We start from the raw sequence: 103,766 nt of genomic DNA on the forward strand, positions 1-103,766 counted from the left end.
GGTAATGCCTGAGTTTCATTTTAATTCTCAGAAAGAAATACTCAAATGCAAATTGGTAGCGATAGTATATTATTCCGAAGATTACAACTAAAAAAATGACAGAAGTAAAACTACTTGCAAATATTAACCATATTTTCGATTCGCAACTGATTTCAAACGTTTTAAGATTTCGCAAGAAATGAGACAAAATTGCTAAGGTTCCATTTTGGAGGACGCATTCTACTTCATCGACATCACCTATAACACCTGAACGGTGCACCCATTTCAGAAAATTTAACGTCTTACAAGAGCATTCAATCGGATTACCACGAAGAAAAACACTTGCAGGTTTTATTATGTTAAGTTTAGCGATATTGTCATCGCTAAGACACGACAATTTATTGTATTTAAGACTGATTTGTTGAAAAGTATTTGATTTTGACGGAAAGTTTGGTAGCGATTGTAAGTTGTTTTTATCCAATATGATAGAAATCTTATGTCTAAAAGGATGATTGAATAAGCCATCTGGTAATGAATGAAGGCTATTCTGCATCAGATCAATATGCTGGAGATCCAAATTCTTCTTAAAAAATTCTGAGGCAGTTTCTAGGGATTTCAACCCGATTCCAAGTTTTGTATCTTGTGCAATGAAAGTAATCAGTTTAGGAAAATTCGAGAGAAGATGTTCACTCAATAATTTGCAATTAAATCCTGACATATCCAAATATTCTAAGTTTTCCATGCCATTAACCGTACCATTGCAATCTTGGACTGTCATATTAGCCATATTTAAAACTTTTAAGTTTGATCCGTTGATAATAGTTAGATTAGCAACTCTCCTCCGAAAATATGATTTAACGTGCGAGTGGAGGTCCAATTGTTCTAATGTTTTTGGAAGGCAAAACGAGTAAGATACATCATCTTTGCCTTTGGTAGATCTTTTTACTCTATTGTCTTTTACTACCTCACGTGGAATTCTGATTATTTTCAAATGCTTAAACGCACAAAATGCAAATACATAGCTATCTTTGCTATCAAACAATAAATTATTGGATAAATTCAATTCTTCTAAACAATTCTCCTTAAGTACATATCTTAAAAAAGGATTAAACTTTACGCCAAGTATACTATCATCGACCAAATTTAACTTCTGTAGACATATTTTTTCAAGTACTGCAAAGTGAGGATGGCCCAATACAAATCCGTTTCTATGTGGATTACCAGTAATGCTTATTTCCGTCATATTTCTACCCTTGAAAATCTTCAAAGAATTGAATATGCTGCTTATTACGTCGTACCTAGCACGAGCGGTGTGTATCGCTATCCCTAGCGTCTTTAAATTTGGAAAAGAAATAAACGTATTTGGATCTAGTGAAAGCACAGAATCAAGCATTAATGTTTCTATTTTAAGACACTTTAGGTTTTGAAATAAATCATCTGAATATGATTGTCCAGGCAATCCTAAAATTTCAAGGTCCTGTAGGTTTGTTAAATTACAAAGACATTTATCTATTTTGTATGGTCTACTCAGATCAATGTGTAACTTGACCAATGATTTTACTTGAGATATTACGGTTTGAAAAAATGTATAATTATCGTAAAATTGATTATTTTGTAATACTAGTTCCTGAAGAGAAATCAGACCTTGAAAAATATTCACATTAAGTAATTTTGAAGTTAAGAAATTACTTCGAAGGTTGAGAATGGAAAGTTTAACTAGTCCATCGAACGCTCCCCTTTCAATCACCTTCATCCGATTATAAGACAGATCTATGCTTTTTAATATTCTTGATTTTTTAAAAGACCATGCAGGAACTACGTATAAAAGATTTCCTTGAAGATTTAGATCTGTTGTAGAATTTCGCAGAACATCAGGCATTGTTGTTAAATTTTTCCTGGAACAATCTATAAGGTTGTGGATCTGGCTGTCCATTTTAACGTAAGTGGTCTTTAACAACTCTGTATAAAAATAGATAAAGTAAACATTCAAATATTATTCAAATGAAAAAAACTTATAGGGTCGTTGGATTCCTTTTATTTTAGTCCGATATTCTTTTTCACTTTACCTAAAGCTATTGCTTATCGAAAATTCTACCATTTACTATTGTTAAAAAACCCGTAATAAAACATTTCTTGTACTTGTTTATCTTTAGTGTTTGAAAATGACATTTCTAGATTTTAAACAGCTACATGGTTTCGATTATTTCTGTGTTCACTGTGATGCAGATCTACCTGTCGTAATTTGTTGCCCCTATATCTTATATTGAATACATGTAATTTTAGATATGTTAACATCAAAATAGACTTTTATTAATGTAGTAGCGTTTTTATATTAAGGACATTGTACAAATTAGCATTTAATTTATGAATATTTGTCAATAATATTACATAAGATGAGAGCATTCTATGCATTGACTGAACACATACCTATGAATAAATGTTTTATACATGTATAGCAAGGCAACATTTACAAAACGATAGTCATTGATAAAAAAAATCCGTCTTATGTATGGCAAATTGACACGGCTTATTTTATTCATGTTATTGAAATCTATATTTATAAAGTTGTTTTTAAATTGTCATATTCAATTGATATTATTTGACAGAACAACACAAGCCTATTTTCAAATGACGCGAATTGAATTTTAAAATTTTACCTTGCACTTATAGTCAATGTCAACATAACAGTTTAACGAGTTCAACATAACAAAGAGGTAGGGCCAATATCCCGAGGATTTTTTTCACAGAAGGGCCAATTTCAAAAAGTGCCAACAGAGTAAAATTTCCTATAAAAACCAAAAATAAAAATGCTTTTTGATCAATATCTCGATTTACATATAGTATGATATTTGTGATCAATAGTTAATTTAACCCTAAAAAAGGATGAAAGTCCAATATCCGGATTTTCGGGTGTTTTTATGTGGAAAAAACAGGGAATCCCCCAAGAAGGACATTTCAAACCAAAGAAAAGTTAGGCTTTTTATGACTGTTGTTATTCATACTACTTTTTACTTCAAAAATGAAATTGGTTTAGTGTGTCCTTATTACATAAAAAACAACTTTTTAAAGAAAAAATTGTAACATCGATAAATTGTACCAATATAGCTTCTAAATAAGAGTCATAATGATAAGAATCGCCGTAGCTCCACCAGTAGAGCACATAACTACTAATAAATGACGGTTTTGAAGAAAGGGTTCGAACCTCGCTCAGAACTTTTGCATTTTTTTGTGTTGTTATATTAAATTTTAAAGCTTCTATCATATGTTTTCGGTTGTTTGCTTGATTCATAGAGTCATTTTGGTTCATTTTGACTATTCAGTTAGTGTAGTAGTAAATAATTTTACGTGTATCAAAGAAAAAACGATGTATCGCTTATTGTGTGCAATCCTATGACTGCCCATACTCTTGAATTACTTTCTATTCATGTGTTTACGTTATTACATATATCCAAGGGACAACTGCCGTCAAACTGATGTAGGTGCCTGTACATAACCAATAACACGAGAATTAATTCTATAGAAATTAAGCCTACATGTTGCGGGTGTAATATACACATAACTTAAAATAAGGCCATTGTATACAATTTTCATAACAACAAAACACATTTAGTCGAAACCTTTTTTGAACATGGTATTATATGTAACAAATGCAGTCAACAACAATTTTGTCGCCAAATCACAAACTGTAAAGATACTAGTACTGAAATTTTTACCAACGTCTATACACGGGTACATAACTCATCAGAAAAATAAAACAACATAACAGAACAAATCAATTACACTACAAATCGTGATTGTAGGTAAAACATCAAGAAGCTGTTGCATCTGTATCACAACGAAGGGCCGATTTGTTAAAATTACAGAAAAGGCAATACAACATGAAGTAGTAACACAGGGTGATCTATGACCAACTGATGTAAGATGTTCTCCGGTTAAAATATATACATGTACATGTATTTTCTTGTCTAATCTTATAGACGATAAAACCTTAAAAGACCAGGACGAATACTGTGTAACAGATATACATATTCAGAATGAGAAAATCACGATTTGAATTAGTTCGATATTATTTGGCTCCTTGAGAAGTTACATGGTATGGCACCTTGCATAAAGGATGTTAATAATAAAATAAAATCAATATTAAAAAATCAATAGGCATGGCCTTGTTTTTGTAGGAATACCTGTTCAAGGTATGAAAATAAATGATGTGACGTATTTTTATGTACTATAAATAGCATCTATCGGGCTATTTAAAACATGATTTACCTATCTTATCGAATGAAACAAATTGCCGACAAATTGTCCCTACCTCTTTGAAATTATTTATTATTTACTTTAAACACCCCAGTTTTCTCTTTCTGTATTTTGTTTGCTTCTTTTTCTGTAAGATTTCTTTAACTTCTGTTACTTCGGACCCTTTTATAAGTATATGCCCACTAGGCTGTATCTCGTTAACCACATTCAGAGTTTTATCATAGTATTTTGTTACATATTGACAGGAAAACGTTATACATTAACATGGATATCGCATTTTTTATGTATAATTTCTAATAAAACAAAACTACTTACCTAATTGCAGGATAATACACCAGATTACTAGGAAAACTTTAGCCATCGCCTCTTTCATATAAGACAAGGTTTAGAAAACCTTTTCGAACGTTGCAATAAAATGAACCGGTATGCACTAATACTAAGAACATTTCAATTGTAAAAGCTCGGAATAACTTCCGGAATGATAATTATTTAAATAACGGAGGTGCGGGATATACTTAAATGATGCCTATCATATGGCTCACTGATTTATGGCGAAACTGTCAAAAAATCAAATGTGTATGTATAGATCTTAATATCATCTGTATACAGAATGTTCAACAGTGACAAGCTATGTTACAAAATAAAATCTTCAAAATAAATACAACACATTTAAATACTGTACTATATAACAACTTGATTACTAATATTTTTGTTAAAAAAATACCCTATATATATATATGACGTGCGTTTGATTTGTTACTATTTAGTCATCGATAACCAAAAATCGTGCAATTAGCTTAAAGACTGACCACCAAACCGGTTAACGGCAATAGTTATACAACCTCGGGGGGGCCACTTCAAACTTTTTTTGGTAGGGGTGAGCAGCTGAGACCTCAAGTACCCCACCCTTTTCATATATTTTGTTAATCAAAAATATATACCTTGTCATATATTAATTAACAAAAAAACAGACCTATAAATATATTCCAATATTTTCCCCGCTCATCATCACGTTCTTGTTAAGAAGCAAAATTGTCGCAAAAATATTACCTTCTTTTCCAATAAATTCCTCACATATTAAACACTGTTTTCTTATTGCCCATTTTACATCTTTCATTATGAAGATATTTCAATTCCAAAATACAATACATATAAAAGACGTTTGGTCAGATCATAGACGATATTACATCTATGGTCAGATAAATGTAATATCACCCCAGAGTGTAACACCTTCACTGATTTTAACATGTTTAAATATTAATTAAAAACTGATAAAAAGTATCATTGCCGTTCCCTCGGAAAGGACAATGTCACAATTGAATTTCTTTAAATAATTGTTATCATGTTTTATGTATACAAACCCTTGAATGTTAATTAGGTGCAAATGTCAAAATAGTTGGATTTATTGCATCTATCACTGGCATCAGTGGAAATACCACATCAGAATAAATAGAGTTTTTAAATTGGTTTGACAAATAACTGACTGTGGTTTAACCGCATCAAGAATAAATGCGGACATCTGATTAGTTTCAGATACTTATGATATAATCAAGCAAGTGATAATATCAACCTATTGATATATTTAATCTGAATTTCTCACCCTTTTCATATATCATAGAGCATGAAAAAGTGACCTATTCTAGCGGCTCATCCCTACCACTAATTATATAGCAAGTGCCCCCCCCCCCCCCCCCCCCCCCCCGAGTATACAACTTATGCAAAATCCCAATAATATAAAATTTTAATCATATAATCAGAGACAAAAATGTGAATAATTTAGAAGGGTGTGAAGCATTATAGATGTACCAAGCCAAAATATTTACTAACAAGGTGTCAATTTAAGATTTTGTTTTGCCAGCAGTCAAATCAAAGTTGGGGTTTAGGGTTTAAACTAATTAATAAACCATATTATACTAGGATAGAGCCATGGGGAAAATGGAGAATATAGGAAAATAGTATAAACAGAAAAGATATCAAATAAGCAAAAAATTAAAAGGAGAAAATTAAAAATAATTGTTAATTGTAATTGAGAATAACGGTAAAAGTGAAAAACAAAAACATGAAAAAGGAACGTATAAAAGTGGTTTCAATGACAAAAATTTAACCAACCCTCCGCTCAACAAGGAAGTTCTAATTTTAGAAACAGAATAACATATAAATACTTCCTGTATCATGATGTCCTATCGTATTACAATTACTTTCAATATCGAAACAAATTAATTTGGTCATACATGCATACACAAACCTCGAAGGGTTTAAATACAATTTAAAAGTGTAAACAACCTAGTCTGCTATTAATATCTGACTGACTTCTTCATCCGTGATGGTATATTGAAGTTACAGATGATTGGTAGATAACGGTAAGAAAATTTGAATATTCTCATTCATAAAGCATTAAATATTTAAACGTAAATCAGTAATATATTGTATAGAAGGTCAATCTCCTTTAATCATATTTTACTGCTTTCTTATGGGGAAACTCAATCATTTATGGTCTTTAGGGTTTTTCTGTATGTGCATAATGCACATTCGAACAAAACATAAATTTAACCATTTAAGGAACATGTCCTCGTCACTTTTGATATATGTCGACCCTAAAAAAATGCCAATCATCTTTTGTTTTCATATCAAAATGCTGTTTCTCACCCGAGTATTATCTTGGAAATTACTTCAATCCACCGTTTGAATAAATTACACCTTAATCACGGAAACACCCTTCGTATCTGAACACTAATTTATTCCTGTCATAAAATTTAGGCAAACTTTATTTTCCTTATTTTACATTAACTTCTATAAACTTAGACTTCTCCTTATGTACTTCAAAACTTTTAAAACACATTTCCTCCTGAATAAAAAAATCTTGATTAGAATCATCTAGTACTAGCAAAAATCTTCCTCTGTTACAAATTTTTATTTACCTGTTTGATTGTGATAAATTTATCTGGTAGATAATTTTGATATCATAGATCATACGAAAAGGGAAGAGGAAATGGTATACGCTAATTGTGTGTTTTCTGTAGGCTCCTGTTACAAGGTACTCCCTCTTTGTCCTGAATTATTTGTATACATATATATTGAATGCGGCATGCAGTAGTTTACGGATGTTTGAATCTCACGCATTAATGAAGAATATACAAATCAAGGTGAAAAAAACCCTGAGGGAATGGAATAAATTCCAAAAAGGAGCAAGACAACTGCGTTAACTTGTTCAGGGTCTCCTGTACACATGTACCACTCGCCATCAAACTGTCACGATTAGTAAACGTTTTAATCGAACGACTTTTCTGGTATCGTAAAACAAGCAACTTTAGACACAGACACATTGCATATCGGGATATTTATTTTAAACATGTATATGCCAACGCATATTATCATAAACACGTGTTAAATTTCTGCAGATAACAACAGACATATGCACTGGATATTAGCATCAGTAAATCTGTATGCGTTTAAGTATCTACCATGGTTGTCTATAGTTCCCTGGCAAAATTTACCCGTGTTTTCATAGCTAAATAGACACGAGGGGAAAGGGGTAGCCTTCGGGTATCCATTCCTTTATTCTAAAATTAAAAATGAGATAAACATGCACATTGAAATGAAGTAAGACAGGAATTTATGAATACTGCCTTTCGCGAAACCTTTGTATTTTGTCATTCTCTGTAGCTAGTAGGATTTGAAAACTCTGGAATAATATACAAAAACTGTAGTGTGCTGTTATTGGTTTAACAAAATTGCAAATACAGATTTTTATTCATCTGTATCACATGTATTTAATTTTATGATATCTCAGGTCAATGTATTGTTCTCATGAGAGGTATTTGTTTAATCAGTGATTACTGTATGTATATATAGCAAATGACTATCGTGGGCCTTAATACATACATGGTGATTCAAATATATCTAAAAATAAACCTTTTAACATTATTGACCTTGTGCTTCCGATGTTAATGTTTCACATTAATATTAGTACTTAGTTTTATTCTATACAGAACTTCCTTAATTATCTTCCGAAAGCAGAATAACTGTGAATTACTGCCGACAGTGATATTAAATTATTTTCTTTGCTTAATAATGCCGAAATGAACAGACGTATACCTAAGTGGTGAGTAGATTTATAGCTTATTCTTAAATGAAGTAATAACTTGAGTAATGATGAAACGGGTGTGATATTGAAAAAATCATATACAATTGTTTATTCATCTTATCTATAGTCCGTTTAAGACTGACGATTTCATAACAAAACGCATTTTTCTTACAAATTCCTTTTATATAGAAAAATATAAAAAAACAAAAAACTCCAACCCGAATTGAAAACGGAGATTCCCTTATGGAATGGCAAATCACAATCTCAAATAATTGATAGCAGCTGTCATTTTCAGGACTTGGTACAGGCATTTTCTTACGTTAAAAATAGTGGATTAAAAATGATTCTGTAGCTAGCTAAACTTAATTGTATGACAATCACATCAAATTCCATTATATTGACAACAATGTGTGAACAAAACACAAAGACGTAAGTTAAAATGTCAAAATAGGGTACCGCAGTCAACACTGTCTTATAATTTAAATCACTACAAAAACAAGCAAATATGTCAAGAAAGAAAAAACAAAAAAGCATGTAGACAAAGGACATAAGCAAAAACGAAAGGCAAGAAAACAAAAATTTAACATAGCACAATAACACAATGACGGGATGTACAGGTTGCATTTCTGTAAATATTGACAATGCATTTTCCCATAGAAACTCCCTTTACGGTTGAAACTGTACCACTTTTACTATGAAGTTTTGAAAAAAATCATATCATAGTATGGAAAGTTCATATGCACTACTATTTTTTTCAAACGTCAAAAATAGGGCTGTGCGGCATATTTTCAACGTTTGCCCCGAACTTCTAAGAGTTTGAACTAACACTAAATTTCTTAACTATCCCTACCTCGACTGTAGGGTTACAACAGATTTCAATATAAACAATATTCACATGTATATTTTCTGGTAACATTCCCAAGTTATGTATCTATGAGATGCAACCTACAGATCAGAACTGGGAACCAGTATGTAAATAAAATTAATTATCTATAAATATTCTAAATCTCCACAAAAGAGGCGTGGTTTGAGAAACAGCTTTATTTACAAAGTGCAACATACAGTACTGAGCCAGGCCAACTGGATTTCATAAAAACATAAACTAAACAGTTAAAGTATAAAAACAACGTCAGTACCTAGAATCTTAACACGACCATAGTGTTTTATCTTTAAAGTTGTTGATACGAAATATTTATCAACAAGCCTTGGTCTTGGTATCTTCCAATGATATGTTTTTAGAAAAAAGACGAGACTTTCTTGGACATAGTACTCTTTCATCAATTTTCTGCTCAGACACTGGCTACGTTTTACAAAGTATAAGTAGTAACTACAAGCTCTAGAGTACCGGATGAGTTGGAAAATGTATATCTGATATTTAGGTGAAGCTGGTAAATTGCTTTTAAGGTGGGGGAAATGAATAATTTCAAAATAAAACTAGTCACGTCTATCGTAGATTCTGGTACTGAGATGACCGCTTATGTCAATTCAAGGTATAAGTCTAAAACTGAGTTCTAGGAGGCACTGTCTGTTGTTTCTTTAATTTCACGAAACCCCGGAAAGATTAGTGTCGTTGACAAATTGTTTAAGGTCATCAAATATGTTATTTGTATGACTTAAATTGACCCTTCTAGTGTACCAAATTTGCCTCCTCCGCGAGCATATAATGGTTGTCTTTGCAGTATTTACTAGCCTTCTCGAATATTCATGACAGTCACTGTACTGTACATGAACAGTGAATATGATAATATGGAATTATAAAAGACAACCCCCCTTTTCCTATAAAAAGGACATATTTGAACTAAGCAAACAACTATTTAAAGGAACCCTAACAGAAAATGTAATGGAAAGAACATCAACAATATATCTGAATGTGCAATTGCATGATCTAACCTCCTTCTTCTTCTTGTTCTTGAAAAGTTTCTGAATTCGCTCCGACTCATAAAAAAAAGAGGTCGACAAGGAGAGGCGCACAGTTTGGTCCCATATGAATGCCGAGAAATTGTTTAAAAAAGAGACGATTTGTGACCAAATTGTTTTAATCAAACGAATACCCAAACCTCCCGAATGTTATTGTTTTGATTTCTTTTTGAATATATGTATCAATAGCTGAAACAGTAATAATGTAGATAAATTAATAAATTTAGTTTATTCTTCGTATTGAAAAAAAAGGAAAATGGTTTGGTTCTGTAGTTTACAATGTCTTATTAAATACATATGATCTTGAATTTTCTTTAGAAATATTAAAATCTATTTCAATTAACGTTTTTATTTATTAATTTCCTGATATATATAAAACTTTGCAAATAACACATTATTGAAGTGACATTGAATTCGTGTCAACGGATATGTTTATTTTATAAGGAAAAAGAAATAATTGAAACCAAAAAAAAAAAAAAAAACATTTAAAAAAAGTTTGAAAGAATTAATCTCATATGAGGATCTACTCAACCTTTGTCATTTTGATTTTTGAAGGTTTATTTGCTTACGAAATTGAAATATTGTGGTAACATTTTTTTGTTGAAGATCATTAGGCTCAACTATATATAGATGCCTTATGATTTTTTTTAGTTAGAGGCATGTAACTGTAAACATATTTATTTATAGTGGCTTGGGAAACAAGTTATTGCAACTCATATTAACCCCTTTCCACTTTGCTGGTGCAAGTGCTATTGTGCCAATGAACCTAAACTTCCATATGTCTGTTAAGTATATATTTTAGTTATGAATTCATTCAGTTGTAACCTAACTGATTATTCAAAAAAAAAAGAAACTGTTTTAAATATATTTTCATTTGCTTTTACGCTTTATAATCAAAGAATACACGGATACATACGTACAGGAGATAAGAATATAAAAAACAAATCCCCGATAAGATACAAACTCTTTTGGGAAAAAATATAACTTATCTGTCAGCTCTGTGTTTATTTAACAACTACATCTTTTTCAAAAAGAGAGGCAAAAGATACCAAAAAGACAATCAAAATCATCAGTCGGAAATAGCTAGTTCAAGCATTTATATAAATCGCTTCAATGATAATATCCATGTGTAAGTGAGGATAGAAAAAGAGTTACTCAATTGATTCGGATCTGATTTTTCCCCCTAGTTATTTACTATAAGCATAGAGAATGAAGTGTTGTCAATATGATTATGACTTCCTTCAATTGCAAGTTTGAAACAGTCTTAACTTGTATGATCATTATCAGATAATAATTTATTTACTTTTGGCTATATCTATTACATTGCTGAGTATGTTACATTAAATTTTTGTTTTGTTTCAAGGTGTGTATATTCTTTCAACATCAACATTTAACCGTATATTTTTTTTCTCTAAAAAATGACAATAGAGATTCGAATTTCAATAGAAATACAGTCATTGGACAAAAGTGAGTTTCCAGTCAAAAACGGTCTTATCATTTCGCATAAAATCGTTATTTTTCAAAACATTATTACGAAGTAACTGTATGAGCAATGTTCCTAATATAGATACCAAAAGATGTAGAAATGTCTGAAGTTTTATTGTTTATTTGGTTATAATATTATTCATGCTCATTTTAATTTTCTGACGAGATGAACACAAAGAAAAATGTTTCTTGAAAAGTTTGCTATTATTCTAACCAAATTAAAATTGTAAACATTTGCATTTGTGTTTAACTCATCAGACGATTAAAACGAAACTTCAGAAAATGATGACTAAAAAAACAATAAAACTTCAGACATTTTTACATCTTTTGGTATCTAGTTTATAAAAATCGCTCGTACACTTACTTGGTAATATTTTTTTTGAAAAATATCCATTTTAGTTGAAATGATAGGACATTTTTTGAGTGAGATCTCACTTTTGTCCTATGACTGTATATAAGGAATATATTTAGGAGTATTACAAAGATTACATTGAAAAAATTGTTCACAATACGTTGTAATATCTGAAATCATATTATGTCCTTCCATCCATCCTTCAATATATTAACCCTAAGTTTTACACTTCAGTTATCATACCAACACACCTACTATTAATTTATTGGTTTATAAAATCGTCTTTTAAAGAGTTATTCATGATGAGAATAAAACAAATCAAACGAAATATGTGAACAGTTTAGTGTGGTCAAAACTACGACATAGACATACAACAGTTACTGAGAAAGACAATTGATTTTGACATTGTTTGGAATAACACACGTTGGCCTAAATTCTTTTTTAGAATGACATTTTGTAGAAGATGGATGAAGCAAGGTGTTTGGAGAGGCTGGTTGAACAGAGGTCTCACAGAATATCATATACAAGACTTTTGTCATGGGAAGAAGGCCCAGCAAAACCAACACGTCTTAGAAGGAAATGGCAAAATAGGAAACCGGAGACTTTAGAGGTACAACAGGACTCATCAGCTTGCATTGTTCAAAAAATAAGCCAAAAATCAGACAAGAGTCTTCAGCAAAGTATTGAAACTGAAAGTATGGAATATAATACAAGAGCAGAAAGTGAATCAGACGATTGGAGTGATGAAAGTGGGAAAAATGATACTGATATTGACGCAGATAGTGAAGAAAACATCAATAAATTTGATGAGATGAGTAATGAAAATGAAGAATTTCGTGCGAAGGACACTGATAGTAATTGCAGTAATTCTGATAAATTCAATTTAAAATGCAAAAGTACGCACTCATCACAGCAAACGAGAGCACCAAATAAAAAGCAAAAGAGAAAAAGACGTTTTAAGAGTAAAACGTACTGGAGTGATTGTTATCCGTTACCTTATATAGATGATAACTTAGAGCTAATTGGATTAAAGGAGGATATACACAAGAGCGATCTTAGTGTTAGAAAAAAGGTTCCAAGTCTTGCCGAACTTTGTCTTATGAGCTCTAAAGGATTGGTTTCAGAAAGTAATACACAAGTTGTTTCCTTTTTCCTTTTTCCTTTTTAGATATTCAAATTTTAAAAATTTTGGTGGAAAAAAAATTTTGAGGAAAAAAAAATTTGTGAAAATTTTTTTTTTTTTGAGAAAATAAAATTTTGAGGAAAAAAAAATTTTTGGAGAAAAAAAAAATTATGTGTTTCAGTTTGGATTTAGAATATTTTTCAAAATTTGATTATCGAAAAAGGAAAAAGGAAAAAGGAAACAACTTGTGTCTGGTAAGTAATACATTGTGTAAGGCATTCAGAAAATTGTATCGTGACATTTTTACAGAAACAACTGTTCACAAAAACCAGTTAAAATGGTTATTTTATGTTTTGTCTTGTTTAGATCAAGAGGAAGAAAATCAAGTCAATGGCATCAAGTATAAACCGATCACCAGATGGGTTCATCATATTGATAAAGATGGTATGAGTGATAAAAAAGTGTTTCTTCAATGTTGTAGAAACATTTGGAACACCGAATTATATATGAAAAGATATGCTAATCCTTTAATACATCCGTTTTATTGCTGGGGTGACAACTATAACAGTTATTCACATGTAACATCGACTGTATGCCTTCCAAATTATTGTCTGTCTTCAGTTCTCACAAATCGTGATAAGGATGCAAGCTACGTGAGCAGTTTACTTGGACTGTCAGGTAAAACTATTACTTTATGGATATCAAAATATGTTTTATATAATTGAAATCTAATTTGGATGCTTTACCTGCTTAAAGTTCAGTGTTTAAAAGAGATAAATATTGGTTTGTCAAAATTCAGAAATGAAGCACATATACAGAACTAAAAACAATAATTCACATTGTATCAACAGCGTTCAATGCTATATTCTCTTTAGTTGATGACCATATTTGCTTCATTGTAAGATCGTACGTTGTGTACAACAATATGACGAAAATCCCATCGAAAGAATTGTCACTCCCTGTAGATTTATACGATATAAAGGATAATTTATATAAAAAAAAACCAAAAGATATGTGTGACTGTATATCTATTAAAACTTAGAAACAAGGAAATAGGTTAATAATATTGTTGGTATCAAGACTAGGATATATGGTTATGTGTTTGAAAATTTTGTTAGGATTTCGTAGCATAACTTATTTGAAATTCTTAATCTATGTTAAGTATATAAATTACTGCATTAAATTGAGAACAAAAATGATTCTATTCATCCTTGAATGATGTAAAAACTGTTACATTTTCATGATACTTTAATGTTTTCTGTTTAGTTTATGAGAATGACAAACATTGAATTGTTCCGAATGACTCCAATAACTTCATGTTATCTTCATTAATCATACTTTTTTCTTACAGTAAATTATGTTTTATTCTTATGCTGTTTTGTGTATCAATGTTTCTGATGGTATGACAGTCAGCGTATAATTGTCTATCTCTCTGTCAGAGAGTTAGGGAGGAAGACATTTTGAATTCCGGAATATATTGACACATAGTAATCTTCTTATTATCAAATTTATTACATGTTGTGGCCGATAAGAAGCCCGAAAAAGCCATGTACTTACATTTCACACCGAAACCAAACATATGACGTCACGTGGTTTAGGTGCCAAAGAAGGCCATCATTCGCGGAATGTTTACACCGAAATAATGACTAAAATTGAATGTTTTTATTTCTCTCAATATAATAGAGATAACGCGTCGCCCGGAAAACTAAATTTGTTACAGTAAACTATATCTACCGAAGCATGTCCGCATAGTTTCAATTTCATTACAGTTATTTCTTAATTTTAGTATTTGCCACATCCATTGATGCTATGATACCTGCATCGTATATTGAACCAAACAGATACAGTACCTTAAAAGGCAGAGTGAAGCATATCCTTCAGAAAAGGTATGTAGTAATAAAAATAATGACCTTGCTAATTTTTGCATAAGCAAACATAAATTATATCTTAACCTTTGAACAATAATCCCGCTTCATATGCTCATTATATCTTTTGATTTGGGGCTTAGTTTCTAAAATGCTCAATTAATAAATAATACCTTGCAGATTTCCAGTTGGAACCAAAGTCTGTTTCGATATAGCCATGCCGTATGTTTATTGGGCCAGAGGAGAATTAAAGCTTGCTACAGATCATTTCTTGGCTCTAGTGCATAGAGAAAGGAGAGGTAAACTAGAGGCTGCTGATTACAAAGGGAGAAACAATATTCGAATAGAGACCTATAAAAACAAGACAAAACACAGCAAAAAGACAGACAAAAATTATAATAACAAAAATACTAAACTTCGAGGAAAATTCAAAACGGAAAGTCCCTTATCAAATGGCAATACCAAAAGCTCAAACACATCAAACGAATGGACACTAACTGTCATATTCCTGACTTGGTACAGACAATGTAGAAAATGGTGAATTAAACATGGTTTTAAAGCTATTTAAACCTCTCATTTGTATGACAGTCGCATCAAATTCCAAAAAAGAAACAAGAACCCCACTAAAACGGGTGGGATGTCAGGTGTTCCGGAAGGGTAAGAAGATCCTGCTCCACATGTCGTGTTGATTATGTTTTTACAAAGCCAGCCGGTAAATACATCTCGTGAAAAGGAAACGGGATTGTAGTTACGACATAAGGAACATATTCGATATATTCAGTGCAACGGATATTCCATAACGGTCAACCAACTTGTGATATCGTCAGTAAAATTTACGAAGTGATGGTTTCAACTTCACCATTTGGAACTTTAAATGGAAAGCTCACAATTGGAAGCTAAAATATTCTCTTTTGTCGTAAAGTTTTGTTTTCAACTCACCCTCAATTTCTAGATGTAAGTCAAGATTGAGGAAGACTTAACTGTAAAACGGAAAGTTCCTAATCAAATGACAAAATCAAAAACTCAAACACATCAAACGAATTGATAACAAAAGAGGGACGAAAGATACCAGAGGGACAGTCACACTCATATATCGAAAATAAACTGACAACGCCATGGTTAAAAACGAAAAGGACAAACAGACAAACAATAGTACACATGACACAACATAGAAAACTAAAGAATAAACAACACGAACCCCATCACAAACTAGGGGTGATCTCAGGTCTTCAGAAAGGGTAAGCAGATCCTGCTCCACATGTGGCACCCGTCATGTTGCTTATGAGATAACGGATCCGGTAAATAGTCTAATTATAACTGTTTTTCCTTCAGAAAACCCAGATAATAAAATATCTTATTCAATTGATATTAAGAAAAAAATCATTAATATTCTTCATGTCACAAAATAATTGACCCCTTAGTTCAGTATTTTTGTGATTTTACTTTTCCCATAATTTCATAGGCGTACTTTAATGAAAATGGATCAATTTAATCTGAGAAAAGCAAATAGTTGTTTTTTTTAAATTCGGAACTACAAAATGATTTAAAATAGATTATAGTTGAATTGTATATCTCAGATGAATTTTATCAGATATAATTGAGCCACACAAGAGCGTAACATTATTGCCCCTAAAATAAATATATTTTTTACTCTTAACATGGTATTACCTACTTAATTTAATATGATATCTTATAAGGAAGTAATAGCCATTGCACTAGCTTTATTGACGGTAAATTATTCAAAATTATCAAACTTTTTCATTTACATTTGTTGCTGGAGTCACAAAAATGAATGTTATAGTTACAGTAAATTTAGTTTCAAACCGGAGGAAAGTACTAATCCGATAAACATGTATCCTTTCCCAGGACAACGACATTTTATAAGAATGAAAGAAACACTTTCCTATTACAGAACCAGAACAATCTTAGCCGTATATGGTGTTTCAAAGTTGAGGAAGGTTCTCATCTGCATACATGACTCTAATCTAATGACACACATCAGTTAATGAGATTAATATAAATTCCCTTAATTACAGAATCATTGACCAACTATTGTTCAAAGGGACATACATTCAGAAAATGCTCAATATGAAAATTTCCAGTTTTTCAATTGTTTCTACAGAAGAGGACTTCTAACCCTACAGTTAAATAGCTACGTACATTCTGGATGGACTATTGCACTGTATCAGACTTATCTGAGGGGAAGATTTTATAAATAAAGAAATATATATAATATAAACCTATTTTAGATCCAAGTAAGTTCAAAAATTAGCGACCGTCATGTAGATGTAACGGGTTAATGTTCCTAAATATTTCTAGAAACAGTGGTATTCTTGTATCAGTGGGTAACACGTAAAATATTTTAAATCATGTAGCGACCAAATCTTTTCGAGTTCAATTTTTTTGTGGATGTCCCAACTGTTACAAAATACCAGTGTTTCTAGAGATATTACGCAACATTTCATATATTCTTTCAATAACTTATTTGTCTGTTTAAAGAAAAACAAAACGGCTGTGTCCTTTAAATGTTATCTTTGTAGTCAATTGTTTTATGTGTTAATGGTATCTCTCTTATATCAGTTTTGATATTTGTAGGGAGAATTAAAGCATTGTATATAAATGAATTAGCCCTAATGCATGCTCAAGTGGGTGAGGGAGATCTAGCTGCTAGATTTTACAGAATGGCTAGTGATGCGGCGCAGGAAAATTTCAGGGATTGTACAGCAGCAGACCAGATAAGTGGTCAGACACAGATGTTGTTGGCCAACCTGAATGACCAGGGGTAGGTAGTGACATGTCAGACATGTCAGTTGTTAATCTGATTGATAACGGGTGAATTTTCGGACTCAGTCACAGATATAGTTTCCAACCTTAGTGATTAGGTGTAGTCATCAGCCAAAGATGTAAACCAGTAATGAACATAGTGCAAAGTAGAAAATGGTCAGTCATCCACTGGCAAATCTGAATGATCATAAGCAGCAATAGGTATTGGTCAGGAACAAATGTTATTCGCCAATTGTAAATAAACCTCATTAGGTAGGTCAAACATTTCATGGCTAATATTATTGATCAGCGGTGAATAGACAGTCACCCAATGTGAGAGTTAAATTTTCAATGAAATAGGTAATGATGTGGTTTATAAACATTAGTGGTTGGTCGTTTAATAAAATTGTTTTAAAAAAAAAAATGAAAATAAAAATCATTTACAATGTTATTCTGACAAGTTTTCATATTTCATTAGAATATTCCTAATGTCAATCAACTTTATTATGATATAAACAAACCATTACATAAATTAAATTTTATTTTCAAAATAAGGGATTTTATATATAGGCAAAAGTTCAATAATTTTAATCTCCGTTATTTTCCAAGAAATATGGTTCATGTTTATTCTTGATAGCATACGATTTCATGGTTATTCTTTGGGTAATATGTTTTTTAAGGAAATTTATCTGTTCCAAATAAGTGTGGCATGCTCGTTATTTTTGAATGATAACAAACCAAGTTAAAATCAAGAATATATGATACATACGAAAAACAATCATGATGCCTCTGTATTCTATAGGAACCATGCATAGTCGCATTTGTTATTCTTGCTTATGATTATTCAGTTTGGGTTATTTTAAGAGAAAAACGAAAATAAAGGCGGCCGGGTATTGTTTCCGTCACTGGACAGACTTTTAGACAAGTCTTCCGTTTAGGACCATTTTGAATTGCACATAAAAGTATTTGGGAACAGGACAATTATTTCGCGTTTTTCGGTATACTATGTATACATGTATATGTATACTATACTTATATGACCATGCATATGTATACTATAAATAAAGTGTATATAATATATCTGTGACCGCCGTGGATAGTAAAGTTTGAATTGTATTAACTGAAAACCAAAAAACCAAAAAAACAGACTTTGGAAAGAGGTGGTGGAGGCTATAAAAATTGTATTGTCCGAAAGTACATTTAAAACATAAAAAAAACCCGCAAACATAATTGAAATCAACAGAATACCAAAAATAACGGAATTTGGATAAAGGGGAGGGCTAAATAAATATGTCCAGTCCCAAAGTACCTATAACTTTTGATAACTTTCATGAAATTCTTCAGTCATTAAACATTTTACAAAACATCATCCTATAACAGTTAACATATTTCAACCACGCACTAAATGCCCGCGATATCACGTGTGTTCTAATTTATTTTAATTACTGAATTTTGTTTGGTAACTGTGTAGTTTCTTTGTGTTTAATGTTTTTTTTTTTATTTCGAATTTTGTTTTAAGGGATTTTGAACGAAGAGAAAGCAAGAAAGTCCAAAAGTCACTGGAATAGTATCATATCCTCCCTCTATTTCCACAAAGAGGGAAGTGAACGTGCCTTTATCGAAGCGATGTTGTGTTTCCATGGTTACTGGTGGACAGGTAACATTAATCTTTTTAAATCTTTAAACTGCTAGGAAAGAATCCCGCTCGATCCAGTGTTAGAGGCCGAATTGGGGTTATAGTAAGGTGCTTGTATTTCCTCTGCGCTTGAAATATCACTGTGAACCTGATTTGAACAATTGTAATAACAGTTTTCAACATTCTCATGTTAGAACATGAAGTGATTTTAATGTTCTGAATCTATATATCATATCAATGTATTGCTATGCCAATATATTTTAAATTATATAACATAAGAACTAGATTCATTTATCTATTTGCATTGTACCAACTACATGTATACAAATAATGAGTCTTTAGAGAATCTTGGTAAGAAATATGTATGTATCTTAAATCAAATCAAACACCTTTATACATTGAAATTGATGGTTGAAGGATTAAAAAAAACTTTGATACAATACAAGTTCAAAAGTCTTACAGACAAAAAAAGAAAAATTCTGTTACGATATATTGGTGAGGTTAGTCTACTTTCGATTAATCAATTTGACTGTCCCTCTGGTATCTGTCGCCCCTATTACCCTTCCGGAACACCTGAGATCACCCCTAGTTTTTTGGTGGAGTTCGTGTTGTTTATTCTTTAGTTTTCTATGTTGTGTCGTGTGTGCTGTTGTTTGTTTGTCTTTTTAATTTTTAGCCATGGCGTTGTCAGTTTGTTTTAGATTTATGAGTTTGACTGTCCCTTTGGTATTTTTCGTCCCTCTTTTATACACAATCACATAGTAACTGACATTGCGGTGTGGGTTTTGATGATTTTACGGCCGTACGGTGTTATATTGTTGTAAACTTCTATGTCATTTGGTCTTCATTGGACAGTTGTCATATTGGGAATCATACCAAATTTTTTTATTTTATTATTGTGAACCTATTTTCCGAAAAACGTTTTTCACTTTAAAAAAATCTCATTTTACTCATGATTTAGGATTTAATTATTTTAATAACCGACAATTTACAAATTTGGTTATGTCTGATTGCTAAATATGAGTTTATTTTTAAACCAATATTCCGGGATGCCAAATCACTGAATTTTCGTATCAACATACATAATAGGAGTAACACGATGAATCAACTCCAGTTGTTGTTGGGGTTAGTGTTGCACAGTATTAAGTTTTCTATGTTGTTTTTTGGGTACTATTGTTTGTCCATTGGTCTTTTTTTCTTTTTTAGCCATGGCGTTGTCTGTTTATTATCGGCATATGAATTTGAATGTCCCTGTGGTATCTTTCGCCCCTCCTTTATGTCACAAGTGTTGCAGACTCTAGTAACCCTTCCAAAGGACCTTCAAGTGTTTGTCATGACGTCATCAATATCTCTTTGACTGAAGTGTATTGTTATCTTAGTAAATTACATCTCTTATGTAGCAATTGCCGTTATGGAAAATGATAAAGCAAATTATTAATGGTATAATATTCAGAAAAAGCTGGACTTTAATAATTTGATGTAGGTTTCCTAGTAGAATTTTTGGTGGCTATGTTATAGTTTAATTTTTTTTTCTTTACAGGTGAACATTTGTCATGGCTTCAAGTTGCTGCTGATTGTTTGAAAGAACTGGTAGAGTCTTATCCTGACCTACACTACCATTTGGCTTGTGTTTATAGCTTTATGGGAAGTTTTATTGAAGCAGAAGCTTGCATTAAGAAGTTAGTCATAACTTGTTATAAAATAATGTATAAATCGTTGGTAATAATACAGAATGAAAAGAAAATATTTTATACATAGCTTAAGATTTATTTTTTAACAACAAATATATATTCTTCTTCTTCAGATTGCTTGTTTTTTCAAGCTTCAATAAAGTATCCCTGTGAAACTCTTTCAGAGTATCCAGGAAAATACACATAATATAATAAAATATAAACATTTGTTTCCGTTAATTATATCAATCTTTTTAACTTTATGAAAAATACATTTTGAGATACTGTTTTGTTCTCATTCATAAAAACTACGGATTGATTTATGTTAAAATCAATACCATAATAAAGATATGTCTGATAACAACCACTATTTACCACTAAATTATAGGCTTCTGTCATGAAATATGAACAAATAGAATGTTATGAGTATTCCAAATGAATGATTTGAATGTTTAAACTGCGGTTTGTTATTTCATCTTTTACTAATTTGCAGGAGTGACTATCAATTGCCATCTTGTAATACGATTTCAAATGATATAACAATTTCCGCTGCAATGAGAAACTGGGGATGTTTAACCTCATTCAACACACGAGCAATTCCTCACTTGAATATCATGTGGAGGACACAGTTATGCCATCCGTCATATGTCAGTGAAAGGTAACGCATGCTTGTAACTAGTCGAAATAATTATGACGTCTTGGAAGGCTATTTTAAGTTTTATGTCTTTCTGCGACGTCATAATGCTGAAGCCACCATTTTTGGTTTGACTTTGAGAACATATTTTGCTCTAAACTTTGAGACCCAATTTAGCCATAAAATGTTCATTGAAGGCTCATTTGTTTTGCATATATAAAAATTCTTACCTTTCATGAGTTTGTGTGTGCAAAATATTTCCAATTCAACCCTACAGTAATAATAAAATAAGTTACAAACCTGCTCGTGCATTTTTCATTGTTATGCAACGCAAATTTATTTTCTAAGATACCTTGGACGATCTTATTTCACAAAGGATTTCTATTGTTTACTTATTGTACCTCAGACTTATTTACCCTAAGTAGGTCTTTAAGTTGAACTTCAATTCAATAAAAGTTAATCGGGCATGACTAATTAGATACGCCCTCTTAAAATCAGGGGGCCCGAAATAGGATTGGGAAAAACACCCAGCAAAATACCTTAATTTACCATTTCAAAAATTTGTTTGATTCAAAGTGCTTTTGGTTGCTTAAATATCTTCGATCAATAATCAGGCGGTATTTTGTGGAAATAAATAACCTATCCCAAACCGGGAGATGTTGGCTGCAATAGGAATTAATTTAAAAAAAAGTCCATATCTCATTTGCTTATAGTGGCCGTTATTGTTTGTAAATTCATGACGTTTTGTATATGACATTCGTCTATCGTGGAGAAAAAAATGGAAGGGGGGCTTTATAACTTACGAGTTCGATCATTAGTGTTCAAATCTATTCTATTACGGCATACGTTTTACCTCTAGCGAACGCTCTGCCTTATTGTAAAAAGTGCCACTCTAAATTTGTGAACATTTGCTTCAAATTGATCCACTTTGAATCTAGTCGTGAATATGCATGACATATTTGCCACTGGACACAAAGGAGCAATAAATTAATCAGCTTCATGAAGTGATTTATAATAATTTGTCCTCAGTTGATTATAGTCTCAAACAGTTTTCCAATTTTTATATATTTCATTTTTATTTACATTTGAATTTTTATGCGTAAATCTTAGCATTTCTTCCATCATTTTTCTATTTGCATTTAATCTTTTTTTTTTATATTAAAAAAAACGTTGTCGTAGTACACATCAGGGGTTACATTGTATAATTTCCAGCAAAACTAACAGGGGAGGGACTACATCAGAAAAACAATCTTCATTGAGTGGCAATAACTCATATATTGAAGCATACAATGACGGCTCCCTCGTCTAGGTGACAACATTTGCTGTTTGAAGTTTATTTATATCTCAGACTGGTATAATAGTTGTCATAAAAGGGGAAAAAATTATAAAAAAGGTTGACAATAATTTATAAAAAAGATTCAACTTATTTTGAGCGTTTCATTTTTTTTAATATTGTCTTGCTAATCGGTTTTGATATATTTTTTTTTCATCTACTATTGTTCTAGCAAAAGTCACAAAAATGTTGTTAAAATCAGCCATGCGACTTATAATTATTTAAAAAGATTAAGCTGACTTTTCTTGTTGTTTACACATTCCAATCATTCAACTCGTGTGTAAATCATATTTTCCTCTAATGGTTTTTTAAGGTTAAGATAGCTTGGAATTCTCACTGCACCAGGCATCTGATATGTAAACTACACGGAAACATGGATGATCGACTTCAGGGTAGATTTTATGAATCAAATTAAAAACTCTTGCACCTATTTTACGACCTACCTATTGTATTTAAAATTTATGTGTTATATTCAGTAACAGGCATGAAAAATTTGCTACTGGACTTAAAGCAAGCAACAATCAATCAATTTGATTAATATTTCTGTTACAGTACTAGTACTTGGCACACAAAGACAAGATCTTGCAAAATGCTATAATTTACAATTTTCATTTAAATTTTCATGTTGTTTTCTTTTCTTTTCTTTTCTTTTTTTTTGGGGGTGGGAGGGGGTCTCTTCAGTTTATCACATAACTGACTGCTTATTCAAAAGTTTTAGATATTTTTTTACTATTAATCTTATCTAATGTTTAAATACGATTTATAACATATGATTTTTTTTAAGGATAAAACTAAGAAAGATAAAAGTTTTTTTCAGGTGTTTTTGCTTCATTTAGACACGAAAAGGGAATAACGGACGACTAAATTAAAGTGTTTGTTTTCATATAATATATTGAACTTGCGAATATATCTCACCCAACACGTTTTGATTGGGACAGTGAAACCTAGTTCAATACGGTTTTATTCATTGAAGTTTGCATGCATAGTTCTTATTTAAAAAAAAAACACAAAAAAAGCAAGATTTATTAATTGATTGGACTGAATAGACAACACTAATTATTTTGCATTCGCATGTATTTTAATGTAGAAAAATTATCAATTCAGAAACAAAAGGAACATTTGCCGGATGAATATTGTGAAGGACCTTATGCATCTAGGACTGTCCGATTAAAAGTTCTTAAACAAGCTGTTTAAAAAGCTAATTGTTGGAAGAGTTTACTTACTGATTTCTAAGGTCTGATCTTTACGATTCTATTTCATGATTATTGACAGATCAAAAACATCAAGTATATATAGCATGAAGTTGTTGGGCATAATATTCATTGGTCAGTTATAAATGAGGTCTGTACGGGGGTTTTGATTGCTAATTTATTAAATAAGAAATCGTTATTTTGAAAAGTTGGCTAAAAAATATAAATTTACCCCCTAATTTTGTAAAACTATCATTTGGTGTTATTTAGATGCTAATTTTTTTTTTATCATAAATAAATAATGCCATTAAATTGGTCCGTTTTCATTTCAATTTGGTAACCGTTAATTGTATATACCAGTCTGAGTACTGTTTGACTATCATTTAATTTAAACATATTTAGACTCGTCCAGTTCAGGGGAATTAGGTTTCTGCAAGTGCTTTTTATGTACTTTTCATATATTTTTGACGGTTTGTAAGTCAGTAAAAGTTCAATGATTAAGTTAATATTTACATTAAAAGACCTCCTCACAAAAAGGGCTGTTCAAATCCCCTCGCCCTTCGGGCTCTGGGATCTGAACACCCCTTTTTGTTCGGAGGCCTTTTAAAATCAATATTAACTTATCATTGAACTTTTACTATTACTTACAATTCCATCCGAGGCAGGAACTTGTCGACTGCTTTTTTCAAAACGTTTATCCGATGTCTTTTTAGGAGATTACAAAACGATTTTTGCACCAAACTCGGTAAAGTTTTTGAGACCCTAATTTCCGGAACCTTTGTTTTATAATATCAGGAAATTCAGGTCAGTCAAATTTTACCGAGTTTGGTTCAAAAATATATTTTATACTCCCAAAATGAAGCATCTTTGGGATAAATCAGCTAAACGATTCAATAAACATGATAAAGCAGTAAATTCTCTCTGAAAGTCCAACTGAAAATATGAGTTCGGCGTTATGACGTCGATGAATGGCGTCAAAGAAAATTGATATAATAGCCTTTCAAGATGTCATAATTATTTGGAGTAGCTTGTAACATATTTTTGACACAAACATACTATATATGTGCTGAATTTCATTGATTAAAAACTCTATATTATCAAGGAGTATGCATGGTTTGAACAAATTTTCGATGCAAGCCTATAAAAAGGATCTATTGTACAACACATTAAATGACGATTCACCTATGTCCTCGAAATTTACAAAAGTAGTATCTTACAGATAATACGGAATCAACATAGGTATATTTCTCTGAAATTATACAGAAACTTGTATTACTTAGATAGCGTAGTTTGTTCTTAATGCATAGTCTGTGTGTGCTAAATCATACACGTGTAACAACATTAGTTCCAGTTTTAATTATTAATCTGAAAATACAAAACTGTGTAAAATGATTGAATTTATCATCTGTTAACGCATAGTGTCTCGTTTTGGAGGGATAAATCATTCGTTGAAAATAGATATAGAAAATCAACGCCATTGAATTGTTGGCTCGTTCCCTTACTCGTATAAAGTGGATTACGTCATGTTCATTATGAAGCTTCTTTTGAAGAATTTAAACAAAACTAGCATAATCTTCTAAAATCACGTACATGTATCGTAATGTAGATAATTTTATTTCAATACAAATTCGAAGTTTTGTGACTATGTTGAACGGGTTTATCATATCGGACTTTTAATATGGAAACGATAGATATACATCATATTCCGCCCCATCTTGACTTACGTCTAAACAGTGATGATGAGGGTCGGTTTAGAATAAAACTTTATTACAGAAGATATGATTTCAGCTTCCTTATCATTTTACACCCTTTTTACCAGGTTAGAGCAGTCTGTTTGGCATTGTTCTGCACTGTTTTCACCAGGGATGTCAACTCAGTGAAAATTTACTAATCGATAACTCGGTGAATTTACCGAGCGATACTCGAGTACTCTCTCGGTAAAACATTTACAAAATGGAAACCCAAATTTTACCGATTTTATTTATTGTGGGTATTGTCTTATAATTGTAAAACCCTCAAAATAATTGTATAAGCTAGATAATATTCATATAATTTTTTTAACAAAATAAATAGCTCATTTACTGTATGTACTAATTATGTAAACTGATAGTAATTTAATCAAATAATTAATAATTATCTATAGAAAACAGTTAAACAATACACATTTAATCAACAAAGGAGCGGTGATTATATTTAACTAATGCTATTAATCATTTTCTGAGGGCCGAAAAAGAGTGCAACGAATTTATTCTTTTTAAAAAATATTGGTTTGTAAAGATTTTCTGGGACGTAGCAATTTCTCAAATTTGTTAGGTAATTAACAGTCCTGCTGATGAAAATATATGCTTTGACGGAACAGAAGTGGGGAAAGTGACTAAGATTAGCCAAAAGTGTAAGCCTTGGAAAATGCTCTTGTTCTTCCTTTGGAAAAAATTTAAATGACAGTTAACCACAAACATTCGCATAGTTTATTATTTTTTTTTAATCATTTTGATTAACACATGTATATAATTTCCCAGTAGGCGCTCTCAATAAAAACATTTCTTGTTGAAAAACGAGAAAACAAGAAAACAACAACATTCTAAATCGAAACCGATTAGTCGACTATCATTGAAGCTTTTTTGTAATCGATACTCGGTACTTCTGACGATACTCGAGTACTCGTTGACATCTGTAATTTTTACTAATATTGTATATAATTGTGTCAAACATCAAACTTTTTCGTCCAGTGTATGTTTACTTGCTTTTGTTAACTATATTTGGTGTGTAGAATGCTTGAAAGGCGTACAATTAAAAAAAATACGCAAAATTGTTATTATAAGGACGTGAACATGATGAACATTCGTTCGGTATAACGTAACATAAAAACTGCTTTTTACATGACTTATATCCTACGTAAAACTTTTTTTCATGTCGTGCACTTCCGTTTACCTGGCTCCGCTACGCGTCGCTTAATAAACATAAATCTCATCTGTACAATCTTTGGTATAACGTAAAATAAAAACTGAAGTTCAGGTTTTGAATTTTGATTATCTAGATATTTACGATAGGAACATCTGTATCCATACTTTTCTACATAAGAAAATACCGATACCAGTTAAGGAATATGACAGTTGTTTACATTCGTTTAATGTGTTTGACCTTTTGATTTTGTCATTTTACTACAGACTTTCCGTTTTTTTTTTGGTTATCTAACCTTTTGTATAATAAAAAAGAAGTTTTTGGTCAAATTAACCAAATTGGATTTCATCTACATGTATAATATATACTTTTGTTCAGAACTGACCCAAATGAAAATTGTAAAATCAGCAAAAGAATGAATGATTTGCAGTATTAATAAAACATTATAGTCATTCTCTTCAAACTGAATTTTCAACATACACGTTTTCTGTAACCTAATGTTAGCAATAAAGATAATGTGATATGCCTAATTAATGAATAAAATGTAATAATTTGCCTATTTTACTTTTGAATGGAATGAACTGCTTTTTACATAACTTATGTCCTACGTAAAACTTTTTTTTTCATGTCGTGCACTTCCGTTCACCTGGCTCCGCTACGCGTCGCTTAAAAAACCTAAATCTCATCTGTACAATCTTTGTTCTACGTAGGAAAAGTGTAGATTAGATACAATTGTACTTTAAAATTTCCACTCTAACAATTAACTTAATCAAATATGCGGTAAAAAAACAGGCAACAATAAGTTTTAAAGTCACACATGAAATACCTGACTAATCAAATCTTCAAAACATTTCTAGAGTAAGGGTGATCAATTGCCACTGCTGCTTGACGTTTCATTTACACGAATAGCATACACCATTAGTCAGCACTTTTGTACTTACATCAAATATTATTGAAATGGTCAATTTATCAAAAATGTACTTCTTAAAGATGTTGAATTATTCAAAACACAATGGGATTTCTAACCAAAAAATGAAGATCACCTAGGAGGTATTTGAATAATATTTGGTTGTTAATTCTCTTCAAATTTTTATTTGATTTGACTTTCAAACTTTTGAGTGAGTGACACTAATTAGACTTATGTGACAAAACGTATGTCTTACGAGGCAAATATTAACATAATATCTTTGAAGAGGTTATACTTCTTTCAGGAAACTTTTATATTCCTACTCTGTGCGAACTATACAGAGATGAAGATGGAATTACTGTACATGTGAAACAACAAAGTTTTTCATGTTTTGAGAGTTACTACCGCAAGAATACCAACAAATTTATAACTGGACATTCTATGGTTTTTAATTGGAAGAATGGGGAAGGGCTTACAGAGAAATTCAACTTGTTTTCGAAGATTCAAGATGTTATGTACAAGGTTTGCTACATATATACATTGTAAAATTAATTACTTTAAGAAATATTGCGATATGTTTTATCTGACGACTTCTCACATGACTAATATAGATTTACTTTTGTTTGAATAAACAAAAAAATGGATTACCAATTGACCGTTATCCAACAACTACAGAAAACAGAAATAAAGACACAGCAAGAAGTTTTGAACAAATGTCAAATATATGTAGAAATTGCATTGTCCTTTAAGCTATAACTGAAGACAAACATCACAAGAGTCGAGATTTAGTTTTTGTAAAATGTTCCTGTCAGTAATACATAGATCTGCAATATGAATAGAGTTTCTATTAATGATTATTTCCAATTAATAAGAAGTTCAAGATAAGTTTATAGTAGTTTATTGACAAATACATGTAAACCTGCATGCATTTTCACCAAACAGTGCATTTTGTCTTCCATCTTTTGACATAAACCTATATCTGTGCATCAATTTTGAACTATAAAGATCCATAAATAAAATCCATTCAGCATAGCGTTTGTGGAACGACTTACATTTTGATTTTTCACCCTTTCTATGAATTTAAAGCAATCTGAATTTAAAGTTGAATGTATTAGAATGATCTTTTAAATTAAAAATTCAAGTCTTATTTGTTTACAGAACAGCTTTGTATTTTACAGTATAAATACTCATTCAATGGTTACCACATATCATCTAAAGCAATTTGTTATGTTGTGTCTTGTGTGCACTATTATTGGTCTGTTTGTCTTTTTCTTTTAAGCCATGGCGTTGTCAGGCTATTTTCAATCTATGAGTTTGACTGTCCCTAAACTTTCGCCTCTTTTACACTAAATTACCATTGTTAATCACTCAAACTGACCTAGGAGAAGTTAAAAAGCAATACATTACAATGATTATAGTCTAATTTGCATTTCGACAAAGACTTGAATCTGATTGGTCTATTAGGTGTTTTTCTCCTCGGTCAACACTGTAATCGACCTTGTTGTCGAAACTCCATTTGAAGCCTACCGATTTCAATGCGACGTATCACTTTATGATACATATGCAAGATCTTGAATTAAGAAATTTGAAGTTGAACTAAAAATTACAAGTATTTGGTTTGAAATCAAAAGGATTGAACGCATCTTTTCTAGAAATAACTGCTATGATAACTTTTTTTTTTTTAATTTATCATATTTTATTGAAATCTGTACATTTGTTACTTTAAAACATCAAGTACCGGTACCTTATCCCGGCCTCGTTAACATTAGTAAATATCATATTTATACAGTTGTTAGTATTTGTTAGTATTATACATTCAATTTTCAATATTTGGAAAAAAATAAAAAAATATACCATGTCAGTAATTTCAAAAAGAAAGAAGTTTACTATTAAGATTTCCAAACATAATTATCTGTAACTGAGAGCAGAATAAAAAAGGAAAAAACCAATTTTCCTCTTTTTTCACTCTTAATTCTGACAAGTGCAATTAGAGGCCAAATTCGGACCAGAACGTAATAAATTTATTCTATAACCCATGTATTTGAGAAAAAATCATGAAAAACAAAGATAATTCTGTTATATTTGTATTTATTTGTTACATTTCAAAATAAATTTATACTGAATTCTACACTTAGCTGTCCATTTTTAGTCAACTCTCTGTAAAGGATGCAACATAGAATAAATTTATTCTAAATGCATGGTGCTTACTGTATATGATCATGTTTAAAATAAATTTATTATATAGAGCCATAATATCTATTATTAGTTGGAGAAAATCATAGAATAAATTTATTCTTCATTCAATGTCATTTCGGATTATAATAATATATAAAATAAATTTATTTTGAAGTAAAGTTATCTGTATGGTGAGGCTGAGACACAGAATAAATTTATTCTACATTCAATACGATTTCGGATTATAATAATATATAAAATAAATTTATTTTGAAGTAAAGTTATCTGTATGGCTGAGACACAGAATTAATTTATTCTACATTCAATATGAATTTTGTTCTATATAAAAATAATCTTCAAAATATCTCATGATAAAAAATAAAAATAATTTAAAAGAAAATTCCATCGGTCTTATTTATTACAGACAAACTGATACAATAAATTGCTTCGCCAAGCGCAGCTGGATACGACCGCAGAGGTCAAATCCTAAACATTTGGGACAAAAATGGACACAATGTTCGTGCATGATACAGGTCTGAATTTGGATTGTAATTAAATATTTGATGCAATATAGGTTTCTGACACAGAATAACGGTAGCCAAAAAACTTAGAATTGGTTATATCCTTTAAATTTATATTTAATTTTTGGCTTTTGTGCAATACACTATGCTGTTTGCGAATTGCCCCCCCCCCCAAAAAAAAATAAAAATAAATAAATAAATTTACCTCTATTTTATGCTTTTGTGCAATACACTATGCCGTTGCTATTTGAACCCTCACCCCCAAAAAATATACCCCCTCTTTTTTTTGGCAACATGATATTTGAAATTTTCTTTTTTAATTTCTGAAATCTGTAATGAGTGAAAATTATCCCCCCCACCCCAAAAAAAAAATTTCTGTCCAGTTTATCTTATCACAAATATTCTAGCGGAACAGTTCAGAATGCATGTAAAACAATAGAATTGCTATATGGCCAAAAATCAATTTCCTTATCGTTTCGATTTTTCATGTGATGGCATACAAACAGTTCAAAAATACAAGTCTTTTTTGTTTGCTTATATAATCCTGATTTTGTTCAATGTTTTGTCACTGGTCATCTGTTAGAATAATTTTGTTTTTTTTTCACACAAGAGACAAGCTTCGTTATAATGCAACTGGTACTAATCGTTAAGTAATCTGATCTTTTAGTGACATACAGATCTGTAGTTGGAATTATTCATCTTCAAACTCTTCTTAACTTTTCGAACAATTATCTTTGTAAATGTCAACATTTTATCTTCTAATATTCCCAAATACATGTTTCCATTATTCCGTTCAACCAAAGCTATCTGAAAGATCAAATAAAAAATACAGTGCATATAAAAAAAAATTGGAAAATGTGTCTATGGGCTACAAATGCCCCCGCTCGTAAATATACACGTGTCAACTTCCACATTCAGATACATGTACACGATGAAAGTAGTTAAGACTGATTTGTGATTTTAAAATTCGGTTGAGGCAAACTAAAGTTAGTGAACGGAAACGAAAAATTCAGCATTTTTTATGTTTATAAATGGCCTTAACTCAAGAACGGTAGAATTGATGCCACTCAATTTAAACCTTGATCTGTGTTTTATGGTAATATGCATTGTGTATACGATTTATTACATTTGCTTGAGGCAAACTAAAGTTAGAGAACAGAAGCGAAAAATCCAGCAATTTTTATGTTTATAAATGGGCATAACTCAAGTTGGTAAAAGTTATGCCACCCATGCAACATCTTACACTAACCTTGTCAAAAACGAACTGTAACTTGTAAAGTAAGCAAATGTTTCAGAGGGATGTACAAGGACTAAAGGAGCAGCCGGATCTGATCGCCGTATAAATAAGATATGCAAATGATTGTACAACTGCACATCACATACCAGTCCCTCGCTCTAAAATTCATAATATATTCCTTTTCATAGAGTAACCGATACATTGCACGCATTCTTAAAATAATGACTTTTAATTCACTAATAACAATTCCGGCCGAACTATAATTGTCAAAATATGAATTATATTAGCACTTTCAAAACCTTTTGCGATGAGATAAGAAAGAACACTTTTTATAAAACAACAATTATGATTCTTAATTTCAGCATTCTAAGATATTTCTTGCAAGCAAGTTAAAAGTTTAATCTTTTAAATTACCTCTGTAGATTTTTCTAAAAATGTATCCTTCACTAATGTTCTCTGTGGTTGTAGTAACTTCTGTCATTTTGTCTGCCTTCTAAACTTTTGTGTTTCTTTATGAATTCCTTTTGATAGAAGTGTCTGGTGACCTACAAAGAACAGCGTATTATATTTTGACTGAAATGGTCATATTATCCATGAAGATGGAGACTTTTTGTCAATTGTTCTGTATGCCAAACAGATTGCATAAGAGTGTGAGTACAGTTCTTTAGGTACTTATGAAAATGTTCAAAACTAGTTTTTTTTTACATAAAATAGTCTATTGGTCGTTTATTTCTTTTTCGCAACGGTGTTTTATTGTTTCATAGACTTATGTAGACATGAGTATAAATATCCTTTGGATTCAGTGGCGGAGCCAGTTAGGGTTCCGTGCTTTGAACGCCCCCTTTTTTTGACGATCAATGGTTTTAAATTGGAACAAATGTTTAGAACCCTCTTTTAAAAATGGCTGGTCCCGCCCCTGGGTATATTTCACTTTTTGCTCAAAAAATAGGTACATGTTCCATCTTTCTATGCAACAATTTCATAGCTAGTGTGTCCTAACAGCTGTTCTAAGACTAAGCGTGAAGAAAGCGAACATTTAATTATGCCCCACCTACGATAGTAGAGGGGCATTATGTTTTCTGGTCTGTGCGTCCGTTCGTCCGTCCGTTCGTCCGTCCATTCGTTCGTCCGTCCGTCCGTTCGTCCTTCTTCTTCTTCTTCTTATGGTATCCAGTTATCCATCAGATTTTTGATGATTACTAACTGCTGCGCATGCGTAGGATAATAATAAATAAATATTTACAAAATAAGAGTGCCAAAAAATAAACAAATACTAACATGACTTGTGGTTAAAACTATTTACATAACTACTAAGTTTACTGTTCTATATTGTAGAGAACAGTAGGTGTCAACTGTTCTCTAAAAATATTTAGAGTAGGAGAAAGTACTACCTTTGGAGGTAGTACATTCCATTGTGTAATAGTATACGGGAAAAATGAATATTTGTAACAATCTTTAAATGTAAGTATATGTCTGTAAGTTTGTGGATGAAATTGTCGGGTTCTATTGTCTGTTGGTATGAGTAATGTTGATGGTACAGCGACAATTTGGTGAACAATTTTATAAAACATTATCAGACTTGTTTTAAGTCTGCGTTGTTGTAGAGTAGGCCAATTTAAAGTATTGAGCATGTCTGTAACGCTACTGGTGTTATGATAACGATTACAGGCATATCTAGCAGCCCGACGTTGAACCATCTCAAGTTTATTGCATTGTTCAGCAGTGTGAGGGTTCCAAACCGAACAAGCATATTCTAGTTTAGGTCGGACAAGTGCTAGATATGCTTGAGACTTAATGTTTGTAATGGATGTTTTCAGATTTCTTTTTAGAAAGCCTAGGCTTTTATTAGCATTACCAATGATGTTATTTGTATGCTGTGTCCATTTTAAGTCTGATTGCAGTGTTACTCCAAGGTATTTTGCAGAGGAGACAGATTCTAGTGTGTGGCCGTGAAGAATGTAGTCGTGTTTGATGGTATTTTTCTTGTTTGAGGCAGTGAGAACTGTACATTTGTCTGGATGGAAAGCCATCAGCCAGTCTTCTTCCCACTTTGCGGCAGCATCAAGATCTTCCTGAAGGCTATCACAATCTTCTTGAGATTTGATGCTTTTGTATATGATGCTGTCGTCAGCGAACAGTCTGAGTTTACTGGATTTCAAATATTCTGGTAGGTCGTTAATATACACCAGGAATAGAACTGGACCCAGAACTGTTCCCTGTGGGACACCAGAAGTAACTGGAGCAATGTCTGATGACTCTCCATCCAGGACAACTGTTTGTGTGCGGTTTGATAAGAAGGCTGAGATCCAGTTAAGTGTTTCATTTTGAATACCGTAGAAATGTAGTTTATATAAGAGTCTTTGATGTGGGACTTTGTCAAAGGCTTTGGCAAAGTCCATAATCACAAGGTCTGTTTGGGTGTTATTGTCTGAATTTGAAGCTAGTTCTTGTATGAAAGATAGAAGTTGTGTTTCACATGATCTAGAGTGTCTGAAGCCGTGCTGAAGGTCGTATAATAGATTGTTTTTTTCTAGGTGGTTAATTAGGTGTCTAGTAATGACATGTTCCATTAGTTTGCAACTGATACAAGTGAGAGAGATTGGTCTGTAGTTGACTGCATTGTATTTTTCCCCTTTTTTGTATGCTGGTGCGACATTTGCATGTTTCCAGTCGGATGGTATACAGCCAGTTGTAAGTGATTTTTGGAAAATAATGGTGAGGATTGGTGCCGTAATGTTTTGAAGTTGTTTTAGTACTCTGCCGCTGATGTTATCTGGGCCAGTGGCTTTGTGCGGATTGATGTTGTGTAAGAGTTTTTGTATGCCAGGTGTGGTAATTGTGAGTGATGGTATGACTGGATGGGGACTTGGCCCTTTATCAGGCATATTATCTGTTGTTTCAGTGGTAAAGACTGATTGAAACTGCTCATTTAAAATGTTGGCTTTTTGTTTTGTATCTGTTGTTAATTGGCCCTCTTTTTTTAGGGGAGAAACTCCACTATTGTCAGTTCTGATTGATTTAATATAGGAAAAGAGTTTCTTTGGTTTTGATTGGTTGCTGTAACTTAGGTCTGGGTCATTTGTTGGAAGGTCAAGGATCATTTTTTCTATATATGTACAATATGCACGTCTCTGTTCTTGTTGAACTTGTTGTTTTAGTTTTTTATATTTTACTATATGCTTTTTGTCCTTTTTCATTTTAGAGTACAATTTATTCTTTTTATTTATCATTTTTCTGAGTTTGTTGTGCACCCAGGGAAGTCGATGTTTATACGTTAACATTTTATGTGGGATGTTTGTATCTATTGATTTTGTGATATTGTTTTTAAATAAATCCCACATTTCATTAATAGTACTATTGTTGTTATTGTTCATAATAGTAAGCTCTTCTAGTGTTTTTTGTAGGTCTGCTTCTATATTTTCCCAGTTTGCTTTGTCATATTTTAGTATTTTTCTGGGATGTTGTCTAACTTTTCGAAGCCAAGTGTCTGTTTCTATGTAGACGATGTCGTGGTCACTTAGTCCTAGTGGTGGTAGTGTGTTTACTTTGTTGACAGTTGTTGGATTGTTAACTAAGATTAAGTCTAGTATTCTTTCTTTTCTAGTTGGTGTGTTAACTATTTGTTGAAGGTTAAAATTTTCTAGTAGTTCTAAAAGTTTATTGTGATGTTCAGCATCCGGTTTACCGGGTATGACCTGAGGTATAGACCAGTCAATATGACCTAAGTTAAAGTCACCACCAACCATGATATTAGTATTTGATGATTGGTTAATTCTACTAAGTGATAGTTCTAGTTGTTGTAAAGATGTTTCTTTATCTGATGGTGGTCTGTAATATGCACCTACTAATAAGTTCTTACTACCAGTCATGTTTATTTGAGACCAAACTATTTCACAGTCAGTTTTAAGTTCACTTACTTCTGTGCTTATAAGTTCTTTATTAATGGCAATAAGTACACCTCCATGACTTTGGTTATTTTTATTTGGTGGTCTGTCCGATCTATAGACATTAAATAGTTCTGATGAAAAGAATTCATATGATGATATATTTTTGTCTAGCCATGTTTCAGTGCCTATGATTATGTCAGGTTTAGATGAATCAATTAACTGATTTAGATCTTCTTTTTTATTTCGTATTGATTGAAAGTTAATGTTAAGTATCCTGATAGGTTTATGATTTTTAGTAGTGGCTTTTTGTGATGTTTTGACTTTTGGTTTTGATTTAGTCTTAGTCATAGGCGATGAAGATGCCTGAGGAGCACCTAAGCTGTTATTGAGAGATGTATCACTCATACTCCAGTTACTACTAGAATTTAATGATATGCTTGATTGGTTATTGAATAAGCTAGTGGAGAAATTTGGCATTCCACAATTTGTACATTCCCAGCTAATATTGCTAGCATTCATACACTCGTAGATGTGAGATGGAATACTCTGACAATTAATGTGAAACCAAGTATCGCAGCTGTCGCAGCATAGTGCCTTTTGATTCCAGGTTACTGCTTTTAGGCATGTACCACATGGCCATCTTGGTTTTTTATTTTGACACTTTTGTTTGGTAACAGGTTTTCTTTTGGGTTTAATATTTTTCTTTGGTGGTAATGAATTTGTATTTGGTACCTGTGTGTTAGTGTCAATACTTGTACATGTATTAGATGTAGCTAAGTTGTCAAATGGATTTGGTGAAATGATTGACTTGTTATTGAAAATGGAAGTGGATATGTTGGGCATTCCACATTGAATGCACTCCCAGCTAATGTTGCTGGAGTTCAGGCATTCGTACATTTGTGAATGTATATTTTGGCAGTCTATATGGTACCAAATATCACAACTATCGCAGCACACAGCTTTGTGTTTAGATGTAACTGCTTTTTTGCATGTACCACATGGCCACTTTGGAGATCTTGGGCCAGGATTGGTCTCGGTATCCGACGAGTTCGTAATAAGGAGGAGGCATAGATATAGTTTTACTTTATTTTCGGGTTTTCCCTTCAGTGTTCGAGTTATTCTTAATCTATTGTACTGGTGGCAGTTGATAAGCATATTTTGGGATGCCTTAGAGAGATTAACAAAGTTGTCATTGTTAACTATGCAGTTAGATTGTGCATCAAAAATACTAAATAAGGAGCCTGTAATTGACAAGATAATGAATATATATATAAACATACCTGAATTATTTATGATTTCTTTGGTCTGTGCTCGAAAATTGATTCGTGAAAAGGTTGGTATTTAAATAGAATTAGTAGAGAAGGCAAGTTAGATCTTCGTCTCCTGGGCAACTCAGGAGTACAGGATTGATGAAAAGCCTTGTTAGTAACAAATATAGTTCAGCAAGTTGAAAGTAGTATGTGGTTTGTTTACTTCCGGTGTACAAAGTCATGTGATTTACTTTAGCGGTAAATCTTGTTCATTCATAAAAATTTTCAGGTGTTGATTTTGTTATGATTAGGTTTAAATCTGATTTTTTCGTATGATTGTATACTTTTACCACAATAGTTATGATTTCTAATATAATTTTGACAAAAATATGTATATTATTTAGGAAAATTCAACTTCTTTCAGAACCCAAAAGTGAACGTCTTTCTCTATCCACGCATGCGCATTATTACCAAAGTCCGTCCCGCTTCAGGTTAAAGTTATTGGTCAAGGTAGTTTTTTATGAAGTTGAAGTCCAATCAACTTCAAACTTAGTACACATGTTCCCTATGATATGATCATTCTAATTTTAATGCCAAATTAGAGTTTTTATCCCAATGTCACGGTCCACTGAACATAGAAAATGAAAGTGCGAGTGGGGCATTCGTGTACTGAGGACACATTCTTGTTTTTTAAATGTTTAAAGATTACTTCAACTTTCACCCGTAGTAAATAATAATGAGATTACCAATTAGAAACATTATTACTATCATAATAATTAAAAGATAATAAATAATATTTATCTAATAAATTTACGTTCAAACTTATGAATTAAAAAAAGAAAACATGTACCCAATCTTTTATATATATTCTTCACTTTAAGCATGGAATCATTATATTTAAATATACAATTCCTTGTTTTAAGGCATAGTCTTCAGAGTCGGAACAAGGGATGTTTAAAATGGGGGGGGGGGGGGGGGGGTAATTAACAATAAAACTGAGTCTCATCTAGCCCCAAGTATCATGTCAGGCATTGTCATTACTAATGTCTTCTAATCTGAGTAAATTAATTACTAAAAACTATTAAATGTCTTCTTATCTGAGAAACAATTTCGACATTTAAACGAAATCTTTTACTTATGATAATGTTGATTCTCCACAAAGTAATATAAATAGAACCTGAGACTACTATATAGTAGTCTCAGATAGAACCATACAAATAGTAAGCAAATATACATGTTTTCAGATACCATCTTCAATATAAAAAAAAACCTGGACACTTCATTGATGATCTTATCCCAAAACTCCTGTCTATAGATGGACTGGTCTTAAATAAGCGAACTTCTTAAACTCCGCCCAGTCAAGTGAAATAAATCTAGTAATAGTAGTATCGTAGAAAAATATGCAAATTGATATTCGCAGATGCAGATCGATCGAGGATTTGAAAAGGGGCATACACAGAGACTTGTAAAACGTCTAGTATGCATTGATCATATATGTCGGGGATATATGAGGGGATCCCAATATCCTTGACCCCACCCCTAATCCCACCTCTAGTATACTGAGCAAAACTAACCTCCAATTTCTTGAACTGTGATGAATGTTTCATAAACGAAACTGGAAAACTATCCCGTCTATGTTCAACTTGTCTTCCCTCCTTTTAATTTCCACTTGTCTGTCATCTTCATTGCACGTACATAGAGAGAAATACCAAGTGATCATATCATACAAAATTACAGATCAGTGTCCTACGTCTTGTCATTAATAATCTTGTGTTTCCATTTGAAGTCTTCTCGGCATGTGGTAACACTAGGGGCCTACAATCAACGTACGCGTGCATTACATAAAATGATAAGGCTGTTAAGCCGCGTTTGTTATAATTAGCAATAATTATTTTAACAACTTCAGATAGATATGCGGCACTTGTTTGCTAACATGAATTAAACAAATCGAAGATTGTAAATTATTTGAATCTGTGTCATTTCATAGAGGTTATTAATGTGTGGTCATTTTATATCATTCTAATAAAATAATATGTTGATCAAAAATGGACAACTACAAAAGTATAATGGTCTGGATGGATGGTCCATCGATTTTGTATTCTTTTAATTTTTAAAACATCATTTCTATTCTTTATAATTTTGCTCATTATTCTCTATTTGATCATCCTTTTATTTTCTATTCTTTATAATTTTTTTTGTATATGCTATATGTTTTGTCCTTTATTTTGCGTTTTCCAGTCCCGTGATTCGATACTCTATCAACTCCAACAAGACCCTCAAGTATTATTACCGATAAATAGGCGTTTGAGAATGTGTACCATTTTGTCTTATCCTTTCTTTTATTTGTTTTTAAAGATTTATAAAAAGCTCACCGCACTTCATCCCGGTCTACCCTTATTATGTACAGGTATTCCCCATGGTATGTATTGTTTTAAAATAGCTTCTTGTTCCGTGCATGCATGCATGAACTATTTGACACTACACGTTAAGCATTCAACAATCTGTCAATCAATCGATTTTATAGAAAAGATGTATCATATCTTGCATCAAAACAATGTATAAACACCACCCGTTCATCTTTTTCTACAAAATGATAAATGTGCAGATCACACTGCTGACATTACTAGACCACATATATGACACTTCGTCTATACCTGAGGCTGTGGATGGGGGTTTACAGAATAGAGAATAATGAACACAAAAATAGAAAGAATAGTAAGAGAAAAATGGTTTAAATTTGACCCCATCCTGACCCTCGTACTTGTGAGAACGTATATATAGGTTGAGGCCTTGCCCTCCATGTATTCAAAGTAAAAGCATTATTTTGATTATGAAACATTGTGATTAGAAACGGTTGCCTTTTTCCAATCGATCTTCAAACCCTATGCCTTTAGTCTGGGTGCTAAAACCGAAATATCGATTTATTAGTGTTCAACGTAACTTTCAGCACAATATTGTTCATTTCGTGGTTATCAAACTGTAATGGTGGAGAAATCCGGAATGCCAAGAGAGAATCTAAGATTTTTGTCGTGAAAACTGATAATTATATTCAATCAATATACTAAACCCCTAACGGGAAGAATTTCACGTGAGGCACCCGTCGTATTGGTCATGTTATTACAAACTCGGTAATAATTCGGCGGGTCACATTCCTGGAATGACAACATGCTTTATGTTATTTACACGTTTTGTACTAGACAAACTGCGTCAGATTTTTCGACGCGTTTTTTCAGAAGATACAAATAACTTTGTAAGAAGACATGCCACTCTGCCAAGACACATTATTCTAACTTCAATCGTACCAGTCTTCAAATGCTTTCATTAATACATATAAACGAATGTTTTCTTAACCTTCATTATTTGTTTGGTAGGAGCAATGTAACATACACATGTGTAATATCATGGAAAAGCCATTATTTTTTTACGGAAAGCAGGAACAATAAGCTAATATAAAAAAGAAGATGTGGTATGATTGCCAATGGGACAACTATCTACAAAAGACCAAAATGACACAGACATCAACAACTATAGGTCACCGTACGGCCTTCAACAATGAACAAAGCACACACCGCACAGTCAGCTATAATAGGCCCCGATAAGACAATGTAAAACAATTCAAACGAGAAAACTAACGGCCTTATTTATGTAAAAAAAATGAACGAAAAATATGTAACACATAAACAAACGACAACCACTGAATTACAGGCTCCTGACTTGGGACAGGCACATACATAAATAATGTGGCGGGGTTAAACATGTTTCTCTCACAAGCAAAAAACCCTAACTGTAAGTCTACAGTGCAGTATTTCGGACGTCAACACAAAAAAAAACAGCATGCAAATATATATATGGGGGATAAGTATACCATTATTTACACATCAGACTGTACTAATTATATTATAACTTTGGATACACCAAACTAGATACTTCATATCTGAGTAACAGGCAATATACGCCCTCAATTTTATAGAATTAGTTCATAACTATTTGTATCATTTGTATTCATCTGTCAAATGTGTGTGTGTTCTACAAGGATCAGCAGTCCTTACCCTTTCATTTGATATCTATATAACGTACAAAAAATTATTCTGCATATAATAAAGTTTGATTTAAATACGTAAGAACTACTTTGTTTTAAATACGTACTTCTTTCCTTTTTGAACGTGCCCAAAATGGTGGTGTAACATCTTACGAAGTCTATTCAAATTGTTTTTGCAAACTATTTCGCTCTGGCTGTTGCTAGTGGTCGTCTTACATTTGCAGTGTGGTGAGATCCTTTTTGTTGCATGTTGAAGGTTTAATGTGACTTTGAGCAATTAAAGCGCGTTCCTTTGCTTATTTTGTGTACGTGTTTTATAATGTGCTTATATTCATTTTGTGTCACGGATCGATACCCAATATTCTTTTGTTTTTCTATGGAATAAATGTTCCTATACAAAAAAAAAATATTGGTATATTCAAAACTTCGATTTTTTTTAAATAACGTAAATGATTTTTAATTTTAAGAACTAAACGAAAAAGATAATTGCAATATAAAATCTTACGATTATTTCTTCAAACACGATTTGTTATCATATGCTAATTACCCATATCATATTTTAATGACCACATACTGTAGCCATCGCGATCATATAAACCATAGATGTAATAAACCTAATAAATTATAAACATCCGAATGTAAAATTTCGCACGATAGATAATGACAAACAAACGACGGAAATTACATAATAAATTCACAGCGTGTGCATTTGACTCTATCTTAATATATTTGTCAGTACATAGATAACCCGAATAATCCAGTCTTTACGATCACTTCGATCACTCCATGAACCATTTCCTCGAGAAAAGTAGTGGATAGGGGGGCGCTGAATTATTCGAGTTAGTACATGGAGGAAAGGTCTAGCTGTTTCAAATGTTATTCAAAGATTAGGAGCGACGATTCAATGTCCGTTTGTGTATTGTATTTGTCGTGGTTGAAACGGCACCAGGAACATATCAGGATAGACAACAGAAGTTCGTAAGTATTTATTTTATGTATTTATATATTAACATAGATATTATAAGCCTTTCATGTCTTCTGTTGACAAATTTTCATAACTATGCACTGTTTTAGTAGACCACAGATGTCCTTTTCGAACTAAAAGAACCTTCCTGAAAAAACACACCTCAGTCGAATCTTTCTTCTCAAATGAATGCCCGAATGGTCATCAAATTAATACTTGTTATGGGCAGGCATTTTCGAATAATTTTTAAAAAAATGTATTAATTCTGACTGCAAGGAATTTTAAATGGTAAATAATATACATTGTATCTCGAGGGAAATGTACACACTTTAATAGCATATATCATGTGTATTAACGATTAAACTCTGGAAGAAATATAGTCCAGCATGAATACAAATTAAAGGGTCCTTTCAGGAAATAAAATTTCTCAGAAAGGTATCTCTTTCTTCAGAGGTTTATATGAAACCTTGATGTCTGTTGTGCAGTGATTTGGATTTTTTTCGCCTGTATGCGAGACATGGCATGGTAGGTATTGCAACCAAGCAACGGCGGCGACGATGAAGTACACTATTTGTTTGAAGCATTATATTTTATAAGTTAGACAATCTAAATGCTTCATACCTTATGTTACGAAATTTCCGTCTGTCATATGTCATTGTCACGGCAACCTCATTTTCATGGTTCAGTAACTGCTTGATACATTTTGTTTTGTTAAATGAAAAACTCACTTATTATGAGTAATATGATAACTTTGTTTGGTATATGGGTTCCTATCAACATTTACATGTTCGTCAGCTAGGTACATGTAGGGTTAACCTGACCTCGACCTTATTCCATGGATCAGTTATCAAAAATAAAGTAACGTAAGCAAACCGTATCTAGATACTATAACTAGTAAGTCATCTATATTTGGTGTATGGATTATTGAAATGATTGTAAGGTGTACATATCCACCCGACAGGTTCAGTCTGACCTTGGCCTCAATTTCATGGTTCATTGGCCAATGTATAGTGTTTGTGGTTTGGTCTATTTCTCAGATACTTTAAGTAGTAGGACCACTATATAGGGTGTATCATGTATGGAATCATTGTCAGCTGGAAATGTCCGTCTGACAGGTCTCAATTGACTTCGACTTCATTTTTATGGTTCATTGGACAATTTTTAGTTGTGTCATACATTGTAGTTGTGCATTGATAAAGTAAAGTATACCTGATAATTGTACTAAAGACTTTCAATATGATTTCAATGATAAGTAAGACAAAGGCGAGACATGTGCACTCATATTTTGGTAATAAAATGTGTAAAGTGTTGACTAAAGTACATGTACCTAAATTTCAATATATTTTTGTATCAGAGTGCTGAACGCCCATCTTTAACGTTTTGAGAGGAAAATGAATATTTTGTTGAAGGGAGAATGTGTTGGGTACATTACTCACATATTTACCTGAGGAAGCTGCTGTTCCTTTTGGAACATGTCTTACTTGTTTTCTGGTATGTTAAATGGGATAGGTAAAAGTATTGTAACACCAGTCCTGTGTTTTGTTTAAGACTTAATGAAACCTGATTTTAATTGTTATTTGTGTATTCAGTTCGCTGTCTCCTAGGCATGAACCACTCATCTGTTTTAAGACTCTATGATTGATTGATTGATTGATTGATCATGACTGGCTGAATGTCCAATGGCAAATATTACATGCATATTCAGGAAGTTGGGAATGATACATGCCAATCCTGATAAAAATAAAGAAATATGCCTGAAGAAAAACAATAACAGAGTAAGTGTTCCTGCATTTTAAACTTCAAATATTTCTTGTAGAGTGAGAAAACTGTTATGAAACACCAGCAAAAAAGACTAGAGTGTTATTCAGTACTGACTTATTCAGTGTCTCTGAAGATGAAGATTAGGTATGTAATAATGAGGTTTTAATTTGATAGATTGTTGACTTTTAAATTGTAAAAGTTTAATGAGTTACTGTAAGTTAATCCATTTATTGTATAAATTAAAATTCAATAATTACTGTTCAAGTGCATAGCATAGCCATCTTTATCTTGCTGTATCCAGAGGCAATATATATAAGAAGATGTGGTATAGGTGCCAATGAGACAACTCTCCATCCAAGTCACAATTTATAAGAGTAAATCATTATAGGTCAAAGTACGGACTTCAACACAGAGGAAGACTATTATTAATTACAATAAAGAGAGTGAATAATATTATATAAGCAAAATGGACATCATAAGTAAGATTAAAAGAAAGACAGACAATTTCTTTATCAAAGATTATAAATTTTGGTATGGTTACTAAAATTATTTGAAATTGTTTTAAATTTGCCGTTATTTCTTTCAGATCAGGCCGATCCAGAAGCAAGAAAAAAGACAATTTTTAGCACGTGCATCTACAGAGAGAGACATGTTTTAAAAAACAGATATATTTTCAATTTAAGAAAAACCTGTTGAACTTTTACTATTTCTTATCTGTTTATTTTACATTTGTATTGGTATGCGTTTACTTTTCTACATTGGTTAGAGGTATAGGGGGAAGGTTGAGTTCTCACAAACATGTTTAACCCCGCCGCATTTTTGCGCCTGTCCCAATTCAGGAGCCTCTGGCCTTTGTTAGTCTTGTATTATTTTAATTTTAGTTTCTTGTGTACAATTTGGAAATTAGTATGGCGTTCATTATCACTGGACTAGTATATATTTGTTTAGGGGACAGCTGAAGGACGCCTCCGGGTGCGGGAATTTCTCGCTACATTGAAGACCTGATGGTGACCCTCTGCTGTTGTTTTTTATTTGGTCAGGTTGTTGTCTCTTTGACACATTCCCCATTTCCATTCTCAATTTTATATATTGATATTTTTTTTTTTTAAATTGCTGCACAGTATTTCTTTTCAGTCCCACATAACAAAATCAGCTGAAGAAATTGATGTTTTCATATTTCAAGGGAGTGTCCTTTTGCATTGTTGATAGCAGATATATGCATTGTCTTAAGTTGGGTTTATAAACAGTCACATCGCAACTTCAAATAAAATACATTTTTATGAATTTTACATGTAAATAGACATGAAAGATAGAAAATTATATAGGAACAAATTTTTTCTGACCGACATGTAAATGTATTTTCAAAGTAAAATTATGTGAACATATCAAATATTATCAAAAACACCGCTGGTTTAAAATAAAATTATTCTATGTAGCCTAAACAAATCATACAGATCAGTGTATTTTTTCCTAAACAAATTTTATATATTTTTATAACCAGAATAAATTTATTCTGTGTCTCAACCTTAACATAATTACTGTACTATCAAAATAAATTTATTTTATATATCATAATACTTTTAATCCACATTGAATGTAGAATAAGTTTATTCTGTGTCTCAACCTTAATATAATAACTGTACTTTCAGAATAAATTTATTTTATATATTATTATACAAGACAAAAATCACATTGAACATAGAATAATTTTATTCTGTGTCTCAACCTCACCATACAGATTACTTTACTTTCAAAATAAATTTATTTTATATATTATTATAATCATAAATCACATTAAATGTAGAATAAATGTATTCTATGATTTTTTCAAACTAATAATAGATATTAAGGCTCTATATAATAAATTTATTTTATAAATGATCATATACATAAAGCACCATGCATTTAGAATAAATTTATTCTATGTTGCATCCTTTACAGAGAGTTGACTAAAATGGACAGCTAAGTGTAGAATTCAGTGTAAAATTTATTTTGAAATGTAACAAATAAATACTAATATAACAGAATTGTCTTTGTTTTTCATGATTTTTTTCTCAAATACATGGGTTATAGAATAAATTTATTACGTTCTGGTCCAAATTTAGCCTCTAATTGCACTTGTCAGAAATTAGAGTGAAAAAAGAGGAAAATTGGTTTTTTCCTTTTTTATTCTGCTCTCAGTTCTGTATAACAAATACACAGGTTTAGAAAAAAAATATATATATATTGTTTTTTGTATTAAATTTCTTCTTTTCTTATTTGCACATAAACATAATAAGTTACACACTTTTGTATGCATAATAGTTATATACACTAAAAAGAAGATATATAATATATTATTTAATAGACACAGTAGTTTTAGTTTGATACATTGCAGATAATGATTTTAAGACAGAGGTTGTTTGGATACGAAATATATACATTATATGTGGAGTCTATTTGGTTTTTGTTTTTTGTTTTTATGATAATAAAGGAGTCCAGGGGTTCCAGCAGTTTTCTGCCCTACTGAGTAATTTATTTTTATAGAATATATTTTTTTCTATTAATAAGTTTTCCTTTAAAAAAAATTTAAGTGCTATTATATTGGTTTGTTCCATAGCTAGTAGATATAGGAAGATGTGGTGTGAGTGCCAATGAGACAACTCTCCATACAAATAACAATTTAAAAAGTAAACCATTAATTTGCTTCTATAAATGTAGTATTTTGTTAACAGAAGTATTATGTTTCTTATATCCTTTTTATCGGTTTTTGTTAAAATACCAAATAAAACCAAATCAATATTTAAAGTTAGTTCTATTTCTGTCTTCTCAAATATCCAGGAGTCAAGGTCTTCCCATAATTTTGATATATATGGACAAGTCCAGAATATATGTTCTATTGTTTCGACCCCTCCACACCCAAAACTACAAATATTTGTATCTTTAATTTTTATTTTAAGGAGAAGTTCATTGGTGCCTAAAATTCGATGTATTATTCTGTATTGAAACCACTGCAATTTTGAATTTTTTGTAATATAAAAGGGCAATACATGGATATTTTTCCAATTGAAGTTCGCATTGAGAATTAATGACCATTTGTGTTCACATTTTTGTTTAGGATTTGACTTTTTACCATTCAAAATATTATACATATCTTTTGAACCTTTCTGGGATTTAAAAAAAAACTTTAATACTGAGGGCAAAACTGGACCGTTTTCTCTCTTTAAGTCATTTGGATATATTTGATATTCTTTTAAATACTTTTTTATTGACAAAATTAGGCCTTGATATGTGAGAAAATTAGTTTTAATATTGTATACATTATTAAAGTGATCAAAAGTCATAAAGTTTCCATCTTCCTGTAACAAGTCATTGATCAGCCAAACCCCTTTTTTTGTCCAATCTTTATATAATACTGAATGGTTACCAATCTTTATTCCATCATTCTTCCATAAGGGGCATGTTTTAATTTGAGAGTTATTTTGTACATTTTGAAGATCTTGCCAAGCATCAAATACTTCTTTCCAAAATGGATTATTCAACTTTTTATAAGGACCAAGAAATTGCATTTCCAAAAAATTCAGATTTTCTGAAAAGAGGAATAGTTTTACTAGTTTTAAATTATTTCTATTTATTCTTCTTATCCAGGTTAGTTTAAGACCTTTTATGTAGTTTTCAATATTAATCATTTTTAGTCCTCCTAAACAGTGCGGTTTGGATAAGGTGTCTCTATTGACTTTATCTGGTTTGTTATCCCAAATAAAGGAAAATATTTTTTCAGTAAAATGTTTAAGCTTTGTGCTATTTGGACTAGGTATGGACAGGAATAGATGGTTTAATTTTGATATTATAAGTGTTTTTATCACTGTTATTTTTCCAATTGGTGAGAGTATTTGATTAGTCCAAGTTTTTATAATGTTTTCAATTTCTTTCAACCTGGGGTTATAGTTTAAATTTTCAATTTCACTAATATCCACTGAGAAATTTATCCCAAGAAGTGTAAATCTGCTGGAACCCCATTCCAATCCCCACTTAACACACATAGTTTCTTGGCTAAACTTTTTCTTCCCAATCCAAACAACCTTGGTCTTGTCTAAGTTTATATTAAGACCTGATAAATCTGCATATTTATCTAGAGTACGGAGAGATGCATCCAAAGATTCGGGTGATCCATCAAGTATAATAGAGGTATCATCTGCATATTGTGAGATGAGATACTCTGAGTCATCTATAGTGATTCCTTTAACTTTGTCATTATTTCGTATAAGTATACCAAGTATTTCTGCGCATAGTAAAAATATATAGGGTGATAGGGGATCCCCTTGTCGGCAGCCCCTCTGAATCTAAAAAAAATCTGAGAGATGGCAATTTTGAGTTACTGCAGATTGAGTTTTGGTATAAAAAGTAGTGATCCAAAGTTTAATAGAAGGTCCAAAATTAAAAAAGTCTAAAACACTTTCAATAAAACTCCAAGAAATTGAATCAAATGCCTTTTCAAAATCAATAAGGAGGAGAATACCAGGTATATCATGTTCTTCTGTATACAATAAAATATCATAAATTAGTCTAGTATTTTCACCAATGTATCTTCCAGGAATGAACCCTGTTTGATCATTATTTATTAGAAGTGATAAAATAGACTTCAAACGCTCTGCTATACAGCTAGACCCGAGTTTATATATTGTGTTTAAAAGACTTATTGGTCGCCAGTTTTTCATATATTGTCTTGGTTTATCTCCCTTTGGTATACAAGTAATTATCCCTCTTTTTTGGGATACTGACATTTCACCCATATTATACCCATAGTTGATTGATCTAAGAACAAATTTACCTAAATCTATCCAAAAGAATTTAAAAAACTCACTGGTGTATCCATCAGATCCTGGGCTTTTGTTACTTTTCATTCTTTTAATAGCAGCTGTTAATTCTGAATAGGAGATTTTTCCCTCAAGGGTATCCCTTATTTCATTTGATAACTTGGGAACGTCTAAAAATGGAATTTCCTTATTGAGATCAACACTATTTATTGTATCTTTCTTTGAATATAAATTTTTATAAAAGTTTTTAGCTTCCAATAAAATATTTTCTTGTTTGTTTATTAAACAGCCTTCATTATTGACTAGTCTTGGAATTGTTTTATTAACAAAGTTCTTAGTTTCTAAGTTGAGAAAATATTTTGAGGATCTTTCTCCTTCTTCTATCCATTGCATTTTTGAGCGAACATAATGACCACGCATTTTTTCTTGTCTTTAAATTTGTAATTTAGATTTCTTTTGGTTGAGATCTTCAAGAGCTTCTGTGGTTTGTATATTTTCTTCTAATTTTTGAATTTCATTTACTAAAGCATTTTCCAATTTATTTTTTTCTTTCTTTTTATATGATGCAAAGGAAATTGTTTTACCCCTAATTTCTGTCATTAATGTTTCTAAGAACAGCTGATCATTTATTGTAAATTGAATATCTAAGCAATCAATCTGGTCTAGTGAGTCTCTATTGTATACTAAAGTTGCATATTGATCTTTTACTTGTTTTATTTTTTCTTTAACAGATTTAACATATTCTATATCATATAATAAACTATTATTAAATTTCCACAAACCCTTCCCAATATTGAAATCACTTATTTTAAAATGTAGAACTATTGGTGAATGGTCAGATCTATAGCTGTTTTGAATTTCTACTTCTTTTACATTTTGATAGAAACTCCGAGATATAAGAAAAAAATCAAGCCTAGCTTGCTTCAGAGGATTAACTTTTCTCCATGTAAATCGTTTCTTGTCTGGGTAGTATTCTCGAAAGGGATCAATTAGATCATAAGTTTCAATAAGTTCAAAGATTTTTTCTCTTGCTCTTGGATTATTTATATTTAGATAGTTATATGTATCTAATGCCTGATTTTGAACTAAGTTAAAATCTCCTGTCAGAATAACTTGTTGGTAATTAAAGTTTTCTATTATTTCATCAACTTTATTATAAAAAGATGGTGAGTCATTATTTGGTCCATATAAATTAACAAGTGTTATATTTTTACCTTCAATTGTAATATCTACACCAAGAAAATTTCCATTATCATCTTTCTTTATCTTATTTATTTTATATTCAAGATTATTTGCAAATAAAATGGCAACTCCTCTTTGATTTGAAGCAAAAGAATTAAAAATGCATTCTCCTCCCCATTGGTTTCTAATAAATGATTCATCTTTTTCAGTAAAGTGTGTGTCTTGCAGACAGTAAATATGACAGAGCTTTGATTTCAAGTATTCGAATACATCTCTCCGTTTCTCTCTAGAATTTAAACCTTGACAGTTGTATGAGAACATTTTTAATGAATCCTTAGTCATTTAAATAGCTTAGATAAAGCATAAACATTCCATTTATGATTTTCATTCCTTTAATTACACCTTGACTCATACAACTGTCAATGAAAACACAAAGCTGTAATATTATATATGAATAAACAAGTTGGTATATAAATCTACTTTCATGCATAAATAAATCTTTATAAAACATTGTGCAAACATCATAAGAATTGAAATAAATAAAAAAAGCAAGAGTAACAACAATCATGATTGTCATATTATGATATGTTTTCTGATTTTTGTTTATAAATAAAAACAAATTTGGGATTACCTGTTTCCAAAGAAAGGGGTTAATGGAGAAAAAAAACTAACAAATGTATACCCACTCAAACTAAATTTCAACAATCAAAGAGAGATAATCCAAAATATTATCTCCCCTTAATTGTAAGACTGCAAACATGTTTCAGTCAAGGTTTTAGTCAGTATAGTAATTCTATGGCTATTATCAAAGTCTTATTTTGAATGTTATATAATTATTTTAGTAATTCCTAGGGTATTATATTTTTTTTTTAATTTTTCACTATTGTCCAAAGAAAGACATTTGTCTCATAACCATACAATGGACACATATTTTGACACTTTAAAATGTTTTCCTTTTATATGTCATGTATGTTGGTCATTTATAAGGAGGATGCAAATTTCTTGTACAAAATGTACTACAATAACAAAATAAATAACCAACTAATTGAACAAAGCAGCACAAAAAAAAACCAATTTAGCATAAAGTAGCATGCACTTTCATATAAATGAACACAAGCAATTGCAAACATGTTTAAACCGTTACAAAAGTAAGCATGTCAAGCCTAAAGCAAATAAAACAAAATGGCTGTAGTTGATAAGTACAACTTGGGTTCAACCCTTAACTATAACTATTCTCTCAGGATTATTTTATCAATTTAGACATTAAAAATTTCAGCACGTGGTTAAATATCCACATGAAAAATAAATATATAAATGTATATTTAGAAAGTTGTCTGAAAAAGAGAACTGATTCCCTTTTCCTTTTTTTTCAAATTTTTGTTTTTGTTTCATTGATTTATGAATATTTAATTATTATTTAAAAGTAATTTGAGCGAGATATTCTATATTTTAGATTATTTAAATGAGAGTTACATGTAGGTTTATAGTTTTAGGATTGAATCCATTGCTCATTTGCATGATTTTTAACAAATGCCAGCTCATAAACTAAAAGCACATAGAAGCACATGTAAGAACAATTCAACACACATATACTTACACTCATTGTAGTATTCTAAAATGTATAAAAGAAATAATAAATACATCAGAAATGGTAGATATATGTACAAATATGCAAGCATGGTATATGTATTTTACTGGAGACAAAAATAGTGATAACAGTATGTGACGGAGTATATAAAAGTTCTATGCAAGTTAGCAACAACGGAATTGCTTGCGAATATGCCACTGGTCTCTTGAGCTAGTGCGATTTTCAAGGATCACAGTGACTCCTAAGTGACGAATGCGTGTTTTGAGTTTTTCATCTGACCTAATCTTGTATGCAATTTTTGCAAGTTCATTTCGGGCTTCCTTCATGCATGGAGGCAGATCGTCTACAATACGGATATTTTTTCCGGCTAAATGTGACCCATGAGATAAGAATAGCTCTTTATCGGCATAATGTATAAATCTAATTATTATGGGATTTGGTCGTTTTTTCTCTCCTGAATTCTGCCTAGCTGGTATTCTATGAGCATTTGCAAATGGAAAACTTTCTGCTTTAGGTTTTTCCATTTTCAAATAATTAATCATTAGGTCATCAATAACTTTCCAGATGTTTTCATCACTCTTTTCATGCATGCCATACACTAAAGCGTTATATTTGCGGTCATGTTTTTCAAGTAGTAACTGCTTCTCTTTTAAATTTTTCACGTCAGTCTCAAAACTCTGCCTCATTGACTCAAACTTCTCTACCTCTAGAGATTGCACATTGAGTTCCATAGCCTCAACCCCTCTTTGTAACTCATCGTGATCTTGCCTTAATTCTTTTAATGCTTGACCTGTTTCTGAGACCTTTAACTTAACTTGTTTTACATCTTGTTTTACCTCCTGCACTAGATTTGAAAATTTATTTTCAATTGTATCTAATTTCTCATTAAATTTATTTACTTTTGAGTCTACTGCCAAAATAAGGGTTTTCAGATCTTCCATAGTTGTATTTGAAGGACTTGCCATGATGATATCAGTAAATTGTGTGTCAATTTCAATGTTACCTTTATGAATGACATGTACATGTATGACGTAACATGTACACAAAAATATCAACGATGAAGCGATGAAACTATGTCACAATACCACGATTGAAAATTGCGTAATAAATGTCTTTGAACTAACTAAAACCTCTAGACGATGTTTTGTTTATGATATTTGCAATCTTTTAAGTATTTCTATTACATATTCATTGAGTATTTTGTTGTTTTCCCCGGACTTCAAAAAATTACATGGTGGCTGCCATTACAGGGGAGGTAACTGCTATGATAACTTGTTCCATTGGTCGATATGAATTACCGTGATGTTTCGGTGAAATAAAAACCGATAATTTCATATGTGAAATAAACTCGTGTATTCCACTCCACTGCAGTCATACAACACTAGTTGTTGTCAAGACGTCGTCGATGACGTTGCAACAAAACAAATTATGCACGCATCAAAAAGATATACTTCCTTACATTTTCTAGTATGATTCCGCCAATGTCATAAAATAATAATAAATCAAAGAATTCAAATATCGAAAAATATTTAACGTGTGACTGAACAACACTGATAATCAAGTCATGCATTACGCGCATTCGGGAATTAAAATATTGTTGTGTCTCTCGTTGAATATTTTTCTATATTTGTGTTCTACAATTTTTTATTCATTAATTAGCCGCTTGTATATGATTAAAAAAACAAATTCCATACAGGTCATTTATTCAGTTTGTGAAATATTTAACATCCCTAGTGTACTCATTTATTACCGTTTAAGAGGAAAAACGTGTGTTTAGTTCTCTTACGTAATTATAACAATAAGAAATTCTGTTTAACAAAGGAAGTATAGAACGAATAAGTTGCTGACGCTAGCTGTTTTTTTTCCTGAAAACTTCATAACAGAAAACTGCAAGCTTTTATTTTTAAACTTTTCTTTTGAAATTAAGTATTTATCTATTTTTTTTAATTTTCAGGAAACAAAAATAGAAATTTTGCAGAAAGTTATTCCAGACAAAGATAATCCACAACAGTATAAACAAGATGCTCTAAAATACCTTGATTTTGCCTATAAACATGGCCGATCTCTTACGATCAATGTATGTTAATATATACTTAATAAATCTCCGTAGATACACGATTAAAATAACTCTACATATACGCCTAGACAGAATTCGATTTCACTAACATTTAAATTTTAGCCATGGAATCTGAATTTTCAAGACCCAAAAGCATAAGAATAATAAAACGTCTTCACAGAAAGTAAAACGCTCATTTCTTTATTCAGCGTCTCATTTTTGCGACGTTATATTTTAAGTGAAGATCAGCGAATATGCGGAATTGGAAGTATTCTTTTTTGTTTTTTTTTCCAGTTCCAGGTTGTCTATATCATTTCTCTAAGATCAAGTTCAATCAGAGTTTTGCTCCATATATAACGGATTATCATGTCTAATTGAGCAAAAAAAAAATGCTTTTACTTTATGCTTAGAGAATTTGAGAAGAGCACAAATGATACAAAGGAGCATTTACAAAATGAATCAAGTCATGTCACATGTGTTAGCATTTGCAATGGAACTTTTTAAGCTTGTTTAAAAATTCAAAAATAAAATTTAAGGTAACTGATTTTCTATTTCTATTTCACCTAGCCTATAAACAATGTGACCTTCTGTAAGTACTTGGCGTCTATAATTGGTGTCTATCGCGCTGAGCTCATTCATAGACGAACAATTTTCAAAAATGTTGTTTGCTTTGAAACATCAGGTTTAATTTGAAACAAACTTTGGCTGAACGGTGGCGACTCCAAGAATATCTTATAACCATTATATATTTCTGCACACAAAACAACTTGGAAGCCATTTTATAAAATGAACATAACTAATATTGATAGTTTAATAATAGACTCCTCACAGAATCTCTAACTCTTTTTTGCTTTTTGTTAGAGAAAAAAAGATATCATATGTCTGAAAAAAAAACCAACTACAAAATACAACACTGAACAAGAATATATGGCTTAAATGGCGGACTAAATTTAAAGTCGTGTGACAACAGTGATTTTACCCGATGATTAAATATTCCTTTTAAACAATACTTGTTTTACAGGAGTGTTCCACCTGTTACATTTGAATAAAAAAATAAAAAAATAAAATATAAGATAATATAAAATCGTTTGCACATTTTCAGGAGTGTATGCAACATGTCGCAATTCTCAGAGGTGAAAGTACTCAGGAATATTATCAAATAAGATCGGGTTTCAAACCAAAACATCAAATATGTATATATAGCGGACCGGTTATTTATGGAAAATGTCTACTGTTTCTTATTCAGTATGGGACGGATCGTAATGACACAATAAGAGTGGTAGGTGTTATTTTCTATTCTTACAATCCATTGGATAAATCACTAGTCTTTAAAATGCTTTTTATTTCTTTGTATTTGATACTTCCATTATTTTTTTTTAATTTTTAAATGGCAAGCAGTGTTAGCTGTTTTTTCGATTGATAGTTGGATCTCTTTTGGCATTCGGATTTTCCCCCATAGTTAGGAAGAAATGATTTTTGAGCCCAGGAATAAATTGTCTAAGCGATATTTGGCAAGACCATTCGGAATGTTGTTCCTTAATGCTAAGTAACTTCGTACTAATTTGGCCTTTATAACTTTTTTTTAAATTTATTTTAATGAATCTTTTGTAGACGGAAAGTGCGTCTAGCGTACAAGATTTTACCCTGGTTTTTATGATGAGTTTATCACTACCTAATTGATATTGCTTTTCTTTATGACTTATACTGCACCTAGCTGTGTTTTTTTTCTCAAAAATATAGTAACATAGCTATATTTGTATAATGTCAATTTCATCATGGTACACTTTCTCCACAATAATGGGTCAATTAAGGGATACAAATAAGTTTTACATTTGTGTTACGATTTAAAAAGCAATCAATGTAATAATTTAAGTTGCAGTATAAAAACAATATTGGGTCAATGTCATAAAATATAAACTTTTTGTACTCGGTGCAAAACTGGAGAAGGGCTCAGTAGAGCCTCGCCTTTCCTTAATTTCTCAGCCTCACACACAAAATTTTATATTGACCTAATATTGTATATGTTCCTGTAAACACACCTCTACTGGAATAAATACATGTTGTATTCGTGTATTCTTGCAGATTATAAGATGTGCTGACAGACAAAGCTTTAAAAGTCCAATTATACATAAACTACATCTAGGAAGATATATCATCGAGGGATCACACAAAACTCTTGGAGCAAAATTAGCTTGGTGTGCAGAATCTGGGTAATATAAAAATGGAAGATAAAAGTTGATACTAATGTTTTTAAAGAGGTATTTTAAAGTTGCTAACGTTCTTGTCTTAGTAAGAGATTTTTAAAAAATAACATGACAAACAAAACCTTAACTTCCGCAAAACATAAATTCTGGTGGTAAGCATTGCTTTCAACTTTTTTTCTTATAAAATAGTTTTGAACCTTTTATAAAGCTTTGGTTTGAGAAGACATGTATTCAAATAACTAACGTATATCCATATCTTTTCTGGTAATGAGCTGCAAATTAACAAAGTAGAACTAAACAAACAAAATCATAACTATATATAAAAATGTTAAAAAAAGGACTACGATCTTCAGTATAATTTCATATAGCTTAAGCTGTCGTTTGATATGATGTGTTCTCCGTCTGTAAACATTTCCTTTATTTTTTTAAGACAGTTAACAAAAAGTCAAACCTTTTACTAATTTTTCCTTACATTGAAGCCTTGGCATATATTCTTATATCTGATTCGAAGACATGCCGGATGATTGTCTTCATTCTTTAGTCTTCAACAATTATTATTATGTTTGTTTGTCAGTTTACGAAGATATCTAAAATGAAAGGATGATTGCCAATATGACAGCTATCCACTACATTCCAAATGACAAAGACGTTTACAAATATAGGTCATCGTATAGCCTTCAATAGTGAACCTTCCATACCGCATAATTAGGTATTAAAGACTCCAAAACAAATCAAATGAGAAAACAAACGGTCTGATATATGTTCCTAAAAAAATGATATGCAACAAGAAACGATAACCACTAATTTAAAGGCTTCTAAATTGGAACAGGCCCATATAGAAAGTATCTGGTTAAACCACTTTTTGGTGTCAAATAAAGGCAACAGTAGTATACCGCTGTTCAAAACTCATAAATCCATGGACAAAAAACAAAATCGGGATAACAAACTAAAACCGAGGGAAACGCATTAAATATAAGAGGAGAACAACGACATAACACTACAATGTAACACACATAGACAAAATCCCACGAGAATAACAAATATAACATATATATATAACATCAAAACCAAATACATGAATTTGGGATAGACAAGTACCGTGACACGTCTTATCGCAATGTGAATTTACACTCAAAAATAAGAGAAAACAAACGACACAACGTTATAATGTAATACACACAGAAACGAACTATAATATAACAATGATTATATTCCTGACTTGGTACAGGGCATTTTTAAAGGAAAAAATGGTGGGTTGAACCTGGTTTTGTGGCATGCCAAACCTCGCACTTTTATGGCCATGTGAAATATAACATCAAAATGACAACACAGGACTACAATATAAATAAATTGGAGAACACAATTGACAAAGAATCACACGAACAACAGCCAACAAAAGGCAACAAGTTCAAAATTTTAATACGCCAGAAGTGTATTTTGTCCACACAAGACTTATGTGTGACGCACAGATACAAAAGTTTGAAAGCCGAAACGAGTACAAAGTTGAACAGCAAACTCTCTCTCCCCCTGTACAAAATACAGTACAAAAATACAGAACAAACTGTAAACATCAGCTAAAATAGGCTGTACACATCAGATTGATACAAAACAGAAACAAAACCTAAAAAAAAACCATACCTGACGGGGTAGGGTATTTATACATCCCCACAACAACAAAAAAGACAGAAAGTACAGATTTGAGAGTACTCGCAGTTACTAACACAGCTAGTTCAAAGCCAATTCTAACTAATAAAATAAATGTCAATATTCAAACATCGAATGGATTTAATGAAAGACGTCATTACCAATCAGAGATAAACACGACCTTACGCAATGCCAAGATACAGGTACATACCGATAGTAGAGTCATTAATGTGCATACATTGTACGTATGTAAGAATAATACACAGTTTGATTTTTTTAACTGATAACATTATTAATATTCGTAATTAAGAAAATGATATTCAAAGATAAAAAATATCAAAACAGTGTTACTGCGAGTACTCTCAGATCTATGTCTTTTTGTTGTTGGATGTACAAGGTCCCGGCCACGTTCAATCTGTGTTTTTGTTGGATGTTTGGTGACGAACCTAATTTACTTTTAGTCTTATTCCTATTACAGACAGTCAGGTCAAATAATTTTGTTTAACCAGTATGGGGAGATTCACGAACAAATTCCCTATAGAAGCATTATAGCAAAGAAACAATCTGGGAAGGAAGACAGTTTTTGTATCATGGGTGAAAACTTTGTTTATATTGACAAGAATGACAGGTAAATGTTTTGGTTACAAATCACGCTATTTACCTGGACAGCTGAAAGATATATTTTTTTTAGTATCGCAGAAAACTGTTACGTGTAGTTTGTCTGTTTATATATCTTTAAAATTTGTGTCCAATCTCTTCGTCGTGTGGGCATGTAAAATGTATGTTGATGATAAATAATGTCATTGGATCGCGAATCGATAGCAGATAAACGATGTCAATCAAAGTGATTCTTATTTATATTCTATATCAATAACGCAATGCTGGTTTGCATGGATATTCAAATGTCAACAAATTCAAAGCTTCAAATGTCAGAGTTAATGCTATCCATTAATCATGCTAATGCAACAACGTTTTTAACGTTCATTCTGACCGGTAGTTAAACCAATGCAAAAATGGGGCGACTGTTTGTTTGTGCAGGTTCTACAAGTATATGTACACAGTCATTATGGGGTCAATAACTTAGATATCCCATGTAGTGACAGTGCCACGATCTCTGCACGCTATGATCGATAACAGCAATCATTTAATGGGTTCGAAGGAGGCATGTTGCATGATCGTAGGGACAAAAAAAATACAATTGTTGAATATTTTGAATGGATTGCACTTAAAACACATCATTGCAGCAAGATATGTTACGATTTTGAAGAAACCAGCAGAGAATTTTAGTAACAAAGCACAAAAACAGTCGAAAACATGATATAATAATTGTAAAACACTTAAAAATCAACAATTACATTAAATAAAGGAAACATTAGTTTATCGCTGTTCGAAATTCATAAATCGTTGAGAAAAAAAAAACACACAAAAAGTAACACACACAGAAACGAACTATAATATAACAATGACCATTTACCTGACTTTGTAACACTATAACTAATACCGCATTAGATTTGCTGTTCCACAACTAGAGTCTCTGCGGTTGTTCACGAGGTTGCAATATTTGAAAATCTAGAAACCAGATATATGTTTATTTCTCATTTTTTTACTTCATTTTGTTAATAATCAAATAATGTTTTAAGAATGTGTACATAACTTTTGCAAACTTTTTTTGGTGTTAATCTAATCATTCAAGTAAATATTATTTTCATTTTGAAGTTAATTCTATTGTGTGGTTTTCACTATGTATCACAAACAGGAACATCACAACAGAATGATTGCAAACTTTTCTTATGTTAAACAGGTCTTTTAATTGTATCAATACTTATATTTGCATTTTTTGCAGAATGTGTATAAGGCAGGAACATGAGAACACAATCATTGACAATTTCACTAATGTGAAAGAAATCTTTGTTGTTAATGCTGATGTTTGTATAATCCAAGATTCTACAGGAGTCTGTGTATTTAACATAAGGAAAACCACATGTTTGAAACTGAATTTAAAGATAAAAGAAAGCATTGAAGGTACAAAATAGTTTAGGTAGAAGAAATGACAAAATTCAAGTTCAATAATCTTGTAATCTACTGAAATCATTGAGATTATTATATAATTAATATAGCTAAAAATGTCTCACTTCATTCCAGAACAACAACCTCAGTGTTAAAGCGGTATGGGTCTCGATTCATTAATGGTGGTATGATTTATTACGGGTTCAAATCAAACGCTATGTATATTTAGTAGTTCGACCTCTCTGCCTTGCACCCGGCGTTAATGATGATTGCTAGTCCGCTCGGAGTCCGAATTAATCATGTTAATGTTTGGATCCGGACGTTTCCCTGTTGAATCATTATTATTCTGGTATACCAATAAAATATATATTTTAAAAAGGATTCAATACAATTTGTGGAAATCAATTATCAAATCAATAATAACGAAAATAAAGGTTATTCCAAATCCACAAACATTGGTGCAAACAGTAGAACATACAATATCATTTTTGTTTTGTCCTTTCAAACAGAATAATTAAAAGTAAAGAAACTTAAAATTAAAACAATTACCATTCATATTCTATTATAGTCACTTGAATTCATGTTTACTTTTTATGTATTAATTTTATAAAAATTTGATATATGGGTTACTAGTAACACCTTTCATGTAAGTTCTACCTCAATCACAACTGTAGACCTTGTGATATCAGTACGATTAATATTTTAGATTGTTTAGATTGTTAAATATATGCAGATATATCATATTATTATTGTTTATAGGGGTATTTTAGAAAGAGATGAAGATGTTATTCATTTGGCACACAACATTAATATTCATCTATTGGAGACAAAGATAACGAAAACTGATGAAAGCATTATTTATAGAATTGTACTGCATGCCGAAACCTTACTTTTGGTCATTGAGATATCAGAACAACAAAGTAATCAGTAAGTCAATACTTTATGATGAGAAATTTTCGCAAGCTTTACCTTTTTGTTTGTGTATATATTTCATAAATGTATATGAAAAGGTATATTGGCAGGTACAAGTATTTCTTTGAACACACCATTTTTTCTCCTGATGGAACATCTTTTATTCCTAATAATAGTTGATTTATACTTTCAAGTAGAATTTTTAGTCAGGGTTGGGTTAAGTGCAAAGGTATTCTTATTACTGGATATTGAAAGACCCATTTGTATTTTTTGGTTTGCTCTCGAATATGCAGGATCCGTTTCATAGTGATGCTGGACCACGGTCTTCATTTGGCTACGACTGTGTACTGTCCCATTTTTTCAATACCAATAAACGTCGACACTCTGATTTGATATTCTATATCTTTCCACAGTAATGTCCAAACAGGAGTGTTTAACAGGCACATTAAAAGGTGTTTTGAATACGTCAAATTCAATTCCTTAATCTCGATTACTTTTGTTAATAACATACATCGTTGGACGGTTATCAAAAAACGATGAACTTTGTAAAAAGCTCACGAAAAGAATGTAAAAGAGAATTTTTTAAGTACTAGTATATAATTTCGTTAGACGGTTTAAATAAATTTCTTAATTTGATGGTCCTTTTAATTCCAAGAAAAATAACTGCTTCTGGACTCCCCTCACTACAATTCTTTCAAATTCTCAAAAAGAAATTTTCCAATTTGATTAAATGGTCCTTTAACATTTTCATACATGAAAATAGATTTATTTCAAGCTTAAAATATAAACCACATGTGATGATTTCAAATTCCCGAACGTCAACTTTTCATTTCTCAGCAGAAATATACCCTCTTTTCCGCTATATGACGTGCGTTACACTCATGTATGTTATCACTAGACATACTTTATCAACAGGGTATCCTCCTTACACAAAAAGGCCCAATTAGAGTTATTAGGAAAAAAGTCTGAAATCGACACTATCAAAATTTGCCAACAACCTTCACAATCTGGCAGACCGATACGATGTGTCGGTGTCTCAAGTAACTAGTGACATTTCTCGGTTTAGTGATCTTCAGATACTAGTTACTGTAGCTAATTATTTTCGTGGATTGCTAAAACTTGCATATTCTTACATATTTGAATTCGTGGTTTTGCCAATCTCTGTATTCAAAGCCTATTGAAATATGTTATTCGTTAAAGATTTGAATTCGTGGTTCACCTGTACCCACAAAATCCACAAAAATTGGTATCCAGCGAATAATAATAAACCCACAATAAGTCATTCGATCTGTAATTTTACCAATTGTGTCCCATTTCCGATTGTTTCAAATTGACTTCATGTGTGTGAATTTTCATTAGGGTTGATGTATCGATAGCAGGAGACGCTTAATGAAAATGGTGAATATCATATTCAAACTTAATGGGATTTTTGAAAGATGACGGCAGGTACTTAAGATCAAATTCAAATCTCAGATATTACCAGTTTAGGATTTTGTCTAATGCTTAGTCCGTTTATGTGTGTGTGTGTGTGTTTCATTAAAATGTTGTGTCGTTGTTCTCCTCTTATATTTAATGCGTTTCCCTCATTTTTAGTTTGTTACCCCGATTTTTTTTTTTCTATGGATTTATGAGTTTTGAACCGCGGTATACTACTGTTGCCTTTATTTAATGCTTCATTTATAATTTGTAAATGTTTAGAGAATGTTCCTGAAACTGACAATGACAACCTCATGCCAAAGAAAACTATAACAAACACTAGTCCTAAAATAACTAAACATCTCTATTAAAAACAGTAAAGTATTTATTAATTATTCAGGAACTTTCTCTAAACATTTAAAATTTTTTCTATTTGCTTTAGATTTTATGAAGCTTCTATAACTACAGCAATACATCTGCCTGGTTATCCAACAGATTTCTGTTTTGTCAGCAGAAATGGTGAGTTTTTATTGACGTTAAAGCAAATGCATTTTGAATACATTTATGCGGAGGTAATGCAAATGATACTAAAATTTTGTTATTTTCAAATTTAGTTCAGTAAAACAATTCTCTAGTATGTCGTATATCTGTCTCTACAACCTTTCAGTATTCATGAATATTATTTAAGGGAACAAAACATCTCTATTTATGACGTAAAGCTTGTTTTGTTTTAAATAAGTGTTGAACATTACAAAAATAAAAAAAAATCTTAAAGCTTTTTTTTCCTAGAATATATAATATGATTTATGAAATCAATAACGTTTTAGACTATCAATAAAGTTTATCATTGTTATTTTTTTTAACATATCGATAAGGGTGACTGGGGATTTGAAAGAAACCGAGGCACTCTTGGTCTTCTTCCGACCGGATGTAAAATCCTTTGCTGTACAGTATATAGCCTAGCTCTCAGAATGTCGACAATAAATCCGATGTTTCTTATAGAGAGACAGGGCTACGACCTCTAAATGTTAAGCCCATTTGCAACAACGGTTCGAGATGTTTTTCATGTTAACTGCAAGCCTTAGATAAAATTACTGTACTTATCCCTATTACTCTCATTTTCCAGTGGCAGTTTAAATTAATTTATATTCTATTACTGTACATATCTTGTGTTTGTATTCTTAATTTGTTCTTGTCAACAACTACAGTTCACAATACAACTAATCTAAAAACAATCCCATACTGTATAGTAAGTTAAAAGAGGTACCGGATTTCAATAAGAAAGAGGTACGAAAGATACCAGAGGGATAACCAAACTTATAGATTGAAACCAAACTGAGAACGCCATGGATAAAAATTGAAAAAAAAAACAGACAATTAATAGTACAGAAAACAAAACATAGAAAACTAAGGACTAAACAACACGAAGACTTACCAAAACCTGGGGGAGATCTCAGATGCTCTGGAAGGGTAATCAGGTCCTGCTCCACATGTGACACTATAAAACTATAAAAAGGCAACACCAACAGTCTGAACTTTTAAATCCTGGCTTCAAGCAGTCACACGAGGAATTTTGCAAGGTAATTATACAACAAACGGAGATAGTGTATAAACACCAATAATACAACTACTTATTTTAATTGAAATAACATGGCTGAAAGCAACTATACGTCACCTTACGGCCTTCAACCATTCTATGTTAAGTCCTGACATGGACCACGTAAATAAAAGCATGACAGATACCAACCGAAGACAACCATTTATGTACGGACTCCTGATTGGGGACAGGAATATACATGTCATAAACTGGGTTTAACATTTGTGTGATTCTACATCACCACCATTAATCGTTACTTTTGTGTACTTAAAATCATTTCTATTAAGACTGGTTATTCTTGTAAGTGTATATTTATTTAGAAATAATTAACAAAAAATACATTTTATATCGAGTCAACTGTGTATATTTAATTTTGAAAACATGTCAATATTCCGACTACCAAGGCATTTACATGTAGATTGTGATTTAGATTAGAGTGTAGCCAAAAAAAATATGTTTTAATGTTTCCGTCTTATGATTCAAATAAATCAGGACTCTCTTACTTTAATTATTATTGTTTAAAAATAACACCAATCAAAGTGTGTTTCACATGTTTTTTGTAAAACTAAGCTGTTCTACCTCAGGAATAAATTACCTTAGCTGTATTTGGCAAAAATTTTAGGAATTTTTGGTCCTCAATGCTCTTCAACTTCGTACTCTATTTGGCTTTTAAAAACAATTTTGATTCGAGCGTCACTGATGAGTCTTTTGTAGACGAAACGCGCGTCTGGCGTAAATATAAAATATTAATCCTGGTATATATGATGAGTTGATTATTCATTACACCGTAGAGACTTTGGTGCCTGAATGCTGTACGTGTGTCACTTGCCAATTAACACTGATGGTGTGAACTCGAACCCCACACGTAGCAGACGTGCTCGACTCCGAAACTAATTGGCTATGATTGTCAGTTTTCCTGTCGGAGGTCGGTTGTTATAATCGCGCACTCCGGCTTACTCCACCAATGGAACAAACGGAAGTATTTAACGACCTTGACTGGCTATACAGCCCTCGCAAGGTCGGTACACCAATACAACTGACCGCCGAACGCGTTAAATATCCTATCGTTATGACAGTGGCGTTAAACACCAATTAATAAAATGACTAACACCTTCTTGATTGCATTTGAAATGTAATTATGTCACTTTATATATCGCAATGACTTGTTGTTTTTACTTTTCAGCTGGCTTTTTAGTTTCTTGGAGACACGAAAAAGAAATAGTTCATAAGTATTCAAGACAGCATTTGTTTCATTTTTCCACTGAAGGTCAGCTATTAGGGACAATTCCATTTCTTGGGGATAGTCCGTTCTCATTTTTCCCAGTTTTTCTTGATGGAGATCCTAACATTCAGGAAAAGTATCCGGGCTATGGAACACCAGGGTGGTATGTTTACATGCGGGATGGACACGGAGGAATATTGTGTATAAAATTACTGGATTTTCATTAACGGCTTTGTAACAATTCTAGTTTGCATTAAACAAAAAAGAAAAGGAATATGAAAATTGCAAAACCATGTCTTATATATATTATGTTGTTGTTCCTATAATAATATTGTCTTTGTATGTAAATCGTTTTACTACGAATGTACTGTAAAAGAACTGGGTATAAATGAGTACTCAGGTAATCCCACATACAAAGACATATAATTTGACAAGGATGAGATTTAAGCAAATGATAAGTCCTTCATGGCTTCAATAAACATTACATTGCACACCAAATCGGATGACTTACATTTTTACCTTGTTTGTATTGGATACCAAAGCTTAATAAAATTACGTACAAACATCGGTATATTGCTGGCTCATCTTTATGTTCCCCTAAAGAATTGTCCATTAGATTGACTAACATTCTGTCCGCCGTGAAAGAGGGTCTTCATAAATACTGTAAAAGTGTTTACTCGCATAGTGGTATTAACCATATGTGGATTCTTAAAAATTCTAAAGAACTTCTAGACAATTTTACATCTCGGTCTGTTTCAAAAGCTGATACTTTGCATTAATTTTGGCTTTTTGTATTAGCTAGTTTTAAATTATGCTGTGCTTAATATCAATTTGAGGCATAAAAACGTTGTCAAGTACTTAAATTTTATAGTTAAAATTACAGTAAGCTTATTAAATGGTCAATAAACTTCTTGATATTGAACCATGATTAAGACCATTTGACAAGAATGAACCATACGTATGCGCCTGTCCCAAGTCAGGAACCTGTCATTCAATGGTTGTGATTTGTTTATGTGTTATATATTTGTTTTTCGTTCATTTTTTTTTACATAAATAAGGCCGTTAGTTTTCTCGTTTGAATCGTTTTACATTGTCATTTCCGGGACTTTTATAGCTGACTATGCGGTATGGGCTTTACTCATTGTTGAAGGCCGTACCGTGATCTATAGTTGTTAATTTCTGTGTCATTTTGGTCTCTTGTGAACAGTTGTCTCATTTGCAATCCTACTACATCTTCTTTTTCAAATCTTTGTTGAAATGATTATCAGACATTTATGTGACATTCGATATTTTAAGAATAAAATACATGTAACAACAATGACTGGGATCTATGTTGTATGAACCTTGTTTATCAATTAGTCCTTTCGTCTAATACGAATGTTGTAAAGTACTCATCACATATACTACTTCATATTTTGTCAAAAGATCTCTTTGCAGACAATTTCAACATTTCAATATGTGAAATAAAGTGTATATCTTGACACACATTTCTGATGTACTGCTGAACAAAATGGCTTTATATTTGGTCAGCAGGTTGATGTAATGTCCAAAAACATATTATTTGTCTTAGAATAATGATCTACAATAATCGAGACAAAAAAAAACAACAAAAAACCAGACACACAACTACAAAACAAAACATATAAAGGCAAAAATTCAGCAATGCAACAAAACTGGGTTGGTCTTAGCCATTCTAGAAAGATTAGAGTTCAATTCCATTGTTGATATTTTAAATCATTATTTCTTGAACTAGAATTGCATAGTTTTATTTATGTCAGCGATTTGGAAGCTTATGTAAGACGATTTGATCATGAAGTGCAACATCATTTTGTTTACAGACATCTTCCTCTTTTTATACTTGGATTTTTCTAACTGGATTGAATGTGATTTGATATTTGTCTAGTCGAATCGATTTAAAATTCATATCTAAAATGTTAGCCTTGCTGAACTTTTTAAACATTTGTTAGTGTAACTGTCTATAGTTGATATATATCGTATTGCTCGAGATTTAGATGTGGAATTATTTCTCGAATGATATTTTGACGAAATATCGACAAACTGAATCTTTCTATTTCAATAGCTTGCAAAATATGTGTTCTTGTATTTCTGACATCATCAGGCATGAATAACGAACGTTAGTTTATTTTTAGCTGTATGTCTATTTTTCACAGAGTATTCGGGGTTGTAATTGGTAGGGAGAACTGTGCTGTCAGATATTTGTTGTGTTAACCTATTGAAAAATGCATGTTATATAAAGTCATTTCTTGAAAAAAACAGAAAAATTTGCCCTGGTGATAGAGAAAATTACGTTTGATTCAAGAAATGGAGTGCAGATTCAGATTCAGTATTTTCAACAAGAACATGAAGAACATGTAAGTTATGCGACTTGTCCTCTGTCCGTCTAATAAGTCGACATCTAAAGTATTACATTTACATATGATAATATAACTGAACGTAAACTGCAGTGCAAAGGGTTAACATGGTTAATGCAGGATTTGTTTTCTTATATATATCCTTTAAAAAATGTGGAATCAGACAAAACACGCAAAGAAGGTGGAAAACTGATAAGTTATTATTATTTTATCACATGATAAGAAATCGACTTTACTGCGGAAGAATTACAACATACAAAGGATATTTTTAAAACTCAATCTTTTATACTCTATTTTCATTTTTCTTCACTATTACATGTAACCGCAATGATATGAAATTACTGATTAAAAAATTAGGAAGTATTTTAAAGTGTGAAGTTTAGGTGAAAGAATTGAAACCTTTGTGGAAGCGATATATTAAGTTGTTTCACTATTAAGCAATAAATGTTACCTTTAGTGACAATACGATTCAGGAAGTCATCACGTTTTAAATGGTTAGTACTTCCTTATTTTTTTTTTGAATAATCAATAAAAACATAACATTGAAGTTTCAAACGATTTTGCCAAAGTTCTCAATAAAATGCGCGTCTGACGTAAATACAAATTTTGATCCTGGTATCTATGATGAGTTTTATATGCATCATCTATGATGATGTATCTCTGTGTCACGAAACACCAAACTCCTGTATGATATTACTAATCGATGAGATATTCTACAATATAATTTCTAATGAAAATAATATTCGGCTATATTACAATATTTGATCCTGATGGAACAAAGGGTAGAGGCAGTCCAAGCAGATAAAGCATTTTAAAAACATTTTTTGGTTGAACCTCTTTTTCGAGAAACAAATAGAAGTCGACAATGCGCATAATCACTAAGACAACGTTCAACGAATACTAAGAAAACCAACCGAAAGGCTCGTTTTTCTCGTAATTTCACGATAATTATAGTATAGACATGTTATTAAAGGAATATTATTATTATTTTCATAGGGGTGTCAAAGCGTTCAACATGCGCACAGGTTAAGTATGAAGCGCGGTATCAATTTGATTCTGTGAACGCTACTACATCACAACAAAGTTACACACAGAAGCAATGGATTCTTTAACAAACATCCTATGAAATATTGTCTGTAGATAAATTAGGCCGTTAGTTTTCTCTTTCAAATTGTTTCACATTTGTCATTTCAGGTCTTTTCATAGCTGACTATGTGGTATTGGCTCTTCTCATTATTGAAGTTCGTACGGTGACCTATAGGTGTAAATTTCTGTGTCATGTTGGTTTCTTGTGAAGAGTTGTCTCTTTGGCAATCATACCACATCTTCTTTTTTATATCTATCTGTGAATCTATGGTAAAAGCGAGTATTTATTTTATTATATTGTTCTTAGTACTAATCTGAGGAGTAAAGTTATTGCCATATAACTTTGATTTTTTAGTTTGTTCAAATATTAATCACGTAAAGTTACAAGACTATATAAATTTAAATGGCTGCTGAGCTTTTAAACATTGTTATCTTTTTCTCTATTTTATGTGCCCATCCCAGGATTAAATGGTCCGGCGGATGTCGTTGACTGCACGCTGGTTATAATTATATTTGTTCGTTTATTTTAACTTAGTTTTAATTAAAATATTACTTTTGGTTTTCTTTTTATCTATTTCGCATTGTGTAAATCTGAGCTATTGATACCTACCGAAAAGGTAAGGGAATTGTTCATTTTCGAAAACCGTTCGGTAACCTATTGTGTGATAATGTTTTGTGGTCATATCGATCAACAATTTCGGTTCTTCTATATATGTTGCTTTCAAATATGATCGTGTGAGCATTCCTGTTGAATCAAGAAAAGCTTTTTTGACATGAAATTTATTAAGTGTTTAATCGGTTATAAGCAACGGATGAGCATATATATTATTCTGACTGTTTAGAGTATAGAATGCTATTTATTTGGACTTACACAGTGGATTTAGGCTGGCTACGAACCGACAAAGCGTAATAAAATGAAAGTATAATTTAAATGTATTCTTTTGTTTCTATTGATAAAAATTTACATTACTCGTGTTGCTTAAAAATGTGAAACCTGATATATTCTAAAATTCATTGTAATATTTTACAGTTCTCACAGACAATTAAGCAGTACCACGTGTCTGCCATAAGTTTATAATTATTAATGCAAGTCCAGAATTTTTCAAAAGTTGTTTAAACAAACAATTAACAAGTTGGAATGATGAACTGATATATTTGTTATACAAATAAAGATGTCATCAAAGTTCATCAAATAAATCAAATATTTGTTATCTGTTGCTTCCGTCCGTAATGCGTGTATTGACTTTCTTCATTTATATGAACAGTGTATAACTGCAATGCTGAGCTTTTGAATTGAAGTGTTATCATCACTAATTCTCACACATTTGTGTACGACCGTCTGTTAATGCTATAGATAGTTTCTCGTAGAAAATTTCCTCTGAATTATACGGAGCCTCGGTATCAGATGGCCATACAATACAGACGACCTTGTACCAGATTTCTTTCAAGGCTTTGGGAAGTTTGTCTTTTTTAATGTCATACATCAGTATAACAATAACCATCGATTCACGACCCTCTCTGAATGCATGCATTCTAGTCATTTCTACTTCGTACGTGCCCCAGCTACTCTTTAGGAAATCCTCAGTGATAACGAATATAACCTTTCTGCTTGAATTGATAGCTTTGACGACACACTCAGCAATATCCACTCCAACTAAGAAATCCTTATCATCTAGACAGAAACTGAATCCTTTCGTCTGCAACCTATCGTGCAGACTTTTAACCCAAATTTTGTCGTAATGGCTGTATGAAATAAATGCATCATAATTGAATTCTTCCAGAAGAGGCTGGTAATGCCTTAGTTTCATCTTAATTCGCAGAAAGAAATATTCAAATGCAAATCGGTAGCGATAGTATACTATTCCAAAGATTAATGCCAAAATTGTAAAAGAAGTAATACTACTTGCCAAAGTTATCCATAATTCCGTTTGGCAACTAATTTCATATGTTTTTAAATTTCGCAAAAAATGAGACAAAATTGCAAGGGTCCCATTTTGGAGGACGCATTCAATTTCATTAACATCACTTATAAATCCTGAGCGGTTCACCCATTTAAGAAAACGTAACGTATTACATGAACATTCAATCGGATTTCCAAGAAGAAATACACGTGAAGGTTTTATTATGTTTAGTAGGGCCATATTGTCATCACTAAGACACGAAAATCTATTGTATTTTAGACTGATTTGTTGAATAGTATTCGGTTTCGGCGGAAAGTTTGGTAGCGATTGAAGGTTGTTTTTGTCCAATATGATAGAAAGTTTTTGTCTGAAAGGATGATGAAATAAGTCATTAGGAAGAGAATTTATACAATTTTTCGTCAGGTCAATCCTTTGAAGATCTAAATTCATCTTTAGAAATTCGGAGGCATTTTTAAGGGATTTCAACCCGATTCCAAGATAAGAATCTTGTGCAATGAGATTAATCAGTTTAGGAAAATGTTCCAGCAGATTAACACTCAAAACTTTGCAAATGAATCCTGACATATCCAAATGCTCTAAATTTTCCATTCCATAAATCGTACCATCGCAATCTCGGAGTGTTATGTTAGCCATATTCACAATTTTTAAATTTGATCCGTTGATAATAGTTAGATTCGCAATTCTCCTACTATTATATAATCTAACGTGCGAATGGAAGTCCAATTGTTCTAATGTTTTTGGAAGGCAAAATGAGTAAGAAACGTCATTTTCACTCGATCGTTTTACTCTTTTGTCCCTTGCTATCACATGTGGAGTTCTGATTATTTTCAAATGTTTAAATGCACAAAATGCAAAAACATAACTATCTCTGCTGTCGAACAGTAAATCAATATTTAATTCTTCTAAACAATTCTCTTTATATCCATATCTTAAAAAAGGTCCCAACTTTATGCCAAGTATACTATCACCCATCAAATTTAACTTTTGTAGACATATTTCTTGAAGAACTGCGAAATGTCTATGGCCTAACACAAACCCGTTTATATGTGGATTATTAGTGATGCTTATTTCTGTCATATTTTTACCTTTGAAAACCTTAAAAGATTTGAATATACTGCCAATAGTGTCATAGTCAGCTAACCTTGACATAATCTTTATTTTTAGTCTCTTTAACGTTGAAAAGGATATGAACGTATCTGGTGCTAAGGAAACCACCTGATCAAGTGACAATGCTTCTATTTTTAGACACTTTAATTCGTTAAATGAATTGTCTGAGTATGCTTCCCTGTGCATTCCAAAAATTTTAAGATTCTTTAACTTTGATAAATCACAAAGACATTTATTTATTTGATGTCGTTCTCGAAGATCAATTCCTAGCGTATTCAATGACCTTACTCGAGATATTTCAACCTGCAAAAATGTATATTCGTCGTTGAAAAGGTTATCATCTATTGCTAAATCCTGGAGCGAGATTAAATCTTGAAATATTTTCTCATGAAGAGAATTTGATGCTAATTTATTAGTTCTTAGGTTGAGGTATGTGAGTTCGGCTAGTCCAGCAAATGCACCCCGTTCAATTATTCTCAGTAAATTATTTGACAGATCTAAGCGTTTTAGGTGTTTCGATTTCTGGAAAGACCATGCAGGAACTTCTTGTAAATAATTTCCACGAAGAATAAGTTGGGTTGTAGAAATGTGCAGGAAATCAGGCATTGATGTTAAATTTTTCAAAGAACAATCTATGAGGTTGACATTCTGATTGTTTATTGTACTGCATCTGGCCTTTATTAAACCTGCAAAGTAGAAACAAAACCAATATCATATAATATGTTTATCATTAAAATAAACAAATATATATGTTGTTCGATTGAGTATTTCTTTAACATGTTTAAAGTTCAATAAAAAAACTGATGATTAAAACAGGTAAATTCTTCTTACAACATAATCAAATGAAAAAATCCTATATCGACTTTTTTTTAACGTCTTTGTACTAATGTGTCAAATTTGCACTAAATTATATAAAGACTTTAGATAGATCGGAGGTCTTCCGCCATCTTGATTGTTACATATAAAAACAAAACTGTATAAATCTTAAATGAAAGGTTCAAATTTTCAAAGAAACATGTTATCAAAGTACTTCTTTTTGATTTCGATCCAGAAAATGTGTGTTTTATCATATTTTTACAATTGTTCTTTTCAAAATCAGAATATTTTTGGTAGAATTCAAGTATTTCCATATAAGGAAAGACAACTTAAATAATGTTACTTTATAAGGAATGTGTGATGAGTTTATTTATTATGTTTTGTAGCAAGGAACCCTTTTTTTAATTCATGATAGCTCCTTTTAAGCATGATAAGAGCTCACCGTGCGCGAAATCGGCTCTGCTTGACACGGGGTGGCGGTATTGAAGCGGAGAAAAACGATGACGACAACTTCAAGTATCAAAATGTCTTTTTTCAGAATTGTTTGTACCACATAATATATTGCACGGAAGAAACCGAACCATAATCTTTTTCCTGCAAGCAGAAGTAGACGTTTTTAGTGGGTCTGTCTTCTCAAACACCTTTCCCTTATTTTCCGTGTTACATATTTCGAGGCTTCATATGCAAGTTTTAGGATAAAACACTACTTTTGACGAAATTTCCTATATAATTTATATTGAAGTCAATTCCTATTATATATTGTAGTCAATTCCTAGTATGCAATGTTACCAATCCCAACTTCTCAGTAAACAATTGTTGGTTTATAAACTACTTTTTCATCGAAATATAATATGCATTATTTCGACCTCTATCTGATTCCTTGTAATTCAAATACACCTATTCTGTTCTGATAACAAATAACAAACTTAAAGTATTTCATTTGACACATATTTTAGTCTTTTAAAGTGTTTTTTTTTAATTCTAAAAATAAAAAACAAGACCTCAAAGTAAACAAATATTATAATATGAAGAGCTGTTACATGGTATTTGTCTTCGTTGTATACGTACAAAGCACACAACTGTTGAATAGCACAAATATGAATACAAACGGGTGTACCCGATTCATTATGAACAAACGTTTATTTCTAAATAAAGTTGCAGAGGAAGGAAACTTAATGCTATAAACAGATCAATCTTTTTTATTATCTTTGTTTCAATGTCGTAAACGGCAAAAAGTAAATATATTCTTTTTTTTTTGAAGCCTCTACCCCTTGGGACTCAATATCTGACACCCAGAACGACACATTATATTTTGATGAAAAAGTAGTTTTTAAACCAATAATTGTTTACTAAGAAGTTGTTCCGCATCAAACTGTCTGATTGTTACGAATCAAAAGGTATGTTTGTCCCACATACGTTTACCTGTTAAATGTTCTTTGATAAACAGTGTAGTTGTGTTCGTTTCGCAATATCAAATGAAAATAATAATTGAACCTCAATTCAATATTCTAATTAAGTATCATCACTCAATAATTTCATGAGCATTTGTTTATATCAATTTGATAAATGTAAATATGAATTTTTGTACAAGCCTTTAATTTAAATGTTTACATTATTCTTAGTTTTAAAATTATTTACAAAATTTCCTTGCATTTATAGATTTACTTTCAAACATTTCTAAATGATTTTACCTCTAGCAGTATTAATGATTCGTAATTTATTTCGACATTTAATAGGCGCAACTTAATTATTTCTAATTCGAAATACCACCATTTACTCTCATTTTAAAAAGAACTATACAAATATTTATCAAATATGATGTTTTTGAAAATGACATTTGAATGCTTCAAAGGGTAACATGACGGAACTATGATGTGGTATGATGTCAACACAGGCATTGTAGAATCAAATCCTACTCGTGGCCGGTGCGTTCGACTCGAAACGTAGGTGACTAGGAGTGACTTCACTGTTTCCTGATTCAGGTCGGAGTTTTTTTCATGTACTCTCTCATCTTCCAAGAATAACAATGTTACGCAACGATAAGTCATGATAAGTCAAGAATGCTAAAAGTAGCATTAAACACCACCAATCAACAATTGATCACGAATGCATCAAATTAAATAACAACAGAGGAGTGAACAATTGCAAACAAATGAATAGTCATAAAAATTTAACAACAAAAATATACCAATAAAATTGGCTCGGAGAGTATTTATCTTACTCCTTTCAACATTCAAATTATAGAAGCTTTGTACAACTTCGTTCTAGCATTTTTTGTCTAGTTTGGCCTATGAATGAAATTGGTGCACCGGAAAGTGATCATTCATTTTTTCTCCTTTGATAATATCGAAATCTTTGTCAACTTTAAGCAAAGTTATAAAAAGGTCAAATTTAGTAGGTGAAAACACAATTACGGGAATCAAATTAGTCAGGAATATAAACATCTTATCCTCAGAGACATTTTGTAAATAACAGCCCTATTCCCCAATTTTTAATAATAGAAAGAGAACTCACCTACTAGCAGAATACATCGACACATTGCCATTAAAACTGCAGACATTTTCATCGTCTGTATGATATTTGTTACAAACTGTAGTAAACCTCTTTACATTGTTATTTAATAAAACAGGTAAGAACTAAGACGAGAAACAAATTACCTAAAATATGGTCGATTAACGTCCGGGAACAAGATATATCCGAATAAAACAGATGTGGTATATACTTCAATGAGTACGATTCCGTCGCCCACAAGGTTCTGAAAAACCCGAAATTGCATTTAAATGTGTTGTATAGATCTTGTTTGATATTAATAAAAAAAAAAAAGAGAGAGAAAGAGAGAGAGAGAGAGAAAGTTAACAATATTTTCCGATTATTGTCAAAAAAGTGCTTACACATGACATTAAATATTTTTTTTCAGTTTTCAAGAGTTCCATTTTAAAATGAAATAAAGTTGTCTACTCAGAGATATTGTATTTTGTTGTTGTCATGTTTCTGGCTTAATTTTGAAAATATTATTGTTTCTTCTTCGTTATTTACACAAATCTAAATTAATTATTCTCCAGTCAAAAACGCATTCAGATGATAAAACGTGACTGAAAACGTTTGAAATTCACTTTGATACAGAACCCTCGAATAAAGAATATAAGGTCAATATTAAAACTAGTGGCTTTTTGTTTATCCTTAATTATAAAAGATGAATATTTATCAAGATTTAAATTTAGTGAACAATGTTCTTAAGTCGTATCAGAAAACACGCGATGCCGAGAAATAGAGCAATAAGAACAACGACTTTATCATCCAACAGAACAGTAGTCGGAAAGAAATGAGAAACCGGATGAGGATAGGGATATAGTGAAATGTAGATAAAGGTTTTTCAACTACGGTAATCTATTCATGGTATGAAATGTCATCTTTAAAACTTACACTAAACGTTCATGGTGTTAAATAAAAAAAAATGCTTAGCAGGATTCAACTTACAAGTGTCTTTCATTTATCATTTGAAAAAAATCATAATAAAGACAGTCGTTTGGAAACCGATCATTTGTTTAAATGTTATCACAAGAATAGATGAAGATATGATGGCGGAAGATTTACAATATTATATGTTTAATTTATGTTTGAAATTTGATGTTTATGGGTTTAGGACTTTTCATTTTTCATTCATTTGTAAACGACAATGATCTGTAACCCAAATGTATTTCATCAAAACAATCTGTTAAGTAATTGGGTTTTAAAATAGTGTATTGATCTGGTCATATTTCTAAATTGCGGTTAACGATCTTTACAAATTCAAAAAGCTTTGTTCAAGGGAATATTTTGTTCCTTTAAATGTTTTGTGAAATTCAATGCAGAAAGTTATCACGGTGGTTCTTAGCGGTAATACTTCCTTATTTTTTACTTTTATCAAGTATTTCATTACATAGACGTCTACTTCATTTGGTCAGGAGGAGAGTTGTATTGTTGCCAATCATACCACATCATCTTACTTTTATATCGACGCTCCACACCACTCCGCAATACAATTTGGGCGAGTCATTCCAAAAGGTTTAATTTATTTCCGAATGTTATTGAATAGATGTTCCTATATATTCTTAGTATCAAATGGAAGAAAATTAAAGATTATCATATCGAATTGAACAGTGCAGCACAATATACTGAACCACTATGTCTACTAAACATTTGAAATTGAGCATTCTGAAATACATATACCCATCCGCATTCCTTTTGTGCTGATCACATCGCTCAACGGTATTTGCCATAATTCTTCTTCGTTTATTGTTTTTGGAACATTATAATCGGTATCCACTATAACCATCAAGGTATGGTAACATTTAGACTGATATAGTGATACTAGAACGAAAAGTTCGTGGTATGAAAAAAAGGTTTTGCGTGAAACATTTTTCTTGATTTCGGTCATTGAAACAGTTATAAAATGTCCATACAGATATCAATCAAGTTATATTTCTCAGTCATACAAAGCATTGATTACTTGCTCTTCATTCGCCATACCTTGTCCACGTTGTTCTAATGCATTTTGTGTTCTCGGGTATTTGACCTTGGACATCAATGAGAAAAAACATAAATTGCAGAAATGCGAAAAACAAATTGTACATATCAATCTCGTTTTAAAAAGATTAAATTATATATTGAATCAAAATGTATATAAGTTCGATGTGGGATATGCTTCAATGGGTACGCTTCCGTCTATCATATAGTTTAAGATTAAATAAATAACAGTATATACAAATTTCAATATATAGAAATTGATCAGTATTGATTGCATGTTATGATCATGATGATAATCAAAGAGAGGGCTATAATATTCAGGAATAGAAAAAATCGAACAATATCAATTTATAATATATTGATCTGATAAAGAGGTAGGCGTGTTAACTTAGTATTTATTTTCTTGCTTTGCTATAAAATCACGTTGAATTTATGAACGTAAATACAAACTATAAATACATATAGATTGCAAACGCTTTCAAGCTTAAGGTGATAAGGCTAATTTAATATCTTTGGGTAGTCAACTATATGTTTTACTTATATGTGATACTTTGGAAAAAACAAATCATTATTATCATGCTTTTACCTTTTAAAATGGACAAATGATCTAAAAAATCCTTTTTTTCTTCTTTTCCTTTCACACAAATCCAAATTGCTTTATTTCTAGTCAATACAATTAAGAAAGGAAATTGGGAATGTGTCAACGTGACAACAGCCCGACCATAGAGCACACAACAGCCGAAGACCACCAATAGGTCTACAATGTATATAGAAACTCCCGCAACCGTAGATGTCCTTCACCTGGTCCCTTAAAAATATGAATATTAGTACAGTGATAATGGACGTCATACTAAACTCGGAATTATACACAAGAAACTAAAATTAAAAAGCATACAAGACAAACAAAGGCCAGAGGCTCCTGACTTGGGACAGGCGCAAAATTGCGGCAGGGTTAAACATGTTTATGAGATCTCAACCCTCCCCCTATACCTCTAGCCAATGTAGAAAATAACACATTCATTTTGTGTATGATGATTACATGCAACCGTTAAAATGTGAAAATCAGTATGATGCAGACTCATCCTAATACAGAATAAAATGTTAGTATGAATACAATTGGCATGTCGGTTATGTATAATTACGCTAGATGAATATTTATTAATATTAATTATTTACTTTTACTGAACAATGTTCTTGAGTGGTAGTAGAAAGCATGAGATGCCAAGGAAGAGAGCTATCATTTCTGGAAAATTGCAGATAAGGAATACATTCCTATACAATAATCAGAACAAATTAAGAAACCGTATAGGAATGAAGATCGTGAATGGTTCCAGATAATGGTTTGGTCAAATACAGCTAATCCATTTGCAGTATGATAAAAGTAAAATATCAAAAATACCAAACTCTATTATAAATGTCACCTATACAACTCACACTATAACTGACTGTGCAATATTAAAAGTTAAAATTTACGTAGCTGGATACAATTTTCCGCAATGTATTCATTGAAAACTATCACACGCAAGAAGAACAAATTATAAGGAAGCCAGTAGTGTGGAAACCGATAATTTGTTAAAATTTTATCACAAGAATAAGAATAGATAATATAGCGAAAGAATTACAATTTAATAGGTTTAAGTTATTTTTGAAATTTGATTCTTTATATTTTTTCATGACAACAAATTAACCAAAACGTAATGCATAACCTGTTCATATTTCTAAATTATTGTTAAATAGTTATCAAAGGTACTAGGCTTACAATTTGATATGCAAGACGCGCGGTTTTGTCTACATAAGACTTATCAGTGAGGCTAATAACAAAATAGTTAGAAAGCCAAACAAGTATAACGTTGAAGAGCATCAAGACCCCAAAATTCCAAATACGGCTAAGGTAATATATGCCTGGATAAGAAAATCTTTAGTTTTGCGAATAGCTAATACTTATGCAAACAGTTAATTAGAAAAAAATCTATATAATTGATATTCATGTCAACACCGAAGTGATGGCTACTGGGCTGGTTAAAGATCTTTAAAATTTTTAATTTTGTGCAAGACGATATTATTGTCCCTATAATGATTTTTGTAGCTGTAATACTTAATATTTTTCTCTACTATAATCAAGTATAAAATGAAATAAATCTCCACGTCATTTGATCTAATCAAGAGTTACCTTATAATGTTTATATCGACGGGTCCAGACCAAAAATACAATATAGTGAATACAAAGCATAACTATGATAAAACTAAAATAAAGTATTTCGATTCTGATAATAATGGTAATTTATATATCCGATGTGTATGAGTGTAGAGCGTTTGTATAGGCTCATCCATGAACATCCCTTTACATTTATTTGTTTGTTAACAAGAAGACAACATGCAAGCGTTTTTTTCTGAGAGGGTTTTGAACATGCAATATAAACGTTTCCGTATCTAGGTCAAATACATCAATTGCGAATTTTGACACATTGCAGTCATTGTATATCTATTAGTAACAACACGTGCATCATTTGAGCGTTAGAAATTGTTTTAAGATAATGAAAAATATAAAACGCATGCAAATTTCATTGTCTGCAGTAGTCAATATACGCATTTGCAAGCAAGTTTTATCGGGTTTATTTACAGAGCGAAAGATGCACGTCATATTAGAATTTCATATGACTGTGTCATTGAATAGGAGTTCCTTCATTTTATTAGTTTACATTGCATGAAAATTGACCTGTATTGTCACTTAGCGTAGCAGTTCCTTTAACCATGTTTACAGTTTTAAGTATACCTTTAATTCTATAGTTTTTTTTTGAATATTAATGTTATAAAAATACAAGATTGTCCGTCGTTTAGTTTAAAATCGGTATTCATGACCATTAAGTCTTGTCGATCACTTCTGCTATTTAAATTTTGTATTATAGTTTTTAAGATAATGGACAAAATTTAAAAGTTGATAAAATAGTTAATTTAAAGCAAAAACTTGAATCAAAAGTCGACAAACCTTGTCCGGACTATTCACTTGTCTGTAGATCTTGGCTTGTACATATTCCCTAGTTTTAATTTCTCTCTATCTGCTTTAGTTTTCAAAAAGTATAATCAAAGAATTGTCCTTTAAGGTTAGTTACTCCTTTGAAGAGTCAGCTGACAATTCAAGCCATTCAACTAATGTCAGTGTTGATTGATTGATTAGTGTTTAACCAAAACAAACTGTATCTGCTATTTTGCGGCGTTTATGTTTAATTGATGTAGGGAGACGGGATGCCCGGAGAGAATCATTGAGCCTGGGTTTGAAAACTCATAATGCTAGGAGTCGAGAACCCTGAATCATTTTGTAGATTTTGTTTCCAGATATTTTATGCTTGAAAGGTTTCTATCCCTATCTTATATATGATGAAAAAATGCAGACAAAATTTTCATTCAAGGGCAAAAGCTACAATAAGTAGTAAAATAAAGATTGCTGCCAACTTCTTTTTTTGATGATTTTGTTTTCCTTTTTTGCTGTTCGCAGTACCTGTTCATCATACATTTCAAGATGAAATGCAAAAGCAAAAAAGGAGAAAAAACCACTGGTATAATTTAACTTTTACTTTTAAGGCTGTCACTCTTACAAGAAGCGTTCTAAGAGTTTCTACGTATTAACAAGCAGTTACATCTCATTATTCTTAACTTTTTTGCCGTTACATCTCATTACTCTCAACTTTTTTGCCACATCATCGTTTCTTTATCTATAGCCAATTTTAACATGATAAACACAATTTTCATTTTAGCAGTATTTAAACCCTGTCGGAAATATTGGTTGTAATGAAGATCGGAATCATCATACACAGTTTGAAACTTGATAACAAAATGATTATTCTGACAAAGTTTTGTTCTATTAAGCCAAGTAGTTTCAGAGACGATTTTCAAAATGGAACACATACGATGGACGCCAAGTGATCCCATTAGATCAGTTCAATCTTTCGGTCAGGTCAGCTGAAAATGATGAATTGCGGGAGTTATAAGAAAAAAACCAGGAATAAGTAATAGCTGGCTGAAAGAAGGAATGCGTAAGAGATGTTCATACTGAAAATTTGTTCTTGACTATGAGTTAAAAAAAAACTAAATACATTTTGTTAACAAATATGTAATAAATTAAAGATCATAAATCTTTGCAAAACACTAATTCGTGTGTCAAACCTATACATTTGTTGTATTATATACTATTTCATTTTGTTGTATTAAAAGTTGATATAAAAGCGTTCTTTTAACACTTAGTTACATATATATAATTTGGCTTTCGAAAACATACTTTTCATATCAAATTAAGCACATGCAGATGTCATGAACTACAACACTTACATAACAGTTTTAAAAACTTCAATGTTCTAACAAAAGTTATTGTAGTCATTAAGGAACATATTACAATCACAAACGTTAATCAGATATTGTTTTATTACAAGCACTGCTGTTGTTTATTTTTAGAAAGGCTCATTCATTTCCCTAACTATCTGTACGTTTTTATCTCTACTTTTTAATTTTTGGGGTGATATAGGCTCATCAACGTTTGAATGATTTTTGAATGTTCAAATAATTCTTTTATAAATTACACTGAAAATACATTCATTGTCAAAATGTGCATCAGTTGCAGTTAAATTGGTACCGGTGTGTGCTACCATTGAGTAGAACCTCTACTGATGGACTGTCCATGCAATTATCATAATCGTTCTTATAATCACAACCAGAATATTTCTTAATCGGTGATATATTAATGGTTCTGATGGGTACATAACGTTGATCTTATCAGAAAAATTATTTGAAAAAAATTTCTAAAATTTTACGATGGGTCCCAAATGTGTAGCAAAGTCTGGCTACCATTGACATTTTTCTTATTGGGTTTGTGTTGCACAGTGTAATGATTTCTATGTTGTGTTTGTTTAATATTATTGATCTTTCGTTTTTTATGGTTTTTTGTTTTGCTTTGGATTGGCAGTTTTATTTTCGACTAATGAGTTTGAATGTCCCTTTAGTGTTGTTAACTATAATATAGTATAAATAGAACAACCGTATGTTTTCTTAAACATATATTTTATTTTAACTTGATTAGAACCAGAATGAAAGTTCTCGACAAAGCATTGTATTCTATATGAATGTAAGCATCGTACACATTTATGCTTTTAGACAAAATATAGTAATTATATATTGACCTTATTGTAAATAATGCTTCATGCTTTGATAAACATGATAAATGTTTCAAAGTTTTTGTCATTTTAAAATTTGATTCACTAGACAAATGTCTCACAGACGGTCAACAGGATCAAGATTCCACACATATGTTTTTCAATTAGAATCGTTCAATGCATTATAGGTTGCATTTCTGTAAATATTGACAATGCAATTTCCCATAGGAACTCCTTTTGAGGCTAAAACTGTACCACTTTTACTATGAAGTTTTGAAAAATCTTAACCTAGAATTGAAAGATGATATGCACTACAAATTCTTTCAAAGGTCAAAATATAGGGATGTGCGGCATATTTTCAACGTTTATATGCCCTGAACTTCTCAGATTTTAAACAAACACTAATTTTCTTAACTTAACTTCCCCTACCTCGAATGAAGGGTTACCACAGATTTCAATATAAACAATATGCACATGTTCTGGTAACATTCCCAAGTTCTGTCTCTATGAGGTGCAACAAACAGATCAGAACTGGGAACCAGTTTGTAAACAAAATTAATTTTCTATAAACATTCTAGATCTCCCCAAAAGAGACGTGGTTTGAGAAACAGCTGTATTTACAAAATGCAACCTTTAATTATTCTACATCAACTATTTCTTTTTTGTTAATTTTAATAAAACACTGACAAAAAATGTAAAGTTTGTTTTAACATAAAATATATTTTAAAATTTTTTATCAAATAAATCGCATACAATTATGTTAACATGTATTCGTAACGGATTTGATATAATATATATATTATTTGTGTATCGTCTTTACTTTTCAAGAGTTGGATATTTGACTTTTACATTGAAATGTTTTCAACACTTAATCTCATACCACCATCTAATAATGCTATACATAGTTTCTTGTAAAACATTTCTCAGAGTTATACGGAGTTTCTGGAAGTGCCATGCATCGGATGTGGATACTAGAAATTCTCAAAGATCGTTTAGAGTACATATAATTTAAGATTATTTTCATCTTGCAAAACTATTAAAACATTTGACTTTTCTTCCACTCTTGAGAAAACCTCCACAAGAGACCAAAATGAAGTTGAATCATTCCTTTGTAAATTTTACGAACGCCATCACGAGTTGGTAGACTCTTATGCAATAACCGCGTTTAACAGATGGTATTGGATTTGTTCCTTGTGTACACTCTCCTTCCCTTTTCACGAATGTGATCTACCGAATATGACTTTTTACAAGATTTGTAATAAAGTAAACAAAACATGTGGAGCAGTATCCACCTGCCCTTCCAGAGCACCTTCGATTACTCTCAGTTTTTTGCGGGGTTCGTGTTGCTTAGTTTGTAGTTTTCTATTTTGCATCTTGTGTACTATTATTTGTCGGTTTGTCTTTTTCGTTTATACCCATGGCGTTGTCAGTTTATCTTCGGACTTAAAGTTTAACTGTCCCTCTGGTATCTTTCGCTCATCTTTTAAAAAGGCCTTAGTTGAAATACATTCCCAATGAATAACACAACATGATAAGTGCTGGTAAAATTTTCAAGCAGTAAAGTTGACGTAGGAAAGTAGTTATTACAAAGCTACGTATTGACACATCAAAAAGCATTGAAGTTTTATATCTTTTTAAACTTACTTTTGAAAAACGTTAAAGCTATAGAAAGGCGGCTAAAAGTTGTCAGTGAATTATAGACAACAATGGTTAGTGCTTAAAGGCATAAAGAATTACTCTCTGAATGTCCAATGTTAATTTAGCTATCTGCAGACATGTGTATCTGCTGATATATGATATGCATTGACACATATTCGCACTTTAACATATTAAATTAACAGCCTGTGGTAAAATGTGTTTGTGTCGTAACTCACTAGCAAATGTTTTGAGATACAAAATATTTGTTCTATTTGTACGTTTTTCGATTGTGACATTTTGATTGTAGGTGGTGCATGTGTAACGGAGACTCTTAACTATGTTGACGCAATGGTCTCGCTATTCTTTATTTCTTTATTCGTATATAACTAGCTGATGAACGAGACTTGAACATTAGTAAATTACTGCACGTTGCTCGTAATATGTATACCTATACGTATTCAAAGATCAAAAGAGAGTAGCTTTTATCAGGGGCCTATAAATAACACCATTAGCTTATACCTTTTCTTTTGTCAATTTTCAGATGAACTAGAATGAATAACCAAGCATATCAAAATTGTCTATCAGATAATATTATCGCATTTGAACAGGTTTAAACAGATTTGATCTAGTTCTAGATATGTACTTTCTGGTTATAAGAATTGTTTAATTTAGGAAGAAACGGTTGTAAAAGATTTGAAGAGTAAAAATGTTTATTTATAATGAAAGAAATAGATACGTTTTTCTTGTTTACTGCAATAATGTGTCTGAAAAAGATGTATGTTTCAACGTTTCAATGTTTTTGGAGCAGTTCATTCAAACGCTTGATCGAACCGAATATTCAAGATAAAACTGTAGATGAGAAACAGAATTTTGATTTGAAAAAGGATTGATTGACAGTTGTTTCAAGAGATTCTAAATGAAGTGTCATCGGTACATTTTGGAATTATGTTTAAGACTAGGGTCGATATTAATTAAAAATAACGTGGACATATTTCTTTGATAATGAAATTGGTGCGTTGCTTGTTTATGTATGTACATTATATGCATACAGATAAATCCAACCCAGATTTGGCAATAGATAAACTTTTTAAAGTTTAAGTTTTAAAGTTTTCTAGAAAGAAAAAAAATATTGATTGAGTTATATTTTAATTTTTTCTTCATCTCCTACGACAATAATTTGATAAAGAAAAGTACTCTCACGATAAAGGAAGTCAGTCAACTTTTATAAGAGGAAGAGATTGTCATCAAAATTAAATTTCGTTTGTACAATTAAACCCTTGTGTTTGATCACCTTATTTTTTCCGATATCAAAAGTTATTGTAATACGATGCGACATTACGATACAGGAAGTATTTGAATTGAAAACTGCTTCTATACGTAGAATTTCCTTCTCATGTTTTGGAGGGATGGGGTCCTTCGTTAAAGTCACTTTTCTCTATTAATTTTTTACATTTCTGTTGATTTTGTTTTCTTATATTCCTAATTTTCCTCATTGCTCTATTTATAGATAAACAGTCTAGTACAATATCGTTTATCAAATATTTAAATTAATCATCTCCTTGGTGATACACGTTTAAACATTATCAACATAATTTTAATTTTATTTGTATTTTGTGGACCCTTTATAGCTTTCTATTCGATGTTAGCCAAATCTCACAGTTTTCGTCGGAAATCAGTGATCCATATAATAGACGGCAATTAAGTATATCAGGCACCTCTGTTGATTAAAGTTATCATTCCGGAAGTTATTCCAATCTTTTATAATTGATTGGTTGTTTTTCTTTACCTTAGTTCATAGCTATTTGTTATATTACGACTTTCGAAAGGTGTTTTCAACATTGTCACTTATAAAAGAGGCGATGGCTGTAGTTTTTCTAGCAATCTGGACTGTTATCCTGCAAGCAGGTAAGTGATTTGTTTTATTAGAAATTATAGATAAAAAGTGCGATATTGATATTTATAACGTTTTCCTGTCAATAAGTTAAAGCATAATAGTTTGGATGCGGCTTTCAAAATAAAAGATAGTGGGAAAATCCTATATAAAAAAGGGCCTAAATAAAAAAAGACTACAGAAAAAGACGTAAAAAAATATAAATGATAGATACATGTCTATAAATATAGTCCCTAGTATAGACAGTGTGTTCTTTTTATACACTTTCCATACTGATTTCTTCAATTTGTATGCGTCATATAGCATAATGGATGATGAAACTACACCTTAAATAAAACGGTGCATGATTTTAGGTCTAGCTTAAGTAGTTTAAAAATTAATATTCCGGAAAATGTAAAAAAAAATATTAAAGACCCCATTTATTTAAAATTGTCTATATTTTTAGTAAGAGCTGATGACTTTTTCTATAGTTTTATAATATTTGTCCCAAATGTAGTACACCACACTGTAACAACTCTATTGATAATTTTCATTTATTCTCTAATGCAAATGTCAAAGTACGGTCTTCAACACACCAAACAGCAAGCTATAAAGGGCCCAAAAACTGACAGAGTAAAACAATCAAACAGGAAAACCATTAACATTCTAATGTTTATAAAAACGAGAAACGAGACACATTTATAAACAACATCAACAAACGACACCACTTAACATCAGAGTGCTGACTAAGGACAGATGCAATTGAATGTACCAGCCTTCAACTTTACCTGAAACAATAGTATATTATTATATATCACAACATAGAATATAAGAATCGAGAAACGAGAAACATTTATAAACAACAACAACAAACAACACCACTAAACATCAGATTGCTGACTAAGGACAGATGCAATAAAATGTACCAACCTTCAACATTACACGAAACAATGGAGGTACATCACAACATAGAAAGACACATGATACAATATCAAATGAAATAACTTTGTTCGATCAAAAAACATATGAAAAAAACAAGCAAATAAACACTGAACGAATACACTCGATCTATGACACCATGTTAATACAAAATCAATAAAACAGGGGGTGAGATAATAAACACTTTCAGAAAGTCAGCCATGTCCTTGAACAAATTGCCCCTGTAATTATGATATAACTATATAAACCTTGAACAAAATGCCGGCTACTTTGGTATACAAACATAAGTTCCTAGTTTCTTGTGAAGTTCACTTCATATAGTTCTCTAATTGTATGAAGCATAATTGACAAACATTCATCAGGTAAATGCGTATGTGTACAATGTGCTCAATATAAAAAGTCTACTACAGTATATCTTATAGAAAAACATCTAAGACTACGTTTTATTTTCATTGCGACACATAGATTTGCATGACAGTTAACACAGAAAAAGTCGTCTCACGTAGCGGTTTAAAACAGAGACACGTCAGTTTTAAAAGTTTTAAGTAAGCTATTATCGTCCTTTATAAAACTGAGAGTAAATTAGGGTAATTCAGATTAGAAATAGTTAAGATGATCATAAATATCGGACAGGAAAAAAATCCAAAAACCCATAGAAATAAGAAGTTGTGGTATGAATGCTAATGAGACAAATCTTCATCTAAGTCACAATGTGTAACAAGCAAACAGTTGTAGGTCAAAGTATGGTCTTTCACACAGAGCATTGGCTCAAAACGAACAGTAAGATACAGAGGACCCAAAATGACAAGTTCAAAAGAAATCATACAGGAAAAATACGGCCTAATCTATATAATAAACACGATAAACTAGAAACACTTATCAACCCCATCAACAAACACCAACCGCTGAACAAAGGGTTCCTAGATAAGAACAGCTGCAAACAATTGTAATATTTTTTAATATATTTGTGTAATATTTGTATCTGATTATGTTTTTTTTTTTTTTATATATATACAGGTTTTTCAAAGACAATGCACATTACAATGAATGATAAGATTATCAGCCTTATAGATTTTTCCAGGAAAAATTTAACAACAATGCCTGATGTTCTGCACAATTCTACAACAGATTTATATCTTCAAGAAAATCATTTACACGTAGTTCCCGCATGGTCTTTCCGGAAATCAAGAATATTAAAAAACGTGGATTTATCTGATAATAGAATTAGGTTTATTGAACATGGCGCCTTTGATGGACTAAATGAACTTACCATTCTCAACCTTAGAAGTAACTTGCTAACTTCAAATTCTCTTGATGAGAATATTTTTCAAGGTTTAATTTCCCTTCAGGATCTATTCATACATAAAAATTATTTTCACGATAATTATACATTTTTTCAAACCGTTATATCTCGAGTAAAATCATTGGTTAAGTTAAAAATCGATCTTAGCAGACAAAACCAAATAGATAAATGCCTTTGTAATTTATCAAACCTACAGGACCTGGAAATATTTGAAGTGCCTGGACTGACATTGTCAGACAATTTATTTCAAAACTTAAACTGTCTTAAAATAGAAACACTATGGATTTCTTCTGTGCTTTCGCTAGCACCAAACACGTTCATATCTTTTCCGAATTTGAAAACGCTAAGGATAGCAATAAACACAGGTTATGCTATGGACGACGTAATAAGCAACATATTTAATGCTTTGAAGATTTTCAAGGGTAGAAACATGACGGAACTAAGTATTACTGGAAATCCCCATAGAAACGGATTTGTGTTGGGTCATCCTCACTTTGCAATACTTGAAAACATATGTCTACAGAAGTTGAACTTGGTCGATGATAGTATACTTGGTGTAAAGTTCAATCCTTTTTTTAGATATGGACTTAAAGAGAATTGTTTAGAAGAATTAAATTTGTCCGATAATTTACTGTTCAATATCAAAGATGGATATATATTTGCATTTTGTGCGTTTAAGCATTTAAAAATTATCTCAATTCCATATGAGGTTGTAAGAGACAATAGAGTTAAACGATCCGATCAAAATGACGTATCTTGCTCGTTTTGCATTCCAAAAACATTAGAACAATTTGACCTCCATTCGCATGTTAAACTATACACTCGAAGGAGAATTTCAAATATGACTATTATTAATGGCTCAAATTTAAAAGTTTTGAATATGGCTAACATTACATTCCGTAATTGTAATGGCACAATTAATGGCGCTGATAATTTGGAGTATTTTGATATGTCAGGATTCAACTGCAAAGTTTTGGGTGTTAATCTTCTTTCAAATTTTCCTAAACTGATCACTCTCATTGCAAAAGATGCCAATCTTGGAATCGGTTTGAATGCCCTTCAAAATACCTCAGAATTCCTAGAGATGAATTTAGATCTACAACACATGGACCTAATGAATAATAACTTAAAAACTCTACCGGATGACTTATTTTGTCATCCTTTCAGAAATAAGCTTTCTATCATATTGGATAGAAATTACTTGCAGTCACTACCAAACTTTCTGACGAAACCAAATACAATTGAACGTATCAGTCTGAAGTACAATAGATTTTCGTGTTTAAGCGAAAACGATATGGCTATGCTCAACATAATCAAGCCTTCAAGTGTATTTCTTGGTAGAAATCCGATTGAATGTTCTTGTAATACACTACGATTTCTTAAATGGGTGCAACATTCAGGCCTTATAAGTGATGTAGATGAAATAGAATGCGTCCTCCAAACCGGGACTTTTGCAACGTTGTCCAAATTCTTGCAAAACCTAAAAATATTTGAAATCAGTTGCCAAACGAAATTATGGGTAACACTGGCAAGTTGCATTACTTCGGTCACCATTTTAGCTTTGCTCTTTGGAATAATATACTATCGCTACCGATTTGCGTTTGAGTATTTCTTTCTGAGAATTAAATTGAAACTTAGGCATTACCAGCCTCTTTTGGAAGATTTTAGCCATGACGCGTTTATCTCATACAGTCATAAAGACATATCATGGGTTAAAACTCTCTACGACATTTTACAGTCTAAAGGCATCAGTCTCTGTCTATATCACAAGGATTTCAAAGTTGGAATGCCTATTGCCGAGTGCATCATGGAAGCCATCAATTCAAGCAGAAAGGTCGTATTTGTTATTACAGAGGATTTTCTTGAAAGTAGCTGGGGAACGTATGAAATAGAAATGACACGAATGCATGCATTCAGAGAGGGTCGTGAATCAATGGTTGTTGTTATACTGAGGGATGACATTGAAAAAGACAAACTTCCGAAAGCATTGAAGGAAATTTGGTTTAAGGTGGTCTGTATTGTGTGGCCATCTGATCCCGACGCTCCGTATAACTCTGAGGAAAAGTTCTACGAAAAACTATGTATAACATTGGCAGACGGTCGTAAGCGTATAAATAATGATAATAATTCCAATGAAATAGTTTAATAAACTAGTGAAAAATGAATAAGACAATACAGTAAAATCATAATACATACATTATAGACGTTTTATAGTATCGTGCTAAAACATGTGATCATTAAATGTTCTAACTATGATATATCTTTAGAGAAATCGACTTTTTTTCGTGGTTAAAATAAGTTATTTGATCACGAAGGAAAATAGAAATAATTGTATTGCATTCATATAAAAATCAGAATAGGTAAGGGATTTGCATACTGATAAAGAAAGTTACTAAGGTAACTTTCAAATGTTTAAATCCGTAAGTGGAACAGGACTGACCACATAATGGCAAAAAAGCAAAGGGAACAAAAAGATGATCAATTAAACAAAACACTTCATAAAAGATTTCAGAACCTTTTAACAATAAAAACATATTTCCTAAAATGTATTTGTGCAAGCATAGAACCAATGCTTTGACGATAGTTCTATCCGACTAGTCTTGAAATTGTGGTTAAATGAACTGTTAGTTAAACCAAAAGTCGTCTTTTTAATCACATGCAGTAGTATGAAACTGTCTCTATTCATTAAATGCTTTTAGACTACATATTTAAATGATTAGATTGAATGATTGACTTGCAAGTCATTAATATGTCAGCTGTGTTTTTCAAGCTTATTTGGATACAATTGACACAAACTGAAAGCAACAAACGAAAAATTATTTCATAAATTCGTTTTTGAAAACTTAAAAAAAATCTTTTATGAAGCTACAATGCGTTGCCTTTTTAATAGGGAAAGGTAATATGAAAGATAGTTCAATATCAATGCGATGTCAGAGACATCTTCTATGCATAAAACTTGGCATATTCGATTCTATAGTACTTGAAGCTTTCAGACATTATGATTTGGAGAATCAATAAACTTTTAGTTACATGTCACAACATTTTTTTCTAAAACCAACGATCAAAAAGATCAAAATGACACGCAGAGAAAAGATCTTTGGGTATTCGAATTTACTTAAGTATTATACAAATAAAATGCTTTTGATTATGAAAACGATGAAGTACTAACGATAGTAACAACCTATTAAGGGGATAACTTCCTGATTCGTAATTTCACTGAATGTAACAAATAAATAATTGTAGTGTATATTTGTATACGGTTCTGTACAAAACTTAAAATGACTTAACACACTTACGCCCAACTTTATATAAAATTACGTCTCTAAATGGCATTTGTACATTTAATTATGGTTACATATAATTACCAAACATGATCAGCGAAAATGAAAAATCAAATAATAAAGAATTAAAGTTAAAACATATCCTATCTACAATGTATTTTTTCTGCAATTATAAATCGTCTGATTCTTCTGTTAAACCCAAAACTCACGGTTTTCCAAATGTTGTCCGTGTATGTTTTTGCTTGATTCACCTGTTTTTATTGTGTCAATGATTCAATATAAGTTACATGTATGACACTATATATTTTTTTCTAACTTCCGCATACGTTCAGCTCTTGTATGCTATCCAGTAAAGGTGAAAAATAATACATGTATGTCATTTTTTAAATTGTTGTAAGTCTGTCTTTTACCGACAAATATGTATTATGATACAAAAAAAAGATACAGTACAATGAACACCAACTAACATCCTGATCCCTTTGCGTCATACAAATATTCAAACAAAGACAAACAACTTAAACATTAACGGAATAATTCCCAAGTGTAATCAGTAAGTAAGACAGCAACAGTGTACATAAGGAACAACAAGAAATTGTTGGATAGTGGTTGTCTGTGATATTATTTACGAATAAATGGACGTTTTCTTTATATTATGCATTTTTGCTATTTACATGTATAGTATGTGTTGTTTAATTATGCAATATACAATTCATTTCAAAGATTAGTGTCTTTTTTATAGAAAATTTGCATTATTTACGAATCTGGATACGTAAACAGATCGATGTATACGTATCTGGCAGATTTGTATAAAATGATATGTTAACCCCGACCTATATTAAAACTAAAAAATCTTAATCGTGACCAAGTAGACTTAGTTTATCATTTCCTCATAAAGTACTGCAACTGACATCGAAAAAGACGCTTAGTTAACAAGTTTAATGGACCGGAATAACACACGGCTGCAAATTGTTTTAAATGATAGAATTATATCTATATTTTAGTTTCCGTCGGGTCGTAAAAAGTTTCAATAGTCACATTTTTGTATTTTATGGGGGTACCCCTCAATTTACGGTTTTGGGTAGTTACCTTAAAATCCAAAAATATATTTGTTGGTTCAATTTCTCGCTATTTTCGTAAATATTTTCTATGCACATATCATCAAGGATCATTGGAATGATGAAGACATAAATATAATACCATCTCCAAGTAAAACTTTCAAACTTAAAGTTGGCTGTTTTTTAGATACAAATTTAACGCGTTTTTCTTTGAAAACGAGAAAACAAATGATTCAAAAACAGTATTTGACATTTGAGAGGACAAAACATATTATTGCGATACTGCATGCAAATTTTGTTGGGCAAATTCCAAACAATTTTGTCAAAAACTCAAAAATAAAAACATCATTTGTACCTTTTTTAATTACGGAAATTTCCTATCCGTCAATCAGCTCCACCATTTATTTTTTCCTTCACAATCAATTTGATAGTTTCGATGTGATTATGTAGATTTTGTAGGAAAACTTAATTTATTTTTGAGTGATTTGAATATAAATAGTAGTTCTTTCGTGTACTTTCTGTAAATAAGTTATATTTTTGTTAATAAAATTTTGACTTTATATAAAAGTTAACCAAATCCTTCGGATAAGACGTTTTTCCGGATAATGACTATAGTTGACAGTGTGTGAAAAAACATTGTTTGTCAATGTTTACCCTCAGAGCAATTAATATGCATGCAAGTGGTCAGTGGGAAAGTCCTATTGAAGTTTCGCAGAGATTTGGTGTGTGACGAATCATCAGTGATGTTATGAGACTTGCACCAGAAGGCAAAATTGGTGTGTCTTTAAATTAGATTGATTGATTGATTGTTGGTTGCTTAACGTCATGTGGCAAATATGTCTTGCATGTTCAGGACGAGAACAAGTTAACAATAAAAACAATAGGTAGGTTTTGTCATAATAGAGGCCAATCGGGATGATGATCGGGAAAATTTAGACTGCCACTGGAAAATGATGGTATATTGGATTGGGACAGAAATTTTCCATTGCATCATGCCACCTACGGACCCCTCAAAGAGTTGATGCAAAGTTTTTAACGTGCAAAGAACGTGACACTCCCTTTTCACGAGGCATCGAATTTAACGTCCCCATTTTGACCGGACGTGACTGCAAACTTGATACATCACGCACAGCCAAACGGACGCCCCACTTCGTTTTACTGCCGGTCGGGAGAAGACCAAGTGACCATATTTCGTTTCCCCAGTCACCCTTGGCGAACTTTAAATTAGAAACATACATAGAAATCCATATATGTGATCAAACTGATCGACATGTATCCTCACAACCTGACACTTTTATACGATCTCGCGCTCAGTTTCTTCCTTGTAGTTTGGATATGAAAGCAGGGTTTTTGTGTAAAAGAAAAACCTTAAAAAAAAAACCCAGAAAACTACCCAAAACTGAGTCCTCTAAACGTGTTGACAGTCTTTTCAGTTGTGCTTATTTATAAGTTAAGTAATCATTTATCCATGCATAACCAAGTACTTATTGAAGTCAACACCTGTGCAATTAAGTAAAACAGTTACTGAAAAATTAGCATTTGAACTTGCTGTCAGTTCATTAATAACGATTGTTAGTGATGTGATTTGTTCTTCCGTAAGAAAAAACCTTTCTCATGTAGCACATTCTCTATATATACCGATCAATTTTACCCAATTTGCTTTGAACAAACTCTGTCCTGCGCCGAACTTGTTCTTATAAAAAAGGGAAGTGTCTTGTAATGCTAATACGCGTACTGAATCCGCATATGAAGACTAAGAGATTGATTCATGGCGCTATTTTATGAATACTTGAGCTATTGTCTGTCGCTTTTAAAAGTTATAAAAGGATCATGACTGATTTTGAATTACAACATTAGAAAATTGGCATTGCATTGTATAATTTTTCACCCTTCCCTTAAAAAAATAATGAGTTAACTTTTTTAACCAGGATTATCCCACTAAAAAAATGTTCATGCACCAAACTGACTTTGTTTTACACTCATTTTTTTAAACCTCGCATTCGCCTCGGGTGACTATAGTATATTTTGTGTTATAACTGCTATGTCCAGACTTTGCAAATACACAATATGTATATATTTATCTGTAACTAGATACCAATTTTCACAAAATACACAACCTTTAAGATGCAAAATTACAAACACTGTTTCAACGCTTGAATTTTGTTTTTTTCAAAGATAGAAAAAATATTGAAATAATTTGATAAACTGGTGTTTTATACTTTAGAAAATAATTCTGTAATATACTATAGTGAAATACTATACACAATATGAAAGTTTATGGATGTGAAAAGGTCAAGGTCACTTCTTCTTTTGCTATGTCTTAAATGGAAAAAAAATCAGAAGGTTCCAAATCAACGCCATTTTGTAATGGCAGCTCTTCATATAAGTAGTCAAATTTGTCGTTTTAACATCGTTTATAGCATATGCTTATGATTGAAACGTTTTTGTAGCATTCTATTGAATAAATATCAAAATATTTCTTCTGTTTGTCCTTGTGGTTGAAATATTGATATTTTTAGGTCTGACCTTTGACCTCAATTTCATAAAATTGTGACCACTCTGGATTTTTACGACCCAACTTTTCTTATTGTACACGTTTTCCTCTTTCCATCGATCTATAATTTAGGTGTGTGTTCTTCCGGACCATTAAAGTTTTAAAAAATGAACTCTGGTTGCAGTACTAATATACATGTTATAAGATACGTCGTTACGGATACGCCAGTAAATATGTGAATAATGCAAATGCTTTCATAGAGAATTTGCATTATTCACGTATCTTGATACGTGCACAGATCGAAGTATACGTATCGGACAGATTTGTGAAAGATATTGATTTAGTCCCGACCTCAATTAAAACTAAGTTAAATTTAAATTCATTATAACATATCTTCATCGGGACCAACTTGGCTTAATTAATCATTTCCTCGTAGACGTGTTATACGATACATCGATACGAATACGCTAGCAAATATGTGAAAATTACAAATGCTCTAGTGGTATGTAGTTGCTATACTATTTTTTTGTAGTTAGTTTGTAACATTGTGTGAATCATTTCTTATGTCAAAAAGTATAACAATAAGTCTCTTGTCTTAGCCTTCAGCCATATGATTTCATATGTGTTCTTGACTGGGTTAGTTACTTTTGTTTATTTTGTAGCATCGTCTTGTAATTTTTCCCCTAAAAAGAGAGTGTGTAGGTGCTATCTCTTGTCAGTGAAGCTCGAAGAAACGATAATGCATATGAAGTACGCAGAGCACTGTAAACAAAACATTGCAAAACGTTTTGCAAAAAAAAACTGTAAATTTAATCCATTGATCATGTTTGTAAGATTCCACCGTAATAGTAAGAGGAATTATATGCAATATATTATCATTCAAATAAAAAGACAAGTTCTTAACTGGTTGTTCACACCAATTTCAGCACAGTTGAATATTTAAGCTTTTTAAAAAAAGCACCTGTAATTGAATGTAAGCTTTGCATCATAAATAAATATGGTTTGTTTCCTCAGACAATACGTACCAATACTGAAAGGTTGTAGAAACAGAATATTCGACATCCTTGCATTTGTCACATATCAACTCAATTTAGAATTTTTAAAACGACAAACTGTCTTTTAAATTTTTATGAGTCATTTTTCGAAACCAGAGTCAAAACTATACTTTTGATAACTTCCGCTTATATATTTATCACTTTTCTTAGCCAGGAATAAGTCAGATTACCAGGAATATGTCTTGCTATAGTTACCATAGATTGGTAAAATCTAAAGTAGATAGAAAAAAAAAAACCATCATACCGAAACGTAGATACTATCTAATTTAATACAGCATGTATAATTTGTAAATTTAATCAAAGAATCAAGTTTCAGGCAAAAACATAACAAACAAATATCTAATGTGGAAATAACGGCCACAGTTCACTTAGAATGACGAGGTCTGACATGATTACAGAATGCCGACATGATTGATTTAACTGACAAATCTGTGCACCATTGGTAGCAATGGATGCTCTAGTTCCTCAAGGTTCAGTCTAAAGAGAACGAGGGTTATGATCCCCAAATACGTCGGGTCTTATTCGCATCACCCACTGGTTTCAGGGGAGTAAAGATTAACAGTTTCTATATCATAAAACTCTATATGCACACTGAATACATAGGCCATACTATGTATCATAAAACAGTCAAGCTCGAACTGGTACCAATTCAGAACCGGCCACTCAGGGTAGACATGAGATGGTCTCAACAGAACTTCCTGCGGTACCGCTGGAAAGTAAAAACCTAATATGATCCGACGTACAATTACGGGAAACGATCATAACCCCTTAATCTTGCCAGATCCCGACATCCTTTTTTACTGTGACGAACGATTTTATTACAAAATAATGAACAATTAGAATCAAGTAATTGAAATAAATGCTGCATGATTTTTATCCAAATAAAGTCAAAAGTTTAATGCATTCAGGCGAAGAACTAAAAGCAGGTAATGATAATGCCATTTTCACACTGCTGGTGTCTGAATATTTAGATAAAGGTGGTAGCCATTCATGAAAATTAGCATTGACATATATAGTTCTCGAAAGTATGATTCAGCTAGCAAATCCATCGGCTTGTTTGTCTCCTCTTTTTGTCCAAAAAGTTATAGATCCGGCCTGTTCTGGTCATTCTAAAAAGATAAATAAAACAGCAGCAGACACAAGAATTGTTATTAGATGGCAGATTGCAAGGGGAGGTGGGTGGGTTTTTGAAACTTTTACATATCTACAAGATTGGCTAGTGCAATGTAATGCTGACGAGTCATGTGACGTTGATGTGCGGGAAACGAGAACCGACTCCGAATGAGGAAGTAATCATTTCTCTTTAATTAAATTAGTTTATCTTATAAATGAGATAAACCGTATTAATAAAAAAAATCAAGTTTCAGGCAAAAACATAACAAACAAATATCTAATGTGGAAATAACGGCCATAGTTCACTTAGAATGACGAGGTCTGACATGATTACAGAATGCCGACATGATTGATTTAACTGACAAATCTGTGCACCATTGCTAGCAATGGATGCTTAAATTCCTCAAGGTTCAGCCTAAAGAGAACAAGGTTATGGTCCCAAAATACGTCGGGTGTTATTCGCATCACCCACTGGTTTCAGGGGAGAAAAGATTAACAGTTTCTATATCATAAAACTCTATATGCACACTGAATACATAGGCCATACTATGTATCATAAAACAGTCAAGCTCGAACTGGTACCAATTCAGAACCGGCCACTCAGGGTAGACATGAGATGGTATCAACAGAACTTCCTGCGGTACCGCAGGAAAGTAAAAACCTAATATGATCCGACGTACAATTACGGGAAACGATCATAACCCCTTAATCTTGCCACTTGAGTGAGTCTATACACACTCATCAGAACCCCCCCCCCCCTTTCCACAACCTAAAGGTCCATTTAAGTGAACTAGCTAAGAAGGCATAAGTCTTTGTTAATACGTTTGAATCATGGACAATCATAGTTTTCCTTTTGTAATAGCTTTGTTATAATGGTGCTGTTATCCTTCCATAATATCCCCTCAGCTGCAGAGAGATTTGTTTTTGAAGATATCACTTCTTTTATTGTAGTATCCATGTTATATATATATAGAATAAAGGACTTTTTGTTTTTGATACTGACTTTATCACAGTAAAATATCAGGTGAGCCCGAAGGGCGAGCCTGATATTTTCTGTGATAAAGTCAGTATCAAAAACAAAAAGTCCTTTATTCTGTTTATCGGTAATTCAAAAAAAAATTAAAATTACTACTATAATAGAGAAAATAACAAACGAACTTCTTTTTCGCGTCGAATCACGGCGAATCACACGACGTCACAGGCTGCATTACGTCATTTAAAATTTTGTCACAGTGCAGTAAACATGGCGTTCTCTTGCACAAAGTATAAAGATTTGAAGGAATTATTGCATGTGTTTCATTAATATTCTGCTTTGGACATAACTCTAACGATGGCAAATATAATGGTAGCATACCGGTAAGTCAAATTTCTGTATTTTTCACAAAGCATCAACATAGAGAGGGATAGGAGGGTTTAAAAACACGAAATCAAGAGGTCCCGAATTTAAATAAAGTAAATCCCGACATCCCGAAATCACGAGCTTAAAAACACCCGATCCCAGAGTCCCGATAAAGGTCCTATCCATGCACCCATGACCCCCCTCGAGCATAGTAAGTCAGAACATTAGAATGATACGATATGAATCAACAGATTGTTCATCGATTATCATTTTTAAGTTCAACGACAAGTTATTATAATTATATTTTACTTAGTTTAGTGGATAAAATTACATTTATCTTGTCATTCGCTCAGTGTTCATCATGAAAACGATCACATTGATTTCAAATAATTTTAAGAAAGCACTGAGGAGTAGTCCAAATAATTATGACGTCTTGAAAGTATTATATTTTTTCGTCATGATTATTTGGACTATGTGAGGAGACATTTTATTTTTAGGAGCTGAGTGACTGTTAAAGTTATTTGTAAATTATCTGAACAAGCTCATTTCTCGTCTACTTCATAATTATTTCAAACATTTTCATAGACGTCACTAAACTTTTAGCTTAATATAATTCTTGCTTTTGTCAAAGTCTTGTTCATCTATTTTCAACACGGACCAGAAATATGAAAATTGGAGTTTACAGTCTCTGTGGTTACCTTTAGTTTCTTATGTGAATTTAGGGGAAGGCGACCCGTGTCAGTCACCTCTTAGTTTATAAAGGCTACAATTCAGGTCAAAGCAGACCTTTATACATGTATAGTTTGGAGACCCCGGTTACCCCCTTTTAAAAATTTATCCTACATGTAGATCCGCAAATGAATAAGTTCACTTTTTTGTTCTTTGTTCTATGAATATCTGTCTTTAAATTGACCATTATTTTCTACCTTCTCTCATGCGATAGCGGTACCTTTTTGGTCACTATTTATGTGTTGCGTTTAAATATGAATTGTAACACTTTATAGTGACTGAACAGGTAAAACAAATACTTCTCAAGAAACAGAAAAAGAAAACTACTTGGAACAGCACCCGGCTATGTATTGGTATTGTATGCATAAAAACTCGGATTGGAACATCATGGACGATATAATAATGTTAGTCATGTACTGTAGTATATCAATTATAGATAACGCATTTTTTTTAAAAGTCTATCGACTTTTTCATGCATTTTTTGTTTACATTTTGACATCAATCGTTCAAAAAGGCTAAATTAACTTTGTGAAAGTTTCAAACAATGTAAAGTGTTTCATTCGCCAAGAATCTCGTGCGTTTCTGCGAAAAAAATCACCCGCAATTTCGTGAATGAAAGGGGGAAAGTAGATCCTTACGCGTTGTATTCGCGCATGTCAATTGCGTACTAACCCAATAATTTTTATATCACGACCAGTCCAATAATACTGACATTATCAGCGAGTACACATCAAAGGAAAAATATACAAATTACCGATAAATATATTTAAATCATCATAAAAACGCAATATTTTAGCAGTAATACATCCACCGATCAATGGGTTTACTAAAAGAGTTATCTCGCCTCAACCGGCTTAGTTGAACAAATTTATTCTAAAGCACATATGTTTGGTACTTATACTTAAAATATTTTTTTTTATATATATAATGCGATAAAACAGATAGTTTCTTCATAGAGATACATTTTACACAGTCCAATAAATAAAATTGAACATCTGTGTACAAATTCAGAGATTTGGGTAATAACTAGACTGATTGGTCACTGCAAAAGTACAATGCAAGATGGTGGTATACCATGAATCTACCCAATTGCTTTGTTAATCTGTAATAGGCACTAATATTAGTTTTCCATTCTCAATTTTATTATCCTCTACAAAGTTTACGAAAATACATTACCTGTATATATAAGTTATGCTATTCTAGGCACCCCTTCAAAGTCGTGTACATTTGAATATATATTTAGTTTAAACAAGTAACGTGACCAATATTTTGAAAACCAACGGCAAGGATGTAAAACGTACACTTAAAAAATAAAATTCATATCAATCAATATATATTTAGAAAGTACCACACTTCCTGTACTAAATCGGCAATCACATGCATTCCTAGTAGTACTTAAAATTCGGATACAGCTAAGCAGTATGTGCCGCTTTTTGGAAAGTTCAAACTTGAATAGTTTTACGTCGAATATATCTTGTGACCTAAAAGAACTAGGTGCTAGAGTAAAATTCCATGGTATTATTTTAAGTAATGGGTGTATATAGATGCATAGTTGATTAATTCCGACTAGAATTAAAAAGATTCAGCTCTGTATATAGATAAGAATGCTAAATGCTCCTTTTAATAAAAGGAAATAGCTCAAGAGTATTTGAAATGAATTTAAAATTCATTGAGTCTACCATCTGGATAATATGCGTGTTTGTTTGTAAAAGTCCTTTACAGTAACTTGAATACCGCATATTTGTTTTGTTTCTAAAAATAGACATGGGGAAGCCCATAGTTCGTGCTGACATGTAAAATAAATGTGACAGTAAAATACAAAGGTATCCTCAATGTTTACATATCCGTGTTAGATGATGATACAATCAAAATATTAAAAACACTACATGTATATATACAATAACATTATCGCACTTCAAAGTAAATTGTGTACCATGCTCTGTCTGCTGCTTCGTGAGTTTATAATTATTTAGTAATTTGATAATTGTCTTGAAAGTGCACATAATTCCCTTATTTGCTCTAAGTTGACTTGTTTGTAAACTAATTGCCCTGTCCACGAGCTTTAGTGAGCTATCTGAAACCTATACAGACTAACAGACTCTAACAGATCATATGTTAATGTCTTTTTTTTTAAATATCAACTCAGCTTTGCTTGTATAACTATATTTGCTTGTATAACTATGATCAACTATATTAACTCTATTTGCATAAGTCAGAAAATTTACGGTCGGACATGATATGTATGATTTAACAACGTAAACATGAGCTCTGTAGATCTCTCAAGTTCAACTGACTTGATATTTTATATCAAAATCAACTATCAAATTTTATATAAGCCTATTTTACAACAAGAACAAATGCATTATGTAGATAGCTAGGCAAACATGCAAAAATTAAAGCAAGCAAGCTAACAAGAAAATAAACGCAAATTGAAAAGTATAAATATATACATGTAACTGAGTAGCTTACTCATGTAAAAAAGAATTGGTATGAGTAAACTCTTCACAGTAGACCAAACGGCAAATAAATCAATAACAATAAGTCATCGTACTGCCTTCAACAATGAACAGGGCCACACCGCATTAATAACGATAAGTCAATTTACTGCCTTCAACAATGAGCGGAGCCCATGCCGCATAAATAACAGTCACTTTTCTGCCTTCAACAATGAGCAGGGCCTATACTGCTTTAATAACAATAAGTCATTGTACTGCCTTCAACAATGAGCAGAGCCCATGTCGCATTAATAACAATTAGTCACTTTTCTGCCTTCAACAATGAGCAGGGCCCATACTGCATTAATAACAAAAGTCATGTACTGCCTTCAACAATGAGCAGAGCCCATACCGCATTAGTGAGTAAATAAAGACCCAAATGAAAAATGTTAAACAAGTCAAACGAGAAAACAGTAGGCATAATTTATGTACATTAATTTTTTTTTTTTTTTTTTTTTTTTATTATTTTTTTTTTTGTACATTTTTTTTTAGCCATTATAGTGTACAATTGTGTATAATTAGTGGTAGAATCTATAAAGATAAGGTTGACGAATTTGCACTTAATGCCCTCGTGTGTATCTTGTGTGTAATAGCGCTAGGTGCGTCTTCCAAACGACTGCATGGTTATAAGTACATTAAAGCAGAGACATGTAAAAAAGGCCACAGTGCGATGTGAAATTCAAATTAAATATATGACGTCAAATTATAATAATAAATAATCCTTTCAGTAATCTTATCTCATCACCATCAGATTAATCTTATTCCTTATGAAATAAATATCAATTAGGATAGTTATACACCACAAAACATCAACTTTTTTATAAAATTTAAATTCAACATACCAAGATTAATGCTTGACGAAATCTGCAAACCGCTGGAACCAGGTAATGAATTCTTGGGATCAGTGGTTCTCCTTCTTTTGAATCGCGTTTTCCTTGTGCATCTTGTGCTGTGTGGGATTCTAAACGGGGCTCCTGATGTGAAGATTTGTTTGTGAACTCAAAGTAGAGTTTGGTATATGTCAATAAAATATGTGATATGTGATAAACAATATAAAAAACAACATTTTTTTTCGTAGCAACGAATTGAGATATTTAAGGTAGTGTTCTGAAGTCAAGAAATACAATAAAAATAACCCTTTTAATCGTTCACTGGCCTCTAACAAATAAAGATTACGTTTCATACAGCTGCATATGTCTGGAATCCGTACGTTATACCTTTCATAGAAAGTTAACATCCCGCTGCAAATGTTTGCACCTATCCTAAGTCAGGAATCTGATGTACAGTAGTTGTCGTTTGTTTATGAAATTTATACGTGTTTCTCGTTTCTCGTTTTTTTATATAGATTAGACCGTTGGTTTTCCCGTTTGAATGGTTTTACCTCTTGGTAGCATAATGAACAGCTGTTAATGGAGCTGTATGATGTTTTTGTTTATTTTTTTGTTATTTATTTTCTTTTCTAGTCTTTTTGCCATGACATTGGCAATGCTATTTTCTATTCGACTATATAAGTTTTCAATTACCCCTTGGTGCCTTCCGCCTCCCTTTAATGATCTTAATTCAATTCCAGTAAAAGGTAAACTCACAAAAATACTTCGAGACAAATTTCAAAACGTACCGTCCCTAATCGAATGGCAAAATCAAAAGCTGAAACACATCAACCGAATGTATCACAACTACTGTCATTATTCTGACTTGGTACAGGCATTTTCTTATGCAAAAAAAATGATGGATTAAAACTGGTTTTAGAGCGACACGACTTGTACGACAGTCGTATCAAATTCCATTATATTTACATCGATGCGTGAATTGTTTTACATTGTCATATCGGGGCCTTTTATAGCTGACTATGCGGTATGGGCTTTGTTCATTGTTGAAGGCCGTACGGTGACCTATAGTTGTTAATGTCTGTGTCATTTTGGTCTCTTGTGGATAGTTGTCTCACTGGCAATCATACCACATCTTCTTTTTTATATGTACCTCTGATACGGATGTGATTGCCCTGTGTGTACACTACTTCAAACATATACAACATGTACAAGCGATTTGTAGTTGCAAATTGGGATCATTAGCAATATGAATGACAGGTGAAGATCTTTAACCGTTCTCTATCTATGTGTCTGCCTTTCCCCAAAAAATTACAAACTGCTGCCTGCTGTATATGCTCTTACCAGATGCGACACAACTTCGTCCCTGTTTAGAGTAAGTAACAAAATAGTGAGCAATACTTTAAACGACACGCACGACGATTTTAGTTATTTGAAGAGCTATGAGAGTACTGCCAAATATGAAGCCCTTGTAAGTGCAAGAATGTTAGTTTAGAAGGTCATAATCAGGAAATTCTCTGTTCGAGTTAAGCTTGCCAACAGTAAAGATGTAAGTTAAGTACGGTTTCTATCTGTAAATTGATACAGCATGGTTTATGTGCTTCTTTTAAACCTAAAAGTTTATGTGCTTTTTTTAAACCTAAAACATAGACCGCAGCACACATGGCTACAACCACTTTCAGAAACGATTGGCGAGAGACATATATTGTTTTACATCCCGTGTATTTTGAATGACATATCAGCAGAATTCTGGCATGAACCTTCATGTTCATGTAAAGGTAAATCTCTATGTAAAAAGTCAAGTGTCTGTTCATATTAATAACTAACATGAACGGGGCTTTGCTCCTGTCATGGGTCAGAATTGTGCAGACATTTTTAATCATGTCCCGTGACTAGACATACTAAGCAGAAGAAATGTCTGGTTGGATTCTGTTGTGTGGAGAACTTTTCGATTGTATCGAGTATTTGGTAGTTTTTTGTATTAATGAATAGCATGCATGAGCTTTTGCCAAATACGTGTTCTGGATAATAGGCTTCAAGTAAAAACATTATTTAATATGTATTGCTGAGGTTGAATGTTACCATACAAGATAACTACTGTCACTTAAACGGAATATAGATTGATCG

At 31.7% G+C, this 103,766-nt stretch overlaps 3 protein-coding genes and 1 long non-coding RNA gene across 9 annotated transcripts; 3 read left to right on the forward strand and 1 right to left on the reverse strand.

Annotated features, from left to right (window-relative positions):
* Positions 1 to 6,365: 6,365 nt before the first annotated feature.
* LOC139528146 (uncharacterized) lies at positions 6,366 to 65,117 on the forward strand. Of its 6 annotated transcripts, XM_071324003.1 has the most exons (19): positions 6,366 to 6,593; positions 8,223 to 8,335; positions 12,532 to 12,681; positions 13,561 to 13,872; positions 14,981 to 15,080; positions 15,240 to 15,358; positions 17,655 to 17,841; positions 19,342 to 19,479; positions 20,999 to 21,177; positions 21,622 to 21,850; positions 28,323 to 28,615; positions 53,448 to 53,570; positions 54,652 to 54,828; positions 55,632 to 55,759; positions 57,876 to 58,025; positions 59,241 to 59,419; positions 60,164 to 60,331; positions 62,175 to 62,251; positions 64,513 to 65,117. In XM_071324003.1, exons 11-17 carry the CDS (start codon positions 28,535 to 28,537, stop codon positions 60,172 to 60,174), a joined length of 849 nt encoding a protein of 282 aa, XP_071180104.1. In that variant the 5' UTR covers positions 6,366 to 6,593; positions 8,223 to 8,335; positions 12,532 to 12,681; positions 13,561 to 13,872; positions 14,981 to 15,080; positions 15,240 to 15,358; positions 17,655 to 17,841; positions 19,342 to 19,479; positions 20,999 to 21,177; positions 21,622 to 21,850; positions 28,323 to 28,534; the 3' UTR covers positions 60,175 to 60,331; positions 62,175 to 62,251; positions 64,513 to 65,117. The 6 variants fall into 6 exon arrangements, with proteins under 6 accessions (XP_071180104.1, XP_071180100.1, XP_071180105.1 ...); XM_071323999.1 differs by having other exon boundaries at positions 12,517 to 13,872; positions 20,999 to 21,786; positions 28,398 to 28,615; XM_071324004.1 differs by lacking the exon at positions 15,240 to 15,358 and having other exon boundaries at positions 12,532 to 13,143; positions 20,999 to 21,850.
* On the forward strand, positions 41,948 to 45,876 carry LOC139526775 (uncharacterized). Its single transcript, XR_011665165.1, has 3 exons — positions 41,948 to 42,180; positions 43,983 to 44,071; positions 44,514 to 45,876. It is a non-coding gene; the product is annotated as an uncharacterized lncRNA (long non-coding RNA).
* Positions 65,118 to 68,935: 3,818 nt separating the features above from the next.
* LOC139528148 (toll-like receptor 4) lies at positions 68,936 to 74,493 on the reverse strand. The gene is made up of 2 exons (XM_071324005.1): positions 74,369 to 74,493; positions 68,936 to 71,724 (listed from the first exon to the last, which is right to left on the reverse strand). Exons 1-2 carry the CDS (start codon positions 74,418 to 74,420, stop codon positions 69,320 to 69,322), a joined length of 2,457 nt encoding a protein of 818 aa, XP_071180106.1. The 5' UTR covers positions 74,421 to 74,493; the 3' UTR covers positions 68,936 to 69,319.
* Positions 74,494 to 84,875: 10,382 nt separating this feature from the next.
* Positions 84,876 to 89,890, forward strand: LOC139528149 (toll-like receptor 7). Its single transcript, XM_071324007.1, has 2 exons — positions 84,876 to 85,044; positions 86,966 to 89,890. Exons 1-2 carry the CDS (start codon positions 84,999 to 85,001, stop codon positions 89,395 to 89,397), a joined length of 2,478 nt encoding a protein of 825 aa, XP_071180108.1. The 5' UTR covers positions 84,876 to 84,998; the 3' UTR covers positions 89,398 to 89,890.
* The last annotated feature ends 13,876 nt before the right edge of the window (positions 89,891 to 103,766 follow it).

The sequence above is a fragment of the Mytilus edulis genome, chromosome 6 (genome assembly GCF_963676685.1).
Source record: "Mytilus edulis chromosome 6, xbMytEdul2.2, whole genome shotgun sequence".
Classification (NCBI taxonomy): domain Eukaryota; kingdom Metazoa; phylum Mollusca; class Bivalvia; order Mytilida; family Mytilidae; genus Mytilus; species Mytilus edulis.

Bases quoted from the DNA above. Each gene is read 5' to 3' on its own strand.
- LOC139528146 (XM_071323999.1), top strand. The intron at 28,616-53,447 runs GTTTGCTACATA...TTTAATTTTCAG, and splicing joins TTCAAGATGTTATGTACAAG to GAAACAAAAATAGAAATTTT. The intron at 54,829-55,631 runs GTAGGTGTTATT...GTATTCTTGCAG, and splicing joins GTAATGACACAATAAGAGTG to ATTATAAGATGTGCTGACAG.
- LOC139528149 (XM_071324007.1), top strand. From the start codon at position 84,999: ATGGCTGTAGTTTTTCTAGCAATCTGGACTGTTATCCTGCAAGCAG. The intron at 85,045-86,965 runs GTAAGTGATTTG...ATATATATACAG, and splicing joins GACTGTTATCCTGCAAGCAG to GTTTTTCAAAGACAATGCAC.
- LOC139528148 (XM_071324005.1), bottom strand. From the start codon at position 74,420: ATGAAAATGTCTGCAGTTTTAATGGCAATGTGTCGATGTATTCTGCTA. The intron at 71,725-74,368 runs GTGAGTTCTCTT...TCTACTTTGCAG, and splicing joins TCGATGTATTCTGCTAGTAG to GTTTAATAAAGGCCAGATGC.